Below are 144179 nucleotides of genomic sequence, written 5' to 3' on the forward strand. Positions count from 1 at the left end.
CAGACAATCCAGCAGCGCTGAGCTGCTGAACTTGCAGATCAAAAGGTCCCAGGTTCAAATCCCGGGAGCGGAATGAGCACCCGCTGTTAGCCCCAGCGCCTGCCAACCTAGCAGTTTGAAAACATGCAAATGTGAGTAGATCAATAGGTACCGCTCCATGCAGTCATGCTGGCCACATGACCTTGGAGGTGTCTACAGACAACGCCGGCTCTCCGGCTTAGAAATGGAGATGAGCACCAACCCCCCAGAGTCAGTTACGACTGGACTTAACGTCAGGGGAAAACCTTTACCTAACCTTCAAAATCACAAAACTTGTTTCTCGTGTTTAATCTTTGTTCGGTGTATTTTAAAATGTATTTTGTAGAAATATGTTTTAATATGTGTATTTTATAGAATATTTTAGATGTATAGATTTTTTAGATTTATGTGTAACCCACCTCAAGCCAGAAGGAGAGTAATAAAAGTATTAATATTATTCTATTTTTTTGTGTTTTAACTTTTGTTTCATGTACTTTAATACGTGTAATAATACCCGGTCAGGAAGTTCAGCAGCTCAGTGGTTTAACTCGCTGTGCTACCTGGGGCTATAATAATTAAAATAGAAAGAATTATAAAAAATTAAACACAATATATTTGAATATATTGTATTTATTATGTATTTTTAATTTTTGATAACATATTAATATATATTCAGATTAGATATAAATGCACTAATATTTAGTATATATACATATGTATAGGCGCGTGTGTATATATGATTCTATGTATTGGTACAGTAGAGTCTCACCCAACATTCGCTTATACAACATTCTGGATTATCTAATGCATTTCTATAGTCAATGTTTTCAATACATCATGATATTTTGATGCTAAATTCGTAAATACAGTAATTACTGCATAGCATTACTGCGTATTGAACTACTTTTTCTGTCAAATTTGTTGTTAAACATGATGTTTTGGTGCTTAATTTGTAAAATCATAACCCAATTTGATGTTTAATAGGCTTCTCCTTAATCCCTCCTTATTATCCAACATATTCACTTATCCAACTTTCTGCCGGCCCGTTTATTTTGGATAAGTGAGACTCTACTGTATATAAAACCGAGTGCACATGCCTTCAAACCACTCCCCCTCTTTGCCCAACTTGTCTCGGCGTCCTACTCGTTCCCGGAACTTTTCTTCATGGGCGCCTGGTTTCCGCCCGGAATCTATTGCGGTGAAGGCACTTCCGCTCTCAGTCTCCCTTTCCCGGTAGGCGTGCTCACTCCTTCTCTCTCTCGGTCTCTCAGCGATGGCGTCGCGCAAAGAAGCAGCCGGTGCTTCATCGTCGTCCGCCGCCAAAGTGAAGGTCAAATCGGCTCCGGGCGACTCCGCGGTGAAGCAAGTGCAGATCGACGGCCTGGTGAGAGAAGAGGGAGAAGGAGGAGGCGGTGGAGGAGGAAGGATGCCGGTCATAGCATCGCCTGAGGGAGCAGTTAGACCAGGCCTAGGCAAACTTGGGCCCTCCGGGTGTTTTGGACTTTAACTCCCACAATTCCTCACAGCCGGTAGGCTGTGAGGAATTGTCGGAGTTGAAGTCCAAAACACCCGGAGGGCCCAAGTTTGCCCAGGCCTGGTCTAGTTTCACTGTCTCTAGCTCATACACAATACAACTAACGAATGAACTATGTGTAGTATAAGCTGTGTATGAAACAAATGTATCTCCTTATGCATATGAAAATACAGGCATTCCAAAACCTGAAATCCCAAATGCTTCTGATCTCAAGCATTTCAGATAAAGAATATCCAACCTGCATTATTGTAATAAATATAATTCTATAATGCTAATAGTAATTATTATTATTATACAACTGGCGGTAGCCAGGCTGCTCACCAGAGCAATGCACAGGGAACATACAGCTCCACTGGCTCCCAGTTTGCTACCAAGCACATTTCAAAGTACTGGCTTTAGCCCATAAAGACCTAAATCAGTGGTTTGCAACCTGGGGTCCCCAGATGTTTTTGGCTTTCAACTCCCATAAATCCTAACAGCTGGTAAACTGGCTGGGATTTCTGGGAGTTGTAGGACAAAAACATCTGGGGATCCCAGGTTGAGAACCACTGCCCTAAATGGTTCTGGCCCAGCTCACCTTTCGGAATGCATCTCCTCCTATGAACCAGCCCGGGCACTATGATCATTGGGGGGGGGGGGGCACTGCTATTGGTCCCACTTTCTTCACAGGTGTGGCTGGTGGGGACAAGGGACTGGGCCTTCTCAGTGGTGGCCCCCAGCAAAATCAGATTGCCCCCCTCCCTCCTGGCCTTTAGAAAGAAAGTTAAAACCTGGCTATGGAACCAAGCGTTTGGAGAGTGGTACAGGGCTATGTGCAGCTACAAAGTAAATGCAGTGCGATTGAAACAGCATCTTGAATATGATTTTGGGTCTATATGCAGTGTTTTAAACAGCTTATTTAATTTATCTAATGTATTTAATTGTATTTTGTTTGTTTTATGTTAATGCAGCATTAAATTATTGCCAATTTGGAAGCCAGAGATAGAGCAGGATAAAAATAAATAAATTATGACTAAGTTTATTATTAGTAGTATCTCACCTTTCGCTCAACATTCAGAGTGAATGAAGTTTCTTCCTGAAAGGGTTTGGAGATAATAGCCCTTTATTTTCCTGCTCTTCTGAAGTTGATCTTTGAACCTAGATGGTTCATGTACTCTTTATGACTAATAACCATTGATATTGATATATAATTTAATACAAACAGAAATTACATGCGATGTCCATTTCAAGTTTTTCTAGGCCAAACTGTCCTTCAGGTTTTTTGAACTTCAGCTCCCAGAAATCCTAGCCAGTTTACCAGCTGTTAGGAATTGTGGGAGTTCAAGTCCAAAACACATGGAGGGCCGACGTTTGCCCAAGCCTGATCTAGCTTCACTTACCATACTTGACAGATGTAGCAAACAAATGAGAGAGACACAAGTTGAAATGACAGCAGGCATGGATTCATTCTGACCCCAGTGTTTAGACATCCACCATTTCATTGATCTCCAGTCTCTCTCAAGTCTCTGTCTCATGCACAATACAAGTAGTGAATGAACTATGTTTATAAGCTGTATATGAAACAAATGCATTTTTGTGTTTAGACCTAGGTTCCATCTCCAAGGTATCTTTTCATGCATATGAAAAATACAGGCATTCTAAAACCTGAAAAAAATCAAATCCTAAACACTTCTGATCTCAAGCATTTCAGATAAAGAATATCCAACCTGTACTATTATTATGACTACGTTTGTTATTAGCAGTATCTAACCTTTCTCCCAACTTTTGGAATGAATTAAGTTTCTTCCGGGTTTGGAGGCAATAGCCCTTTATTTTCCTGCTCTTCTTCAGTTGGCCTTTGAACCCGGATGGTTCATATACTCTTTATGGCTAATAACCATTGATTGACCTGAAAAGTTATTTCTCCTCATTGTTATTGCATCATTGTCATGACAGTGAATTCTGTAAATATATTGGGGGAACAAAGGTTGGGAATCATTAATCTAGGCACTATATTCCTTTTGATGCAGCCCAAAATCCCATTGGCTTTTTTAGCTACTGCATCACATTGTTAGCTCCTGTTCAATGTGTTGTCTGCCACAAATCCAAGATCTCTTTCACATATTCTGTTGTTGAGCCAGGTGTCGCCCATCTATCTGCATTTCATTTTTTTCTGCCTAAGTGTAGTATCCTACATTTCTCCTTGTTGAAATTCATTTTTAAAAAAGTTTTGGCCTAGTTCTCTAATCTGTTAAGGTCATTTAGGTATTTATTTATTTATTTATTTACAGTATTTATATTCCGCCCTTCTCACCCCGAAGGGGACTCAGGGCGGATCACATTATAACACACATAGGGCAAACATTCAATGCCCATAAACACATCAAACAGAGACTGAGAGACACACGCAGAGGCAAGTTAACATTCTTCTGAGGGGATGTTCGATTCTGGCCACAGGGGGGAGCAGCTGCTTCATCATCCACACTGACGGCACTTCCTCATTCCAGGTCGTAAATTAGTTAATCTTGCCTCCCCACTTATAAGTGGTACCTTATCTCCTACTTGATAGATGCAACTATCTTTCGGGTTGCTAGGTCAGCAACGAGCAGGGGCTATTTTTTATTTTTAATTGACGGGTGCTCACCCCGCCACGGGCTGGCCTCGAACTCATGACCTCATGGTCAGAGTGATTTAAGGCAGCTGCTCAACAGGTATCCCTCCTAATTTGGTGACATCTGCAAACTTGATAAACATGCACTCTAAATCTTGATCTAAATAATTAATAAAGATGTTGAATAGTACAGGGCCCAAGCCAGAACCCTGTGGCACCCCACTAGTCACTTCTTTCCAGGACAAAGAGGAACCATTGATTAGCACTCTTTGGTTGCTCAGCCAATTACAGATCCACCTAACAATATTATCTAGCCCACATTTTACTAGTTTGTTTGTAAGAATATCATCGGGGACTTTGTCAGAGACCTTACTGAAATCAAGCTATGTTACATCCAAGCATTTCTTTCTACCAAGTTTGTAATTCTTATTTTTTTAAAAGATATAAGATTAGTCTGGCGTGACTTATTTTTTAGCTATGCCAGACTAATCTTATCTCTTCTTTCAATAGAGTTAAAAGCTTGGGTGTAGCATATCTTGATTTCATATTTCAAAAAGTGAACACTTTAAAACAGACGCCGAATTAGGAATAAACGAAGGATGGATAATGTGTTGATGGTTTTGGACTGCAGCTCCCATTAGTTCTACCAGTATAGGCAATGGAAGTTATAGTACAACATTTTGTGGAAGACTGCAAATTCATCATCCTGGGGATAGATCATATCCAAAATGCATTGGTGTGTACCTGGATGGTAGACTTTGCCATCACCATATATTGCCCACATAATTATTGTGGTACATTACTGCAAAGAAAGGTTGTGTTGTTGGTAACAGGGAACAGCAACATGTATTGAAAGATCCGGGCCCGCTACACACTATATTCGCCTAGCATCGTGTTGAGAAGTTCACATGTAGTTTGTATGGCATACTGCAAGGCTAAAGGTTGAAATTTTGCTTAAAATAATTATCTTCCTATTTGAAGAAAAAATTGGCAGTTTATTATGCTGTTGTGGATTAACAGTTTTGTTTTGTTTTGGATCAGAAAATCTGTTGCATTGCCTAGCTAGTGAGGTTAATGAAATTTGATCTTCGGGGCAGTTTATCGTCTGTTACTTTTGGACACATTGAATAGTGTATTTCTACTTACATTCACAAATCCCCTTGGTGATTTCGTTCTTTCAGTGAAGCTCTTGTAGCAGCTAATCCTTTAATTGTCAAAACCTCTACTACCAGATCATGGTATACTTTTTCTAGGAAATGAAAGCTGTCACTTATGAACTTGGTGCTTATTAGAGCAGGATACCTTGGGACTAGTGTCTTTTGTACTTTATTTGTCTAATGAGAGCTTATTGCTGAAAAATACAGAATTAGAAGGAGTAGAAAAGGGAGTTTTCCAAGAAATTTTAGGTTCTCAAGCACTCACCTATTGCCTGTAACAATTTGTAGTGTGTTGGCATGTAGGAGGAAAAATGGTCAAGGCACAGAATTACTCATCCGAAGAAGAGACATAGCATTTGATCCTCCCCCCCCCCCCCCACCTTCTTCCAAAAATGTTTTTGGCTTTCTTCTGGTTGGAGCAGGGACAACAGTTTGAATATCTTTTGAGCCATTCTTCTATCTTTTGTTGGCTACAATGAATCTTAATTCTGAGGGCCTGCAGTTCTGAAAGTATGGCCTCTCACGGCATAATATTGTATGAAGCATAGTGCAAAAATGTCAGTGATTTTAAAGCTGATTTTTGACTTTTCAAGGAGTAACTTTTGTCACTTAATTGGACAAGTAAAATCAGATATATAGATTAATGTTAATAATAATGATGAAGAATGTTGATGAAGAGAGATAATTTTAAAAAGCAGCATAATTTTATCATCTTTGAGAATATTCCAGAGCCTGGTCATTTTCTTACAATGAGTTTAGTCATGGAAACAGAAATCCTGAATGTTGGGTTTGTGGCTTATTTGTGGAATGAGATTTAATCTTTCACAGATGCTTTCAAGGTGGTGAGGTTCCTTTGCAAGACAGGTACATATTGGAGCTTGTTGCTTCCTCCGTTGCTGCCCTACATTGTTTTACAGGGACATGTAGGCCACATTACATATTTGAAGTCTGTTTCAGTCTCTCAAAGCTTGCATTTCCTATTAAAAATACCATAGAGCTGCAGCGGAGGTGGAACCAAATATTCCATGAATAACCAAATCCTCAAAAGTTAAACCTGCAAATGTGGAGGGCTGACTAGTTGCATTCCTCTTAGTTCAGTCTTTTCTGAAGGCTAGATTTATGTAGAAATTCTTCCTCTCACCCACCCTCTTGCCCTGCAGGCTCTTTCCTCTAAATTCAAAGTGACAGTAGAAATTTTGCTCAAACCCATGTGAAAAATGGCTTGTTGAATGACGATGAGGTTAACTGCTATTGCACTTGGCTGTCATCTTGAAATATCCACACAGGCAACCGCTGGGAACTCAAGCTGAAGAATAATGTTTTTATACACAGATGGCAGTAGTAGGCATTTCATGAGCAAAGTAGCAATTTGCTGCATTCCATTATTATAGGAGATTACACAGCACAAGCTGGCACTATTGCTCCTGACTCTTTGTTGGTCAGTAGTAGCTCGCAGCTTTCTACAAACCTGTATAATGAAATGTTTAGGAATGTGCCTGCTATGAAACAGCAAGGCCATGGCTTCACAAGGGTGAGGCAGGCTTCTCATCTTGTCTTTTGTTTAATAATGTTATGATTGTTTCAGTTGTATTGGTAAGCGAGACCATGATGATTTAATCATACAGAATAACTACCTTTTCTGTGTCCTTCCACATAAGTATCATTAATTCTTGGATTATATACCGTGTTTCCCCGAAAATAAGACAGTGTCTTATATTAATTTTTGCTCCCAAAGATGCGCTAGGTCTTATTTTCAGGGGATGTCTTATTTTTCCATGAAGAAGAATTCACATTTATTGTTGAACAAAAAAATTGAACATTTATTATATACTGTACAGTAGCTGTCATCACAAACCAGCATAACCAGACAAACTGTGAATCCTATCAAAAATTTCTTGTTACTACCATTATTTCTATGTACAACAATCTATGGTATGTACATTTGCCGATCCTGCATGCTCTGGTGTTCTGTTTGGTGGGCATGCTTCCAAACAAAAACTTTGCTAGGTCTTACTTTTGGGAGAGGCCTTATATTTAGTAATTCAGCAAAACCTCTACTAGGTCTTATTTTCTGGGGATGTCTTATTTTAGGGGAAACAGGGTAGGTGACAAGCCTAATGGTTACAGATGTGAACTAGTAAATTTTGGTTCAAAACTTTGTTTACTCTAGAAGTGGAGTAAACTATTTGTGCTGGGGCTCAGTTTACTGTATGCAATCTGAGGCTGATAACACTATGTAACACGATTTTTGTTCCTGGGTTACAAATATCATTTCCTAATTGATTCTATCATAAAAAACATGGAAACAGTTCATTAAACTGCAAAAACTTTGTTGTTGTGGTCTGCAAAATGAAAGGTTAAAAATAGCATATTTTCATTAAGGAAAATCACAAAAATGAACTTTCTGGAGTATAAAAACTACTTTCAAAGTAAGTACCACACAATTATACAGGAAATAATACTTTCATATCAGGAATGGAAAGTCTTCCAAATTTTGTTACATAGTGTAATAAGTTTCTGTCATGGCAGGGCTAGAAGTTGTGTAGGAAATTTTTATTTTATATTTGAAGTGATTTTTGATATCGGGGAGCCCTAGTGTTACTCCACACATTTGGTACATCCACATATGAAGATGGGTAAATGCCCTGCTCCTGGAGCCTGTCACAGGTTGCACTCCACTGCTGCCACTTTTCTGCAATTCAGGAGCAAACTGTGCCATTGAATGTTGGTGGCACACCAGGAAAAGGGCTTTAAAGCAAGCAGGAAGTGTATTCAGGAGACTTGAAATGTTCGCTCCTACACTATGCCTTCCTCATCTATGGAATAAGAGCTAGTTTTGCTGTTTGCACGACTCTTTGCACTGTCAGTTAATCTTGGAAATGAAAGTGGATCCTTCCCCACAGAGAACTTTGTTGGATGTATTAGCCTGCTCCCATGCTGTGTGGAACCTGCAGAGATGTTACATTGCATGAGAGAACTTTGACAGTTGTTTCCTAGCTGCAGCATTTGCCCTAGTTGGATGCTCCTTATGCTCTTCAACCTCAGTGGGAGATTAACCCTTCCTTATGGGATAGCTAGTTTTGTCTCTTAAACTCAGTGTAAGGGTAAGTAACCACCAAAAGGAGTGCCAAGCTATCATTTTAAAATCATTTTATTGCTTTTGTTTGATCACTGCAATGTGATGCTACTTATTGCTCATCTGCCTGCAGATTCATAGAATCGAATCTTAAAAGCACACGATTCAAAAGTGTTGCTATGTGGAAGTCAATCAGGAGTTTCTATGGCAATACATGCCTCTTGTAGAATGGGCACTACAGAGTTTTTCATACTAACCCTCAAATTATGTTCAGTGTCATTTATTAGAATCTTAAATAACCACCCATGCTTATTCTGGTGCAGACTGCCTCAGGGTTTACCTGGCAGAGGTTATGCTGCCTTCTACCTACGTACCTGGTCCCTGACAGATCAATAAGACTTCAGTGCTGCTTACACAAGATTAATGGCATATGTTGTAAAGGTAAAAAGCCCAGTAGCTTTGTTTCCGCAGTCCTAGGCACTTACAAAGGAAGCGTAAAACTGATTGATAGCAAGGTGGTTTTATGAATGTAAAAATGTCATGTCACATGTTAGATAGTTTGCAATCAGGGACTTGTAAATACAAATTATTTTTGTATTGTGCAGTGCAAACAGGAGGCATTTCTTTCCTTTACCTTTACTGCCCTCTTGTTTTGGATTTTGTAGATAGGTGCTAAAGCTATTAAAAAGAGCCAGATAGAAAGTGGCTCAATGAGAGGCTTAAATTTAATTGCTAGTCAAAAGCTAGTTTCGCCCACGTCTATGGTAGGCATCCTCAGAGGTTGTGAGGTCTCACAACCTCTGAGGATGCCTGCCATAGATGTGGGCGAAACGGCAGGAGAGAATGCTTCTGGAACATGGCCATACAGCCTGGAAAACTCACAGCAACCCTGTCATGTTATTGTTTGCTAGCACTGTAAGAAATGTGCAGATTCAAAGCCTTTTATCCTTTCATGTCTCAGACACCAGCCCTTGGCCCTTTTCAGCTTCCACTTTGTTTGCAGGTGGCTTACACATTTATTCAGAATGATGGTGAAACTCTATTGCACCCTTTGTTTTAAATGAGATTGCAAATCGAAGGCAGATCTTGTTACAGTAGGAAGAAGTTGACTTTTGTCATATTTACTGGTTTCGTTCAATAGAACATGACAACCGAGCCCTTGGGCTGTATTGAATTTAGGTGCCAAGATTTGCGATAGCTGCATCATTTCCTGGGGAATGCATCGGTGCATCTTATAATGGGGCTGCATATCTATTGCATATTTCAATTAACGAAGGGGGTGCCAAGGTATTTGAGCAGAATTATAATATAAATTTCCTTAATGAAACCTTCTCTTCTGCTTGGTAATTAGTTCAGCTTGAGCAGAAATTTGACTCTGGGTCCTCTTGATTATTCAGAAGCACTCTGCATTTGATTACCTTTGCTCTTTTTTCCGAATCTAGTAGGCCCTAAACTTTGCTTAGTTGACATGTTATGCTCGTTTTCACATTTAGGCCACGATCCAAAGAACCTCCTTGTTCAATTTTACCCCTATCTATAGGAGAAGTTTTAATTAAGTTGAGTGTTTTAGAAGGTGGGAGAGAGGTGATTACTTTGAGGACAGAAAGACTGAAGAAAGACCTTTAACATGCCCTTTCATTTGGCACTATAGCAAGCCAGCACAATCTGTAGTCCTCCGGATGCTTTGGACTTTAGCTCCCATAATTCCTTGCCACTGGACAACCTGGATAGGGTTTCTGGAAGTTGGAGTCCTGGACTAGAGCCTTCTCTGCTGAATCAGCAGATGAAGTGTTGCCACAATGGCTAGGATGCTTTTGCACACTCAAACCTTGTGTGCCCTAAGGTGAATAGTGGGAATAGTGCAGGGTTCTAGGGAGCGTGGGGATATGTGGTAGGAGTATATGTGTTTTTGTGTATTTGGGGTGCTTTCAGTGTGATTGAGGGCAGAAATTGGTGTAGAATGGGGGCAATCAAAATTACGCCTAAATCATGCTGGAATTTTTAAGGAATTTTTTTTGGGGGGGGGATTGAGGGACTGATATGGGCTTCTGAGGCCAAATAAGTGGTGTCCAGGGGCCTCATTTGTCCCATGGATTGCATTCTGCTCATCTCTGTTCTAAATGACGCCAAACTGATCAAAGGGTTTCATTTCAGGTTGTGCTGAAGATCATCAAACATTATCAAGAAGAAGGTCAAGGCAATGAAGTGGTCCAAGGTGTCCTGCTGGGTCTGGTGGTGGATGACAGGCTTGAAATTACCAACTGCTTTCCCTTCCCTCAACATACAGAGGATGATGCTGATTTTGATGAAGGTAGCTATTCATGGTAACTCTGCAGAGTTCCGCTTGGATCTATGAATATTGTTATGCACAGAAACTCCTGCGTGTTGATGCCTGTAGATGGAGACAGGAAAGAGTCTTAAATATTTCATAGTTCACTTTAGAAAAAAGATTTAAACACTACAGTATAAAAGACTAACACAAATGTAACATATGGAGGAATTAAAATTATTTTGATCAACATCAGAATGATGTCAAGTTAAGCATGAGATGAGTCTCTCGGGAGGGTACTGCTCTCAAGTGAAATAGGGTGGGAAATGTCAGTTCTTGGTGTCAAATTCATGTCTTGTTAAGATTGTCTCAAATTATGGGGAATTTGGGTTTTGTACCCGTTTTCCCCTCATAAGCAGATAAACTGTTTATTGAGCTTTACTAATGTCCAGGCTGGTAGGGTTAATGAGAACTGCAGTTCACCAAAATTTTGAAAGCCACTGGTTCTTCATCAGTATTTTAGATTATTTCACATCTGCATCTGTGTCTCATGACATAAGACTTTTGAAAATGAATGACATAATCTTATTGGTGGCACAAGAAATGTTTTTTTAAATTATTTTTTTCAATCTGTTCCAACTTGTAAGCTTGTCAACACAAAGATCCTGAAGAGAGAGAACGGCTGAAGTTCTGAAGAATACAAATTGTGTGCAGGGGGCTAATTTAGCAAAGGAATTCTTTTGTGTTTGTTTGTGGCACTAGGAGTACCCTTCAGAAGATAAGAGATGTGAATTTGTGTTTAAATGGAGATTAATCTTAGTGCAGCAGAGTGACTTTCTTACTCCATTTGATAATACTTTTAGGAACTACGTTGTCAGAACTAATATCTTTGAGAAATGAATCATCTACAGAACTAAATCAGCCGACTGTACTCTGGCATTGCGATCTGAGTTACCAAGCCAATCTTGGCCTGATTATTGAGGGAATACTTGGAGCTTCAGAGCTTTAAAAAATCCTTAATAGAAACCAAATTTAAGAGCTTTTTTCCACCTAAGGAGATTTTTCCTTCCTTTCTCTCCCTTTCCTTTGAGATACCACAACCAAGTGAAAAGCTCTTGCTGTTTGTATCCTTGTCTTCAGATCTTATCCTAGTTGTATGGTAACTAGTCTTGCAACATCTTGGTTAATGGTATTTCTGAACTGGAAAAAAGGAAAGTATCATTCTTGATCAGTTCCTTTCAGCTCTACTTTACTTAGTGACTTGTTTTCTGTCATACTGCTGTAAATGTTCATCTCTTATGAGCACCCACTGCTAAATGTGCCTTTTCTGCACAGCCAGAGGCTGGGAATAGAACTTCATGTTTTTCTGTGTCAGATGTTATTTTAACCTGCTGCTGCTCAGTCTTGTTGCATTCCCTGTTGTACATCCTGCCAGTCTTTATGCTAACCATGTTGACTGAAGCCTAGAGGAGCTGCTTCATTTTAGACAGAATGATATGGTGCTCTAAAGACAGCTGAATTTCTTGCCTAATATTTCATTTTGAGAGCCACAGAAATGGCTTTTTATATAATTTTTGGAGAGGTGTTTGGTAGATGAGGTCTGAGCCTTTCCCCCCAAGAACAAACAGAATCATGAGAGAGTAGAAGACTAGAATGAATTCAGTCAAATTAGTGATCAATGTCCTCAGTTTCTTCAATTCTCATTCATTCCCCATGGATTTTCATGTATAATTATGTGACCCCAACCTTGAATAGGGATTATCTACAGTGGTAGAACATGTGCATAATGCAGTGTGTTTGAATAGAACGGGGGTAATTTGCTGAAGAGCAGTGATCAACAGTGAATCATACCAGTTTTATTTTGCCACCAACTGTTTTACAGGCACGAAAATAGCTTATTTAATTTACCAGCCTCCTAGTACTTTGACTTGCTTGCTGTTCCTCATAGAAAAAACAAAACAGAGAAAGACAGATCCTTGGTGAAGGGTGGCAACTTGATGAACGCAAAGGCATTTGCATTAGCTGTTGTTCAGACCAATGAAGCTAAAAATTAATACCAGCACTAATGCCATGCCATTAGTGGAAGCCTGATTCTAGACTCTGCTCCAGAACTTTGATAGTTTAATGATTTCAATGCCTCAATCTCAAGCCAGCTAAGGCTGGAGGGTCTGTCAAAATGAAGCAGTCTCAGGGGCACCAAAACAATGGTTTAATTGATTGAAGTGTCAAGTAAAATACAAAAACGAAATGTAAGGCAAAGATGTGGTTAGCTCACATCTCTTCATCTGAACGAAACCATGATGACCTAGGTACTACTTCAGTGGACTGGTTTTCTTGACTGGAGCATAGCCAATTCCCCCTTCTCAACATTAGAGCATAGAATGTTAATTTTTTTCCTGATTATTAAAAGTAAGTTTTTTTCTGAAAGGGAAAGCTATTTTTCCAGGCAGAAGAGGGATGATCACTCTATCTTAACAAGGGAACAATTAATTTCCCAGACATTTTAAGATGAAAACCTTTTCTGTCCCTGTAACATGAGCTGACCTTGTAGTCTGCTAGAGAAGCCACTATTAGTATTTACTACAGACCTCCTTCATTAACTAGTAAATGACCAGTTCCTGTGTTATGCGTCCTTTACACCTAAAGAGCAAGTGCATAGGGAGAATGTGAGTTAACACTCCTCACCAACTCTTCTCTAAAGTCTATTTATTTATTTACAATATTTATATCCTGCCTTTCTCTACCCTGAGAAGGACTCAAGGCGACTAAAATCTAGGTACCTACTCCTTTTTTTTTTTTGCTTATGCAGCCTTAAGAGGGTGTTTTTTTTCCTTTCTAAACTATTATGAACACAGATCAGCGCGCATTAGAATTCTCTATCATGTAGGGATAATGGAGTTTCAGCCTTATGGCATCTTGAAGACCAACAAGTCTTATTTGGCATAAGGTGGTTGTAGATGCCAATCCACTTCTAATGGCATCTGATGAAATGGGCTGATGAAACTTATTAGCCTTCATGGTGCCACAATAACCTTTTTTTTTTTTTTTTACTGTATATTGAATTTGGTCCAAGGATGTTTAACCATTTCCTCAACATTTGTGTGTGTATCTATATATCTATCTAGAGATGTTCAGAACATGCTGTACGTATAATATCAGTGTTGCCTCCTAGTAATCTCCTGCCCTGAGGAGCTTTCACTGTGGCTTAAGCAAAAGTGAGGCTATATAGCTTATTAGCCAGGCATTTTGTTGGACAGAATACTTCACAAGAGTGATTTTTGGAACCTGCATTTTGTTTTAATACACAGCTGTGACACCTTGGTAGTCTAGGAGGTTTAAATGGTTGCAAAACAGGGATCTGCTGGAGCTACATGTACAGAAATCAGGCTTCCCTAGTCTAGTGTTCCAGTTATAATGAAACACATCACTTCCTACTGAGATCCCTATCTTCCTTGTTGCACTATTACAATCCTTTCAAGGATTCATGTCTCATGGTGAATTTCAGAATCTCCCCTCAAATGCCTCCAGACAGAATACACAGTAAATCCAGAGTATATGGTACTCTTAATCTTTTGTGGGTTCTTGTTGCCTGAAATATTTTTCTATTGAGTTTTAATAAAATGCTGCATTAAAAACGCATTTCATTAGGATTTATTTTATTTAAAAAAATACAGATCATCTGCATCATATGTCTTGACAAGCTGCAAAATAAAGTAATTTTAGGCAATTAAGCAAGACTGTTGCAGAGGTAGAACGGTAATGGTAAAAGATTTATTCTATTTTTAAAATCAAAAATAGATGGTTATTTTATCTTTCCATTAGAGGGCACTGTTACCTCGCTTAATAAAATCTGTTTTTGTATATAAGTAAGTGTGTGTATGTTTGTGTGTGTTACCCATAAAAATAGGCTTGCAAATAAGGGAAGCTGTTTCCATTTGCTAAGGTTCAAAGACGGTTTTACGCAGCCAAATTCTGCTCGTTTAATACAAAGTGCATTGAGTTAAATGCAAAACCGATAATGTACTGTCTGTTTTTTTCAGCAGATGCTTTAAAACCCCAGGTATTTCAGTAAGCCCTACAGAGCAGTATGTGTGTATCTTTAATTTCCATGTGCTCCACCCCCACGGCTCCCAGCAACATTTCATTTTAAAAAAAAGATATGTGGTGTCATTGCACTGACAAATTTTGGGTGAGAAAACATCAGGCCATAGAGCAGTTTCTATGGACATAGGAGAAAGGGTCACAGGTCTATTTCCCAACTTGGTCATTAGTCATACTATCAACTTTCCTGAAGCTTCATGTTTAATTTACCTCATATAAGGTAAAGGTTTCCCCTGACGTTAAGTCCAGTCATGTCTGACTCTGAGTGTTGGTGCTCATCTCCATTTCTAAGCTGAAGAGCTGGCGTTGTCTGTAGACACCTCCAAGGTCATGTGGCTGGCATGACCACATGGAGTGCCATTACCTTCCCGATGGAGCGGTACCTATTGATCTACTCACATTGGCATGTTTTCGAACTGCTTGGTTGGCAGGAGCTGGAGCTAACAGCGGCCACTCATGCAGCTCCCGGGGTTTGAACCTGGGACCTTTCGGTCTGCAAGTTCAGCAGCTCAGTGCTTTAACACACTTCGCCACCGGGGTTTACCTCATATACTTGTGTATAAATCAACCTTATTTAGAATTCAAGATTTTGAGGCCATATTGTGGATTTTGATATGACCCATGGATCAGTTAAGTGTTATTTAATGGAGAGAGCAGAGTGCTGGCACCGCCTGGATGCCACTGCTGCCATTTACCTGCCGAGGTATTCAGAAAGTCCCAGAATGGACTCCTTTCTCCTTTATCACCTTACTCAGAGGAGTAGATAGTTTCTTTTTTGATAAGAATTAAAGAACAGTGCATCCATTGATCTGTGTATAACTTATAATACAGGTTTTGGGGTCAATATTTTTACTAAAATTTTTGAGACTTATACATGAATATATACAGTACTCTATTTTAACTAATCTGTTTCAAAGAAATACATTTTGATGTTGCTTTTATGAAATCAGATACCTTAGAAGGAGATATTTTTTATCTTGACAACCAATTCATATTACAGGAAATAGCAAAATGTTTCTTGTTCAGTTTACCAAGTAGCTCTTTCTATCTAAATTTTAGCTAGTTATATTCATTTTTAATGGGAAGAGCTGTCTCTGAAAGAACCTTAAACACCCACAGCATACTCACTGATTCATATTTTTAGACTGAGCTGGAAATGTGCCTGAAATTAACATCGTTTTTTTATTTTCTACATCACTTTGCATTTTGCAAAATTTCATTCTGTATCTTGTGTGGATATATGACAGGTACTTAGAGCTAATATTGTTAGCTGTAAGGATTTCACTTTGTACAATGAAGAAATTTTAAACAAATGCAGGGAAAGTATGGAACGATTTTATAAGTGGCGTGGGAAAACATTTGTTTGCAATTCATATGTTAATAAAAATGGGTTGAAAGAGTCACAATCCAGAGAACTGGAATTAGATCAAATAATGCTTCATACCTGTGTGAGTGGGGCCCCTGGTGACACAGTGTGTTAAAGCATTGAGCTGCTGAACTTGCGGACCAAAAGGTCCCAGGTTCAAATCCTGGGAGCAGAATGAGTGCCAGCTGTCAGCCCCAGCTCCTGCCAACCTAGCAGTTCGAAAACATGCCAATGTGAGTAGATCAATAGGTATCGCTCTGGTGGGAAGGTAACGGCACTCCATGCAGTCATGCTGGCCACATGGCCTTGTAGGTGTCTATGGACAACACCGGCTCTTCAGCTTAGAAATGGAGATGAACACCAGCCCCCAGAGTTGGACACGACTGGACTTAATGTCAGGGGAAACCTTTACCTTTACCTACCTGTGTGAGTATGTTTCAGTTAATGAAAGAAGTGTTTTTTCTTGGATTTATGTTTTAACAGAATATTTATTACCTGAAGAAGAAATGCCATAGAAAGAATAGGGAATAGGTATATACCACACACAGGAATAAGCAGCTCATCATGCTTCGGAAAACATTTTATTCAAAACTAACATGTACACTTGAAAAAAAAACAATCTTGTCAGATAAGCCTTGCATAAGTAAACAAAAACTGCTGCTGTTTACTTTGCTTCTTGTAGGCAAGCACCCAGAACTACAGTAGCATTGAATTATTCTCTTTCCCATTTGTTACATTGTTTACTATAGCCATACTGTTGCAAGGTGATACCAAAAGCCTGTGCTTCTCCAGTCCCCTTTCTTCTGGGATGCTTCTAAAAACATCCCATTTGACTGCTTCATAAGAAAAAGCCTTGTGGTCCAAATGTCTGTTAACAGAAATATGGCTATATTTTTGTGGGTTTTTTTCCTTCTTTCTCCTAGATTCCAAGCCACATGGTACTGTTTCTAAGGCCAAGAGAGCTAGAGCAAATTTGTCATGGCATAAGGGTAACTGGGTCTACATAAGCCACTGGATACCTATAAAGTAGCTATGTGAATTATGGCATTCCCTTGCTATTCTTTTCCTTTATGAGGCTATTGAGAACAAAAAAATAACATAATAGTATCTGATTTGGAGGAGGAAGGGAAGGGGAGGAAAAAAAGGAATGTGGTAGGATCTTTAAGATTAACCAGTTTTTATTGTAGCATGAGCTTTCGTGGGTATAAACCCACTTGTCTGATTTTTGACTCTTCTTTGAAGAGATCCATCATTTGTAATGAGTTGTGGCATTTGTTTTAGGCAAAAGCAACAAAGCCTTTGGTCTGCCTGCTTAAAGTGAGGCCCTGAAAATTGTTACAAAAAGTTACCTATTCACTCCCATCCTCTTAGATCTCTGGTATCCTTTGTTTGATTCCATTACAGTAGATGCTTGTTTTCATCTAAAAATAGCCTTCAGGTCTTGCCTTGGGAGCGTACTTGTCCAAACTAAGTTACATTCCTACCCATTAGTCATAATTATATGACATACAGGCCTGTGGTGTACTCTACCATTTATTTTTTCATTTTATTTTTTGCATTTCATAGCTTACAAGACAAACAGCTGTTTAAGAATCTTTTCATTTCCTGTGGCCTAAAATGTTAACACAAAACATCATCACCTTTCGGTGGCTACGCTCCCCTGGAAAAAGAATAATGTGTCATTAATCTTCCATATTTTGTTTAAAAACCCACATCTTTCCTAAATTGATAGAATGAATCTCTGGAGAAAAGAGTATGGCTGCAGGGAATTTCACAGGTTTTAAAAATTATGTAGGTCCACAACCAGAGGTAATCTATATGCTAAATTATTTATATTAATCTTTTTGGGTCTTGTGTGGATATTTGCTGTGCATAGCAATATTTTGGAAATGCTAACTTATTTGAGCTTATTGACTTAACTGCCAAACATTCCTGGTAACAAACGTGCTGAATGTTCTGCATGTAAGTTATTCTGATAACTTGTGGAAAGACCTTGGCACTGGTTAACTGAAAATTTATATAAACCTTTTAGTCTTAGGCAGCTGTGATAACTTTACACTGAAATATATGAGGGTTAAAGCTAAAATATGACATATCAGAGTAAAATTAATGACTTTACCCTTACATCCCTTCATACTTGAGCTTTGGAACTGTTAAAAGGAAAGGGTTGTACATTTTATATGGCTGGATTTATTTAAAAATTATAGACATTAAAATATCACATTCATAGTAAAACAAAGTGTAAGTATACTCTGATATTTTTTATATATTGTTGCATAGGGTATGGCTTATAAAAACTTACTTTTTAAAAATTCAAAACAATATTTTACAGGTGGGGAATTTATGAAGTGCCCAGCTGTTATGCTGTTGTAAAATACTTTCAGGTTTGGCATTGCTAACATATTATTGAAAATGCCAAAGTTTCAGTTCTAAAATGTTTTTGAAAGCAACAGATGTGGAACTTAAAATCTTACAGTTTCAACAATAACCCTTCTAGAACAATTCCAAAATCATAGATGATATATACAGTCAAGTGAATTCTGAGGCTGTAATTGTAGGATATAGGACACATTTACTTTTAATGAGTGTTTAATATTAATTTAAATATGAACAAAGCTAAATTTATATGTTTGTTAAGATCAGCTGAAGGAAGCCCAAACCAAGTGATCCTTTGGTTTCTTCCTTGCTCTTGTTCATTGAAAAATCTTTCTTCATTTTTCCCCGCAAGGTGATTATTAATTTTTGTCTTTATTTATTTGGGGTGTCTGGCACTTTTATTGGGCTTAAATTTTATATATTGGCTCACTTTATGAAGAGTTTCCCCCTCATTCCATCATATGCTATATCTCCCCAAGCTGCCTCATAAAAGGCAAATGTTTCAGTATTTATTTAGTTTATTCTTTTATTGGATAAAATGAATCGATCCATAGGTTTATTGACATTTTTGGGTGAGGACAGGATAAAATTGCAGTAAATGAAAGAATTCTTGAGGGAACGGGCTCTGCCAGTCACTGGGAACATGGAAAGGTCCCAGTGTATCAAATACAGGACTTAGGGTTCACTGAGTCCCTGAAACTTTGCCGACGGCGAGCTGATTTTGAGCTGATCTGGTTTGGTTTGACTTCATTTGAATTAAAAGCAGTACTATTGGCACTACTATAAGCTTTGACAAACTTCCTTCTCTATCACACCATTGCTCCCTTCTGTTATGTTGATGGAAAAATCACATCCATTGCAGTTTAATCTTCAGAGTTTCTTCTAAAAACTCTGGACATGTGCCTTCAAGTCATGAAATGGCTCAGAGTGTGCCCATACATTTTATAGGATTTTCTTAGGCTAGGGATACTCAGAGGTGCTTTTGCCAGTTCATTCCTCTGAAATATCACCCACAGCTTTTGGTCTTTGTTGGTGGTCTCCCCTCCATGTACTAACCAGGGGTAACCCTGCTTTGTTTCCAAGATTAGTTGGGCTCTTGTGCATTTAGGGTAGTTAGGCCCATTCACTAGAGGTATAGACTTGAAAAAAAATGAGATAATCATCACGAGGAGCAAAGGCAAAGCATACACGTCTGCCTTTTTTGAGCAAGTTGCAGAGGAGCAGAAGGGAATTACTTTTTCCCCTATCATTTTGATGAAGTGTAATGCCCCCCTCAGTACCTGGCTGTCTTATTCAACCAAGCATTATGTTCATTTTAGTGTATCTGATTAGTTGTAATATTGCAAAATATACTAATAACTATAATTCAAAAGAAATTGAGAATTTAGGAATATATTTGTCCTAGAAAATCTTTTGTCAACTAGCCATCCTTAATTTAGTAGGCTGTGGCAATCTTGTGCTTTTAAAAAATGGCATAACTCTCAGATCAACAGTTTGTGCAAATTCATCCAAGAACCACTGTGAATATTTAATTTAATAAGCAGTTGTTATTTAAAGCAAGAAAACAAACAGGTTTTCCTTGCAAAGGGATGAAGCATTAGGAGAGTGTGTTCTGAAAACGTGCACAGTCAGATTATAGGGAAGAAGTAAATGCCGACATTTAATCTGGTTAATAGTTAACAGCAAAATGGGGCGTGCGGCATTAGACTGGCAGCTTGCCATTGAGGCTTTCTATGTCTGCTAATGGTTCCCATCTCAGCACATAGCTTTGTAGAAAATAAATGTATGTGATCAAGTTTCATTGAACCAACCATTACCCTTTTCCCAGTACAGCAACATGTTTACATGTTGGGATTATCTTAGCACTGATACGTACAGAATGTGCTGAGATCCTTAGCTTGAAAGAAAATGTAAATCTTTATCAGTTTTTTAGGATGGCAGCACTAGGTTTTCTGGTTTGTAGCCACAAATCTTTTGGTGAAGAGGATAGTTATGTAGTTTCCATTATTCTCCTGCTTGAATACAGCATTTTCCAGGTTATTCATGGTTCAAGCTGCAATTGTCTACACAAACACAAGATGTGTTTGTGTAGATACTTTACAAGTATTCTGGGATTTTGTACAGTAGTCAAGCTGCAATTGTAGCATAATTTACCTGAGAGAGAGAGAGTGCCTTATAGAACCCACCAGCATTTACTTCTAAGCAGTTATTCCTGAGATCGTGTTTTAAATTTCTGTGTAAACTTGAAATATGGTTTGTCTTAGCCATTTCAAGAAGAAAATGTGTATGAATATTTTCTTAATGCTGCTCCACCTTCCATAAAATGAAATATAAAGGCTTGGGTATAAGTTGGATGTTAAGGGTTCATATGACATAATTGTGGAGTTTTGAAATTTTACTAGCATACTTATGACCATATTCTAGCACAATTTGAATATGTAATGCCTAAAAGACTAGGTAAAGAACTTTTACACATAAGGTTAAGCTTCTCTGACCCTCTTTCTAATGCAATCTCTTGCACCATTAAGAAAACTGCTTCCAAAAGTAGTTGTCTTCAGTAACTGCAACAAGAACAGTGTAAAAACTTACAATTGGAAATGGAAGCTTTTCTGTCTACATTGAAGTTGCATATGGGAACTTAATATTGGAAACATAAGTCTAATACTGTCAAGCTAAATATTTTGTAAAACTGGATTCTGAATCAAATCGCTTTTCAGACTCTGAATCAACTCAGCAGGAGATTTAAGTATTGTAAGGGGTTGCTAACTCAAGGATGCCATAAGCAGCCTCAAGAAGCTGTGGTGTGGTACCTCTGTTAGGACAAAGCCTAACTGACATGAAGAAGTGGAGGAATTATTATGTTTTTCAACATTTTTTCTTTTAATTCCTTTAATCACATTATGTGTAGTGTTTGAAGCTTAACAACGTCTTAGCTGTACACTTGATAATAGCATTTTAGCAAACATATCATACATTTTATAGCTGCTAAGCTATACTTTTTCTTTTCAGGGAAATTTTAACCTTTAGTGAATATGTCACAGAAATTTTAAGATTTTCAGAAGGTTGAAGTTAAAATATATTACCGTTTTAAAGTCCAGCACAGTTGATGCTTGGGTTTCTACAACTTCATGCTGGGTATCATTTCCAGTTTTTATTTGAAACACTCAAAGTTTGCTTGTAGGAGAGATTTAATATTTATTAACATTTATGACCAGCCAGGCTGCAATAGTACAGGATGGCACCCAGGCTTGCCACACAGGATTTTGGTCTCTTGACTCTGGGGCTAGCTGTTACCAACACTGTGATTTTACAGCAAAAGGTGTTAAAATATGGAACAGTTGTGTAAACATGCCTACGATGACTGGCATAAAGCTCTTTAAATGAATTATTAATGTTTCAAAATTCTTAGAATATAGGTCTTTAAAAAAGTTATATGTGAAAAACTAGTTGTGAGACAAACTGGAATGATACGGGAGAGGGCAGTATGTAACTCCTTAAAATGTAGTTTGGAAAGATGTATATGACTCTTTCAAGATGATTTCCTCCTGGAAATACAGGCTGAGCTATGGTTGTGGTAGTTTCCAGTGCTACGAAGAACATTACATTAGGATACATTAAACCCCGTTTTGTCATGTAGAGGAGGACAGATTATTCAGCTTTGATTCCTTAATCTGGAAAACGTCCCTAATCATGTCTGAAATGGACAACGGATCTGGAGTGAAGTGAGCAGCCAGTGGTTTGTACAAGTTAACATTTAATTTTGAAAATAGTAAAAACATTCATTTTCCTACCTGATTATTTTGCAGATTTAAAGCATATCTTTAAATATAAAAAGAGAAGGGAGAGAAGGTCCACAGATATGTTCTTCTTAAATTTGGGATTTTCTTAAATGTTTAATTTTGTGCCTGAATGCAGTTTATATAAACATAGGATTACATAAAGTTTTATCAGTTGTTAAGAACGTTACGATTGTACATTAACAATGCCTCAGACTTTGGGTTTGAGCAGCTACTTTCTTGGACAAAATAGCTTTTCATCCAATCTCAGAAATTATACAGCGGTTTAGTATTATTAGTGTAATGGTGCTGATGTTGATTTATACCCCGCTTTTTCTCTTCACAAAGGAGACACGTAGCAGCTTATGTGCATTGTAGTAGTGCATTGAAGCGTCGTGTTATCCTGATGGTATTGCTGTACTCAGGATGTCGTTTTCTTTTTTGTATGTGCATTTGTTGCTTTATTTCTTAATAAACTATTGTACCAGTAACAACTTAATAATGACAATGACATGTTTTTATTAATAGAATCCTCTGGATTCCTTCACGCTTCAAGCAGCCAAAAATGAGTCCTTCCTAATTTAGCAATTGATTTCTATACATGAAAATTGATATTGAAAGTTTTTCAGTAACCTAAGATCATTGGGGAAACCAATTTCTGGCAGGGAAGGAGAGGTACTTGAAGCAGCATAAAAACCTTTTTGGAAGTTGAGCAGATCAGATGTAAAGAATCTGTTTGGACACTGGGTGCCACTCCTAGAACATTGAACATGCTGAATAGCACCTCTTCTACATCCATAACAGGACACAACCTTGACAAGGAAGGCTTGTTATTGGGACAGCTTTGAAAATGGTTGATCCTTGAGTGTAATGCCATGCATGGGTGGAAAAAATAAAAATAAACCATAAAATCCCGGGAGGAAACTGGACTGGCTATCCTGGCATTTATAGTAGACGGTCACACTTCTTTTTTAGTTTCTTTTAACTGAGTCCCTTCACTTTATTGTATTCCCTAGATAATGTGAACAGTGCATGTAGAGTTGTAAGAAATTTTCTTAAAAGCTGTATTGTTTGGAGATATAGGGTGCTCTGCTGAGATAAGCATGGTGTTATATGGCTCATGAAAAATGATAAAAGAAGTATAATAAAACACTTACAATCAACATTCTCATTACAGCAGACTTTGAAGTACTATCTCCCAAGCCTCAATTCTAGGTACTTTCCTCTATCTCTTATCTAAAATTCTTTATGCTTGCATTGTGTACAATAGGTCTGTAATATACTTTGAATATCCCTTCTCTGAAATGTTTGGAAGCAGAAATGTTTTGGATTTTCGGATCCCCCTCCACCGTTTTGTAATGTTTCTATATACATAATGAGATCTCTTGGAGGTGGGACCCAGGTCGGTAAATACAGCATTCATGTATGTTTCATTTACACCTTACAAACATAGCCGGAAGATAATTTTATACAGTCCTTTAAATCATATTGTGCATGAAATAAAAATTGTGTGCATTGAACCAACAGAAAACAAAGGTGTCATTATCTCAGTCACATATGTGGACCTTTTTGGATTTTAGAGTCTAGGAATTCCGAGTTGAAGGAAGCTTTAACTCATATATTTAATTTCAAAGCTGAGTATTTATGAAATGTATGCATTTTGTTAAAAATTATGATTGTTGTAGTTTTTAAAGGCTGTCAATTCAACTGAGTTTTTCTCTTGTTTTGGTGATATGTGATTTAAAAAGGATCTGGAAACAAGAAAGTGAAGTTTTTGCTCCTGGTACTTGATTTTACATGGCTGCAAAGTCATTCAGTGGCTATCTAAAACTGTAGACCAAATGAAAGGAAACATGTAAAAATAACAGAGCACCTTTATCTAGCATTTATAGAATGTTTTGCCACAAGGTTAGCATTTTTGTGTGGCTTTGTGGGGCTGTGGATTGAAACACATCAACCCACGCAAAACCCTGGCAAGTTTGAGTCATCTGGAACCTCCCAAGAAACTAGTTTAGCCTTCTGTTAAAAGTGAATAAAGCAAATTCACAGTGGTTTCCGTGGTTTTGCCAGCAGTGGTAAAAGGTTTGACTTCTAAAATAGACTTTCCCCCCCTTCACTTTTTCCTGGGCAAAGCTGATTTATCAGAGAGCTCCAGAAAACACATGTAGGGTTATAACGGGAGGAATTAATAGCAGAAACCTCCTCCTGCTGACACCAAGCAATCTATTAAACAGAGCAATTGAAGTAATGAGTACCATGTATGATAAGCCCGAGCCACCTGGGTTTTATTAGGCTGCCTTCGACTTTGATCATAATATTATTTCAAGACTTGTCTATGCTAAACTGCTATAGTTGCTTGTCATCTCCATGATTTAGACCTTGGTTCGATATAATTCATCAGAGGCTTGTAAAAGGCAAGGCGTTATTGTAAATGCAGTGTACATTTTGGCGAGGTGCAAGTTCAGGCACTGGGATAACTCTACAACAGAAAGATTGGTCAGGACTTGAAAAAAATGCTGTTAGTGTTCAAGGTGAAAAGAGCAGCATTTCTGGACATACCTTCATCAATTTGAGAAGATGCTGTTTCTTGCCTGTCAGTGGTGGATAACTTTTTGCTGAAAGTCAGCTTCTGTGAGCTGCAAGCTACTTTTCTGCCAGTGCTTTTAAAGTCTGCCCTTCTCTGGTTTTACCTTTCTTGCCTGAAAGTCTCCTGTTTGAAATGGGTGGTATCTAGCTTGAAGTCTCCATGGGGCACATATATCTGTGCTCATTGAGGTTTGCAGTAAGGCTTTTCTTAAGAGCTTTCTCCATGCCTGTACTCTATGTATGGAGTGAGAAATAGGACTTCACCTCCAATGGTGCATCTACATTGTAGACTGAATGCAGTCCGACATGACTTCCAATGCCATGACTCAGGGCCCTTCTACACTCCCATATAATCCAGAATATAAAGACAGCTAATCCACATTATCTGCTTTGAATTGGATTACCTGAGTCTATACTGCCATTTAATCCAGTTCAGAGAAGATAGTCTGGATTTTATACAGCTTTGTAGAAGGGGCCTTAATGCTATGGAATCCTGGGATGAGAGGCACCAGTGCTATTGGCCAAGAAGGATAAAGGCCTTGTAAAAATATACAGCCCCATAATTCCATAGCATTAAGCCATGGCAGTTAAAGTGATTTCAGATTGCATTAACTCTTCAATATAGGATTGTTTAATAGAACACTAATGTGGATACTTTTTGTTTCCTCCTTCCTGTTTTGAGTATATGCATGATTGTAGCTCTCTGTCTTTCCCTAGGACTGGTAGCAATGATGCAAAATAAATCAGAGTTTACAACGCAACCAGATCTGAGTAATTTTCTGCTTTGCAGTTGGTCTTGACACAGAATTATAACGATGCTGTGGATCCTATTTACATGTAGTTTGAACTTCAGATCCTAAGTAGCCATCTGGGTGCCACATCTTCCTTTTAGATTCTGTAGCATAAAATGCATCATTTTGCATTCTGTATAGATAAGGCTGTGATGCAAGCATTTTTCTTTGTATTACCTCCTCATTTTGGAGCAGCCTTGTCTTATTGTCCATTAGAAAGCTTGCTAGAATCCCACTTCTTTTGAGTTTCAATAGGCTTTTAAAAGGCATTTAAAAGCTTGCCTTTGCAGACTTAAAAACTAGAAGCCCATTAACTTTTTGTTTTTAAAAAAATGAAAACTGAATACTTCAGTTTTCCCATTTAGTGTTTTTCATTGCCGCATAAACAATTCCTCATCAATTTTCAGGCATGATGAAAGCTCCTATCATTTCGAGTTCAGATGAAGAGTAAGTTCATTGTGATGATGCCAACATACTGCATTACTTAACTCAGAGTATTACTGTTTTTATTAGCTATGTACTTCCAGATGGATGATAGATCCAGCTAGATGATGGATGCAACATTTTTGTTGGTTATTCATGTCTCTCAGTTTCTCTCTCAGCCCTGATCAACTTGTCCCAAACAGTACTGGGTGCCAAGCCTGAATATCATTATAGGTAATGCTGTTTAGCATTTCATGGAACCACTGGAAGAATTCAATGCCATTAATATGTTTATGACACTCAGTTTTGTCTGTTCTTTCCATTGGGCGGTAGGAAGGCTTCAGTAGTCTTGAATACTCTTGAATTCATGTGAAATGAAGTGCTGATGTGAGGAAACAAACAGGAACTTAAGCTAGACAACATAGAGATCTTTCAACATAGAGAGGAAAATGGATGTCGATGGAGGCACTGAATAAGACAGTATTGATTTCACTTTGAAGAGGGTGATGTAGAGTGTGGGTAGCTGTAGATAGGCCACAGGATGCCTTTGCCATGGTCCTGTTGTGTTGACAGATGTTGCTAAAGGAGAACAATCTTGCTGTTACACATGCATTTGTTGCATTCAGATTTGATTAATAATGGAGCTGCCCTTGAAGATTGTGCAGGAACCGAGTATGTGTGTACCTTCAAGTAGCCTGTCGACTTCTGACAACCCCATGAATTGTATAGTTATTTTTAGGGGAGAAATACTGAATTTGCCAGTTTCTTCTTCTGAAATATAGCCTACAGGACTAGGTATTTGTTGCTGGTCTTCCATCAAAGTACTAGCCAGGGTTGACCCTGCTTCACTTTCATGCTCAGATGCGAAAGCTTTAATTACTGCCAAATTCTATGCAGAAAAGTTGATCAGAACCCAGTCATGTAACCATGATATAAAGAGGCTGCTGTATCAACTGCACTAGCTCCCAGTTACTTTCTCAGCCTATTAAAGTAATGGCTTTAATCTATGAAGAAGCTATGTTTGGGATTGGCATATCTGAAGGTTAACCTCCCAAGTCCTCCACATGGACTTTTTCAGATAATCTCCTTTTCATAATTATCATGTGAACTTCAGTGAGCAGAGACATATGGTCCTTTTCATAAGTGGCATCCAGACTATAACATTTTTCAGCTGGATAAGTAAAGAAAACCAGTTTCAGCATTCTTTTTTTAGTTTGATGATATGCTGTTCTCTTTATTTTGGATCTTTTGCTGCACACGTGTGTGTAGGAACTCTGTTTTCAATACAGATATTGATTGTTTTAATATTTTATTAACTTTAAGTCAGTCTGGTTATTTATTTGAAGGACTGGAATATAAATCATCATATACAGTAGAGTCTCACTTATCCAACATAAACGGGCCAGCAGGAGGTTGGATAAGCGAAAATGTTGGCTAATAAGGAGGGATTAAGGAAAAGCCTATTAAACATCAAATCACATTATGATTTTACATATTAAGCACCAAAATATTATGTTTTACAACAAATTGACAGAAAAAGCAGTAATTACTATATTTACGAATTTAGCACCAAAACGTCACAATGTATTGAAAACATTGACAACAAAAACAGTGGCTACTAACAAATTGACTACAAATAAAGATAAAATTGCATAAAATGAACTTACAGTAACAACATTGTCAGAAATTAAATTCGTAAAAAGTTCAGTCTTTGCTGCCTAGAGAAAGAGCTCTGGATCCGGGCGGGAGGCAAACTGCGTTGGATAATCCAGAACGTTGGATAAGCAAATGTTGGATAAGTGACACTACTGTATAAACAATGTACCTCAGCACTTTTGTTGGACAAGTAAGACCATGGAAAGATAAGCCTTTGGAAATGTTGAAAGTGCTGTCACACTTGGGATATCGTATGTGGTACTGGTTGCAACACTAAGCACAGCGTTGCCAGCTGCAAAAATGATTAGTTTCAATGAACATTGGAGGAACTTTCCTATGAGGAAAAGTTACAATATATAGTTCTGCTATTTTAGAAATGGTCAATAGGAAAAGACATAATAAAAATAAATAACATTGTGTGTTGGGAAGAAAAAGTAGATAGAAAGAGAAGTTTTTGTTTATAATACTAGAAAATGGGGTCATCTATATAGGGTTTTTTTTTTATTGAAGTTGAGTGGCATGAGATTGGAGAGAAACAAAAGAAAAGGCTACTTCATACAGCACATAATTTAATTGTGGATATATTTTGTCACAAGGTGTGCAAACATCAACATTTGAATGGCATTAATGACAATGAAATAGAAGAAAGGTAGAACTATAAATGACTACTAGCTGTGGTGGTTATATATTGTGCCTATAACAGAGACTATTTCCCTGTATCTCTATTTTTGAGGGGCCCAATCCAGAGTGTACTATTGCACTCATGTCCTGCCTGTGGGCTTTCCTTAAGTAACTGACTGCTCAGTGGAGAATTAGTGGTCCTTTGTCCCTTTTTACATTCTCAGTTCATTTTTATATGTATTCAGGTGGCATGTACTTGTAGACGTGCACTCATGATCTTGATGCTACTTTTGGAGAGGTTGCAGTGTAATGCTATCTTTAGAGAGATGGCAATCTAAGAGAACAGTGAGCTCTATTAACATCGAAAGTGCCTTTGAAAATGTAAAAAATGTACTGCAGTTGGGATTTTGTTAGAACGGTTCAGTTTGAATATCAATTAACTCTCTGAATCCCCAAGTATTTTTTTTTAAAAAAAGCTTATTGTCTTCATTATGTATGCCAGCCCTTTCCTTTGGGTTTCTCCTAATATGAGGTGAGCAAGAGAGAAAATCGGCAAATAATTAGTTGGGAGTAAGCAATCTACGCAGCTAAACCAAAATCCACTTTTAACCTTCAGTTTAAACGGTAGAGGTGGGAGCCTGGGTTGATGGAAGTGAGTTGAACTTTCCCTTAAGATCCTGCAGACTTGACAAGACTGATAATTGGTTTTAATCGTTCAATTTGGCCATTGCTACATCCTCCCGGGGGAGTTTTCCTTTTTCTTAATAAGCAATGATGCCGATCAGACTGCCAAGCACAACCATCAGGTTGCATATTCAAGTGGCTTTAATTTTCGCACATTTATATGTGGGGCTGCCTTGTCTTACTCTTGTTATCTCTATTTCTATCTCTTAAAAAGAACAACTTGAAGTATTAATGGAACCTAGAATTTGAAAGTGATAGCCATTTTAACCTGTTACATTAGAAAGGGGGGTAATCTTTAATCTTTACATAATTTCTTTGGGGGAGATTATGATAGGAAAGAGGAAATGCAAACAATGTGAACTGACTGGAAAACTGCCTTTTTCAGTAGGGTAGCTGGTTTGAAGCATCAAAATATACTCAGTGATGTGTGTGTGTGTGTGTGTGTGTGTGTGTGTGTGTGTGTATAAAATCTCTTTGATTACCATCCAATTGCAAACATTATAATCTTTATGATCAGCAAGTGGATGTAGTCTAGGAACCAGGAATCAGATCCAACTCCCACCAACATATCAGCCATATTGTCTGGCAGTGATAGCAATTAAAATCAAACTTGGAGATTCCTCACTCCATGCTGTGTCCAGAATTGAAAGGTAGAGTTTTGTAGGACATGTGGGCTGTTTTTCTGTCTTCCTCTTTAGCTTAGCTCAAGAGGAATGGGGATTATCACTAAGGTAGTTTTGTGCTTCAGAAGCCTATTGAATTGTGATGCAACAATACAGCAATTTCTACTTCGCTTCTGCATTTCAGAGCTTGCACCCAGGGAGGATAACTAGCAGATTGTTTTGATCTTGTAGTTCATTTTAGAAGTAAACTCTTGAGATCAAGGGAAATATTTCACTGTGGTATGTGTGTGTAGAAGCTGTATGGTTCTGGTGACCACACAATTTTTGCCTGTAAGGTCAGCCGAAATGTATTGACCCCTGATACCATTAATTATGAAGAATCCTTTTTCTGTCTCCCCTCTATCAGTTTGTGTGTCTACAATGCTTTCTGTATAGAAAGCAGCACTATGAGCCTTTCTGCTGTGTTTGACTTGTCTTCATTTTTCATTATTAAAATGGCACTGATGCATCTTCTTTTGAATGGTTGGTTAATTTGTCACAGAAGATAACTGACTCTGCTAGCCATAAAATTTGTTTTATTGCCGATACATTTAAACACTTCTGATTAACTTTTATTGGGGTTGTTTTATTAAATTTAATGCTTGTGAATACTGAGCTGAGTGAAAAATTAGCTGGTTCCAATTTCTGTGGTCATATAAAGTGCTTATCTAGGAAGATAATCCTGGTCATCCTCCAATTTTTAATTGTATTTAAGGATTGGGATGGAAATGTCTACTAAATAAAAGTGTGTTGTCAAATGAGGAGCCTTTAAGACTCCATGGTGGGATATATGTAAAGATGTAAAAATTAAAATATAACAGTGAGTTGCATCCAATAGTTAAAGCTGTAATCTGACCAAGAAGAATGCTAAGCTAATTAACTTAGAGAAAAGCTGTGAATACAAAAACAATTTAGGACTTAAATCAGAAAAGGCTTCGTAACTTCTTCAGGAATCATTTCTGGGAGATGTTGCTTAAACAGAGAATGTTAATTGGAATAAGATGTAAAAATGCGTTCTGTTTGAGAATAAGAAAGGGTTCATAACTGCCTGATGTCATGTTCGGTCCTCCTTTTTTTTGTCCTTCCCTTCCAACTACCTTCTCTTTGTGCCATTTGAGAACTGCTGTACCCAGTACAAGATAGTTGGGATATCTTTCCAACATTGCATTGTACTCTGGTTTATGTGTGTGTTTGTGTAAAAAGTAAGGAGGCACGGTAAGGGTGTTTAGCCAAACAGAAAGAGCAGGAGCTGTCATGACATACCTAAGGTATTTGTGTTGCCTTTTCTCTGGAAATATTTGCATTGTTTTCATATAGACACCTGAAAATGTTGTGAGTACCCTCCTCTGACCTGTTTTGCAAGTGGAGTGATTTGCAAATGAAATTGTAAGATAAAAGGAAGGGATTTTGCAAACACTTTTCCTCATAAAAGTTTTAATAAAATACGTTATTTAATTATGGAAAGGTCCATGCTTCCAGATATATTGGGCTATAGTTCCCATTCATCTTAGCCAGTATAGCCAATAGTAAGGGATGATAAGAGTTGAAATCCCAACAGCCTCTAGAGGGGCACACCTTCTCCATCCCTGTTTTATTGGGATGTATAATCTATTTATTATTTTTGATCCTGGACAATTAGAAAATAACATCTTGAGTACATGCCCAAGATCATTGGTTCTCAACCTGGGGTCCCCAGATGTTTTTGTTCTGCAACTCCTAGAAATCCCAGCCAGTATACCAGCTGTTAGGATTTCTGGGAGTTGAAGGCCAAAAACATCTGGGGATGTCTCACATGCATATGTTTTTTTAAAAAAATCATTAATAAAATTCAAAGTAGTTGTGACTGTTGCATTCACTCGCTTGAAAGGTTTTGAATAATAAATCTCAAAGCCAGGCTTCTTTACTCTTCTTCTGTTCAGAGAATGAGAGTATACCCAGGAGCAGTAAAAAAAAACATTTAGCCTCTTATGGAAGATTTTTAATACTGATTAGAATGAACAAAAAATGGATGTATGTATTTCACTTGTATGTTGGACTGGAAGTGGGTGTATCCTTGTCCCATAGTAATTTGGCAGGCAGTTTTTTAGTGACTACATTTGTGATCTTGACTAGGCATCTGTTTGCCTAAATTCCAGTCCTACCAATGTTGATGTGAATGGGGACTCCTCACTTTTCTCATAGTGATACTCTGAAATGAATAATTGAATCCTGGTTTCTTTAGATATAGGGTGATTCAGATTAAAGCAATTTGGGGGGAGGGGTGGCGGCTGTAGTTTACTTCAATAATTAAAGGGTGATTGTGAAAGTTAGGTACTTGTTAATATTCTGACCTGCAAAAGAGTTGTCAGAAGGGCTTGCTCGCCTATAGCCTTCAGTCTTCTTGGTTCAGCTGATGAAACCCAAACTCCGAAGCCTAAATCTGAGGAAATGGGCCCACAAGTGGATTCCATCCCCAGATGGTTAATCTGTTGTTTTTGTAGGAATGTAAGCAGAAGCTCAGCTGTCCAGACTAGTTGATATAGGAGGCCTACAGGTGGAAAGGAAAGTAACTGGCCATAAATCAGGAAAACCAGATGGCATTGATCCAAGTTAATAAGGCACAAAAGAAGCAGAAGTAGCTGAATTGCTAACAATGTGTAATTTATTACTCAATGAGCCACTGTGCCAGAGCACTGAAAAATGGTAGCTTGTATTGTAATCTCCTGAGAAGAAATGTGTTGTCACGACCCAGGCTACAGAGCACCAATAACCATACGCAGAGGCCAGATTCTATCTAATATCTTTATTAAGGAAATATATAAAGTTAGTAAAAGCAAATGTAAAAGTTAGTCCAGAAGCAGACCTTTCAGGAAAGGTCAAAATTAGTCCAAAGAAACAATGTCCAATATGAAATATTAAGGTCCAAAGTTGTAATCCAATAACCGAAACACTCACTTTGCCAGGCAAAGTGAGGGAAGATGACAAGGTCCTTTAGTCCATGAACTTGAGCAAGGCTAGGAAATAACTTGATACTTGAAACAAGGCTTGAAACGTGGAACAAGGTAACGAGGAACAAGAACAAGGTCCGTGGAATAACTTGGTAAAATCCGTGAAACAAGGCAAGGGTTAGTCCTGGGAAACAAGGCAAGATCCGTAGGTAAACAAAGGCTGGGAAACAGGAGCGAAGGCTGGAAACAAGGCAAGGCTTGAGCAGGAACGAGGCTTGAATCGGAGCGCGCTGTCCAGACACAACTCGCTCCGGAGGCTGACGAATTGACTCCGCGAAGTTACTACGCGGGTAAAACACCTATATAGAGTCTAACTTTCCCGCCGAAGCAGTTCTCTGGGAACCAGAAACGAAAGCTAAACTCTGAGACCAGATGTCTGACTCCTTAAAGATTCTCACGAAAAGCAGACTTAATTGGGTACATTCTTAGCTGCTATCCTCGCACTCCTGCGCGAAGCTGCTTCCAAACCCCTCTGTTGTTTACAAAACTCATGGCGAGAGAACACGGGAGATGTAGGCTCAGGGTTTGTTTGACATACTTCTGGGACACAACTTTCTTGCAGGTGCAAGGTTCCCAGATCTGCCTGGGAAAGATCTGGCTGAGAAGATTCCAGTTCTGACTGGGAAGGTAAAAAACCCAAGTTTTCTTCTTCATCAGGCATTACAATGTCATGAGCAGGACTACAAGGCCCATGAGTCATCACATGTGTAAAGAAAAATAGGTTGGTAACCCATAACTTGACTTGAGGGAAAACACAGATAATTTTACAAAACCAAAATATGTTTGCTTCTAATATTTTTTTAAAGACCATATTGAGAACTCTGGTGAAAGACCCATTTGAGGTTTTAAGAGGGATTTGAAAACGACGGCTTTCTGAAACATGAACAGGAGTTTACAAAGTAAGTTTAGTGTTTGGTCGTGTTTCCAGTAAGTTGATGGTAGAACCATAAAGGCACTATTTTGCTCCAGGAAATAAAGATTTAAATCATTTTTGACATAGCACCAAAACAAAATAAAATGGAAAAGTAACATTAAAAGACAAAGTAACTTTTAAAATCTAATAACTTGTAAAGCCATACATACACAGGCATTCCTTAGTTAATAAAAGTTTTTTATGCCTACTCAGCCTTCCGTTTTCCTTCTAGTTACTATCTAGTTGCAGGCTTTTCACTTGCATCAGCACTGAGAGGATAGTAAATAAGGGCTAGAGAAATATAGGCATTTAGATGAGATTGCAGAAGGGTGGATCCAATAAACAATGCAATAAATCCAGAGCTGGTAAAGAATAGGATTCTACTTTGATCTTATTGTGGCTGTTTGCTTGTGCTTGCCTACAACAGGCAAGATAAATAACAGCTGCCTGCAACATTTCTTACTGAACATGTGTGAACAGCAAAAAGGAAAGAAAAGGAAAGGGCAGAGAAGCCTGTATCTCAAATTATCCTCAATATGTCTAAAAGGTACAGATCTGTAGGTCTGGCCACCAAATTGGAAATCATGGGGAAAATGCAACTGAAGAAAGAAAGAAAGATCACCCCAAGTTAGATTTTGGAAGAAGTTTTTCAGGTGGTCTGTAGAAGGTTTAAAATGTTTTTTTTTAATTATGTGAAGTTATTTCCTGATTATTTCATTTCACATGTGTACATTATTAGTTTTGGGTAAAAGGTGTGTTGAAACATGTTGAGCTGCTCCATTTTGTTGTACATGCTGGGAGTCATTGGGTTTGTGAATTCCCATTTGCACACCTGTTGTCGTGTTTGATCTGGACCATACATGTATATCCCAGTTCCTACAGCTTGTTAGCGATCCAGATCACATGCAAGTGGGGTCTATGTAACATTCAACTCAAATGTTTCTCGGTCATCACAGGTATCTTTTAAAGACACTTCCACAAGAGGAGATTCATCACCTAGGCTCCATGCTTGAAACTTCATTGTGATACTCTTCTGACCTACTTAAATTTTGATGTGTTGCACATTTGATTTTAGAACAGGAATGGGTGCATACAGCCCTTAGGACCCTTAAGTGCCTAAAAGCTACCCAAAATATGGTCTTACTATAGCAGTGTCCTTCTCCAAGTCTTTCCAAAATTAAAAGAAATATTTTAAAATCAGCCTTAATAGTTCCCAGAAACATGTTAAAACATGCTGGTGTGGCCCACTGGGCAGGTGTAGGGTGGAAAAATGATCCTCACCATCTGTGTAGTTACCCACTTAACCCACTTGTTAGCTGATCTGCTAAGAGAAATTTTATTTTCAATACCATCAAGTCATGCGAGTTCCACTTTTGTTTAAAGCAGGATATAAATAAAGCAGTACAAGTCAGTACAGTACAATACAGTATAGTAAATCAATAGACAATTAACATTTGACAGATGAGCAAAAGGATAGATCCATGTCCTGAGGAGATTTCAATCCCAAGTTTTAGTTCATGGAGGTAAGGAGAATGAGAGGGGTAAACAGGAGAGCAACATACATAAATGCAATTATATGTACTTAGGTTTATTGGGATATATTCTGAATCGGAAACAAGTGTTCTGTAGACCTGCAGATGTTGCTAAAATACATCCTTACCTATCTTGGAGTTTGAAGGAAAAGTTTGAGAAGAGTTCTTGGAAGAAGTTCCCCACTTCAGTGAGAAAAGTCATCAAAGGAGAACACCCATGCAAGGGCAGGAAGCAATAATCACATTGCAGAATGTGGTCTAATTGGAGAATTGGAGAATGTGGTCTAATCCATATTCTCATGGATTAAGATCAGGAAATTGAAGGAGCCACTTTCCTACATAGTTACATGCAGGTACCTGTATATGTACATAGGTACCTGTAAATTAAGGTCTTCCATGGAAGGCTTATCAAGGGAGACATCTTAGGTGACTGCCTTGGAGAAGATACTTTCCATTGTGGTGCCTTAATTGTGGAAAACCCTCTCCCGATGGGATCACCAAGTATTTACTTAATTATCCTTTCAACACCAGGCAAACAGATCTCTTATTGCACTTCGAACTTTTTATATATAATTTAATCCAGCTGCTTTTGTGTTATTATGTCTTTTTTAGTTATTTTGTTTTGTTTATATTTACATTTAGTTATTATATTGCTTTTTGTGTTCTCCCACCAGATATGTTGGGAAGCATTATAAAAATACCTGCTGTACATAACTGAAAATGTGTGGTTTAGGGAGTCCTGTTATGCTGTTCTTTTCTTCCCAACTGTTATTTTGCATTAAAAGTAACATTGATGCAGTCCATATTAGTGGCACTTCTGCCAAAGGAATGCATATACAGATGTTGAGTGGGTAAGGATAGTGTCGTCGTTTTTCTACATCCAAGAAATGCCATTTAATTTAGCAATGTGCTTGCTGGGCCTGTAGTGTTTGAAGCATGGTGCAACAGGTGTGCAAATGGGAATTCACAAACCCAGTGTTGTGCTCTGACACTGCAAATTACTGTTTAAAAGTAACACACACTCCGACAAAGGATGCAGAACTACTATATACTAATGTATGTTTATTCAAAATATTGAACCCAAAAAAGGTCAACTTATCCATGGGTCATACACTGCTTTGAGTCTCATTTGTTGAGTGAAAAGTGGGGTATAAATAAACATAATAGAGAGAAAAGGCGGTGTATAAACATAATAACAACAACAACAATACAAGTACTGAATCTTAACACTTACAAATAGAAAAAGGATCTACTCTATTCTCTGAGTAGAATGGTGAAAGGTGAGCATCCATCCTAAGAGAACCTAAAAAGCTCTGATCCCTTCTACTCTCTCTACTGCCATGCTAATTCTGAACCTTTTGAATGTCTGAGCAGGAAAATGGTGGCAGCCAGGAGTGGCTGGCTGTATGAGTTGGTCCTAGCACTGTGGAATGCCCCTAGGCTTATCCACGGGTCATATCAAAAGCCATAATTTTGGCCCTCAGACTGGGCCACCTCTTTCAAAGAATGCCACTTGAAGCGGTGTTTCTGGACGTGAATGGATGGGCAACCGAGTGTGTACTTGAGTGCGTGGCTGGATAGATGGATTGGCAGACGGCTGGATGAGTAAGTGAAGTGGGCATGTGGGTCTTTGAGAGGACAGGTGGATGGGCAGGTAGGTGGATTGATGAATCAAGGATGTGAGTATTATGCAAGAAAAACGAAAATACGATTTTGGGACCCAAAAAGGGGGGGGGTGCGACTATTTCACAGTGGCGACTATTACTCAATGAAATACGGTAGGCTGCAACTCACTTACTTGAGAATATGTTTAAGTCACCTCAAATAGACGTGGATAGGATTGCATTATAATATAAACAACATTTACAGTGCACATTTTATACCAATCTCAACACACATTTGTTCACCTTCATTTTGACCTTCATATAATAACAATAAATCTCCTTACACCAACCAGGCTGCTACTAAGTGTCTTCTCTGCTGTTCGATTTCCTTCCATTTGTGATAGGCTTTTCTGCTAAACTCTGTTCTTTTTCTACTGGTTCATTAAGTAAATGGCCTATATGTTTGAAACGTTGTTCCCCATCAATACAGTCTTAAGTAGCTGACAGTGTGAGATGATGGAATATTTTATATCCTTTATGTTTTTAAACTTCCTGTGGATTTCCATTTCACAAGAGGAATGATCTTTCACAGCTGTTTGAAAATGCAAGTGTGTGTTCCCTTCTGCAAATTTCAGGGCCTGTACTCTATCTTTTAAATCATCTTGGGGTTCTGTAAGGCCTTTTTAAAAGGCTGCAATAGTCATACCTATTTCTTGTGCAAAGCAAGAATTATAATTATATTAAAAATAAAATAGCAGTTGTTAGTAAAGCTTATCTGTTCCCTGAAAAGACTTTTTAATATTTCCTCATGAAATAACTTGGCTAGTTTTGTATTCATTTTACAATACAGTGAAATTTACAACATAAATGATGCATTTTTTAATTTTCATCATTTTGCTTCATCCAGTTTTTGAGACTCATACAGAATTTGTTGCAAACCTAATTTGCCCTCTTTTTAATTAATTTGAACATGTAATCAGAAAAACAAAATATAAAGACTTGTCAATTTATTTCAGCTATATGTGTAAAGTTGCTTGTTTTGGTGGTTGGAATTCTCTAGATCAAAAGATATTTTTCTTCAGAGTTGTGAACAAATCTTATAGCTGTAGAGAAAAGAAATTAAATATAGTAGCAGCTGTGAACTTCCAGTTTATGACATGTTTTGCCAGATGTTTAGTATTTCTTTAGGTTGCATCCTGGGTTGTTGGGTATGTTAAATGATGTGGAAGAAAATTAGTATTCAGGGTACATTGATGCTTGCATATAACTAAAACATGTCTTTTGTAGCAGCAAAATTACTTCTAAAGATTCCCCCCCCCCCCCGCCTTATCATTTTATAAACAAGTAGAATGGTTGGTTAGAATGTTGTTCAGAGTCATGGCAATGTAAAAAGTTAGTTGTACCTTGCAAGTGAAGCAGAACATATGATGGTGCTAAATTTAGCTGCTTGTAAAGAATATTGAGCATTTCATCTGCAGTTTTATTATGAGCCATTTTCCTTTTCAGCTGTGATAATATTATATATTCTGGTTTGAAATCTTTCCATAGACAGATTTCCCAGTCATGTTCATGTGATGTTGTGAAAGTGGCTTAGTCTGAAACCATGGTATATGCGTATAATACCCCTTTTTGTAGGGACTAGGAGGTTTTCTCCTTCATGGTGCTGCCCTATTCCAAATAAGTGTTGCTCAGCATTTTGCCCAGCAGCCTACAGGAACCATGTCTTGATTGAAAATTTTCATAAAGGATGGAGCTCCTCTGTCTGACCATCAGTTATTCCCTCCTGCTGTGCTGTATAATGTGAAAGGGGATTGGTTATGGAGTTCACCAACTCTGAACCAGAGGGGTATATAGTTAGCCATATGTGATCCATGGATGGGTAAATGGGCTACCATCTGAAAAAGGAGCGATAGTGTAGTGCCTAACCTGGTTCTCCATGGCCATAATGCCACCATAACAGTAGAACCACTAACGTTAACATCACATACATTAACATTGGAGTCAAATACAGATCTGAAGAGTTTCTATGCAAGTATGGTGTGCAGTTAGATCTTGACAAATGTACCTGCTTTGGCTAGAACTCCCCTAATCCCCTGACCGGTATCATCACCACTAAAAGACAGAACATTTCCTCAGCGGTGGTGTCTCTGTCGAGGAAGGAGGAAGGAGAAGGAGGGAAAGGCAGTGGCTTCCTCCTCCTAGGTCTTCTTTTGGGGGATGTCTTATATTTCACATTTCCACAAAACCTCTACTAGGTCTTATTTTTTGGGGATGTCTTATTTTTGGGAAAACACAGTAGTGATTTGAATGCAGGTCACTAAACTCGAGTGCAGCAGTCTGTGTGCATTACACATTGCTAGATATGTATCTGGAGAATGTGATGTATTTTGGAATAGAAAAGGTCAGATTGAGAATGGCAATGGGGCTCTTTAGGATCTATTACAGATTGGTGCCTCAGATTATCTTCTGGTACCATTGCTGAGACCTTCAAATTGTAGCAATGCCCTCCATCTTGCCTGGCTTGATCATTAAATAATTGGAGGTTGAAAACTATTGATAGCTAGCAGTCACAATGCTTTTCGGTATCAGAAGCAATATATTTCACAAGGGAGGGCCTTATTGCTGTTGTATCCTGCTTTAATTATTCCAAATGAGGCATTTGGTTGGCCACTTAGGAGAGGAAAAAATCCATAATAGATATACATTTAGTTTGGTCAAGTGGAATTGTTCTTTTCTTATTCATGGTTTTTTCTATATTAAATTGCTCATTCCTAAGGGATTAACATGATCATCTAGCTGAGCCTGTAATCACATGCAGATGTTTTGTGTGACTTGGCTTTTGTTATGTATCCCAGTAGACTTAACCGAGTTGATGGCTTGTTATCATTAAATAATTTGGATTGTCAATAAGGTAAGTGTTGCTTCAATGGGAGAGGTGCACTCTGGCAAGGACAGCGACAACCTGGCACCTGCCAGATACATTAGTCTACAATTCCCATAATCTACAACTATTGGCCAGCCTGGCTGGTCTTTATAGACAGTGAAGATTAAAGGATCTAAAGGGCAGCAGCTTTCCTATTTCAGCACTGTGTATTAATAAGAGTCCTGTAAGGCTCAAATAGAATTGTGGGTGGATACTTATTTGATTGCTTGGAAGCAAAGAGTAGTTATTTGTTTGCTGGCTCTTCTGAAACCTGGCAGTTGGATTTTGGAATCAGGAAAATTCCTAATCTGCATTGCAGTTTAGCTTGGTTGTCCTTTTGTTTCTATATTTCTCAAGCGACTGATAATTATACCTAGACATTCATCATTTTAGATTCTACTACAAACATCTATGCTTAAAAAAAATAGCAAAACAAAATGTCACCTCCTTGCTACTTTTGCACTATCCTCTAGCACACCGCTTCTTAAACTGTGGGTCCTAAACCCAAATGGGGCCCCCTTCACTGAATGTTGGGGCCGCAAAACATTTGACAACAGCAACCCTAGTGATGGCTGCTTTAGACATTTGTATGAATCTGCAGAAAATCCTTCAGCTGTACTTCATAAAAAGTAAATATGTCTGTTTAGAAAGCTTTGCAACTACTGATTTATTAGAAAATGTTTTCTATATCTGTTTTATATAGCTATGATATATTCCTGTATTTCTTAAGAGTCTAGTGCGCAGTTGAATCTAATGCGCACCTCAAATTTCAAAACCCTGAAACCAAAAAAAGTATTTGCTACCGAATGCAATGTGAAGCGGCAAAAAGTGCGCTCATTGTAATTTGGCCTAAAAAGGTGTGGATTACTGTTGCTGCCTACTTAGAATTCCTTCATTATAAACAATTGTATTGGAATACAAAAGCTTCTAGCAATTGAAAAGATAACCTTAGGATGCATCTATGCTGTAAGACGAATCCACTTTAATTGCCTTGGTTTAGTGCTATGGAATACTGGGGGGTGTAGTTTGACAAGCTTTTGAGCCAACACGGATTTACCAAAACAAGTCATGCCAGACTAATCTGATCTCTTTTTTTGATAGAGTTACGAGTTGGGTCGATACAGGGAACACTGTGGATGTAGCGTACCTGGATTTCAGTAAGGCTTTCGACAAAGTCCCCTATGACCTTCTGGCAAAAAAACTAGTAAAATGTAGGCTAGACAAAACTACGGTCAGGTGGATCTGTAATTGGCTAAGCGAACGAACCGAAAGGGTGCTCACCAATGTGTCATCTTCATCTTGGAAAGAAGTGATGAGTGGAGTGCTGCAGGGTTCCGTCCTGGGCCCGGTTCTATTCAACATCTTTATTAACGACTTAGACGAAGGATTAGAAGGCACGATCATCAAGTTTGCAGATGACACCAAACTGGTAGGGATAACTAACACTCCAGAAGACAGGAGCGGAATTCAAAACGATCTTAACAGACTGGAGAGATGGGCTGAAACTAACAAAATGAAGCTCAACAGGGACAAATGCAAGATACTTCACTTCAGCAGAAAAAATGGAATGCAAAGATACAGAATGGGGGACGCCTGGCTTGACAGCAGTATGTGTGAAAAAGATCTTGGCGTTCTTGTGGACAACAAGTTAAATATGAGCCTACAATGTGACTGCTAAAAAAGCCAACGGGATTCTGGCCTGCATAAATAGCATCAAGATCCAGGGAAGTCATGCTACCCCTCTATTCTGCCTTGGTCAGACCACACCTGGAATACTGTGTCCAATTCTGGGCACCGCAACTGAAGGGAGATGTTGACAAGCTGGAAAGTGTCCAGAGGAGGGCAACTAAAATGATTAAGGGTCTGGAGAACAAGCCCTATGAGGAGCGGCTTAAAGAACTAGGCATGTTTAGCCTGCAGAAGAGAGGGCTGAGAGGAGACATGATAGCCATGTACAAATATGTGAGGGGAAGTCATAGGGAGGAGGGAGCAAGCTTGTTTTCTGCTGCCCTGCAGACTAGAACGCGGAACAATGGCTTCAAACTACAGGAAAGGAGATTCCACCTGAACATCAGGAAGAACTTCCTCACTGTGAGAGCTGTTCGACACTGGAACTCTCTCCCTCGGAGTGTGTTGGAGGAGCCTTCTTTTAAGCAGAGGCTGGATGGCCATCTGTTGGGGTGCTTTGAATGCGATTTCCTGCTTCTTGGCAGGGGGTTGGACTGGATGGCCCATGAGGTCTCTTCCAACTCTACTATTCTGTGATTCTATGATTCTATCTGTCAAAGAGTGTTTATGTTTCACCGAACTACAGATCTTAGGATTGCATAGCATTGAGCTCTGGCCATTTTGTTAGAGATGACATCCCTCACAGAAGAGCTCCAGGTGCAGCTCCTGAAGCTACTTCCCCTTTTGCTTTGGCTAGCACTAAGATTACTGTATGACATAAACCTAATGTGCACCCCAATTTTGGCAAGGTCACTTAACCAAAAAAGGTGGACATTAGATTCAAGTAACTACGATACTTGTCATAAAAAAATTCTCAAATGGAAAAGGGGTCACAGTGGAAAACATTTATAAAACCCTGATCTAGACTAATAATCAGTCTTGTTTTTTCCCTATTTGTTCTTCATTAGTAAAGAGTGATTGTTGTTTGTTTGCTGTTTTTCTTAAAAAAAACATTCTCAGTAAAGAACTCCATGATTAGCTGAGGGACACTGCTGTGAGCTAGCTTTTGTAAGAGCATCTCACACAGTATTAATGATCACAGTATTAATAATCAAAAGCAAGTGGGCAGCATGTGGCTAAGCAAGCACTTTTATCAGCATTTGGTAAATTAGATCAAAGGCGATAAATCTTGCCATGGGTAGGCATATGCTGAAATGGTGTGTTTTTTTCTGGCTAGAAATCTTGATGGATTTTGGAATGTGCCCAGTGGAATATGTTCAATCAGCATTTCAGGTACTCCAATTCAGTTACCATTCCTTAACCACTATTGAACTACAAGAGTCTGGCAGACAATTTTATATACTTGCAAAATTTTAGGACATTTAACCCCCTGTTTAGAAAAAGGTATTATACATTCAGAAATTTTGGTGCTGTTGAGTCATTGAAGAGCAGCAGAAATGAAACTTAGCCCATTACTATTCCCCTTTGGGTTATTTCCCATACTGAGGTTTTAGTATGCCTTGCCATCATGTGGCATTCGTCATCCATGGCTTCTTTTTAAGATGTTAGTTTGTTATGTTAACAGAGCTACATCCCACTAGAAGAAAGAATACAAGAACCCTTGCTTTCATCTAAAATTGAAAATATAATGAAAAGCTAGATAGAGATCTTGTTCATTTCAATAAAATCTGTCCTGCTTGTTCTTTACTAAATATGTGTGTTCATTTGGGATTGCGTTAAAATTAACAGTAGTTTCACTGATTCCTCTTTAAGGTTCTGTTCAATGAAAACACCAATATCCAACATTTTCAAGTAGGTAGATTAAAGCACAACTGAACCAAATTGCAATTCAGTTATTTCTCTCTAATTTCAAAGGGAGTTTAAGCTTGTTTAATTCTATTCCTTTGGTATAAGCAGGTCTTAAAGTGCTTAGATCAATAGCAGCATATCCAGGATTGTCCCTGAATATACACTTAAAAAGCTGTAGGAGCTTTTAAGAAGAAGATGTGACAACTGTAATTCACTGTCACATACAAACAGACATATCTACATATATATTTTCATGTCTCTTAATGCTCAGAGATGGAAAGTTAAAGATAAAAGTATCTCTCTTCTCCAGCAATTCTCATCAAGATGTCTTGTTTTTCTGCCACTACTGCAATGAGTAAAAAAAAAAAAACAACACTCTTGCATGAAAAATCTTATATTGAGAGATATTTTCAGCTATCCACAAGGCAATCCAGGAGATTGTCCCGCAATCTCAAGTAAGATCACTGTTGCGATGCATCTATTAGCACTGATCAGCATTTTTTCTAGTTTTCTAAAAGGCAGTAGAAAAATATGATTGAAGTATCTTGTAAGGCACAAGTTGCTCAATGATCACACACCTAGAGAATGTGCGATAGAGCTTCTCATGATTGCTTTCAAGTTGATTCAGTTTTGGAAGATCCTATATGCTTGGACGGAGCCCGGGTGGCAAAGTGTGTTAAAGCACTGAGCTGGAGACTGAAAGGTCCCAGGTTCAAATCCCGGGAGCGGCGTGAGCGGCTGCTGTTAGCTCCAGCTCCTGCCAACCTAGCAGTTCAAAAACATGCCAATGTGAGTAGATCAATAGGTACCGCTCCAGCGGGAAGGTAACGGCGCTCCATGCAGTCATGCCGGCCACATGACCTTGGAGGTGTCTACGGACAATTTTTCTGTGTTTCCTTCTAACCCTGCTTTCTGAATTTCAACCTTTCCAGAAATTCTGCTCCTTTAGGAAGTATTGATTTGCTCCATTGATCAAATCTGAATCTTGGGATTTGTTGTTGTCCAAAATGACAGCCTAGCGTGCTTTCATACTTGTAGTCTGGGAAAAGGAAAAGGATTAAATCTTGAGGGAGAACAAAAAGCTTCTTCTCACACAGGGTGGTCTAGGCACTGTGTCTCTGGCCCAATCAAAGGGCTAATGATAAAAACCACACATACCAATTGTCCTTGTCAAAATGACTTTACTTAAAATGTAAAACTTAAATGAAAGCCAAATTAAAGATGAATAAACTCATTTTTCTAAGTGCTGTACTGTTATTTAAAAAACATTTTCTTAATTGCAGGCCTATATTTAACTTGTTTAACTTTTTGCATATTTGCTGTGGAAGGGCCCATACTGGTCTCGCACACAAATGCTGTCTTCATTTGTGCTCTGGAAATAGTTAACAATAATTTAATTAGCCTTTTGGAAGAGTGTGTGCAAAGATTATATAAAATGTATTAATTGTCTCCATTCTCCGTCTGGATCTTATTTATGCGGGCAAGAAGCTGATGGCCTTTACCACACGTTCTTGTTTCTGTTGTAAAACTAATTATTTAAACTGTAGCACAAATTCCAGATCGAGGGATGGCTCAGCTGTTGGAGAGTGAATTGAATTTATTGTCAGTGTTCTGAAACCATGAAATTTGCACCATACTTTTATGAACATGTTGCTGAACTGAAAACCCATAAACATGTTGTAAACAGGAGGGCAGCATATACCTCAAAGGCCATTTTTTAAATAAAGATGCCACTGAATAGTAGATAAAGTGTTGGGTCTGGAAATGAGAAAAGATCAAATCTCTTTTTGGTTGGGGTAGCTTTGGACAGACAGCTATTTGTCCTGTTCTGTTCAGGTTTGTAAAGTTGAACCAACAAGATAGGATTTATAAAATACTGAACACAACAGAACACGAAGGTTGAAAAATTATTTTTTAAAAGTTAGTAGCCATCATTACAGCTCCAGTGCCCAAAATATCTTAGGGATTTAAGAAGTAACTCTGTCAAGTTACTGAAATAGTTACATCATGGTTACTTAAATAAAGCAATCAAACTTCTGCTGGTACAAAATTCTTTTTCCTCCCATCTACCTCAACAGTACCTCAGTGTGTTCACAACAAAACACAAGACAGCATGAGCCAACTCTTAAACTATGTGCTATTTATTTCCTGTTTAGTGACACCACGCCTCCAAAACTGTAAAAGTTAGATTAAAACAATATAATGACTGCAAAAGCAATGGTTATCCCACATTCAATTACAGACATGCTGTGGTCTTCCAGATATTGTTGAACTTTAAATCCCACAATCCTTTCATAATTCATTTTAGTAGCCAGGGCTGATGGAGTTGACACACATCTCTGACCCCCAGTTTGAAATAATAGTTGGTATTTTTTTAAGTTGGTAAATTGATAATATGATGAAAGAAACTATACAATATTCATATGCTCATTCAGATAAGTGACATTAAAAGGATGCCCTGTATATTCCTATAAAAGTACAGTTGTCTCTTTGGGCTAATTCCTTGTTACACAAAATCAGAGGTTAGCATTTTTATTCTTAATACCAATCTTTGTGTGAAAAGAGTCTTTTAAAGTGGAGAAGTCAAACATAAAGGTTAAAAGCATATTATATACCCAAATGGGAAGGAACTGTAAAAAATAGGCTTGACTCATTTACATGATATGAAGTAGCAAAAAAGAATAAATGTTTCTTACAAGATATCAATCCCCACAAATGCCTAGACTTGCATGTATTTATATGTACACACAAATCATATGCAATCATACATACTGTGGTCCCTTTGCTGGGGTTTAGTTCTAGGATACCAAAATCCACAGGTGTTCAAGTTATAAGTTATGCAATGTGTCAGCTCACCACAGCCGCTCCTGAATGAACACACGAGACTCTCTGTGATATCACCAGGAACTTTTACTGTAGGAAACATGAACATCAGAAAAGCCAAGAATGGGAGGCTCCGGCCAACCCTCCTTTATATACCCTCCCCCTCATTTGAACAGTCTCTTCCCGCTCAGTAAAACCCCGCGCAAATTCCCCGCCAAGTCCATCAGCCGTTTCTCCTCCGAGTCCTGGGACGCAGGTGTCTTATCAATGTCAGTGACCCTGAAACTCAGAGCCACATCCAGGCTCTAGTAGCAGGGTTCTGACATGGCGTCCTCCTCCCCTTCGTCCTGGAAGGAAAAGATTAAACACAACTATTGTTCTCCGCTGTCCAGAGTTCCTTTATACTTTTTTAACAGGCTGCAATGGAATACCGGGTGTACCTTTCCTAGGTCCTTTGGTAGCCTCAGCTCATAGGTCACTTCGTTTATTCTTTTTGCTACCCTGAATGGCCCTATATAGCGTGGAGCCAATTTCTTGGATGGGAACCCCAATTTCAGGTTTTTTGTGCTCAGCCAAACCAGATCTCCTTCGCCCAATTTGTCCCCCTCTCGGCGCCTACGATCCGCAAAGAGCTTGTACTTCTTTTGTGTTTCCCGCAATGCCTCTACCACGGTTTGCCACCCTTGCTTGATTTTGGCCGGCCATTCCTCGTCGGTCTGGCCCTCCCCTTCCTTCCACTCGGGTAGCCTGGGGAAAGGTGCCACCTCCTGTCCGTATACTATTTCGAATGGGGCACGACCTGTGGCCGAATGTACGGCCCCGTTAAAAGCCATCTCAGCAAACGGAAGAAGGTCCGCCCAATCATCCTGTCTATAATTGGTGTACATCCTTAAGAATTGGCACAGTGTCTGTTGGGTACGTTCGACCCCCCCGTTGGTCGCGGGATGAAAGGCCGAGCTCAGGTTCCTTTCTGCTCCTAACAGCTGTAAGAATTTTCCCCAAAATTTTGCAGTAAATTGGACTCCCCGGTCACTAATTATCTTGTCGGGACACCCATGTAGGCGATATACATGCTTCACATACAAATCAGCAAGTTTTTCAGCTGAAGGGAGTTTTGGCAGAGCCACAAAGTGTGCCTGTTTTGAGAATAGGTCCAATATTGTCCAAATGTATCTGTGGCCTCTGCTGGGGGGTAGTTCGCCTACAAAATCCATGGCTACGCATTCCCATGGCCTCATGGGCTCCACCACCTTCTGCAATAGCCCCTGGGGCTTCCCCGGTGGTGTTTTTCCCTCTGCACATAATTCACACTGCGTGACGTATCCCCTGGCGTCTTTCCTCATTCCGGGCCACCAGCATTGTTTGGCCAACAGTTTAATAGTCCTGGTGGGGCCTAGATGACCCGCACCCTTGTTATCATGGTACTTCCTTAACATTTCTCGTCTTAAACATTCAGGAATATACAATTTCTTATTTACAAACACCAAATCCCCACACAATTCTCCCTTTTCTTTGTTTGTTTGTAACCATTTGTCCATTCCATACGCTCGCTTCAACTCTTCCTCCCATATTTCTCCTCCCCCCGTGGAAATGGCAGTACGTTTGTTTTCTTTGGCCGCTTGTGCTCGAGTTAGTACTGCCAGGCCCCATTGCTTATCAAGAAAAATACTCCCTTCAGATTCCTGAATTCCTCCCCCGTGCTGAGGCATCCGAGAGAGAGCGTCAGTGAGTATATTATGTTTCCCCTGGAAGAATCTGAGTCTGAAATCAAAACGGCTGAAATATTGGGCCCATCTAATTTGCTTCGCTGATAGTTTACGAGGGGATCTTAGATACTGTAAATTTCTATGGTCAGTCCACACCTCAAACGGTGTTCCACTTCCTTCCAGAAAGTGTCTCCAGCACTCTAGTGCTTTTAGAATCGCTAAGGCTTCTCTCTCCCAAATCGGCCAGTTTTTTTCTGTATCGCTAAACTTTTTTGACAGATAGCCACATGGCTTCAGGTTCCCCCCCTCGTCTTTCTGTAGCAGAACTGCCCCATATGCCCGGTCTGACGCATCGCAATGTAATACAAAGGCTTTAGACATATCAGGGTGCTGTAGGACAGGCTCCTCAGTAAAACGCTTTTTAAGGGCTTCGAAAGCTTCCTGGCATTCTATTGTCCAGGTCAGTTTGGCCCCTGGGGCCTTCACTTTGGCTGTTTCTCCCCTACCTTTAGTCTTTAACAAATCCGTTAATGGCAAAGTGAGGCGCGCAAAGTCCTTGATAAATGTTCTATAGAAGTTTGCGAACCCTAGGAAGGATTGCAGCTGCTTCCGTGTTTTGGGGGCTTCCCACCCCCTCACGTCTTCTACCTTCGCAGGGTCCATCGCCACTCCCTGGGAGGAAATCCTATACCCCAGAAAGTCTATCTGGTCTTTATTGAACTCGCACTTGGCAAGCTTCGCATACAGTTTTGCTTCTCTCAACTTTTGCAGGACTTCCCTGACTAGTTCTATGTGTTGCTCCTTAGTCCGAGATACTAACAATATGTCATCTAAAAAAACAAAGACTCCCTTGTACAACAATGGATGCAACACTTCGTTGATTAATTGCATGAACGCGGCGCCTCCGCCGCACAAACCGAAAGGGAGCACACGATAATTGAATAATCCGAATGCACAGGAGAAGGCCGTCTTCCACCTGTCCTCTGGTTTAATCTGCAATTTATGGTACGCTTCAATTAAGTCCAATTTAGTGAATATCTGTCCCTCCGATAACTGGGCGATCAAGTCCTTCACTAAAGGTAGGGGGTATTTATTTCCAGAACTGATTGCATTCAGGCCCCTGTAGTCAATGCAGAGCCTCAGCGTTTGGTCCTTTTTGCGCCTGAACAACACAGGCGCCCCTAGAGGGGAATTTGAAGGCTCTATGAAACCCCTCGCTAGGTTTTTATCGATGTATTTTCTCAGTTCCTCCTTTTCCCTAGCCGACATTGGGTATATTTTTGCCTTAGGAAGCTCTGCTCCTGGGACTAGCTCTATCTTCACTTCAACTCTCCGCTTCGGTGGGAAACTGTCTGCTTCCTTCTCATCAAATACGTCCACAAAATCCCGATACTCTGGGGGTAATTTATCTGCCAGTTCTGCTATCCTGATAGAGTCTTCCTCCCCCCTTTTCCCCGGCTCCCTTTCCACTTCCTGGCTCCCTCCTTCCAACTTCATCCTGAAGATCATGCTCTTATCCTCCCAGTTGATTTGCGGGTTGGCCTGCCCCAGCCATGGCATGCCTAGTATAACATTATAGCTGGCTATTTGTGATATCACAAATGACACCTTTCCTTCCCAACTCCCTATCTTACACTTTACATCTTCGGCACTGTACTTAGCTAATGATCCCGATGCTGTGGATCCGTCCAACTGCGAAAAAGCTATTGGGGATTCTAGGTTCGTTCTTTCGCATCCCAATCCCTCGGCTAATTCAGGGGAGATGATGTTCCTGGAACATCCACAATCCACAAATGCTTTGCAGGTTGCTTGTTTGCTGCCACTTTCCAGCTGAATGGGGACCACTATCATGGCTTTGTCCTGACTTACCAACCCCCCCGAGTGGTGCCTCATCGGTGGTTCTTCCTCGGCGCGTTTCCCTGCCACGGCTCTTGGTTTGGGCGGGCCTCCGCCTTCCCCTTTTCTCTGCCAGCACTCGGCAGCCCTGTGGCCCAAACGGCCGCACACGAAGCAGCCCCTCCTGCTGGTGCTCACGTTCCCTGTCGGCTCCGTTCTCCTCCCGGCTGGGGTTGATCCCTCCTTCCGGCTCCCCTCTTTCATCTGCGGCCGCTGCTGTAGCCCTCCTCGGTGCCTCCTCGCCTGGGCCAGCGATGTCTCGATGCGCCCCGCCAGCTGAATCCATCCGCGCAGTGTGTCAGGCTCATCACGATGCACCGCCCAGGAGAGGATCTCCCGCCTGAGCCCCTCTTTGAAGAGTTCTATCTTTGTCACTGCAGACCATTCCGGCACCTTTTCAGCGAGGCATTGGAACTCCTCCGCATACTCAGATACCGACCTCTGCCCCTGGGAGACGGTCTTCAACTCCTCCCTCGCCCGGATCTGCTCCAGTGGATCTCGGAAACGGGTCTCCAGGGCCCCCATAAAGCGTCGGAGTGACCCCAGACATGGGTCGCGCCGCGCGTGTAGTTGAACGTACCAGCTGGCCGCTCCCCTCTTCAACACTGCACCAATGGCCCGTACCCGGCTGGATTCCGTTCTAAAAGTGTGGGCATTGTCCTCCATATAGCCCCTCACCGTGGTCAGGAAAAAATCCAGTTCAGAGGACTCTCCCCCAAACTCGATCCTTAGTTCCTCTCGTCTCGGTAGGGGTCCCTGTGGTGGCAATCCCCAATTCTCCGCCCGTCGCAAGCCCCCTTGCGGGCCAGTGGGCCCCGCTGCTGCTTCCCTTTGTCCTGTGCCACGCCCGGCATTCGCCAGGGGCACCAGGGTCTCAGTTGGGAGCGTAGCCGGGATTCTCGGAGGCTTTTCCCCTTCGTCGTCACTCTCCTCCACCCGCGTCAGGCTCGTTTGGATCTTGGGCCGGGCACCGGGCTCCTTTCGCATTTCCCTTCCCTTCGGTGCTGGGAGGTCTGCAAAGCCCTGGCTGCTTCCCATGCTCACGTCCCACATTGAGCTAGCCCGGAGTTCCCTTCCTCGCTCCGGCTCCGCCAAAACCGCCAGGCGCTCCATCGCCCTTGACATCACTGCCAGGGTGGTCTCCATCGCCGACATCCTCTCCTCCAGAAACACCATCTTTTGCGGGCCTGGGGAAGGTGAACCTTCCTCTCCTCCGGTGCTATCTCCCCGCACCACTCCGCGCCTCTGGGTTACCCCATTTGGCTGGGCATAAGCGGTGGATGACGCCAGGGCCGCCAGCTGGTGGAACTCAGCGTCCGTCTCGGGAGTGGCCCTTTCCGACCTTCCTCCTCCGGCGCCCAAGAGCTCTTCATCCTCCACTTGCATGTTACACCTCACCGCTACAGCGGGATGGTGTCCGTATTCTTGGCTTAGTGTCAGCTCACCACAGCCGCTCCTGAATGAACACACGAGACTCTCTGTGATATCACCAGGAACTTTTACTGTAGGAAACATGAACATCAGAAAAGCCAAGAATGGGAGGCTCCGGCCAACCCTCCTTTATATACCCTCCCCCTCATTTGAACAGTCTCTTCCCGCTCAGTAAAACCCCGCGCAAATTCCCCGCCAAGTCCATCAGCCGTTTCTCCTCCGAGTCCTGGGACGCAGGTGTCTTATCAATGTCAGTGACCCTGAAACTCAGAGCCACATCCAGGCTCTAGTAGCAGGGTTCTGACACAATGGGGTAATAAAATGGTGTCCCTTATATAAAAGTTAAAATTGAACTTTACTTTTTCAAATTTTGAAAATATTTTCCAACCATGAATGGTTGAATCAGTGGATATGGAGTGCCAACTGTACATATTTGTGTATATGTATGTAGTGTAATATATTGCATGCTATAATGATTATTATACATTTTATTTATTATATTATAGGGGCATATATAAGTGCTGTCTGAATACTGTCTTATAAACACAAATATATAGTACTGTATAAGAGACACATTACACCACAAACTTAAATGAATATTTTTTTGCTGAGTTAACTGCAGGAGGAACAAAAGCTTCTGAGTTGGCTGAGAAAAAACTATCACATAATCAAAAACCATTGTGGGAACAATGACAAAAAGGCAGGCTATGTGTTCAATGTATGGGTTTCGGGGCCTACTGTAGAAGAGTTGAAAGAACACATTTATGAAAAGCAAGCCGTTGAAAGTGGGTACAGCTGCATACATGCATGCCTTCAAGAAACATGCATACAAAAATATGCACACATTTCTGTGTTCACCAAAATTCTTATCGAGTATGTGTGTGTGTGTATACACATATGTACAGATGTGGGAATGGGACAGAAGAAGTGGCTACATGGAAAAGTGCAAATGTTCTAAAAAGTAAAACAGCTATATGCTACTTCATTCAGGATTCTATAGTTCTAACTGGGATACTTTATTCTTTATAGTAAAGCAACTGCTATGCTTCAGAATTTGCTAAGTATCCATTGAATGGAACCAAGTTTTCTTTATAGCTCTTGGCTTGGGAAGGGAGAGAGACTTTTAGTGCTGGGCCATAGGAAGCAGAGCCCATGGGCAGCCGAAGTGTGAATCCTGGCAGGTTTCAGACTAGAGTTGGACGCAATGCTGGGGCTGATCACAAGAAGGTCAGCATTGAGAGCTGAGTCTGTGAGCCCCTTGGAGAAAATGCTGGAATTGAGGGCTATAGGCAAAGAAGGAAGCTGACAGTGTAAAAGGAGAACACTTGAAGAAAGGGAATGGCAGAGAGAGGGGGCAGGCGTAACCACAAAGATTAGCTATGCCATTCTAGCATGTCGAGAGTGTGGCTGTTGCTCAGATGAAGACATGCAAGCTTGACCTAGAGACATTTAATAGTTGGGCACATATCAGGAGAAGCAGGCCATTACCAGAAGGGTGGATGAAAGAGCAAGAGGGACCAAAAACATAGTGTGTGTATGTTTCTCTCTGTGTGTTTTCCAGAGGTAAAAGCAGAAGCTGCCATGTAGAAAAAGATGATATCCTTTATTCTTGACACACTGTGAGAAGCATACTTTCTCAAATGTAAGTCATCATTTCAACAGTTTTGTGAGGCAGGTAGATTATTTTCAGATGGAACAAGTGTGCCTTTTGGCCAGGAAAAAATCTTTTCAGAATAAAAATTGTTTTGCTAGAGCCCAGTAAATTGTTTTGGGGTACTTTCCACATCAAAGCAGTCCCATTCAAACAGTTGCCAGGATGATGCATTGAGATTATCTGAAAAAATCAAACTCAAGCTCTGGAGTATGTCAGTGCTTGCATTAAATGCATAAGTAACATGAATATAGTGTCTTTTCTCTTTGAAATATATTTTAAAACATCACAAAAGATAAGGTAAATTAGATAACTTGAAAAAATACCATTTTGACTACTAGATTCCAGAACATCTTCTGACTTGAGGCTTGATTTTTTAAAATTATCCCTTATAGTACAATGAGCAATCTGCTGGGGTTCAAGTCCTCCCCCAAGATACCAAAATCAATGAATGTCATCCATTGTATAAAATGGCAAAATCAAGATTTGGATTTTGGATTTTAAAAAATACTTTCAAGCCGTGATTGAATCTGTGGATAAAGAATCCGTGGATGTGGAAGACCAACTATGGAAAAAATCTCAGGAAGGAGTTCAGGCATCAGAACAAAAAAAAATTGAAACAGTTTGAAATCATACAAGATGGTTTGGAAAAAGCAGTTTAAAACAGTATACACACTGCAATGAACGTCTGAGGCCTAGTCAGTCCATGATCTGTAGCCCATAAAAGCTTTCTAAAACAAGTTTTAACCTGACACCGAAAAAAAGGCTAGTATCATAATAACTGTCTTCAAGGGGAAGATGTTTTGTACCCACGTTGCACAGTAGAAAAGATTGTCTTCCTGTCTCCATCCTAGTAGACCTTTTTATAAGAAGTATTCTTTCAAGTATTGAGGTTCCAAGCAGTTCAAATGTCATCGCTTTGAATTTGGATTAGTTCATATTGGCATACTGTGCAGCTTTTTCTTCTCAAGTTTTGCCTTTCTTTGAGTCTGAGAGAACATGACTTACCCAAGGGGTGTTGAAGCACTGATCTTCCGACTTCCTAGTCTCAACACTCAAACCACTCCACCAGGTTTGCTCTGCATATATTTACTCCGAGGTGAATCCTACTTTCCTCAAAAGAACTTATTGTCAAGCAAGTGGGAGAAATCAAGAGATCCCGAGGTTACATAAATTAGAATACATGGAGATCATTAAGGCATAGATACACAGGATGGGATTACAGTTGGCCTTCTGTTTCCATGGATTCTTCTTCCATGGATTCCACCATCCACAACTTGAAACTGCTAAAAAAATCCAAAAAGAAAACATTGATATTGCCATTTTATATAAGGGACATCATTTTTATGCCATTGTATATAATATCCTGTTTCCCCTAAAATAAGACATCCCCAAAAAATAAGACCTAGTAGGGGTTTTGCTGAATTGCTAAATATAAGGCCTCCCCCAAAAGTAAGACCTAGAAAAGTTTTTGTTTGGAAGCATGCCCGGCGCCCACCAAACAAAACACCATAGCATGCAGGATTGGTAAATGTACATACCAGTTGTATATGGAAAAAATGGTAGTATCAAGAAATTCTTAACAGAAGTCACAGTTTGTCTGGTTTGGTTATGTTGGTTTGTGATGACAACTACAGTACAGGATAGAATAAATGTTCATTTTTTGTTCAACAATAAATGTGAATTCTTCTTCATGGAAAAATAAGACATCCCCTGAAAATAAGACCTAGCGCATCTTTGGGAGTAAAAAATAATATAAGACACTGTCTTATTTTCGGGGAAACACGGTATTTATAAATCCATGGATTTATATATCTAAGCGGGTTCCTGGAACAAAGCCCCTGCAGATACCAAAGACTTGCTGTAGTCTTTTTACTGAACTGATAGAGCATCCCCATAAATGTGTGTGCGTGTGAGAGAGAAATCGTTTTAACTATAACCTGGGTATGGTATGATAATCATTGTAGGGGAGGAAGAGTGCAGTCGTCCTTCCAGTGGTCTTCCAGCACAGCTAGTGGATTGAATCTTTTTGCTATCTCTCTGCTTCAACCAGCTAGAATGGCTTTTGTACACCAGCCTCAGGCTGTTTGTATAGCTATCCCCTCTTGGTCTCCTCTGACTGGTAGCAGTTTTGTGGGGTGTTAAGCAGAAGCCCTTCTCTATATTTTGTGCCTGTTCCTTTTAACTAAAGATGCTAGGGATATAAATCCCCAACCTACAGTCCTTCCTTCTTAACAAACAACGCTGAGAAGAAATGAGAAGTCTTCCTTTGTTGTACCTCTGAAATCAAAGCAGCAAACCTACTGCTGAAACATGAAAGTTTATCTCAGAAACAGAAGAACTTTCCTCCTTGCCCTTCAGATCAGGGGCCTCAAGGGGTTCTCGGGTTGGCTCCAGGCAGATTTCTTCAAACAACTGCAAATTGCCTTCGCATTTAATTGAGCTTATTGTTCAGGAATAGCTATGGGGTTTTTATTAATGAAAGGTTATCCTGCCTGTTTGATTTCTGTCTGTCTCTGTCTCCCTCTCTCTCCCAGTGCAATATCAGATGGAAATGATGCGAAGCCTCCGCCATGTAAACATCGATCACCTTCATGTCGGCTGGTACCAGTCTACCTACTATGGCTCCTTTGTCACCCGGGCTCTCTTGGACTCCCAGTTCAGTTACCAGCATGCGATCGAGGAATCTGTCGTTCTCATTTACGGTTAGTGTGCCGTTTCCTGTATTATTCTTCCCCAGCCCCACCACACAACACCCAATGCCCCCTTGATCTTATTAGGCTATTTTTGACTTCGATCTCCTTGCCTGTAAGAGCAGCCTTGGCAGGCCTTTTTCGAGTAAATACCAACCCTGTGTCTGCAGCAGCCTCAGCAGCAGCGAAGTCTAGACAGGGTTTCCTTCTTTCTGTTTATTTTTCTTGCTATCAGAGCCCTGATGTGTACGTTTTGGAATGCTGGAGTAGCTGCTTCATTTTTATTCCTCCGCTGCTCCCCCTCCTGCATGGAAGGGGATGGTGGAGCTCGACCAGATGTCTTAACAAACTCTTGCCTGCTAGAGCGTCTGGGTCCCTACGTGACTGACCAATCAAAATGTAACTTGCCAAGTCTTCCTCCCCCCCCTTTCCACCTCCTTTTTATGCATTTGACAGAAGCGTACAAAACCTGGACTGTTTCGTAGCACAAAGATTTTTTTCTTTTCCGCCGACGTTTTTTTAATGGCGTTTCCTCAGGCTCTCCAGACCAGATGTTCTGTGCTGTATCAGAACCGTAGGCAATTTAACAGCTTTATAGCCTTCCCCTCCCTGAACACTCACAGTTTTGCCATATCTGGCAGGCTCGCGTATAGTTTCCAGCTGAGAAGTAAATGTAACGTCCTGAGTATCTGTCAGAAAAAATACTAATGAATACGATCAATCTTATGAGCTGCCCCAAAATTGTTTCAGTATGTTAACAATTGGATTACAGTAAAGAACAAGTTGTTAAAGTATACTTATACTGGCTGGAAACATTGCATCATCAGATCTTGATGAATTTTCCACTTGTTTCAGTCTATTTTGGTTTTCATTTTATCACTGATTACTAAAGGTTTGACTGTGTTCAGTTTCAGACAACACAAACGTTAACCTTTTTTAAAAAAGTTTGCTATTTGGCAAGACTGGCTCAGCTGTTATCTGGCTACAGATGTTAAGCTCCCTGATCCTAGAAATTAAATGGAGTTTTCAAAAATACATAGCGCTTTCCATTTTTTAAGACAGTGTGTGTGTGTGTGTGTGTGTGTGTGTGTGTGTGCCAATTTGAAAATTGTTTACCTATTTTTAAAAAAGTGGAACTGGAAAGATTTGACAAAATAGACATTTACCTTATAGAGCTTGGTGATCCAGGTGTAGATTCTGGACTCACAATAAGGCCACAGTGTCATTGTGAAGTTCCCACAGAAGAAACAGTGGTGTTTGACTTGCAATTTGTGAAAGTACAAGTAGGGGGCTCTTATGTATGATCCATTTAAAAACAATTATACCACCATCCACATAAAAAGTCTAGTATGGGGAAAGGCTTTTAGTCTAGTTTTTTTTCCTGACCTACAAGTTCCTGCAAGAAGATATGGTTATTTTTTAAGGAAGAGCATTCAGTCTTGTGAATTCCCATCTCTAGGAATAAGTCACAGGAAATTAGATTTTAATTGAACATTAGAAGAAATGTTTGATAGTAAGAGTGGTTCAGCAATGGAAGCAATTGCTTAGAGAGATGGCTGCGCCTTCTCTGGACATCTTCAAAAAGAGGATGAACTGCTACCCTTTGAAATGCTTTAGCTAGAGATCTTGCATTGAGCAGGGGATTGGGCTGCATTACCCATAAGGCCCCTTCCAACATTTTGATTCTAGGATTCTGCAGAAGTGCTGATATCTAGACACAACTTGATTAACTTGGCCTTCTGGATAAGGCCTTAACTGACGTCTTCTGGATGTTGTTGGGGTACAGCTCCCTTGGTCTCTGTAAACTGTTGATGCTCACTGGCCGATGTGCCTTCCATTCCAATATCTGGAGGGCTACAGTGACCCAGTCTGGCCTGGAAAACAATCAGAACATAAATTGTGGTTTTAGTAGCATATAAGTGCAATTTTAATGAGACAGCCCATTATTTGGAGAGATATTTGAGTATAATTGGAAACAGCAACATAAAGATTGTTTGACAGGCCCCTGTAGCACTCAGTATAAAACAACCAAGTAGAATTATAGAATCATAGAGTTGGGAGAGGCCACAAGGACCATCCAATCCAACCCCCTTTTCTCTGTTGTATTGATGCCATCAAGGAAAATTGGAAGCTGCCTTCTCCTAGGCATCCACTTATGTACTCTTTGGCAGTATCTCTTCATGGCCTCTGTTTGGCGAATGCTTTCTATCACTAAGGGATTAAATACTGGGGTGGGATTGGGATATGTGCAAAGCATTTCTGAATAGAATTTATGTTTTCTGAGTGTTGACTTATGTGACTGGTATAGTATTATGGCCCCATTTTATGGCCCCATGCACAGTCCTTGCTCTATTAAGAAAAGTTTTTTTTCTAAATCTGTAAAATGCCCTTGGAAAATACCTAGTGTATTTTGATAAGGTCTTCATAGACACAAAAATATAATTTTCCTCTTAAGGGAATATGGTATGACCCTTGTATCTATGGGAACCCATGGTTTCATTTAACTGAATCCGATAAAATACATCTTCACTAGGCATTTCTTAAGTTCTCCAGCAGAACACTATGCTATGCTTCTGTTGAAAGCTGACCATGGAGTAGTTATGGACTACTTAGCGATGCCTACAGAGGTGCCCCCTAGAAATTGTTCGTTCAATGAGGTTCATTATTATCCATGATTTTTGCTAACTGGTAAGTCTAGGAATATATTCCCTGAAGATACTGGGGTTGTACTGCACTACTCTTTCAAAGGAATGTTGCCTAAATAGAGGTCTCAAGGTCTTTTCAAATCACATCAGATATTTGATAAAATGTTGTTTTCTTGTGTTGCATTGTTTTCCCCCTTTGTTTTAAATTGGGTACTAGTTAGCTTCTTGACAGAATTCAAGATGTTTGTTGTGATGCTTTAAAGCTCACGGTAGTAAGGGCACAAATTATGCCAAGGACTATCACCTGCTGTGTGATTTTTCCCTGGAAGATTTTCCAGCTTTCCATGGTGCAGGTTTTAAAGATCAGATTGTTCTAATTGTATACCAGCAACTATGGAATTAGTCCTTCTAAGATAATGGCAACTTCTTTATCAAAACTTGTTTATGTCTTGGCCTGAAATTCCTTATTTCTTCTGGTCCTCTTGATTTTGCTACTTGCCACTTTAGCCACCTAGGGAACTTTTGTAATTATACACCATACAAACACTATAAATAAATGATGCTGATTTTGTTGACATTCATTTGCAAGATCTGCTTTATTGTTGTATGTTGTTTGATTGATTGGATGTTTTTGGTCTGCTGCTTTGAGCTATGCAAAAGCAGATGATACATTTTAATAATATATTTGTGTGCAATTTGAATGACTTTGCCTCGGGGTTGCAGTTTCATTAAATGTCTCAGAAAATTGTTTAGATGTTTACTGGAAAATAAAAATAGCCCCATTTAAAAGTGTTCAGATACATTTGCATGAATAAATATTTGCTATCTTTCTCTCTTTGCTCCTGTTCTTTCTCAGATCCTATAAAAACCGGCCAGGGATATCTTTCCCTGAAAGCTTACAGGCTGACCCCTAAATTGATGGAGGTTTGCAAAGAAAAGGATTTCTCTCCAGAAGCGTAAGTACAAGGTGATGTTTTGGAACTTGGGTGACAGAAAGAGGGAGAAAGAGGATTAAATCATTCATGAAGAACGCGTATGGTTGGGATGATATATATGCTTTTGCAAGAGCTCAATATATTTAAAACTGTCACAGGTGATCAGGTAAAGGAGCAACATTTACTTTACTGCAAAAGGATGTGACCCCCTTGCTGACACTCCAAAGAGACGGTGATGTTAAAGCCAAATGAAATTGAGTAGAAAAGAGAGAAAATGAAAGGTTTTGAGTACAAGTTGGACTAAGGACCTGTACCATTTTTGTGGCAGAGGGGTCTCTCTTATGCATAAGTGTCCTGGAGTGGAGATACGGTGTGTTCGCTATGTACAATTCCAAATATATATATATATATATATATATATATATATATATATATATATTACAGTTGAGTATAGTATAGTAGTCAGTATGCATCAGTCAGTCTGTACAGTATGTAGTTAAGTTAAGTATGCTGCAGAAGTCTGGTAGTATGCATTAGAAGTGAGTTGAGTACAGTATGCATCAGAGGACAGTGTTAATCTATATGCAACTGAAACAGAATGCTTAAAGAACACTGTTTAAACTTTGAACCAATAAGCAATGTACCTTTAAGATGAATACATGATGTTTTGTAAGTAAATCAACTATGTTAACTTTTAAGAAAGACTACTTATTTTGGTCTCTTGAGAGCATGATTTAAAAGCAATATATTTTATGGGAGAGTAGATTTTTTGGGGCAACTGAATTAACACTTCTGGAGATCTGCTATATATTTTATGCATTGGTATATCTTTGTTCCTTACTATTCAAAGAGAAAACCAGGGATATCAGTCTAACAATTGAGAAACCTAATTTGCCTTGCATGAATCTAGTGGATCTTTACCACTAAGGAGAAGATTGACTCAAGTGAGTTTTTAACTCTTCTCAGGAAGCTCATACATTACAAAAGGGTTATGATTGTTCCAAATAGTGTTGTGTATGCCAATTGATCTCTAAAAAGGGTCACACTTCCAAATGGCTATGGAGAGTCTGGTTTTCCAATAGGTTATGATCTCTAACGAGATCATGTCTTACCAAAAAGGTGTCTTCAGGTTGATAGAATGCAAGGGTAGCCTTGTTGGCTGTTAAATAAAATCCAAAATATGTGCTGGTGCTACCTTTATTAGCCCAAGGAGCAATAAAATATTTACACCAACTATTGAAGCTTGCTGATGTCCTTATCAGGTAAAGAAGATGAAAATACATACTTTCAATGTCTATTTTCTACAATATCACTCACATTCCCTTGCACATAATCATTACCATCTTCACCTAGAATCATAGAGTTGAAAGAGACCACATGGGCCATCTAGTCCAATCCCCTGCCATGCAGGAAAAGCATAAAGTACCCCGACAGATGGCCATCCAGCCTCTGTTTAAAAGTTTCCAAGGAAGGAGCTTCCACCCTCCCCCCCCTCCCCAAGGCAGAGAGTTCCACTGCTGAATAGCTCTTATCGTCAGGAAGTTCTTCCTAGTGTTCAACTGGAATCTCCCTTCCTGTAATTTGAATCCATTGCTGAAAGTTCTAGTTTCCAGGGCAGCATAAAACAAGCATGCTTCCTTCTCCTTGTGACATCCTTTCACATATTTATACATGGCTATCATGTCTCTTCTTTCTTTTTTTTTCTTTCTTTTTCGTGTCAGGAGCAACTTGGGAAACTGCAAGTCGCTTCTGGTGTGAGAGAATTGGCCGTCTGCAAGGACGTTGCCCAGGGGACGCCCAGATGTTTTCATGTTTTTATGATTCTTGCGGGAGGCTTCTCTCATGTCCCCGCACAGAGCTGGAGCTGATAGAGGGAGCTCATCCACGCTCTCCTCGGGTGGGATTCGAACCTGGCAGCTTTCAAATCAACCTTCAAGTCACAAGGCTTTAATCCACTACGCCATCGGGGGCTCCATATGTCTCTTCTTAACTTTCTCTGCAGGCTAACCATCCCCAGTTCTTTAAGACACTCCTCATAGAGCATGGTCTCCAGATCTTTGATCATTTTTGTTGCCCTCCTCTGGGCATATTCCAGCTTGTCAATATATCTTTTAAAAGCAGTGTTTTTGGTTTGGAAAGATTAGCTGTTTATACGAAACGTTGCCCAGGGCACGCTGACTGAATTTACTTTGAGGAGGCTCTTATTTTATAACTTTTACACTTATTTGTTATGCAATGCTTTGACATGAAACAAATAAATATCTCTTTTGAACTGTGGTGCCCAGAATTGGACACAGTATTCCAGGTGAAGTCTAACCAACTCAGAATAGAGAGGCACAATGACTTCTCTCAATCTGGACACTATGCTCCTTTTGATGCAGCCCAAAATCCCATTAGCATTTTTAGCTGCTGCATCACACTGTTGGCTCATGTTCAACTTATTGTCCACAAAGACTCCAAGATCTTTTTCACATGTACTGTTGTTGAGCCAGGCATCACCCATGCTATATCTTTGGATTTTATTTTTTTCTGCTTAAGTATAGTATCTTACATTTGTCCTTGTTGAAATTCATTTTGTTAGTTTTGGCCCAGTTCTCTAATCTCTTGAGGTCATTTTGAATTCTGATCCTGTCCTCTGGAGTGTTAGCTATCCCTCCTAATTTGGTGTCATCTGCAAACTTAATAAGCATGCCCTTTAAATCTTCATTGAAATCATTAATAAAGATATTGAACAATCCTGGGCACAGGACCGACCCCTGTGGCACTCCACTAATAACTTGTTTCCAGGATAAAGTGGAATCATTGGTGCGCATGTAATGAAGAAACCAGTAAGTATCAAAAGTTAGCATATTTTTATGGCCTCAGGGTGGCATAATAGAGGTATCACCAATGTGCATTGTGGATTTAGTTTAAAGCTCAACGTAGCTATAGCTGCATTTTCTCAGAAAGGATGTTATGTGTGTACATTTTGCACAACATATGCCTCCTTAAGATACATGGCAGCCATGGCTGTCACCTACACATGCAAAAGATATGTGAGGATAGGGTTATTTGGGTGCGTTCCTGGAAACCTTTTCAAGTGCTCAGTGCCCATGGATACCAAATAACTGCGGCACTTTTATTTATGGCACATTCTGTTTTGTGTTACTACAGTTTGAGAGATCATTTTCCTTGCCGTTTTCCAGGTAAAAAAGGACTGCAAACGACAGATAATTTCCAAGAGGGTAGCCAGATAAGTCAGCTGCCTTATGATACCTTAAAGACTAATGAGTTTTATTTGGCCTAAGATTTCATGGGTGAACACATCAGATGGGTTTTAAAGCCTTACCAGTGTCATCACACATGGTTTCTAATTAAATAGGAGAACATGGTGGTCTGTGAAAACTATTGACAAGCCAGAATAGTGATTTGCAATGCACCATATTAGAACTATGCATTTTCTCCATTTTGACTTCTGACTGTTTTGAGGATTGTTTGCCAAAGAACCTCAACATGCCATGGCATGGCATTGTAATGATTTAAACAGTTACTTCTCCATTTCACCTGTTGACAAGTTCCCAGTGCAGTTTCCAATACCATGCTAATAATTATTATTTCAAATGTGCTCAATTAAAAAGCAAGGGGAAAATTACAATGTAAAGTCATGGGTCAATGAGATTTTCATTTGGCACCAAGAAGACAATAAACCTGACATGCAGTTTCGAGTGGAGTCAACACAACACAATAGAAAAGGCCAATTGCTGAGGATTCTGGTGTTATATGTGTAAATACATAAGCCGTGCCCCTGTTGGTTACCATGACTATACCATTGTAGGTGACAGCACAGTGATGATGTTGGCAGCATGGGTAGGAGGGAATAGACAGCAGGCTTAGTAGTGATATGAAAAAGGCAAAGAAACGAGACTTCTTGGCTCCTGAGCTGCTAAAGAGCTGGCAGGACAAATCTCTCTACTGATGGATATAGTATGAATTCATTATGCACAGTTTCATTTACCAATGGTGCAAAAAATATTCCTCCTTGGGAGTATTTTAGGGCATCTCTAAATCCTCCAAAATTTATGGTATTCTCACCCTGAGGAGAAAACTGCTCTGAGTCCTCTTTGGGGTGAGAAAGGTGGGATATAAATGCAATAAATAAAGAAATAATAAATTTGTGGACCTTTCAGGGTCTTTCAGTGTAATTCTGTGGTGTGTTTCTGGCCCAAGTGTAGTAGTCCAAATATTGGGTCTGGTATTATCTGTGGTTTTGGGTATTTACAGGGAGTCTTGGAACGTATCCCCACACATGCAGGTTTTGTACTGTACATTAGTGTCAGGCATCCAGCATTAATGTGTAAGTACCACAAGACAAACCCGCTTGCCCTCACTGTTACCACATATGAATAAAATATGCCTACCCACTTGTTTCTTTCTTATCCTTTAAAATATTTCTATCTCAATGGCAATAAAATCAATTTAGATAATTTCAACCATTACACCATTGAAGACAAAATAATTTAAACAAACATATTAAACAGTTCAGTCAGTTAACGGAATTGGTGGAAATCTTCAGTTGGGGCATGCTCAGATGTGGAAGGTAAATACCTAAATGCTGACTGAATTGTCCATCATCAATGATTTCCTTATTAAGAGACTCTCACCAAATTTAAAAGGAACTCTGAATATACCAGAATCCAATTTGAATTATCATTGCTTTGCTGTCCATTAATTAGACTCCAAACTCATTTAGTTGTATTTCTTCTAGAATTCCTCATGCAACTGGAATAAAAAGACTTTCCATGCTGTTTCTCACATTTGCTATAAAAGTTTGACTGTTCCTGGAATTGAAGAGCAAAACAGTCTGGACTGCCTGAAGAATATTTTTGCTAAATCCAGAGGAAGCTCTTAAAAACATGCATGTGTTGCAATTTTTATTTTCAGATTAAAAAAAGCCTCCATCACCTTTGAAAGCATGTTTGAGGAAGTACCCATCATAATCAAGAATTCCTACCTCATCAACGTCCTTCTTTGGGAGCTAGAAAAGAAGTCAGCAGTAGCAGCAAGGCATGAATTGCTCAGTCTTGCAAGCAAGTAAGTACTCCTTTCTCACTCTTCACATTAGATTTCCAGTAAAAATCACCCTGTAAGTTTGAGGATATATGTACTTATTATTCTTCCAGACTATGAAAGAAATTTGACTGAAATGTTTGTGCATTAAGATGATGCGGAAAGGAGGACAGTTTGGGGAAAGGTATAGAACAAAGGTTTACGTAGTTAATTTACAAAATGTTACTATGCATCTTGTGTTAGGCTCAACATATAAGATTACCTGCTGCAAAAATAGCAGGAGGACAAATTTTAATTCCCTAGGAAAGGGTTTCTCTCCCCTGGTAGAAAAATCTACTTCCTATTTGTGTCTCTTGTTTTTCTTTGGTGTCGCACATATGAGTCGCTTGCACTTGTGCCATAAATTGTTCAGAACCATCTAGAGCTGAATGATGGGTCTAGCACTAACACAGCACTTCTCCTCTCCTGCCTCTCAGTTTCTTTTTGTCAGTTGCCGTTTTGCTTTGCTTAGGTATACTATGGACAGCTGTTGGCTTCTCTTTGCCATTTGATTTTAGTCCCTGTGATTTTAGATGCCAAAAAGGACTTTTGAGAAGTGTTTTCTCATACCAAGACATGTTTTACATACCAGCCAATTCCCGTTTCTCTTGTGTTTGGAGACGGAGCATGATGTTGCAATTTGCTTGCATTCTCAGTCATTAATAAATCAAAGGTTATGCACTATGTTTCAGAGTTTCATTTTTGAGAAAGTTATAAAAGTCGTAGATTGGGCTGTCATCCCTAGGCACCTGCATGTGGTCTCAAATTGTATCCATTCCATTTATGGGACTGTTAATCCAAAAGCACATCAATACAACTCTCGTTGATCCTGTCCTCAGGCTTAGTATCAAGATCATGGCACCCTCCACCACCAAGCAGTAAACATATATTGACAAGTCCAGGCCTCATCAAAACCTGATTGGTTTCTTAAGTGGTAAAAATGTTTTACGCCAAAGGTCTGTCACAAAGTAGGTAGGGGCAAGGATATAAAGCCTGGCTCAACAAACATGGACAATTGTTCATTCCATGTATTTGTATTACTAGAGGAGAGCTAATTTGAACATTGGGCACATGGTGGAAAACTATGGAAAAACTGTTTGCATAATTAATACAGGTTTATCACTTTGTCTTCATTGACATCTGTTCCTGCTGCCTTTTTGCATTTTTGGCACACTCTCTTTGCCAAGGAGACACCAGAATACTGTAGCTTTTAACAGTAGTATCTTAGTACAAAACCCTGCCCTGACAAACTGATCCCAGAAATGACGCTTTGTTGTCAACCTTTTTTTTTTCTGCCTACAAAATAAATGGGGCTTGTGAGAGCCAGGCATCTTAGGAAGAGGTTACCTCCTTTCATCTCCATAATAATAGCCCACAAATAAGATTTTTTATATGCACTTTGTGGTGTCAGAAGTGAACCGAGGGTACAGTTATAATGTATTTTAAAAACAAAAGAAAAGTTTAAAACTTCCTTTGACCAGTAGCTGGCCACTTGGCGTGCCCTTGGTGTTGTGCATATGGCAGGGCTCAGATTGCATTGTAGTACATGGTCTATGGTTTGCTTTTCTTCACATTTGCATGTCGTGTACTCCACTATGTGGCCCCATTTCTTAAGGTTGGTGCTGCATCTTGTGGTGTCAGAGCGCAATCTGTTCAGTGCCTCTAAGTCACCCAGTCTTCTGTGTGCCCAGTGGGGAGTCTCTCATTCAGTATCAGCTATGACTTGAGTTTCTGGGTTTTAGCCTGCCACTTTTGGACTCTCGCTTGCCGGGGTGTTCCTGCAAGTAGCTCTGTAGATAGGGGACATGAGAGAAGCCTCCTGCAGGATCATAACACATCTGGGCATCCCCTGAACAACGTCTTTGTAGATGACTGATTCTCACAACCAGAAGCGACTTTACACACACTTATGACTGATAAGAAATCGCAGAAAATGATGAACCTTTTCTTTATTAAATAGTTCTGCATTAGATGCAGTATACTAATTTAGGTTTATATGGATGAATCTTGTACATGCCCATTATTGTATTTAAAAAAAAACACGATTGGGCCTTGGGCAAGGATATAAGAAGAAACAGAAGCTACATGCATAGTAGCCTATGAGTTCTAAGTCCTGGCAGTTTTTAAAAAGTGGTTTTGCCATGTGAAAGCTCTTTTGCAGAGAGTGAAATTGTTCTTAGGGAAAAAAAACAGTTGTTAGTTCAGGTAGTGTCACAGATTCTCAGGTGATTACATGAAATTATTTCAAAACAAATACATAGCAGGAAAAGACAACAAGCTGTTAGCTGTTTCTTAATTATGTTTTGAATTTGATAGACAAAGACCCTTCAGCTCCTGCTGCTGTATGTAGAATCTTAAGGCGGCACCCACTCACATTTTGATCCCATGGGAATTTCAGTTGGAGAGGGTTAAGGACATCCATAGTCCTTCCATCTAAATTAATGGAATGTAAATTTGCTTAACATGGTCTGAATTCAATATTTTAAATGGATACGCGTTTATTGTACTCATTTGTACAGATCTCTAATACCTTACTTGTCTGTTTCCCCTTTCTGCTTGAAAGGAAATCATAATATTTTTAAAAGTCAGTTTTTTTAAACATGAATGTATAGCAGCTCATTATCTTAATTCCCACTATTTTGCATTAATAACTTAAAGTAGTCCCTCGGACTAAGTTTTCCATTTATATATGTTCCATTTAATGTAATTCCATTTAGTCTTGCGTGTGACTTAGTGACTGGCACCCCTGCTAGATCACAATGTTCATTAAAACAATTTCATTAAATACCTAACAGTTGCAAAGTGAAAGCTATAAAAGAAAAAGACCCACAAGGAAAGACTGCAGGAACAGAAAGTTGGAAGAGACCTTGTTGAAACCGAGGCATTTAAAATACTGAAAACAGCAAAAACAAAAATCTATTCCATCTCAAGTCAAGATGGTGGTACAGAAGTAATGAGTTTAGCCAGGATTGGGAGAATGATGATGTGTTTCCCACCTAGATGAAATAAATATATTCATCAATTCCTGTACAAAAGTACTTAGATCAGCCTTCCCAGTGTGGATCTGTCCATGGGTTTTAGACTATGATCCTCCTTGACATTGGTCATGCTGACTAAATCTGATGGGATTAAAAAAAAAAAAACCTGGAAAGAAACCACTTTTGGAAAAGGTAGTGCACAGTATGAAGTGTTACAATACATAACTATCATAGCATTTTTTACTGTAGAAGATGTATCCTGGCTTAGAGATCTCTCCTGAGTCATACATGTTTCAGGACAGTAATGTCAGAGGGCCCTTTATTTATGCCTAGCTTGTCACTATTAGTAGTATAATTCTGAACCTTTGGTCTGTACAGTTAGGACTTTTCCCTTTCTTAAGGTGATTATTTCATGTTAGTTATACTACTTCCAAATCAGGCATGTTTCCAAATATGTCAAAAAGTTTACTATCAAGTAACCTCAGGCACCAGAATACTTACATTTGGAAATTCAGATTAAGTCACAGACGGTCTGGAATTTCAGCTGGGAGTGAGTTCATTGCTGCCTTCAGCTCTGTGAAATAATAGTGCCGTTGAATGCATGCAGAGTGCAATTTGATAGCCAGCACAGGAGACAATTGACTCTCTTCTGGATGGGGAGCATGCTATCTTCCAATTGTTGGACTGCAACTCCTATGTTCCTCAGCATTGACAAGGCTGACTAGGTTTGATGGGACTTACAGTCCAATAACCTCTGGAGGACCACACATTCCCTAGCCCTGCTCTACAATATTGGGACTGTGTAAAGCAAAGCTGTTAACATAGTTTTTTGTTTCTTTTGTATTTGACATTTTTAATAATGGTAGCTACACTGAGAAAAATACCTTTGTTTGGAAAGTTATTTCTTTGAACTACAACTCTGAGCGTCCTCCAGCCCATTGCTTCTTAAATTTTGGGTCCCGACCCTAAATGGGGGTCTTTTAACTCAATGTCAGGGTCACAAAAATTGGCAACAGTAAATTTTTTCTGAATGCCACCTAGAACTTTACATGAATATGTTATCAACAACATGCAGTGTTTACGGTGGGCTCTTTAGAACATAAAAAGGGAAATCAGACTATTTTCTTGCTAATGTTGATATTTTATCAGTAAATGTTTGATTTTATACCTGTTTTATTTACTATGTATCCAGGGCCATGAAAATAATTCTTGGGCTAAAAAGTGTTGCAGATGGAAAATGTTTAAGAAGCCTGCTTTAGTCAGCAATATTTTAAGTCGTGTCTCTTTAGCAATATTTAAAGACAAAACTAGCTAAATGGCAAAAACTAGAGCTGTTGTCTTATCTTTGGAGTAGATTTAAACCTTGCTGCGACTTCAGATAGAAGGGTTACTTAATTCTGCTGCAGACAGAAAATACAGTCCTGGTTATCATAGTTGCAAATCTTTGTGTGTTTCAGTAATCACCTTGGAAAGAGCCTGCAGCTCTTGATGGACAGAGTGGATGAGATGAGCCAGGATATTGTAAAATACAACACTTACCTAAGGAACACCAGCAAGCAGCAGCAGCAGAAACACCAGGTTGGTTTTCAGGGGCAGTCTGAAGCACATCAGTTTGGGTGAAAGCATGATATTATGTGGCTCCTGTAATAGGATGCAAATTGCAGGATCCTTATATTGCCTCTCCTAAATATACAGGGGCAGTTCAGAAAGCTAATCTCTTCATCCTAGACATTCATTACATGCAAAGCATGGGTTTGATTGCTGTGCTGTGACTTCTTCCCTCTCCTGTGCTTGCCAATATAATCTGCAGAAGTAAATTTATGAGACGAGTTCTGAGATGGAAAAACTGATTAGAAAGGAGGGGGCAATCTAGCACTGTTACCCACCAGTCCTTGCTCACCCTATAATTGCTGTGGATGTGGCTCATTGCAGCACAGTCGGTCTGTTCATTATACTTAGATATAGAGCAGTTGTGTTCACAAGCAAGCAATTTCAGTAAGTAATGCACCTCCTCAATGCAAAGTCTTGAGAATAAATTTACCCGATAAGCTATCTTTTTATCTTTTTTCTCTTTTCATCGCTTTCCTCCCATTCTTTCCACTTTCTCACTGTCCAAGATAACAGAACTTTATGTATTTCCTGAATCAGGGTGTATTATTGGTTCTCTTGTCAGGAGTTAAAATGTCACCAGATACTCTTTTGCTCAACAACTAGAAATTGAAGAAGACTGGGGCTTTAAGCTGTTTGCTATTTGAGTACAGCAAAAGTATCACATACTCTCACATATAAAGACTCTCCCATTTTTAATTGTGCCTCTCACTCCTGTCAACGTATGAACTGATTAGAAGAAAAATATGAAAACAGTGAGAGCGAATATTTTGCTAAATGCTCTGCATTAATTCTTGCTATCTTCGAAGCACAAGGTGAATTGAAAATTAATCTATAAATGTGCTACTGGATCCTGGCTGAAATAAGTAAAATATAGCACATCAGCAAAACCTAGTAAATACCCAGATTAGAGGGAGAAATGATCACTGCCTTACAAATTACATTTTTAATGTTTCTATTTCCTCCAGTGAGCTCAGATGTTATGCATGACTTTTCCCTTGTCCTGTCAGGTTGGTTAGACTGAGAAAAAATGGCTAGCTCAGGGTTGCCCCGTATATTTCATTTCTCTGTGGGATTACTACTTGGATTGTCCAAATCCCAATCCACCTATTTAACCCCCCTCACAGACCAACTCACATCCTCTCTTTTCTCATGTGTCCAATATTACTGATTCTCTCCATATGTTGAAATGTGAGGATCTTTGTATGGAATTTTTAATTGAGGTGGGATTGGGGCGTTCGTCGAGTGTCCCCTCCTCCTCCTCTTTTTTTTTTTTTGCCTCCTGATTCCACACTTGAGGCTGCAAGGTACAGTTCGCCCTTTCATCTCTGTTCTCCACAATTGGATGATTCAAATGCCATGGTAAAAGTTGACCACATCCAGCATGGTGTCAAGACCGTAAAAAGTTGAGGAGTATGTGAAATCGTTTCTGAATATGGAAGCCTTGAGTCTGCCTTAGAGCATACCAGAATTCAGTTAATCTGCTTTGGATAGGGGTAATGCATCTGAAGCAGGCCTGCACAACCTGTGGCCCTCCACATGTTTGGGCTCCAACTCCCAGAAGCCCTAGCCATCTTGTCCAAATTTCAGGAATTCTGGGAGCTGAAGTCCAAAACATCTGGAAGGCCACAGGTTGTACAGGCCTAATCTGGAGGCTTCTAGGCCATGATAGCCCTCTTCATAACATTTATACTGAGTCTTGTCTTATTTCAAAAGCATGTGGGATCATGGCTACCTATTTCAAGCAATAAATATAGTGCCACCTCTAAAGCATGTAAATATAGGATCATATTTGTTTTCTCCTTTTACACTCTGGGCTAGCTTCCTTCAACTCTTAGAGGGATAAGGTTCGATAGATCACTAAATGAAAAGAAGGATGGAAGCTTTTTTGTTCTGCTGGGTAGGAATTAAAACCCAATCCTCTTTCTAAAACCAAGAGGTAATTTATAAAAGACAGTGTTGTGTTTCTTCTCCCAGAAAGGACAGCTTTTGAAAAGCTGGGTCAGTTTTGTGAAACGATCTTAATCATATTAAGGCAACTCCTGCACATTCTCAGTACGAATTGTGGTCAGATTGCCTACCACTGCTTTGGATCAGATTAGCTACTGCTGTGTTTCTGTACCTCTTCAGTACCAGCAAAGACGTCAGCAAGAAAACCTGCAGCGTCAAAGTCGTGGAGAGCCTCCTCTCCCTGAAGAAGACATGAACAAATTGTTCAAGCCACCTCAGCCTCCTCCCAGAATGGAATCACTGTTGATTGCAGGTAAGGAGTCATTGACACGGATGGACGCTTTTCCTTTTGGGAGTTCTGCTTATTTTCAGTGCAGTCTGGAAGCAAGAAAGGAGTAAGTGCAGCCTTTTAAAAAGTACTCCTCAGAGTACCTTGTATGTGTCCAACACTAGAGCTGCTGCCATTTGAATTTGACAAGTTTGAAGGCAAATACTATAAAACTAATGTGATGTTTCAAACATTGCTTTTAATGCACATCGTTATGTTAGATCCAGATGGAAATTATAAAAGCAGTTAGCCTATTCAAGAGTTGAAGTAGTGGGAAACATACTGGCATACCTTGAATGTCATTCTCTATGTCTGGAGAGCAGCAAAGGACATGTAGTATGTGTATACTTCCCCTGAATCAAGCTGTTCCTGCAACAGCTAAAAATAGGCTCCACCCAATTTTCCAAAGATCCAGGTCTCGTGAAGACTATTCATGCATACTCCAGTATTTTATCTTCACACTGTTCTCCAAATGTGGGGAGCCACGATAGAAAGAGTCAGGCCAATGCACCTTCTTCTCCCATGCTTATTCACCATAGTTAAATATTGCTCAAATCATCTGTGGTGGGCATTTGTCTTAGTGGGCATCATGTTCTTAGTTAGTCCCATTCCCATGCTGACTAGACCCACACCTCAGGTCCAACATACTTCCAGAATATGTTCCAGAATTTTGTTAATTAATTTTAAATCCCAAATTAAATACCCCATATTGCTGGTTCTCCTAGTGCCAGATCTTTAAAGAAGGACAGAGACTTGTTATGTTCAATGCAAATCCAGCTAGTTAGCATTTCATATTTTTAATCACTTTTACTGCAGTAAAGTTTTCCTTTTTTAAAGTATGTTATCATTGGAAAGACAATAGAAATCAAAGTCTTAAGGCAAATTTATATAAAAAAGTAGGCAATATAGTGGAGAAACATTGGATCGATGGGTCTGGAGAAACGTCTTCATGCTTTGGAAATGACCTGTTGCCATGAATTGCATCAGCTGCTTAAAAGCTACTTGTAAGCTGCCCCAATGTTTTAACTTCGTCACCTCTCGAGATGATTCAAGAGCAGGAGCTAAAGCTAATATACCGATCATCACTGTCGAAGTACAATTTAATGGGCACTGAAAATGCTGTTACTCAAATGATCTAATACAAACAGGATACAATGTCATAATTTTATAGTATTATCGTATCGTTTCTGTCCTTTTTGGCTTGCTGTGAATGGATATGGTTTGAATTCTGGCAATGAATTCTCCCAGCAGTCCAGTCCTTGTTAAAGAGAGCGAGGAGGGGAAAATCTTAGTGAAGCATTTACACTTTTTCAGTTATGCTTCAGTTTATGCCTGTGTTCTGGTAGGTTATAGTTCAGCCATCTTTGCAGAATATTTGTGCTCCAGTGGTCTACAACCAAAATGTGGATTGGTTCTCCCTGCCCTTTTTTTAACAATCAAAAGTGTTCTCTGATTTATATCAGTAAGATTAAGTTGGGATCAAATCTGAAAGTTGGCTGGTTTAGTCTCTGGAGCCTTTTATTTTTGGTAGTGCTTTAAATTGAAATTGTATTGGTTGGCTAAGCTGTTTTAGTTTTGATAATCTGACTTCGTTTCTTTGTCTTCCTGACAAGCAGGGGAAATGAATTTGTAGCCACAGTGTGTGTACAAAATTTGGAGAGACAGGGCACTTTTAAAAATGATTTGTACAGCCCTTCAGACAGAGATTTCACAGCCTCCGGCTTAAGAAATGGGTAATAGTGTGAGCTAGCTAACAAAAATATGACTCACACAATGTCAGCGGGATGAAGTAAATAAAATTGCCAGATCCATAGCAAGCAATGTAACTCTCACAGTCCTGTGAGTTGTTAGGTGCCCTAGTTCTCTTGTCTTCCTTTCTAGGTTTTATATAACAACTGTTTAATTTTTAGTAGCAAATTTCCTGTGGATTTTGATAAGTTTTCAAAACAGATAATCATCCATGGAGACTAGTGCAACAATAACATAATATCTGACAACCAATGCCCACAACTATGCATTATGAAGAAAGAAAAAGAAGATAAATACTTAGGTTTCTTGAATAATAATGATAACAACAACAACAACAACAACAACAACAACAACAACAACAACAACAACAACTTTATTTTTGTATCCCACTTCCATCTACCCGAGGGGACTTGGGGCAGCTCACATGTGACAAGCCCGATCAATATGGATTAAAACACAATCAGCAAAATTAAAACATTATAGCCACATAAAACAATATAAAAGCTAAAATGAGTTCTAGATAAAAAGAGCTTAAATTATATTGATAATACCCTCAAGCTTCTTTATATATTCATGTAGAAGTCTAGAAATAGAAGTAAAAAAAATGACCCAAAAAGCCTATGTTGACTTATCTAAGTACCAGTGTGAGTATTGCACCATAACTCCTATCAAAAAAGAAAACCTCCCCTTCCCTGAGTGGCAAAAGGCAAGAGCTTAGTCTATCCTGGGAGAACCTAAAAGAAGCACTGATCCCCTTTACTCTCCCTGCTGTGGTGCCACTTCTGACCTTTTTCAACGTCTGGGTGGAGAAATGGCAGTGATGCCCAGGTATCGCTGTCCGTCAGAGGTGTCAAACCATATTTTTGGCCCCAACATGAGGTCAAGATATAGATGAGTGTATTTTATAATTTTTAAAGAATAGTTTGACTTTAAATTCACTTGAAGCATGAAAACAAAGGAATTGACCCATATTAATGATTTTAACAAATTGGAAAACAGATTTTTCTGCGGTTATGACATGAATATGTGACAAGACAACTGATTCTGCTGTCCAAAATTATAGTTCCTGTGCTCTTGTATGTTTGCCTCTTTTACACATCTAGCTAAAGACTTGCCATATTTGATGCCTTGGGGAGTTCTGCCATTCTAAAGCTGATTCTGCCAATGATCACCTAAGCCAAACAGTGTCCATGTCTTGAGATGGAAACAAAGGACTACTTTCCATTTCTTCCCAGTATGGAAATAGGCAGAGGGGGAAAGGGGGCTTATTTAAAATCCATTGTCCATAGAACATATTTTTCCTTTCCCCAAGACCATCCTAAATTATACCCTATTTACTTTGTCCCATGTAATCTAATGATATTATCCCAAGTTTTTCCTCTGTCATGCCAAAGTGTGCAGAAGTGAAACGAACCAGAAAATATGTAATACAGTGAAATACGTAATAAATGGAGACTAGACTCGATGTGTGAAATGCGATGGTCAGTGTATTTCAGCCTTATCTCAAATTGGCCTTTTAAAGGGACTATTCTGAGAATAAACAGAAACTCATTCATTTGAGCCAACACATAAGTAACTGTTTAAAACTAGTTATCTTTAAAATATTGCTGTTTTTATTGTACATATAAATAAATACATACATACGTGTTTGACTATTTAAAGACAAGGTTATTGACCATTGCATAGCATAGTCTTTAATTCTTTCATGCCAAAGTGTGACAAAGTGTTGATTGAATGGGATGGAATGTCAGAAACTGGGTTTGTTTGCTTTTTTTAAAGAGATGATACCTTCTGTTCTCCAAAGAGAAGAATTCAGAAATGTTGTTCCCTTCTCCCCAACTTCCTCTCTCTGTCTTTTTGCTTCTTTGCAGGTCAAATAAACACTTACAGCCAGAACGTCAAGGACTTCACTGCACAAAACCTGGGCAAACTCTTCATGTCTCAGGCACTTCAAGAGCACAGCAACTAGCAAAAGTGCTGAAACGCTCAGCAAAGAGATGCTCAGAAGCTCAGCTCATTTTGGCTTAAAATGTTTTCCATTGCTCCCTACAAAATGAACCGTGAACTAGACTCTCATGTGTTTTGAGTAGAGTTATCCATCTTCCAAAGGAAAATAAAAAAGAGCCCAATTTAAAACTTTTTTTAGCATATGCTTGTTATTGACTGTTGGACTGCTATCTCCAGATTTCTATATTTCACAGGCTCTGACTTGCACGCTAGTGTTTGATCTAACAGATCACTTTATATAAAGACTTTAAACATGCCATTTCAGTAAGGGGGTGGGTGGACTTGTTACATGCAATGACAAAGGTGATTTTATAAGGGCGGGGAATACACTCATTGGGAAGAGCTGCCTTGCCAAGGTTAGTTCTGAGTTAAATTTCCCACTTTGCATTTTAAAAATGGGTAAGAAAGGTGCTGGAAAATGCCTGAAAAGACACATCTTTTTCTGATCTGTGTATAAGGGCTGAAGCAGATGTGCTGTCAGGAAAGATCTGTGAATTGAATTGCCTATTTTTGTTTGTTAATCATAGAGTTGAAAGAGAGCACAAGTGCTGTCTCTGCCATTAAGAGTAGATGCAGCCATGAGTGCGGCATCAGGTCCAAAATTGCAGGGAAAAGTGTTATCCTTCCCAGTGTGGAGACAGGTAATGTCAGTGATGAGGAACATGTGATCATCCAAGTGTTTTGGGTGAGAACTTCCACAGTTCTATAATATGGACTATACTGTGGAAAAAAGTGCTGTCCTGCTTTCTTCTTCTTCTGTGAACCAAGTACAGGCAGTCTCTGAGTTTAAACATCCTACTTATAAATGAATCATCGTTAAGAATGAGGAATGAGACAACAGGAATTGAGAGAAATCTATGCCTTGGAAGGGAAACTCACTTATGGGGGGAAAAGGAGTTATGGGGGAAAGGAGTCTCTGCTGAAGCTTTATCACCAATCCTTTTTTCCAAAACAAGCCAAATTTTTCAAAATCCAATTATTACAAGGACAGAAAGTGAGGGGAAACCTGAACAGGAGCGCAAACAGCAAAACAAACACCACAGGGGTGTTAATCCTTCCCTGTGCTATCCAAAGTGTGCGTGTGTGTGTGCGTGCAATTTGTATGTAAGCCTAGCCATATATATATATGGCTGGGCTTACACATTTAAAAAGTACCTATTCTGATTTACATACAAATTCAACTTATGCTACTTCATAACTTGGGGACTGCATGTCGATGCTTTGAAGAAAGGGACAGTAAAAAAAATGCCAAACTAAAGGGTCATCCCGCCCTGCAATGCCATGGGTTCCAAATTACACATGTACATAAAGTTTTTACCATTCAATATAAAAAGTGTGATTCCTGATTTGGCCCCAATATTCATCGTCTGGAATAGTGTTAGTCTGCAAAGAGAATTTGAAGCACTTTAGAAACTCGTAGAATGAATTTGATCGCATAAGCTTTTGTAGACCAAGTTTATTTCCTTTGATGTATCTGATGGAATAGACTTAAGCTGCATCTATACTGTAGAATTAATAGTTTGACACCACTTTAATGTCTATGGCTCAATGATGTAGAATAATGGGAATTGTAGTTTTATAAGGTCTTTGCCAAAGAGTGCTAGTGCCTCACCAAACTAGAAATCATAGGATTCCATAGGATTGAGTCATGGCAGTTAGTGTGCTGTAAACTGCATTCATTTGAAAGTGTAGATGTATTCCGCTAGAACAGAGCTTTCCAAACTGTGTGCTGCAACAAATTTGTGTTGGCTGCAGCGTGTAGGTGTGCCACATGAGAAACCTGAGTCTATGTGAAATAAGCAATAAATCATATATTTAAAAATATATAAATGAAAGGTTTTCAAGAGATATGTTGCATCTTCATACATTTTGTTATTACAATTTATGTATGCGTCTGTATCTCTTAAAGGGTTGATTTAACCTCTAGTTCACTAGTAAAACTGAATTACTGTGTTGCAAAATGATGCTTGTCTAATAAGTTGTGTCATCAACATGAAGTATTTGAAAAGCTCTGTTCTAGAGAAGCTTATGCTACCAATTTCATTCTCTCAGTCTCCAAGATCCCTTTGCCCTAATATGTGAGACTCAGCTGAGCACAGATTGTTTTGTTCAGTACATAGGCTCACAACTTCTGTTCTCCAGCTGTTGCCATGGTCATTAAAAAAAACCCTGAATAGCCAAATGAAATGCTTGAGAACCCCTACTTAAGCAAACACCTTCCTTTCAACGGGTTTCAGTAACGAATGAACAAAACCGAGGTAGGGGTTTTTCTCTTCTTTAAACAAAAAAATAATTTACCCAGGGAAGGAAGAGTTCTTTAGTTTATTCACATTCAGGTGGGTTTGGTTGGGGACAGATGTATTTTACTCTTGGGAAATTAAAGGTGTTTTTACTTCCAACTGGATGTGTCAAAAAGGGATTAATTCACATTAATCCGAAAAGGGAGGATGATTGAAGTAAGTAGTACTTTCAGACAAAGAAAGTTGCAAGAGTGTTAAGAGTGGTCAGAACAGAAAGTTTTCCTCCCTCCTAGGCTTTTCTGCAGCCCTAACATTAGAGATTGTTCTCATTATGTAAATAAATATGCAAATAGTTGCAAACCTTGGGCTGTTGGCAAAGTGTCAAAGGAGGCCATGGAATTTCAAGGTTCAGAGCCCTTTTGTGTGAATAGTTTCTGCAGTCTGCTTATCTAAACTCTTGAATCTGATGAAGTATCCTGTTACACTGCACAATATACCACTGTGAGGGCCACATTCTCGAGAAATTATTTTCAGGAACTATGATCTAAATTTGTATATATTTGGCAAGAGATTCAAGTATTTATGATTTGAAAAAGTAAAACAGTAGTAGAGAGCAAGACAAATCTAGTAGTCTGGGTTTCTGAAAAGTATGTAAGAAGACACTACTGCTCAACTGCATGCCTTCCAGATGTGTTCGATTGTAAATCCCATCATTCCCAGTCAAGGCAGCCACTGGCACATTGGAGCACTAGCAGGATTAAGAAGAACCTGTAGAACTTCAGAGATATTTGTCTATGTCTATTATATGTGTGGAGAGAGAGAGACCACAGACCTTAATTTAATGATATAGTTTTTAAGATCTGTATCACCTGCTCTTGGTTTTTTTTTTTTACTATGTGTAGGATGTACTTCTGAGACATCTTTAGAAATGCATGAAAAGCATTTTCTCTTGTGAAGTTGTCATCATCCCATCACTTCCAAATTGATCCATAAATTGTGCAAACCATATCAATACAAAGTAACATATGAAACAGCTTTTTATAGGATCTCTTAGAAGACTTATTGGTAGACAATTGCTGTAATCCATATTTAAAATGGAGTTCTTCCCAGATTGAATTCAGAGGATCCAACTATTGATTTTCTGAACAGAATTAAATTAGTGTCCATTTAACGATGCTCAGACTCACACTACTGTCTAAACAAGGCCGTGTTGACTGGGTTGAGAGTTCCCCTAGGGCAAGAAATAAGTTAAAAGCTTTGGTTTTTCCCCAATCTTTTAAGTGCTTCCGATGACTGGAACATTGAAGCTTTGAGACATTCAAACCATGTGATAACACCTCATTGTCATTTAGTGAGAGAAGTCATGTAACTATAAAAATGATTATTACAATTGCACCAGAAAAGAAGTCACGTTTCCTCTCATCATTAACATTGTAACATTATTTGTTAAATCTTAATTGTAAAAAATAATTCATTACAAGTAAGAAAATTCTATTTACTTTCAGGCTCTGTTAACATCAAAATCTATGCTAAACCAAGAGTTTTATTTTATGGGCTGCAGCAGAAGTAGCAGAACATACAGTCCTTTGAGTATTATAGTAAATTTCCCATCATCCCTACACCAACACCTGGGGATCCACATGTTCTTCAGTCTCGAGTTACAGCATAAAGATACCCTCAACTTTGAGTCTTGACCTATATTAGAGATTATGAAGGCCCCGTCATGTGCCTTTCATCTACCTGTTGCTTTGTCTCAATGATTAGATGGTTGGTCTACAAACATGCTGTTGGCATGCACTGCAATGACAGGCAGTAGGCTTGATCGATCCATGAAAAATTTGATTCTAAACTCGTTTCAAAACTAGAGGGGGGCAGCGTTTTGTTTTTGGTGGTATTTACGAATTTTGCCCCCAAAAAATTTCGAAATTAACGAAAATTCATTATCTTCAAAATTAATTCGTTAATGGCGGACGCGCATGCGCGGTCGCCCAAAAACAGCCCCGGGGGGGGGAGTTCGGGGGCTCTCCTGCTCTCATTTTTTCAGCTATACTGATCAAATTTGGTACAGTGGGAGAACACAATCCACCCTGCTTGTTTGCTAAATTGCAGAGCATTTGCCCTTTCCTAAGATTTATTGCACAATTTTATAGTTCATATAGAAAAACTTTACCAATTGCAAAAAATCTGTTCCTGCTTTTGAATTGTTATTTCCTGTTCATTCAATAGGGGTTCCATCACTGTGAAAGTTCTTGCTTGTGTATCATTGTTTCAGTGCCCGTAAATCTGTCAAAATTTTAGGGCATTGGGGGACATTGGCCAAGAGACACATTTTGCTGCCTGCCACTATGCGCAATGACTTTCCCCAGGCATCAATATTGGAGGCCATTATACCCTAGTGGTCAAGCCCCTCCCCCTCCCAAGAAATGTAAGATTTCTGCGACGTTGGTTTGATTTATTGCCTGATGGCAAAATGGGTAAAGAACGACAGCCGCGAGACAAGAGAGATGCGGCGCATCGTGGGAAACACGTCGACCACGTAGGCCGACAGGCAGCTAAAACCAAAGAAAAGAAAAGAAAAGAAAGAAAAAGCCACAGGTGGCAAGGCCCATATGTTAAAATGGGCCGGCCACAGTTGGCCGGCATGCATCCCAGAGAGGGAAAAAATTGTGGCCCGCAACAAAGGAAGGATAGCCTCAATATGTACAGAGGGACAGCTGCGAGAGAAGAGAGATGCGGCGCATCATGGGAAACACGACCACGTAGGCCGACAGGCAGCTAAAACAAAAGAAAAGAAAAGAAAGGAAAAGCCACAGGCGGCAAGGCCCATACGTTGAAATACTGCCCAGGGGGGCCGGCCACCGTTGTCCGGCACGCTTCCCAGAGAGGGAATAAATTGTGGCCCCCACTTTAAAATACTAGGCCGGCCACCGTTGGCCGGCACGCTTCCCAGAGAGGGAAAAAGAGTGGCCCCCACGTTAAAATACTAGGCCGGCCACCGTTGGCCGGCACGCTTCCCAGAGAGGGAAAAAGAGTGGCCCCCACGTTAAAATACTAGGCTGGCCACCGTTGGCCGGCACGCTTCCCAGAGAGGGAAAAAGAGTGGCTCCCACGTTAAAATACTAGGCCGGCCACCGTTGGCCGGCACGCTTCCCAGAGAGGGAAAAAGAGTGGCCCCCACGTTAAAATACTAGGCCGGCCACCGTTGGCCGGCACGCTTCCCAGAGAGGGAAAAAGAGTGGCCCCCTCATTAAAATACTAGGCCGGCCACCGTTGGCCGGCACGCTTCCCAGAGAGGGAAAAAGAGTGGCCCCCACGTTAAAATACTAGGCCGGCCACCGTTGGCCGGCACGCTTCCCAGAGAGGGAATAAATTGTGGCCCACACATTAAAATACTGCCCAGGGGGGCCGGCCACCGTTGGCCGGCACGCTTCCCAGAGAGGGAAAAAGAGTGGCTCCCACGTTAAAATACTAGGCTGGCCACCGTTGGCCGGCACGCTTCCCAGAGAGGGAAAAAGAGTGGCCCCCACGTTAAAATACTAGGCCGGCCACCGTTGGCCGGCACGCTTCCCAGAGAGGGAAAAAGAGTGGCCCCCACGTTAAAATACTAGGCCGGCCACCGTTGGCCGGCACGCTTCCCAGAGAGGGAAAAAGAGTGGCCCCCACGTTAAAATACTAGGCCGGCCACCGTTGGCCGGCACGCTTCCCAGAGAGGGAAAAAGAGTGGCTCCCACGTTAAAATACTAGGCCGACCACCGTTGGCCGACACGCTTCCCAGAGAGGGAAAAAGAGTGGCCCCCACGTTAAAATACTAGGCCGGCCACCGTTGGCCGGCACGCTTCCCAGAGAGGGAAAAAGAGTGGCCCCCACGTTAAAATACTAGGCCGGCCACCGTTGGCCGACACGCTTCCCAGAGAGGGAAAAAGAGTGGCCCCCACGTTAAAATACTAGGCCGGCCACCGTTGGCCGGCACGCTTCCCAGAGAGGGAAAAAGAGTGGCTCCCACGTTAAAATACTAGGCTGGCCACCGTTGGCCGACACGCTTCCCAGAGAGGGAAAAAGAGTGGCCCCCACGTTAAAATACTAGGCCGGCCACCGTTGGCCGGCACGCTTCCCAGAGAGGGAAAAAGAGTGGCCCCCACGTTAAAATACTAGGCTGGCCACCGTTGGCCGGCACGCTTCCCAGAGAGGGAAAAAGAGTGGCCCCCACGTTAAAATACTAGGCCGGCCACCGTTGGCCGGCACGTTTCCCAGAGAGGGAAAAAGAGTGGCCCCCACGTTAAAATACTAGGCCGGCCACCGTTGGCCGGCCCCACGCCCACACCCCACAACCCACGGGGAAGGGCATGCATTCTTCCCGTCTGCTTTCGAAATGTGGGCCCAAGCCCCTCAGACCCGGGGGGCCGGCCACCGTTGGCCGGCCCCACGCCCACACCACAGAACCCACATGGGGAAGGGCGTGTATTCACGTCTGCTAGTGAACTGTGGGCCCAAGCCCCACTGCCCAGGGGGGCCGGCCACCGTTGGCCGGCCCCACGCCACCTCCCCACCACCCAAGGGGAAGGGCGTGTATTCTTCACGTCTGCTAGTGAAATGTGGGCCCAAGCCCCACTGCCCAGGGGGGCCGGCCACCGTTGGCCGGCCCCACGCCACCTCCCCACCACCCAAGGGGAAGGGCGTGTATTCTTCACGTCTGCTAGAGAAATGTGGGCCCAAGCCCCACTGCCCAGGGGGGCCGGCCACCGTTGGCCGGCCCCACGCCACCTCCTCACCACCCAAGGGGAAGGGCGTGTATTCTTCACGTCTGCTAGTGAAATGTGGGCCCAAGCCCCACTGCCCAGGGGGGCCGGCCACCGTTGGCCGGCCCCACGCCGCCACCTCACCACCCAAGGGGAAGGGCGTGTATTCTTCACGTCTGCTAGTGAAATGTGGGCCCAAGCCCCACTGACTAATGTGTCAACCAGACCATAGCAACAAAGTCTGTAGCCGCCACAAAGGCACACTCCCTGACAGCAAACCGTCAGCGGCCCTGGCCGCACCCTTACCGGGTGGACACAAGCTAGCTGGCAGTCCACAGGGTAGTCGTGGCCAACATCACATCAATAATGATTGTAATAATAACCACAGTAAGATCTTACTTGTTATTACCCGCCCCATCTTCCCGGAGGGACTCTGAGCGGCTTCCATGGGGCGTGCCCGTCAACAATACAATGTGAACAATTAAACCCCCAAATTTTATATTTATTAAAGGAAATGTTGCATCAATAACACATAAAATAAAAAAGCTGTCACAGTCAGCATACAGCATTACCTGCTTAAAAAACAGAGGTGTAAAAACACGGCTCTGTGGCCGAGGGCTGAATACTTCCACATAGATGAGGTAGTTTGAGAGTTAAAAATCAATAAAGTGCGAAATACTCTTGGCCTGGAAACCAATTCTTCATCTGGCAGCGATCCACCCCATAGTCCGCGAAGGCTTTTTGGAACTGGAAGGTTTTACGGCTCTGATGTAAGGTTAATGTTTCTATGGCATTGAACTAGAGGGAAGACTTGTGTGTGTGTCTGGTGTTATTAAAGTTCTCTAGCAGCTGATCTGGAAATAGGGAAATGACTTCTGTTTACATTTTCAGTAAAGTTGTGGATGTAAAATAATGAAAGATATTGTCTTTATGGAGTAGAAATGAATCCAAAGAACTAAAACATAGCACAACTGTGGAGACAAAAGAAACCATGAAGACATAACTCATTGCTTTCAACAGCCATACAGAGTTTCTGAGAGGTTTTTTTCTCTACTTATGGGTCTGCGGAAGATTAGCATCACATACCTTCTGTGTCTTATCCTCTCAGACACACGCATAGAGATTAAACTTGTGTCAGGCAATGGCTGGGATCCATTAAAAAAAGGTTTATCCCTGCCATTGTGGGATTTCACTTATCCCATATTTTAAAAGCATTGTAAAGGGGTGGGAGATAAATAAAATGTTTTCCTTATCCTAAACCACAAGAGGCTTCGGCCAGGGTGTCCCACCTTTAATGATGGCTGTGTTAAAAAATTTGGCTTGTAAACCGCCTTTTGTATCATCCGTCAAAAAACAGTCCTCATTTTCGAATACCAAACGCAAAAAATTGTCCTGGACTGCTTCAGCAAAAGTGTTGGAAAAGTGCACCTGATACTTTAGCACAGCAGACATTTTTGCAATTACCGTAATATTTTATGATGTCAAGACATAAAATTATTTTATTACTTTCATTGAAAAGAAATTGATTCTAAATGATGTTTTTTCATTTTGTACTCATGTTGCCTGGGCCGCTGCCCCAAATAATCTGCACCGAGTCCACGCAGGGAGATGTTGGCGGGAAATATTAAATTTTGTATTCATTTAACATTGATCGTTTTATATACTCTCTGAGAGTCCTCCTCGTTTCAAAGGTATTTCTTGATATTCCAGGACCGGGAGTTTGGCCTCGAGGAAGAGTATTCTCAGATAGGTCACTCGGCAAGCTGCTGAAAGGGGTCACACCATCGTCGGCCATGTTGAATACTCTCTTCAAAGCCTTAAACTGCTAGGAGGATAATAAATGGAATGTGCTGGGTTTTTTGGGAATTCCAAGTCACATAGTCTGTCCCACGGAAAGTGTTAGTTGACATGCTGGGAACAGAAAACGGAGAGCTTGACCGTAAGGAAGGCAGAGCGTGGGAAAAATGGCACTTTTGAAAAGAATTGCTTTTTGAAAAACAAGACAGTGCCTGGGAGTGTAAGAAGATCCAACTGGTCCATCCTCCATGTTTTATTGCCCGTCCGATTCAAGGAGGTAGTGAAATTACAGGCATAGCATCAGGATGGCATGGACTTGAAGGAAATGACGCCGTTGATGTCCAACAGGAAATTCTTTTCTGAATCCGTCCGAGAGTTCTCCATAGATCGTAGAAGACTACAAGTCTTATTTCTGAGTGTAAGACTTTCTGTGGTGTGATTCCACCCTCTTCTATCGTCCTACCAACAAAGAGAACCTGCGCCCAGAGGTCACTAGCAGCCGCAAAGGCACACGCCCTGACAGGCAAAGGGCACCGTCCTCGGGCGTGGACAGAGGGCGAGGGGACCCTAAGGCGTCCGTCCCTCGGCAACAGCGTCGACAACCGCCTCTCAAGGTGATGGGACAGTGGAAGAAGAAAATTTTGAAAAGTGGTGGACAAGGCCGAGGTGTCCCGCTTTCTGCAGTGCGGTGATTCCACCCTCTTCTATCGTCGCTGCCAACAAGGCAGCAAAAAGCACTTCCGTAGCCAGAGAACCTGCGCCCAGAGGTCACTAGCAGCCGCAAAGGCACACGCCCTGACGGGCAAACGCCACCGTCCGCGTGCGCGGCAAGAGTGCGGGGGGACCAAAAGGCGGCCGTCCCGCGGCCACAGCGTCGAGTACACTGCCTTTAAAGGCGATGGGAAAGTGGAAGAAGAAAATTTCGAAAAGAGGTGGACAAGGCCGAGGTGTCCTGCTTTCTGCGGTGCGGTGATTCCACCCTCTTCTATCGTCCCTGCCAACAAACCAGCAAATTGAAGTTCCCACGCCACAGAACCTGCGCCCAGAGGTCACTAGCAGCCGCAAAGGCACACGCCCTGACGGGCAAACGCCACCGTCCGCATGCGCGGCCAGAGGGCAAGAACAACCAAAGGCGGCCGTTCCGCAGCAACAGCGTCAATCACAGCCTTTCAGGGTGATGGGACACAAGGTTTACATTTGGAGTAATTTGTCCAAATTTGAAGGTGTTCCACTGTCTTTGATGATTCGACCCTCTGAGTTATACCAACAAGCCAGCAAAATGCGGTTCACACTCGACGGAACCTGCGCCCAGAGGTCACTAGCAGCCGCAAAGGCACACGCCCTGACGGGCAAACGCCACCGTCCGCATGCGCGGCCAGAGGGAAAGGGCAACCAAAGGCGGGCGTCCCGCGGCCACTGCGTCGACCACACCCGCTCAAGCCGATGGGAAAGTGAAAGATGAAACTTTAGAGAAGTGCTGGCCAAAGTCGAGGTGTTGTATTAATCCCTGTGGCAAAACACATCCTCAAAGGTTCAGATGGACAGATATCTCTGAAAAGTGTGAGTCTGGCGTATTCCTTCACCTAAAATGATTATCCGAAGTATCCTCATCAAATATAACTGTGCTCTTTCTGTACAGGAACTCCTAGGATCTGGAGAAGACCAAACAGTCCTGGCTCATGAGGGAAATAATTTTTGACCAAAAAAAAGAAACATAGTGAATTGAATGAAATCCGTACTGAACCCTAAGAGGAAGCATATCCTACCTTGGATTTTATGGACTAATTCCCACAGAAAATCCTTCTACCTCTAGAGCGTCAGTATTACAGGAGAGAAAAAGTTTTGTAACTTCAGACTACAGAGATGGGCCAAAAGTAACTTTATTAAGTTCAACAGGGACAAATGAAAGCAACTTCACTTCGGTAAAGATAATGGAAATCCAAGCGACATTTTTTGGGACGCCTAGCTTGACAGCAGTGTGTGAGAAAACCGTCTGTGAGTCCTCGTGGACAACAACATAACAATGAGCCTACTAGGGTTTGCGGCAGAGCAAATATCCAATGGGCTTTAGGCATGCATCAACAGGGGAATAGCGTCTAGATCCAAGGCAGTCCTGTTCCCCCTCTACTCTGCTGTGGTCAGACCACACCTGGAATAATGTGTCCTACTTTGGGCACCGCAGATAAATGGAGTTGCGGGCAAGCTTGAAAGTGTCTAGAGGAGTGTGACTAAAATGAATAAGGGTCTGGAGAACAAGCAGTATGAGGAGAGGCTTTATTAGCTGGCCATCATTGTTTAGCATGCAGAAGAGAAGGCTGAGAGGAGACATGTTAGCAATGTACAAATATGTGAGGGGAAGTCATAGGGAGGAGGGAGCAAGCTTATTTTCTGCTGCCCTGAAGACAATGGGACGGAGCAGTGGGTTCCAACAACAGGAATGGAGATTCCACCTGAACATCAGGAAGAACTTCCTGACTGTGATGGCTGTTCGGGAGTGGAACTGTCTCCCCCGGACTGTGTTGGGGGCTCCTTCTTTTGAAGCTTTTAAGCATAGGCTCGATGGCCATCTGTCGGGGATGCTTTGAATGAAACTTCCTGCGTTTTTGTTGGGGGAGAACTCGATGGCCCATGAGTTCTATTTCAACTCTACTTTTCTATGATTCCATGATTCAATGATTCGGGAAACGGCCCCTTGTGATTGATGAACCCAAAAACAACAGTGGGCAACGGTGAGTGATGATAAAGACGAGAAAGGAAGGGAAAAGAGAGAGGAAAGCATTGTAGGTTAGAGGAGAGAGTTTTTGGACAGAGTCCAAAGGGGCAACCCCCCCCCCCCCCCGGCCACCCACAAAATTAGCCAAAGTTACTCTGAAGCATAGCTGATTAAAGGAGAACTATTGCTCTGTGAGCCGTCGGTGTCAAAATCCAAATCTGGGAAATTCAACACGGGAAGGTTGGCCTTCAGGAAAACCAGTTTGTCAACTGTTTGCGGGTCCAGCAAGCTGCGGTGGGGCGTGACTACATCTCCCGCTAGGCTGAAGACCCTTTCACTCTGCACGCTCGTGGGAGGACAGCTGAGGAACTGGCGGGCTACGTGTGACAGATCCGGCCACATGTGTTCGCGTGAAGCCCAATAGGCCAATGGATCACAATATATTATCTCAGGAGGCTCCTCAAAGTACCTGTTGACTGAGCATTCGGCCGAGTCTACCTTTTGAGCAGAAGCCAGCAAAGAGGATTCTTCAGAGCAGGCTAGTATGGCCACCGTCTCTGCAAAAAAAACATTTCCTGGTCGCTGCTGGAGATCCGTATCCCTACGGCAAACCCCTACCGGCTCCCCGGGACTTTCAGTCTCGCCACTAGCGTTAGTGCTGGGGGTGACAGGCATTTCCGGAAGAGGGGCCGCTGTGCCCGTTTCCTCCACCCTGGCAGCAAAGACCTCCCTTACAAGGTTAACTAGTTGGGCCTTCCACACGGTAAAGTCTTTTGGGCAGACGTTGTACTTTAGCCGGGGATCACACAAGGCCGCCAGCATATGGACCTTGCTGGAAAGAAGTGGCTCAAGGCGTTTCCGTACAGCAAAGGACAACCTCCTCACCACCTCCTGGGCCGGCGGTGTCAGCGGTCCAGCCAGGGAGTCCAGTGTTCGACCGGCCCCAAGCCTTTCTAGGTGCCTCCTTAGCCTCAAGACCATGGGCACTGCCTGGCTAAGAAGGGCTTTTGAGTCCAAAAGGGTCTCTGTGGCATGTTTGAATGGCTTTAGTATGTCTACTAGCTGGGAGATGGTGTCCCACTCTTGCTTATTTGGAACAAGTTTGCTAACTGGCGCAACCAATGTGAGGGAGATGCCGTGTACCGCCTTCTGCTGCTCGACCATGCGTTCAAGCATTTTAAAGGTTGAATTCCACCGAGTTGAGACGTCCTGGAGCAGCTTGTGCTGCGGGAGGCCTTCAAGGCTCTGCCTCTCTCTCAGCTGCCGGGCTGCCTTGATGCTCCTGTGGAAGTAGCCCGCGATCTTTCTACAGCGCTCGATCAGCAGGGCGATGTTTGCGTTGCTGGCTGGCTGCTCTTCCGGGCTCTTTAAACCTTCCTTGACGGTATTGTGAAGCATGTGGGCCATGCAGGACACATTCTGAAACCCGGCACTTTCAACCGCTTTGATCATATTTTTCCCAGCGTCAGTCACCATAAAGCCCCTCCTCATTTCTTCTGGCCTATACTGCATCCACTCCCCCATAATGTTTTCCATATAGCTGCAGATGGTCTCTGCCTTGTGATCACGATCAACTACCTCCAACGCGAGGAGTGCCCAACGATGGGATGTATCCATACTGCCTTCCTTCTCCCACCAATGTGCCATGAGAGAGAGGTAGGAATGGCCTCCTCCCAAGCTTGACCAAATGTCAGAGGTAAAATGGATGTGTCCTCCCATGGCGCTACGCAACATCTGGGAAATGCGTTCCTTACAGCCCTCATACAAGCCGGGAATTACTTTTCTGGAAAAGGTGTGACGGGAGGGGATTTTGTATCGGGGGCGCAGCCGTTTCATAAGGCGTACGAAGCCTTCTTGTTCAACCAGGCGGAAGGGATGGTGATCAAGGGCAATCATCTCTCCCACAGTTTGGGTTATCTGCTGGGGTGTGAGTAATGTTTCCCCCGTTTTCTTTCTGGGTAATGGAATGGCCCAATCCTCCAAGGTGGACTGTGTCTGCCTTCCACCATCTTCACCAGGAGAACTTTGTGTGCTAAGGCTGCCACTGGAAGGGCTTGCAGTTCCCCCTCCAACCGAAATGGAGGGATGGTGTCGCTTCATGTGAGAGCTCAACCCCGAGGTCGCAAGATGTCTCATGTCTCTGCCTCTGCTGATATTTGCCCCACAGTGTCTACAAACTGCCAAAGTAGCACACTGAGAGTGGACATGGAAATGGTCCCAAATATATGACCTTGGCCTCCCCACAGCCACTGTGGCGACGGCCCCAGAGATAGGAGTCGTGGGCACCCTTTCGGCAGCTACAGAAAGTTTTTGGTTTGATGGTACAACCTCCTCTACCTCCTCCTCACTGTCAGTAGCGGGTGGAGGGGTGGGGTTATCAATATCCTCACTATCCACCACCTGTAGTTCCAGGACGGCTACACCTGTATGTTCCATTGATCGTCCTGTGCTCTCAGCTCCATAAGACAACTGGCTCTGTGTGGAGGGCTGAGAACTTTCTGCATTCGAACAGCCGGCTTCTTCATCAAGTCCACCCACTCCCATAGTTCGGCGTTCCAGACGGATGGGACCCAACCTTACTTTTTTGGCCCCCCACAGTGTCCTGGCTGTGGCTTTACCACTAGCAGGACTTGCTCCCCCAGACCCGCGTACTGCTGTACGCTTCATGATAACGGGAGTGTTTTCAGGAGACAGATGGGGTGATGTAAAGATGTTGTGTAATTGGTGGAAAATATTTCTTGTTTCTTGATTGGCAACGTGTTCTGTTTAGGGTCTATTAACTGCCGCCAAACCGTCTATTTCTGTTTCATTTATTTTTATTCGTTTACAAGGGGCTACCTGTACTTTCCAGTTCTGCAAAGGAGTATGGGAGGTGCAATCCTTTGGCCAAAGTTGGCTTTTGATTCACAGAAAGCGACCCTGGCACGGACAAACAGCCCTGATTGAGCAGGGAAAGGGCAAAAGTGGGTCCCTTGTTTCCCAAAAAGGAGTTTTAGTTCTCCCAAGGACAATGGGAGGTGCAATCCTTTGGCCAAAGTTGGCTTTTGATTCACAGAAAGCGACCCTGGCACGGACAAACAGCCCTGTTTGAGCAGTGAAAGGGCAAAAGTGGGTCCCTTGTTTCCCAAAAAGGAGTTTTAGTTCTCCCAAGGACAATGGGAGGTGCAATTCTTTTTGCCAAAGTTGGCTTTTGATTCACAGAAAGCGACCCTGGCACGGACAAACAGCCCTGTTTGAGCAGGTAAAGGGCAAAAGTGGGTCCCTTGTTTCCCAAAAAGGAGTTTTAGTTCTCCCAAGGACAATGGGAGGTGCAATCCTTTTGCCAAAGTTGGCTTTTGATTCACAGAAAGCGACCCTGGCACGGACAAACAGCCCTGTTTGAGCAGTGAAAGGGCAAAAGTGGGTCCCTTGTTTCCCAAAAAGGAGATTTAGTTCTCCAAAGGACAATGGGAGGTGCAATTCTTTTTGCCAAAGTTGGCTTTTGATTCACAGAAAGCGACCCTGGCACGGACAAACAGCCCTGATTGAGCAGGGAAAGGGCAAAAGTGGGTCCCTTGTTTCCCAAAAAGGAGTTTTAGTTCTCCCAAGGACAATGGGAGGTGCAATCCTTTGGCCAAAGTTGGCTTTTGATTCACAGAAAGCGACCCTGGCACGGACAAACAGCCCTGTTTGAGCAGTGAAAGGGCAAAAGTGGGTCCCTTGTTTCCCAAAAAGGAGATTTAGTTCTCCCAAGGACAATGGGAGGTGCAATTCTTTTTGCCAAAGTTGGCTTTTGATTCACAGAAAGCGACCCTGGCACGGACAAACAGCCCTGATTGAGCAGGGAAAGGGCAAAAGTGGGTCCCTTGTTTCCCAAAAAGGAGTTTTAGTTCTCCCAAGGACAATGGGAGGTGCAATTCTTTTTGCCAAAGTTGGCTTTTGATTCACAGAAAGCGACCCTGGCACGGACAAACTGCCCTGTTTGAGCAGGGAAAGGGCAAAAGTGGGTCCCTTGTTTCCCAAAAAGGAGGTTTAGTTCTCCCAAGGACAATGGGAGGTGCAATCCTTTGGCCAAAGTTGGCTTTTGATTCACAGAAAGCGACCCTGGCACGGACAAACAGCCCTGTTTGAGCAGGGAAAGGGAAAAAGTGGGTCCCTTGTTTCCCAAAAAGGAGTTTTAGTTCTCCCAAGGACAATGGGAGGTGCAATCCTTTTGCCAAAGTTGGCTTTTTATTCACAGAAATCGACCCTGGCACGGACAAACAGCCCTGTTTGAGCAGGGAAAGGGAAAAAGTGGGTCCCTTGTTTCCCAAAAAGGAGTTTTAGTTCTCCCAAGGACAATGGGAGGTGCAATCCTTTGGCCAAAGTTGGCTTTTGATTCACAGAAAGCGACCCTGGCACGGACAAACAGCCCTGTTTGAGCAGTGAAAGGGCAAAAGTGGGTCCCTTGTTTCCCAAAAAGGAGATTTAGTTCTCCCAAGGACAATGGGAGGTGCAATTCTTTTTGCCAAAGTTGGCTTTTGATTCACAGAAAGCGACCCTGGCACGGACAAACAGCCCTGATTGAGCAGGGAAAGGGCAAAAGTGGGTCCCTTGTTTCCCAAAAAGGAGTTTTAGTTCTCCCAAGGACAATGGGAGGTGCAATTCTTTTTGCCAAAGTTGGCTTTTGATTCACAGAAAGCGAACCTGGCACGGACAAACAGCCCTGTTTGAGCAGGGAAAGGGCAAAACTGGGTCCCTTGTTTCCCAAAAAGGAGTTTTAGTTCTCCCAAGGACAATGGGAGGTGCATTTCTTTTTGCCAAAGTTGGCTTTTGATTCACAGAAAGCGACCCTGGCACGGACAAACAGCCCTGTTTGAGCAGGGAAAGGGCAAAAGTGGGTCCCTTGTTTCCCAAAAAGGAGGTTTAGTTCTCCCAAGGACAATGGGAGGTGCAATCCTTTGGCCAAAGTTGGCTTTTGATTCACAGAAAGCGACCCTGGCATGGACAAACAGCCCTGTTTGAGCAGGGAAAGGGCAAAAGTGGGTCCCTTGTTTCCCAAAAAGGAGTTTTAGTTCTCCCAAGGACAATGGGAGGTGCAATTCTTTGGCCAAAGTTGGCTTTTGATTCACAGAAAGCGACCCTGGCACGGACAAACAGCCCTGTTTGAGCAGTGAAAGGGCAAAAGTGGGTCCCTTGTTTCCCAAAAAGGAGTTTTAGTTCTCCCAAGGAAAATGGGAGGTGCAATTCTTTTTGCCAAAGTTGGCTTTTGATTCACAGAAAGCGACCCTGGCACGGACAAACTGCCCTGTTTGAGCAGGGAAAGGGCAAAACTGGGTCCCTTGTTTCCCAAAAAGGAGGTTTAGTTCTCCCAAGGACAATGGGAGGTGCAATCCTTTGGCCAAACTTGGCTTTTTATTCACAGAAAGCGACCCTGGCACGGAAAAACAGCCCTGCATGAGGCAAGGGCCAAATCACCAGGCTCCCTTGTTTCCAAAAACCCTTTAGCGTTTAAAAAAGAAAGAAGAATGCCCACCCTGCCCGCAACAGAAAAAATGGCGCAGCAGAAAAATTGCTGGCCGTGTGGGAAAATTGAAAACGCCAATCTCGTGAGGAAAAAAACACCCACAGGCCCTTTGCAAAAAATTAAAAAAGCAACACACAACAGTTTCCCCACACCTCCCAAACTCACCCACCCAAACTTTTCTCCCGGTCTTCTGTAGCCTAGCTCAGCTCTAGCTCAAAAACAGCCAAGGAGGCTGTGACGCAGCAATCTTTCCTGCCTGCCTGCCTGCCTGCCTGCCCCCAGAATCTCCCTTCCACCCTCTTGAGATTCCCGGTGCGAATGAGCCACGAGGCTGAGTGCTCGCTCTTTTCATTCAGGACGTCCTACCAGCCCCTCCCCCTGGTTTAACGTGCTCTCTGATTGGCCACAAGGTGCAAACAACACGCTAGGTTGCCCCAGTGCACTTAAACAAGTTTGGGTGATTTGCAAAAGCATTTTTTAAAAACGAAAAAAAACGACGCCATAACGGAAAAAGGCCAATCGCGGTTCGAAACCGCGATATCCAGACGTGTGGACAACCAATGCCGTATATTGCTTCAAAACAAACGAAAATAACGAATTAATAACGGGTAACGGGGAAAACGAATTATTTGTGCAAGCCTAACAGGCAGATAGCAGTACCATACACTCCAGCATATCACAAATGAAAACATGGCCATGTAACATCGGAGTGTGATCAAGATGGCTACAGTTATCAGTGGAAGAACCAACAAAGTAGGAGAAGCCGTAGTAATTTGGTTTTGCCATGCCTACCGGGAAGGACAAGGTTCTCCCCTCTGTTGACTTAACAGGGCTTAAAGTACTTTGAAATCAGTTTGCAGCAGTTGAAGGAAGCTGAGAATATAGGGGGAAAGTGAACGGAGAGAAAAAGTACAGCTGAAAAAGTAGGGTGACAAAATTGGGGATGTTCATACCAAACCAGGATAGTTAACGGATATGCAGTTGTAAGAATTTACTGATTGATTAAAAACAGTAATATTTAGTTGACAACTTCGCTGATGGGAGTTCATAGCATCTAACATACATTATGTCAGTAATAGAAACCCCCTAGCATAGCAGGACCACTTAATTGTCCATCTCCACGCCTACAGTCATCCGAGTGCGGAAGTCCTACTATGCCAACCTAGTCTTCCAAAGGCCCAAAGTAATAGCTCAGTTTTCAGCCTGTGGGAAGTTGAAATTAATTCTTGTCAGCTTTATTAATGCACCAAAGATGGAATCCCATCCATCGACTGCTGGAAATACTAAGTGCTAGGGTATAACATTCACAGAATGTTACTTATATTAATGGGGAAAACATTCATTTGAAGGGCTAATGCATCATTTGAAATTTGGAGGGGTTCTCAAGCTAAGGAGCTCAGGGATGGAGCCAGCTAAAAAGGAAACAAGCTGAAATATAAATTCTTATTGCAGACATTTGCTTTTAGGCTGTGAATTAAAAGCTACAGGGCTTTCACTTTGGTTTGAGTCAGCAAGGGTAATTTTGAACCCTTGTTTGTTTTACTTGACACAATGATGGGCCTTTAATACCATCGTAAAGAAGCAATTTGATCATTTTTTCCACATTTAAGTCCTTTCTGTATCTGCTTTGGCCACTGCCAAATAATTCATTTTTATCTCTAAGGGTGTTTTAACAAAGCTACACATACTTGGCTCTTTCTTGCATTTGAAATGCTAGGGCAGCTGGCAAATTTTATCACAACCTACTCCTAAAAGCCATAACCCCTAATGGAAGAGGTGGAGATTAAAAGGTATACAGTATCTGAGCTCTTTGTTGTGTCCTGCTACTTTTGGCTCATGTTCTGTTCTTGTAGCATATATTTTAGATAGTTTGACATCACCCATCAAACTCCTTGGGATTAGAAATGTTGGATTTCAGATATTTTTTTCAGATTTTGGAATATTTGCACATAGATTATGAGATATTTTGGAGATGGGATCAACGTCTAAAAATGAAACTGATTTACTGAATACATGGAGGCAATTTTAAACACCATATTTTTAGTAGTTTGGTGCATAAAACAAAGCTTGTATACATTGCACCATCAGAAAGCAAATGTGCCATCATCACAACACCCAAGTGAACAATTTCAGATTGTGGAGTATTTCAGATTTCCAGACAATGGATACTTGACCTGCATGAGATAACATAAAATTTGTCAAGACAGGCAGCTCTGATCTTCTAAATCCCAAAAAATCAGATGAAATTTGCCTAAGATGACTAAGATGGTATCCTTAATGCAGGGCCGGCCCAAGGAAATTTTCAAGTGTAAGCGAAACAGGATTTTGGTGCCCCCCCCCCCTCAAAAAAAACCCAATCACCGAGAAATAAAAGGTAGAAGGTAGAGGTGAATAGAATGGATAAAAGAGTTTACCTTACAACCAGAAGTTTATTAACAACATTATGTTCATATAGTAACATTACATAGAATTAACACCAATCTTGCATTTTAATAAATAAATATTTTAATAAACTTTGCAACAATTTTAATTTTTTTGTTATTTCTAGTCTACAAGTACTACACAAAGGTTTCCTGGTCATGATATCTCTTCAGAAGATTTTTCAGACTTCGGACTAGCTTCAGATCAGTTTTGTTTGGGAGAACGGAGCCCCAGGAGAATAGACACTTCCTTTCTCAGGAAGTGAACTCTTGTCCTTCAGAAGTGCCACGCCAGCGTGGACCATTGTAATGGGTGTAGCAAAGCAGGGGAAATCCAGTCATGAATCAATCAGGGCCAGCTAACACCTCCCAACAAAGTATTCCCATCATCAAAGTCTGGTAAATCCTCTGTTTTCTCACGGCCACAGACGGCAGAAGCACATACCATATCGCAAAGAACACCACTCTGAAAACGGGAATTCCAGACAGGAAACAATCAGGGCCAGCTAACACCTCCCAACAAAAAATTCACTCAGAGAGGAAACAGCCTGGCTGTAAATCTGCAAAGCCATTACATCCTTATCATTTTTCCTAATTGCAGCATTCATACTTGCCTCTAACAGACAAAAAAAAACAATCAGAAATATTGTATATTCACAACCTTTAAGAAATAATATCCCCTGATGGCACAGCATGTGAAAGCGCTGAGCTGCTGAAATTCTGGACTGAAAGGCCGCAGCAGATTTGAATTGGGGGACCAGAGTGAGCCCTCACTGTTAGCCCCAGCTTCTGCCAACCCAGAAGTTCAAAAACATGCAAATGTGAGTGCATCAATAGGTACTGCTCCAGCGGGAAGGTAACGCTGCTCCATGCAGTCATCCCACATGACCTTGGAGGAGTCTACGGACAACGCTGGCTCTTTGGCTTAGAAATGGAGATGAGCACCAAACCCCAGAATCAGACATGACTGGACTTAATGTCAGGGGAAAAACATTTACCCTTTAGGGTTGTTGTATGTCTTTCAGGCTGTGTGGCCATGTTCCAGAAGTATTCTCTCCTTACGTTTCGCCCACATCTATGGCAGGCATCCTCAGAGGTTGTGAGGTATCCATACCTCACAACCTCTGAGGATGCCTGCCATAGATGTGGGTGAAACGTCAGGAGAGAATACTTCTGGAACATGGCCACACAGCCCGAAAGACATACAACAAGCCTGTGATCCCGGCCATGAAAGCCTTCGACAACATGTTTACCCTTTACCTTAACTACCACCAGTTCCTCAATACTTTATTTCCCATACCACCATACTTCGCCACAACAAAGCGTGGTCGGGCACAACTAGTATATATAATATATAATTATTAAAACTATAAATCCCAGCAACTACAACTCCCTACTCAATTAATTAATTAACAAAACATTCAGTCACCAACTACTACTCCCAAAACAAGGGATTAAACATTAAACATGTACAGTAGAGTTTCACTTATCCAACATAAGTAGGCCGGCAGAACGTTGGATAAGCAAATATGTTGGATAATAAGGAGAGATTAAGAAAAAGCCTATTGAACATCAAAATAGGTTATGATTTTACAAATTAAGCACCAAAACATCATGTTGGACAACAAATTTGACAGAAAAAGTAGTTCCATGCATAGTAATGCTATGTAGTAATTACAGTGGAGTCTCACTTATCCAACACTCGCTTATCCAATGTTCTGGATTATCCAACGCATTTTTGTAGTCAATGTTTTCAATATATCGTGAGAGGGCCAGCTAACACCTCCCAACAAAGTATTCCCATCATCAAAGTCTGGTAAATGCTCTGTTTTCTCACGGCCACAGACGGCAGAAGCACATAACATATCGCATAGAACACCACTCTGAAATCAGGGGAATTCCATACAGGAAACAATCAGGGCCAGCTAACACCTCCCAACAAAAAATTCACTCAGGGAGGAAACAGCCAGGGTTTAAAGCTGCAAGGCCTTTACATCCTTATCATTTTTCCTAATTGCAGCATTCATACTTGCCTCTAACAGACAAAAAAAAACAATCAGAAATATTGTATATTCACCTTTAGGAAATAATATCCCCTGATGGCACAGCATGTGAAAGCGCTGAGCTGCTGAAATTCTGGTCTGAAAGGTCGCAGCAGATTTGAATTGGGGGACCAGAGTGAGCCCTCACTGTTAGCCCCAGCTTCTGCCAACCCAGAAGTTCAAAAACATGCAAATGTGAGTGCATCAATAGGTACTGCTCCAGCGGAAAGGTAACGCCGCTCCATGCAGTCATTCCACATGACCTTGGAGGAGTCTACGGACAACGCTGGCTCTTTGGCTTAGAAATGGAGATGAGCACCAAACCCCAGAATCAGACATGACTGGACTTAATGTCAGGAGGAAAACATTTACCCTTTAGGGTTGTTGTATGTCTTTCGGGCTGCGTGGCCATGTTCCAGAAGCATGCTCTCCTAACGTTTCACCTACATCTATGGCAGGCATCCTCAGAGGTTGTGAGGTCTGTTGGAAACTAGGCATGTAGAGTTTACATATCTGTGGAATGTTCAAGGGTGGGAGAAATAACTCTTGTCTGTTGGAGGCAAGTGTGAATGTTGCAATTAATCACCTTGATTAGCAGTGAAAAGCCTTGCAGCTTCAAGGTCTGGCTGATTCCTACCTGTGGGAATCCTTTGTTGGGAGGTGTTACCTGGTTGTTTCATGTCTGGAATTCCCGTTTTCACAGTTTGTTTCTTTATTTACTGTCCTGATTTTAGAGTTTTAAAATGCTGTTTGCCAGATTTTGTTCATTTTCATGGTTTCCTCCTTTCTGTTGATATTGTCCACTTGCCTCCTCCTTGCTCAATTCTCCCTTCCTGGACGTGGCCACAGGTCGCCAGGGCGAGCTGCGGCCACGTCCAGGAACTAAGGGAGGATTGGGCGATCTCTGCTGCTAATATCAAGGGCTGGAAAAGACCCCTTGGGCTACTTAGTCCAGCCCTCTTCTGCCTTTGTCCACCACAAGCAAAGCACCCCTGGCAGATGGCCACCCAACCTCAATGTTAGTAATAATAACAATAAAAATAATATCAAGGGCTGGAAAAGACCCCTTGGGCCATTTAGTCCAGCCCTCTTCTGCCTTTGTCCACCACAAGCAAAGCACCCCTGGCAGATGGTCACCCAGCCTCAATGTTAGTAATAATAACAATAAAAATAATATCAAGGGCTGGAAAAGACCCCTTGGGCCATTTAGTCCAGCCCTCTTCTGCCTTTGTCCACCACAAATTAAATAATAATTATAATACCTTTGTAAACACAAGCAAAACTCCAACTCCAGGCAGGCACAGGGCGAGGAAGGAGGCAGGAAAGGCTTGTGCAGGGAGAAGGAGGAGCCAGGAATGGCTGCAAATGCTTTTGCCGGGAGAGGTCAGAAAGGGCTGCAAAGGCTTGTGCAGGGAAAGGACAGCAGCGGCATGCACCTTCTTCGAGGAAGGAGGAGGAAGCCACTGCTGTGGGGGCCGGATAGATGCCGGTCGCCAGGGCGAGCTGCGGCCGCGTCCAGGAAGGGAGAATTGGGCGATCTCTGCTGTGTGCACGCACACAGCAGAGATCGCCCAAACCTCCCTTCGTTCCTGGACGCGGCCGCAGGTCGCCAGCAGAGATCACAGCGTGCACACAGCAGAGATCGCCCAATTCTCCCTTCCTGGTCGCCAGGGCGAGCTGCGGCCGCGTCCAGGAACGAAGGGAGAATTGGGCAATCTCTGCTGTGGCGCTATGGGCTGCTGTCGACGCCTCGACAGCGCCCCTAGCGGCCAGCGCCCGAGGCCGCCGCTTCAGCAGCCTCATATGTCCAACCGGCCCTGCCTTAATGCATAGTTATAGTGATTTGATACGACTTTAGGTGCCAGAGCTCTATCTCATGGAATCTTGAGATTTGTTGTTTCAGAAGGTACTCCGAATCTTCTGCTGAGGAGATCTAATGCTGAAATTCAAGGAAGAAGATTAGAGGTGTCTAGTTCATGTACCAGTCAGGTTATTAATGCCTATGGGGTGCTTTATATAGTACAGTGTTCCCTCACTTATCGCGGGGGTTATGTTCTAGGACAACCCGCGATTCGTGAAAATCCGCAAAGTAGGAACGCTATTATTATTTTAATATTTATTTATTTACTCCATTGCTGCTTCTTCTCAGGGCTGCCTCCTTGCATCGTGCCTGGCATGTTCCTCTGGCTGCCTTTGCTCCTGCAGGATAAGGGGTTTTTTTTTAAGGTGGGGGCTAGAATACTGTAATGGTTCAGATGTTGAACTAGGACTCTGGAATGCATGGTTCTAAGTACTGCTTAGCCATGGAAACCCATTAGGAAAAGTCATATTTTCTCAGCCTCAGAAACACAAAGGTAACCCCCTATGAACAAATCATGCCAATAAAACCTTTGCCCATTCAGATGTATTTTAGAATCTAAGCTTCAGAAGTCCCAGATAACAGAATTAAAAAATGTTACATTTCAAGGCCTTACCAGTGGTAAGGGATTGTAGTTCCAGAGATCCAGGAGCCAAATTTATTCTACTTCTGTCATTGTAAAAGCAGGAGCCCCCGGTGGCGCAATGGGTTAAAACCTTGTGCCAGCATGACTGCTGACTGAAGGTCAGCGGTTTGAATCTGGGTAGCGGGGTGAGCTCCTGTCTGTCAGCTCTAGCTCCCCATGTGGGGACATGAGAGAAGCCTCCCACAGGATGGTAAAACATAAAACATCCGGGCGTTTGTGGGCTACATCCTTGCAGATGGCCAATTCTCTCACACCAAAAGAGACTTGCAGTTTCTCAAATCGCTCCTGACATGAAAAAAAATTCTAAAAGCATAATCCTACCCCATGTCCCCTTGCCAGATTGTCACCCTGTCATGGTGAGTGGGCTTATGCGTTCCAGTGAACCTATGAGCGAAGCCATCACAGTCATGTACTCCCAGTGGGTTCACTCACGGCAGTGGGGTCATAGGAGAGGAATCAGACAAAGAGCAATCCAAAGACCTCAACAGCAGAGGTAGGCGGATGATAACATGGTACATGTTACAACAACTGTGAAGGTAGACCAAGACTGCAACAGATAAGAGTCCACAAAGTATTACAGTAACCATACTATTGGATCAGAACCTCTTTCTGTGAAGACTATGTGTTGGTTGCCATGTTCTAATCACACATAAAACAAATTCATGCACAGGCATCTTCCTACCTCATGTGAAAGTTGCTCTCCGAATAGTAAAAAGAAAAATGGTGTTATCAACTATACACTTAAACAACAATAATACTCTCTTAACCATTGTGGTTCCATTCTGTAGGATCCTATAATTTGTAGTTTGGTAAATATATTGGTGTAATATATTTTCTGCTAGAGTGCTCTAATGCATTTCATAGCTTCCAGTTGTCCTGATTTGGCAAGGACAGTTCCCATTAATCCTCCATCATCCCACTTTTTCAGATCCTTGGAAAATATTCCAGTTTCTCTTCCTTCCTCCCATTTCCCCTTTTTGTTTTTGGCTTACTTTTATTGGTGGGAACTCTGTTCAAAGATTGTACTCAATTTAGCAGAAAGAGAGAAGGGTGCAAAATCTTGATCTTTGCATTCTGTTATTGAATAACTAAGCTTAGGCAAAAGCCAACTGCTGCAGCCTCTTTTAGCTTGTGTGTCCTTTCTCAATAATATTTTTGTCATCTTGACTCCACTTTAATATTGCTTGACTACACATGTCCCAGTCCATTCAGAAGTTATGCCATTTAATTAAACTAGAAATAGCACAACTACTCTTTAGCAGGGCCCTCCCAACACTACAAATCTCAAGATCCCATCGTTTGGAGAAATGACATTTAAAACTATTCAGTCGCTGTGATGTTGCAGTGCAGATACACACATAAGTATTGGAATAAGTGCTGTGTGCAAAGAAGTCTCAAGGTTTCAAGAAAAGATATTTCTTTCCCAATTTTTGCCCTCTGCTGCCAGTTTTGCTGCTTACTAAAAAGACATACACCCCCTTCTTGATTGAATCCATTTTCATTAACTCCCTGGGTGAGGAAAGAAAGTTTTACCTAAAAGCTACTGCAATCAGAAGCAAAGTGCTGAATACAACTGAATTTTCAAAAGTAACAGCTAATGGCAATACTGGAAGAAAAGGCGAAACGAGGTGACTTGCCAGCCATTTCAAATGGGAAATTAGAAGCTGGTGACGCTTAGCTGTCCCTCCAGAAAGGTCTTAGAAGTTTCTGGCTGACCGAACGGATGCTATTTTCATTAGCTGGTGCAAGCATTGTGAAGGCAGGACAAAGTCACAAGGGAGGTCAGTCACCTTAGGAAGAATTGTGAAAAAATATTTATTACTAAGGAACTTTTCAGAATTCTCTCAAAGGGACAAATAAAGGCACGCATTACCACATCATGGAGGCTAAAGGCCCATTAGACATGAAATAAGCAACTCTCTCTTTAATGAGGTTGTAACCCTGGATTTATTAGACTCATTTCACGCAGAGGACTTTAGGTGCGTAAGTCCCATTAGCGCTAATAGGACGTGCACAATTAAAGCCCCACATGCAGGGAGGGAGATGAGGATTTATCCCTCAAGGGACTGGAAGGAGCTGAACCTCAAAAGGCTCAAATGTCCAGCTCAGCTGAATGTCCCCAGAGAATATGAACATTGTTTAGATCACCCAATTTCTTCTTGGCAATGTTCGCAGGCGTTGTGCACACCCTCCAGCATTTCGCAGCCAAAATTGCAAAGGTTATGGCATTACTACCGTATTAGACACAACCAGCCCTACCATTAGGCATAGTGAAGCAGCCACTTTCAGATATCAGATATGAAGAGATGAGATAGTGTACCCATTTGCTTGTCTTGCACTCTCTAGGGGTACATCCACACAGTAGAATCAATGCAGTTTGACATTACTTTGCTTACCATGGCTCAATACTATGGAGTCATGGAAGTTGCAATTTTACAAGGTCTTTTGTCTTCTCTGCTGAAGAGCATCAGTGCCTCACCAAACTAAAAATCCCAGGATACCATTTATAATTCTACGGTAATAAATCTATATGAATGTCAACAATATGTGTGAAATTTTATTACTTGGCTAAAAACTATGAAAGGGAATAACAGGCCCATTTCTTACAAAAGAGTTGGACAGAACAGTGACTGTATATTTTGCCCCATGCTTCAATTTCTGCAGGGGACAACGAATGATGAAAACATACATTGGGTGTTTTCATCTAAATTAAAGATAAAAGCCAGCCAAATTGTCTCCATGAAATGTGTGCAATACCATCATAGTCTGCTCATGCTCCCCAATAACTGATCCACAGAAGCTTGCTGTCACTGATAATGGAAAGCATCTATATCACTCAAGACTAGTAGCTACTAATAGCTCAAATTGACAGCCATTACTATTTCTAGTGTTAAACAATACCATTATTTCACTATGTTCTGTGGAATTTTTTTTCCTTCTAGCTATCCTGAAGCTCCCATTATTTAACTTCAGTGGACATTCCCCGATTCTAGAATTCTGAAAGCTGTCTCCTTATCCATTTTCTCCATGTGATACATCTTTCTATATACCTCTCTCACAGGCATGGACAAACCTTGGCCCTCCAGGTGTTTTGGCCTTCAACTCCCAGAAATCCCAGCCAGCTTACCGGCTGTTAGAAATTATGGGCGACAAAGTCCAAAACACCTGGAGGGCCAAAGTTTGCCCATGCCTTCTCTATCATGTCTACTTTTAAACTGGAAATGATGAACTGGAGTTACTAGCTTGCAGATAAATCTAGTTGTTCTTGTATGCCTTCCAGTCATTTCGAACTTATTGTAGTTTGAGAGTGTGTCAATTGACCAAGATCACCCAGTAGGTTTCTGTGGTCAAGCAAGGAATCAAGTCATATTGTAGTCCAATGCTCAAATTACTACACTATGCTGGGTCTCCAGTTAAGCCTTATTCTAAGATATTTAATATATATTTTGATGTACATTAAGATGAAAACAAAATGGTTAGAAATGTAAAAGTGGCTCAGATGGAATATAGTTTCATTGTCGTTGTGTGCCTTCAAGTAGTTTTTGCCTTATGATGACCCTAAGGCAATTCTATCCTAGGGTTGAGTGATGTGTGACTCCTCCAAGGTCATCCAAGCTTTTCATGGCTAAGTGGGGAATCGAACCGTGTTTGATCTCCAGAGCTGTAGTTCACTTCTTAAACCACTTTACCACACTGGCTTTCAATCATACCATCTTTCTATTCAAAACGTGCAATAAGAACTCTCAAACCAAGGACTATAGTGTACTGCATACTTAAAATGCTGGATTCATGTTAACTTCTCACTTAGGTGGTTAAACTTTTCCACCAGTCATTGCAAATAATAGTTTTCCATACCTCTCCAGAACTGTACCCAATTGCAGTTGCAAGGGGAACACACAGAATGATAAAAAATTTAATATTAATATCATTTTAGATATTACACTGTGATCTCTGAAGAATAGTAACTCTTCAGATATGCGGATGATTCACAAAAAAAGAAGGCCTCCACCGGACAAAATTTATTCCTTTCACCAGTATTAGAAATATTCTTCTAGAATAACATGCCACAGGGATTTACAAATTCTTAAATATATATTACATGATTCTTTTTTGGAAGATTAGATTGAAGGCATTTTAAATTAACTGGTGCTTCCTAATTTCAAAGTCAAAACAGAGTTTAAATTTTTCACTGTAGGTGAGAGTTATGATATCATTTTAAAAGTATTATACAAGACCTCCTTTGAGGGAAAAATCTACAAGGTCTACATGGGCAGATTTTTAGTTCAGTGATAATCATAGTTTCTGCCACTTTGAAAAAGGATAGGAAGCACTTACATACATTTCATTGTTCTGGATAATTCGAGACTTTGTCTGAGGTGTTATAAACAATTATTGTGGTTTTAATTACTATCAAGTCAGCCTTGAATTGTGATGACTCTATGAACGAGAAACCTCCAAATATTCTGTTACTATATAAGACTAAAACATTGTATCCATTTTGTAGGTTCTTTGATCCTGATGCACAATGTTTGTGATGATATGTATGAAATACATTTCTTTGGACTTTGATCCATTTCAGTAAACCTTATCTTTGTTATTTTTTAAGAAAAACTGAACTCCTAGGCAGTCCTCTAGGCATCATCCCATCTTTGTCTCATGCATGATCCAAGATGGTTTGCAATAGATGTAATGAATCCAAAAGGTATATCTCAGCTATTAATTAATCTTAAATTGCACACAAAGAGGTAAACGTGAAAGCAGAGACAACTGATAGATTGGTTTCAGCAGGTGTGCATGTGAATCCACTTTTGATTTTATAGTTGCTCCTCCTTCTGTTCCAAATTGTATGAAGATTTTCCCTGTGCTGGACCTGATCCTGATAGAAGTTCAACTTTAAGAGAACTTGCATATAACTCAGAGCAACTGAGGAAGGAAAAGACATAAAACTGATAGTAGCTCACCACCTCCACACAATGAATAGAGCATCTGTCCCTAGGTGACTGATGCAGTCGAAGGGATGTCCTCCATTCTTTTTACATTGGATGCTCAAGGTGACATAAATGAACCTGAATGGAGAAGGACTGAGAGAAAATGAAATATTTGTCCATTGGGCCTACAGCTGAGCTACTGAATTTGCAATCACAAGGTGTGAGAATGTTGGACACTGACTGAGATGGTTAGACATTTCCAGACAGGATGTAGTTACACTACTAATGTGTATAGCTTCATCCTCTTTGGAGATGTCTAACCATCTCAGTCAGTGTCCAACATTCTCACGCCTTGTGATTGAGAATTCGATCGCTCAGCTGTACACTCAATGGACAAATTTTTCATTTTTCACTAGTATGTATGGTGCCTATATGCTACTGGAAATGCAATGACACTCAGCATTTAAGAAGAAGAAAAAGTATGTTGCGAAAGCAACAGTACAGTGGCATCACTAGGATGGGTGTCACCGCAACTCATTGTATCACCCCATGGGCCTTATTCCACCCAGAAGCTGGAATTCTGGGTATTTCAATCTACCAGTATGGGGATTAATCCTCTGGGCATCCAATTTATCCACCTGACTCCACACACGCACATACGTTTGTAACCAGCTGCAATGAATCACTCTGACCAGGAGGTCATGAGTTCGAGGCCCGCTTGGAGCCTATGTTTGTCTTGTCTTTGTTCTATGTTAAAAGGCATTGAATGTTTGTGTCAGAGACAGAACGCCAGCAAGTAAAACAAAACTCAGTTTATTGAGGTTACAGAACCAAAAACGCCCGTAAAAGACAAAGAACAGGGCAAACACTTGACTTCAGTGTGATAAGTAACAAAAAACAGCTCAGTTTGAGCTTAAACGGTTCAAAGGAATAAACCGGGTTAAACAGAAGTATAATCCGGATTAACTAAAAGAGCTTACTTCAGCCAGGCAAACAAAGCAAACAAAGGAGAAACAGCAGGAGACAAACGTAAACAACAGACTGGTGGCAGATTCCTCTCTGCTACTCAGACACAGCAGGGGAATAAACCAGGCTTGTTTATTCCTTCCTGCAGCAAGCGAAAAGAGTGGTCGTAGACAGGATCCAGTTTAGGGTTCAGCGGCCAACGATATCCAGGTCCAGGCACAGTAGTCAGGATAACGGCAGTCAGCAGGGTCCCAATCCGGTCCAGAGGTCTACAGCCAAGCGAAGTCGTCAAGGAATCCAAAGGTCTCACCGATAGTCAGCAGAAGAGATAATCCGGAATCGAAGTCAGTCAGTCCAGCGTCAATTCAGTGCGAGAAGGTATTGCCCGTCAAAAAGACGACGGAGGTCAAGCTATCGAGATTAAACACAAGTTGCACAGAGAAAAACCCCACACAGTTCCTCCCTCCGTCTATGCCCAGTGTCCTTGGTAAACTTACGTATCCAGTAACGAATCACACCCGTCTTCAGGAAGTTCCCAAACAAAAGCCCAAGCGTCCGTCCAGATTACCTTGCCCAACGCAATTAGACATTGGTCCCAAACCCCATTTTATCCCAGTTCAAGCTCATCATCGCTGTCAGCTGGCATCCCAATTCCAGACGCCCCAACATCATCATCCTCATCAGAGCTTAAGCACCTTTGACTACGCCCCACAGCATCCCCAGCTGTGGATCCCACTCCATCCCTCCAGCCAGTCCATGGGTCTGATCCTGCAACCCGCCAATCACCTCCCATACTTTCATTGCCTGTTTCCCCAACACCCAAATCCTCCCTCACACGAGTCCATTCCATGTCATCCTCCTCCGAGCTGGCCATCTCTTCCTCCAAACCCTGAGAAAAACCCTCAAAGGAGTCCTCATCTGTCGGGTCTGTAAACAAATCCCGGAGCCGCTTCCTTTCACACTCCTCGAAGGAGTCTGACTCTCGAGGAGTCTTATGACCCCTTCTTCTATTACCGGAGCCCGAAGGCTCAACCATGACAGTTTGCCTATATGTGTAATGTGATCTGCCCTGAGTCCCCTTCGGGGTGAGAAGGGCGGAATATAAATGCTGTAAATAAATAAATAAATAAATAAATAAGTTTGACTAGGAGGCTGCACAAAAAATTTATAGATCGTATTTTTGGTGTCACCTCTCCCCCTCCCCGATGGTGTCATCCAGTGTGGTTTGCACCCCTGACATCAGCCCTAGTGATTCTACTGCAATAGTGAAAGGGTCAAGTAGTGTCCAGTGACCCAAAGACTCCTCATTTTTTATCCACCTATCCTAATCAATCTATGATGTAAACTAGTAATCATTCAGATCTTTCCACCTATTCTCTTCCCACCCCTTTATTCTCTTAATTCTACCGAAAGTTTAGTATTTTTAGAGAACTTTTCTTGTTTTTAATGTATAGTTTGTTTCTTTGACCACTGGAGACCTATGTACTCAGTCTCCATCATATCCCACCTCCCGATTCATTGGCAGCGTGGATTTACAATATCAGAAGCTATTGTGAGAAACAGGATACTGGATTTAAGTAGACATTTAAGCTGATCAAAAAGGATTCTTCTTTTGTTCTTACTACAGCTGGGATGAATTAACTTTTTTTGGCCATATTGGCATGCACTCTCACACTTCATAGATGACACCTGAGACATACCTGTCGAAACATTAGTGTGATCAAGATGGCAAAAGCTGTTTATGAGGCAGATTACACAAACTAGGAGAGGCTGCAGAAGTCTTCTTTTACCCCAAGTATACCCTGTTTTCCCCAAAATAAGACATGGTCTTATATTAATTTTTGCTCCAAAAGATGCCTTAGAGTTTGTTTTCAGGGGCAGTCTTATTTTTCCAAATTGACTTTTAAAATGAACTATATCTAGGGCTTATTTTTGAAACAGGGCTTATATTTTGAGTATCCTCAGAAATGCTGAAAAATCATGATAGGTTTTATTTTCAGGGTATGACTTATTTTGGGGGGAACAGAGTAGTGAGAAGGGTAAAATTGATCTCCTCTCCATCCTGCTGAGTTAACAGCATAAACTATTTTTGCATTTTGAATTCAGTTTGCAGCAACTGAAGTAAAACAAGTACAAGGAGCACAGTGGGGGAGGAGTGCTTATCTGGGCTATTTTAAAAGCAGCTGAAAAAGTGGAATGACAGAGAATTAATTGGGGCTGTCCCTACCAAATCAGGTCAATATGCATTGATTGGGGAACTGTAATAGAAATTAAATCTTTCTAAGCTCCGATTCTTCTGCATTGGAATTGCACACAGATTGCTACCAGAGTAAGAACAAGTGGACTCATCCCCATTATCTGGGGTTGGGCTGTTATTCAGGATGATGCAAAGACCCTTTTCACTTCTGCCAATGTATTTGATATGATAAGCTAAAAGCACAATTTTCATGGCAAAACAAACACAGGGGCTCCATTTTTTTTGTGGAAAAAATACCCCTTATACTTTACGAGCAGAGCTGGTGTATGTAAGCCATCAAGCGCCGCACATGGCTTATTATGACATTTAGCTGATTAAAATAGTCTAGACATAAACTGGAGATTTCAGAAATGTTTAAGTGTAGTCAGAAATGCATTTTTAAAAAATGTACAGTAGACAGAGCTGGCGAACAGGGACCACCTGTATCCCGGCAGGAATTCTAGAACAGGAAGTCCTCTTGACTCGAGAAGTGTGTCTGAAAATTAAGGCCTTAAATTAACAACAGCTTGTCTATTCGATTATTTTCCCTCCCATAAAGGATTCAGTATGTTTCCAGAAATGCTTGCCATTAGCTCCCCACCATCACCTCAATACCTTAGAGTTGTTACTTTTAATAAAGAAAAAAAAAGGAACTCTGGCAGCGGTTTTGGCTTCCAACTTTGAAGGCACAATTTTAGACCAGATTGGAATAAATAGCATCAGCTGGCCAGACGGTGGTGAAACATACCTGCGGCTGAGAGAGATGAGACACCTGTGTTTGCCTTACTGTGGCATTGATGGACATCTGGGAAGGAGAGGCATTTGATCCAAGAGGGATTCCTCCTGGTTTGTCGATTCAAAGTTAAAGTGACAGCTTCTGTCCAACTGGGGAAATGATGAAAGAGACTTAACCAAAAAGCAATCAAGAGGATCTTGCATAAAGGCTAGAACTTTCTCAAATGGATTTTCATAATTCTCTAGCCTCTTTGGGCATATTTAACCAAATTTCTCAGCAATGGGGATAATTTTACTTCTTTAGGCTACAGTTTCCAGAATCCTCCAACATTTGCAGTGGCAAATGTGTGAAGGTGAAACCATGAGAAAGGGTTTCACAGTTATGGGGTCTTGATGTCTTGCTAAAGTTCTTGAGCACTTTGACTAACACTCTTGAAAAATGATAAGGAAGAATTGATAGAAAATGGTGAAGTCAATTTCAGAAAGATTACTTTAGTCTAGGTATGACATGTCATCAGTGGGAGAGAAAGAACACAAAAGAAGGAAGAATGGGGAAAAACCCGGGGTTTTTCAAGAAAGAGTTTGGATACAAATCTAGAACAATGAAGATAAAATCTAAACAACAAATTCTGGAAACCCTTGACACTTGCAGAGATTTTTTCCACTTCTGGATGGCTTCTACAAGGAGGGAGAAAATAACTCTCTCTACACTGAGGATATTCTTGCTTTGGAACACCGCATATTAAAACAATTATTACAGATTCATCTCAATGTTGGGATGGAGCAGACGGGTGGAATCAATGTAAGGCACAACTCTCCTTGATCAGAGGAGAGAAATAGCCCAGAGTAAATTAAACACAGCTGGAATGAGCATAAGAAATAGATTAATTCCACTAGGATTTCACCCCCCTTCGGTCTTTACAAATTATAGGAGTTATGAAAACTAGCACTTCCTAATTCCCCCCAGCATGCTGCATTTTAATCCTCTTGCTCACTAGCCAGTGTGTACTAAGCAAAAGAAGGTTTTGAGTCCACAGATCAATGACTTTCAAAGTGGTGCATGGATGCTCAGATACCCCTTTGCTTCTGTTCCGTGAGAATAAAATGTAGTATGTGGGATGGTTAAATATATGTAGTAATGCAAGGAAAGAATACAGCCACTCTCTTCTTTTTCTCTTTCTCTTTCTTTCTTTAGAATAGAATGATACTAATTCTCATGTTGTCTGTAAATCTAAAAAGTATCATTTAAAAATAACTACTAGGGATTTTACGACACCAGCCCGGAGTCTCATGGCAATTACATTTTTAAGCAAATTGAAACATACAATTATTGCAACAATTACTTGTCCCATTTGTCCTTTGTGAAACATTGGTGCTTTCCTTTTTAATTTTGAGCATCTTCCCTTGCTTGCTTTTTTCAGATTATAAACCTGATCTTTCACCCAAGAAGTTTTCATGAATGTCTAGGAAAAAAAGTTTACTTTCATAACCCATTGAATGGAATGCCTGGGATTATTCCTCATGTGCACCTGTATTGAAGGTCAACTGAGTTTCTTCTTCATAGAGATGTGCTCCTCCAACTGTTTCTGCACTTGCTATTACCATTGATACATATATATTGTGTTTGTTTTGCATTTCCACAAACACCCCATTTCCAGACCTCAGAAATAATGCATATAGGACTTCATTGCACAAGGCAGGCAAACTGGCGTGGAATCTGGACTGTTATCTTTGGTAACAAGCGCTATGACGCAAAACTATGCACATCCCACTGCTGGTCTGCCTCTTCCACATGGTTCGCCCATCCTTTACTATTGAAAGGCAAAACTGGTCAATAACTTAAAATCCCACAATGTTCCCATCACCTACCTTGGTGTGGTGGGTCCACTCTGCTTCTGTGCTGGTAGTAAAGTGATGTCAGGGGCAACAATTCTCTTCTTTTCCCCAACTCCTCCCTCCCTTCCCTTTGCTATTCCCGAACTGGCTATTTTTTGTTTATTTTATATTTTATACAGTTATATTTGCCTTATTTTGTTTTCAAAGATGACTACCAGGTATGTATCCTTTATCAATGATGGTGCAACAGCAGTGGTATAGTGGTTTCATGCAATAGTCCTAAGAATAATGCATTATGTAAATTCATAGTTACGGGATGTTGTATAGTGAAAAGACATGGGTACACATTTTACTTTTAATTTAATCCATACTAGTGAATCAGGAGGTGGGAAATGGGGGCAGAAGACATGGTTTCCTGAATTTATCACTGACTGGAGATAAGAACTGTCTCAATAAAATGAGCTCTGGTTTGTATCCTTAATTAGTTTTGCATAGGATAGGGAGTTTAATGTCAAGACTGACAAGGTTTGCAATAGAGCAGGGACTCTGCCTATTGTTTCTTTTAAAAGTAATGATTAACATTACAACATAATGCATCAAGCATGTAATGTAATGAGGTATAAGAATGGTTCCTTAAACTCTAAGATTGCAGGCATAATATCATTCTTCTCCAAGCATAACTTTTGACTATATTTGTAATTTTTATAGTTACAAAATTGGATGCATGTCTTGTACTGCAAGCCATTGGTTTTTAGCATTCTGATTTTGGTGGACAATATTTATTTTAGCTATTTTAAAATCATAAGGAATTCACTGTTTTTGAAAATGTCAGGCTGACTTTAAAAAAAATCATGTGTAATATTCACCTCGGGGCACTGCAATGGATTAAAAATTCTAAGCTGTGATGCTTGGCACAAGGACATCCTGTCAACTTCTTGTATCGCTGTTTGCCATCAAATATTGTTGCTGATCATGGTGTCAACTTGAGCAATAACACATTCTCCAGTAGCTTGGGTCTATATTTGGAGGATCATATGTCCAAATGCCAAGGAAATAAGTCAAAGCTCTCTTTCACTGTATTTTTTGGAGGGGATGGGGGGAGATATAAAAAGGCCACACTATAGACCTTAGCAGGGTATGTCACAGGCCTCGTGATAGTTTTGATCCCCTCAATGCACACACCAAGAGCATCATCCTTAGAAAGGAAGAAATCTGAACTTTCCCCTCCAAGTCTACCATGGAAAACTCAGTGGATCTTACTTCCCTTGAGTATGAACACTGGTAAAAGCAAAAACCCAACCTAGCAGTTCTCCCGCCAGTTCGAAAACATGCAAATGTGAGTAGATAAATAGGTACTGCTCCGGCGGGAAGGTAACGCCGTTCCAGGCAGTCATGCTGGCCATATGACCTTGGAGGTGTCTACGGACAATGCCGGCTCTTCGGCTTAGAAATGGAGATGAGCACCAACCCCCAGAGTCGGTCACAACTGGACTTAACATCAGGGGAAAACCTTTACCTTACCTAAAAGCAAAAAAGGGGGTATGTTGGGAGTCATGTCTTAAACAGACTGATGGAGAATTTAAATCCAGAACTTTCTCGAGCTCCAGATATTCCCTGAGCATTTGACAGGTGAAGAAATATAGGCTGGCTCTGATGCTGGCATGACTCCAATGAACCAGTCACATTTCTTTCAAATTAAATCCAAGGGCTAACCACATAGGGTTTTGTTCCAAAGCTTGGTGCTTAATACATTCAAAGTTGTGGTTTAAAACAGAGCTTGTAATGTTCCATGTTAAGGGGCACATTACTCTTGTCCAGTTACTATTGCAGCATTGAAGAATACATGAAAATTCTCTCTCTTCCTTCCTCACAATTGATCCCAATTTGTGACCTGTGCTGCTCTTTGGAGCAGCTAGTTAAACAAGGCTGCTCTCTTGCCTCCATCTAACATGTACACACTTGCTCATGTTATACTTCCTCTTCTTGGATTCTGGCATTGGCAGCAATCTCTTCAATTTGTGGGAAATGGGGGAAAGCAGAAAAGGCAAGACAACTTCAAACTCTAGTGCTGCGAATGCTTCCAATATATCTCCTCCTCTCTCATCTCTCCCTCTCCCATGTTTTCCCTTTTTTTATTCCCACTCTTTGTTTCTGACTCCCTCTTTCCCCCTCATTGCACAACACCTCTCAAAGGAGAGTCACATAAGTATATAGCCACTAGTATGACCTTTCTCTACCTGCTTGCTTCAGACTATGCGAGAACATATCAAATAATGAGTGACATGGAGAAACTGTATTGACTTATCTTGTAGAGTAGTGAATTTCAAGTTGGGCCATTGGAAGCCATGATATGAACATTGTCCCAGCACATTATTGAAGTAACTTGTTTGCTGAAGACAACACAATAGGCCCACCACTTTGATGGGGCACAATACCACTTCAAAAGTGTAAAAACTGTAAACAAAAATGCAATTCATTTACCTGAAAGAATGTGGTGTTGAAGGCTTTGATGGCTGGAATCACAAGGTTGTTGTGTGTTTTCTGGGCTGTATGGCCATGTTCCAGAAGCATTCTCTCCTGACGTTTTGCCCACATCTATGACAGGCATCCTCAGAGGTTGTGAGGTATATATACCTGAAAGAATATTTATGTAGGGATCTCTGGTGGAAGCTGACCACAGAGTCATGCTGGAGGATCCAAAAATGGCTAGAGAAATGTTCTCTAAGTCCTCCAGGGCAACTCAGTGGCCAACTTCTGCCAAATTCAGGGATTCCTAGAAACCTATTATTCATGGAGACCTCAAGGTTTCTGGAGATAACCTAAGGCCCTTCCACACAGCCCTATATCCCAGAATATCAAGGCAGAAAATCCCACATTATCTGTGGACTCAGATAACCCAGTTCAAAGCAGATATTGTGGGATTTTCTGCCTTGATTTTCTGGGACATAGGGCTGTGTGGAAGGGCCCATAGTAATTAAATTCAGGAATAATCAAATACAAAAAAGTTAAACCTGCAAATGTGAAATGCAGAGTGTACTTCCAAATTCTGAAAAATAAATATAGAAGCAAGTTTTTTTAGAACACCTCCAAGGATCTTAATAGTTGAAATCTTCTTTAGAAAACAGAACATGGAAAAGATAACTTGAAAACTGGTTTACAGGATGGCTGAGAAAGATTTGGAGGCAAGTCGATGGCCAGACAGGATCATACAATTTTGGTCTTGTTTTTAAGTTAATGTTTTCCCAGCTTTCTGAATCTCTGTCATTCACTTTCATTTTTTTCTACCCCCAAACTAAATTATATCTTATGGCTTTGAAATAGCATCAAAGTCCAGTCTGGAATCTCCATAAATAGCTGTATCTTTTCTTGAAGGTGTGGCATCTTGAGTTGATTTCAGGTTTTGAGGTCACGTAATGCTCCAGGGCACAGTCTTAAGAAAGAGCTTAAAATCTTGTTGAGCTCTGTTTGCAGCCTTTCTCATCCCAGTGTCCTCAAATTTATAGGACTATGACTACCATCATCCCTAGACATTTTAACCATTTATGCACCTATAAACAAAGTATAAATGCCCAACTTTCAACTCTTTTAATATAAGAAGATGGACATTAATATTTTGTGCATTTAAACAGTCACTACATTGATTGAAACTCTATCCACTTATACACAACTTAAGCAACAACAAAAATCAATTTTAAAAAGGATGCTTTTCCTTTGTTGTTTGATACTAAATGTTAGGCTTGCTCAAATAATTCGTTTTCCCCGTTTACCGTTATTGATTCGTTATTTTCGTTTGTTTTGAAGCAATATCGAACCTTGGTTGTCCACACGCCTGGATATCGCGGTTTCGAACCGCGATTGGCCGTTTTCCGTTATGGCGCCTTTTTTTTCGTTTTTAAAAAATGCTTTGGCAAATCATCCAAACTTGTTTAAGTCCACTGGGGCAATCTAGCATGTTGTTTGCACCTTGTAGCCAATCAGAGAGCACGTTTAACCAGGGGGAGGGGCTGGTAGGACGTCCTGAGCGTGCACACGCCTCGTGGCTCAGTCGCACTGGGAATTTTGGAGAGGGTGGAAGGGAGATTTTGGTGCAGGCACTGGCAGGCAGGAAAGATTGCTGCGTCACAGCATGGCTGTGTGAAGACCGGGAGAAAAGGTGGGGTGGCTGGCTGAGTTTGGGTGGTGTGTGTTAGTTGGGTCTTTCTTTTTCTTTTGTTTTTGCAAAGGGCTGTCCTGTGGGTGTTTTTTTCCTTGCGGGCGGGGTGGGCTTTCTCCTTTCTTTTTTCCACGCAAAAGTGTTTTTGGAAACAAGGGATCCGAGCCAGGGACGCTTCCTGATAATCCTAAGCCAAGTTTGGGAAAGAGTTGCATATCCCATACTTCCCTGTACAAAATACAACTCCTTTTGGGGAAAGAAGAGGGGGTGCCTTTGTCCCTTCACTGCTCTCAAACACAAGCGGGGCTGCTTGTGTCTCAGCCGGGGACGCTTTCTGATAATCCTAAGCCAAGTTTGGGAAAGAGTTGCATATCCCATACTTCCCTGTACAAAATACAACTCCTTTTGGGGAAAGAAGGGGGTGCCTTTGTCCCTTCCCCAGTCTCAAACACAAGCGGGGCTGCTTGTGTCTCAGCCAGGGACGCTTTCTGATAATCCTAAGCCAAGTTTGGGAAAGAGTTGCATATCCCATACTTCCCTGTACAAAATACAACTCCTTTTGGGGAAAGAAGGGGGTGCCTTTGTCCCTTCCCCAGTCTCAAACACAAGCGGGGCTGCTTGTGTCTCAGCCAGGGACGCTTTCTGATAATCCTAAGCCAAGTTTGGGAAAGAGTTGCATATCCCATACTTCCCTGTACAAAATACAACTCCTTTTGGGGAAAGAAGAGGGGGTGCCTTTGTCCCTTCACTGCTCTCAAACACAAGCGGGGCTGCTTGTGTCTCAGCCAGGGACGCTTTCTGATAATCCTAAGCCAAGTTTGGGAAAGAGTTGCATATCCCATACTTCCCTGTACAAAATACAACTCCTTTTGGGGAAAGAAGAGGGGGTGCCTTTGTCCCTTCACTGCTCTCAAACACAAGCGGGGCTGCTTGTGTCTCAGCCGGGGACGCTTCCTGATAATCCTAAGCCAAGTTTGGGAAAGAGTTGCATATCCCATACTTCCCTGTACAAAATACAACTCCTTTTGGGGAAAGAAGGGGGTGCCTTTGTCCCTTCACCGCTCTCAAACACAAGCGGGGCTGCTTGTGTCTCAGCCGGGGACTACACCAATTTAACAAAGTTTCAGCCACAAAAACAAAGTTTCTGAAGTAGAGCAATGACTTTCACAGTAAAGACAACCCAATTTAACAGGAAATAAGACTTTCAAACCAGGAACAGATTTCTGCAATTATTAAAAAATGGTTTATTATAAAAGCTATGAAAATTTGCCAAAAATCAGAGGATAAGGGAAACGTTCCACATTTTGGTGAGCTATCAGTGTTAAATGTGTTCTACCACTGTACCAAGTTTGAAGAAGATCACTCAAAAAATGAGGGCGGGAGAGCCCCCTAAGTCCCCCCCCCCTTCGGGCTGTTTTTGGGCCACCGCGCATGCGCGTCCGCCATTAACGAATTAATTTCGAAAATAACGAATTTTCGTTAATTTCGAAAAATTTTGGGGGCCAAATTCGTTATTAGCAACAAAAACGAAAAAAATGCCCCCTCTAGTTTTGAAACGAGTTTAGAATCAAATTTTTCATGGATCGATCAAGCCTACTAAATGTCCCTGTTAAAGCACATATCACTTTATTAGACATATTCCTAAGTAAAAGAAGGAAGGGGGGAATACCTCTTGTGTGCTATCAATAGGGATCATTCTTCCCTTTCGGTCATGATTTAAGGATGCCATGGACTAGTCACTTACTAGTTTAACCTAGAACTTAAGTTTGACTTGTAGAACCAGGGGCGTTATAGAAAGAAGAATAGGGACATGATAGCTGTTTTATACAAATAAAAATGGGCGCTATAAGACAAAACTCAGGATTTAGGTTTCAGAATCTACCTTCCATGAATGAATGGGTTCTGGTCTGCTCATAGATGACCTCTACCAGATTTTGAGACAAAAGCTCTCATAATTACCCAGGCAATATGATTCTGTCCATACTGGCTGGTGGAGTTTAAGAGTAATAGTTCAGATGTAATGTTTCCACCTCTGGTTTCACACACCTTGGCCACTGTGTCACACTTGGTCCCATTCAGCTGACCCTGTGAGCAACATTTTCAGATAGTGGAAATGACTACTTTCAGAAGATAGAAGTGTGAAAGTCATATTCTGCCAGAAATACTGTCTAAATCTGGAACCAGCATGATATCTATTAAACATAGTCTGAATCAAGATTCTTACTCCTAAAAAGGGCATCACTGTTGATGGCAGCAGTTTGGCAATACAGACAATTTTCTACAGAGCTGGTGGGATCTCCCTGTTGAAGATACTCCAGCTGGAGATTCTGCATTGAGAAGGGACGGCTCATAGGACCCCTTCCAGTGCTATGATTTTATGGTGAATTTGGTTTTCAGTTTATTAACAGCTCCACTGACATGGAACTAATCAGCTAGGACTCAATACAGTGTTTCCCAAACTAAAGTTTCTAGAAGTTCTTACATTAAAAAAAGCAATGTTTTGTACCAATTAATTGCAGTGGCACAGTGAGTTAAACCCTTGTGCTGGCTGAACTGCTGACCTGAAGGTTGGGTTGCTGACCTGAAGGTTGCCAGTTCAAATATGCGAGATGGGGTGAGCTCCCATCTGTCAGCTCTAGCTTGTGGAGAGAAGCCTTCCAGCAGGATGGTAACATATCTGGGCATTTCCTGGGCAACGCTCTGTAGATGGCCAATTCTCTCACACCAGAAGTGAATTGCAATATGTTCTCAGGTCACTTCTGGCACGATAAAAAAAAATCAGTGAATATTTTCAACTTCCATTTTTTGAAATAAGTTTAATAAATTTGATTACTACTAAATATTGACAACTCTGCCATGGTTGTTTGATAACCTTTGTGCATCAAGTTGTATTGGGTCTTGAATCCACCTGAAAGAATCAAAGTATTGCCAGAGCTTGGGAAAGGTACTTATTTGGACTACAATTCTCAGAATTATGTAGCTAGGATGGGCTCAGCTATGTTGGGGGTAAATTCTGGGAGCTGGAGTCCTAGTAAATGATCTTTCCAACCCTGCTTCTTGCTGGCTGCCTTTCCAATGTAGCACCAGGGAATGCTGTGAAGAAAACTAGGGATGCCTTGTCTCCAAGTTTTCAAAATGAGCTGTAATCATCACCTAGCTTATAAAAATGAGAGAACATCTAAACATACACACCGCCAAGAGACAAAATAAGAAAGAAGGGCTAAGCTATTTTTTAAAAAGCTTGGTACTGTTTCAACCGTCAGTCCTTGAATCCAGTAGGCATCAGGTGGTTTCTTAAAATTCCTGTGGTCTAAACACACACGCTACTCATCACCGAGATGAGCTGGAAAAACAACAACACCCAAGTAGTGAAAGAGAGCTTTGATTTATTTCCTGATAAAATAACCTTTGGTCTCAGAAGCTAATGTTTCAGTGGCAACGTGGACAAAATGAGCTTTCCTTTCCATCCATCAAAACTTCCATCAGGGTTGATATTCATAGCTCTCCTGACATACAGAGATGTGTGGGCCAGGAATGGAAAATCGCTACATGTTAATTTTTCTCTCCCCTTGAAGGAAGGAGGAGGAGGAGGAGAAGAAAGTGCAAGGAGAGACAGAGAGAAGCTAACACTGTTGTAACAGAAAACTTGGAATAATTATCATCATTTCCCGCTTGGTTGGAATGATGTAAGAGCCACATCTTGGATGTACTCTCCTTTTGTGGGGATTTTAATAGCCTCCAGTTTCTATGCAGCATTAGATCAAAATCATCCTAGCAATGTGCTATGAGTTTTCATCTGAGAAGATTTTTCTTGCTGTTGTTCTGAGGTAACGTCTGTTCTGTATCATCTGGAAGTTCAAGCACTCTCAAGTAGTTCAGCCATTGACCCATCACCAAGGGAAAAAGATATACATGTCTAAAATGAGAACGAAAAAGGACATCTGTTGTTGTTATTGTGTATCTTAAAGACATTTCTGATTTATGATGACCCCAAGGCTATCACAGGGTTTTCTGAGGATGGGTTTGTTTCCATGGCCAAACGAAGAATCAAATCCTGGTCTCCAGAGTCATATTCCAATGCTCAAGCCACGACATCACATGGATATCAATGCTAAATTAGAAACAATTAAGCAATTTAAACAGAATAATAACACATCTCACTCAAATTGTGATGATTGTGATCCTGGTGATTCAAATGTCCTGTATCCCTGCTGAATCTGTTGTCAAGATCTAACTCTGGATTGATAACTTACAGATCCTTACTCTTCTGCCTTATGGTTCTTTATCTTTAAATCAGACATAAATGGGAGAGAACTTCAAACAGATGTCTTCAAATAGAAGAATCTCCTTTCTAAAAGAGAGACATGGCAATTCTCCTCTCAAGACAGTCCGCACTACCAGGTTTACCATGGATCTTACAAATGAGGTCATGGTTCTTGATGGCTCTATCAAAGATCTTTGTTGATTGAGACTTTTTAAGTATACCAGAACTTCTGGAGATGATCTCTGATAAAATTGCCAGCAAATTCAGAATAAAGTGGTTTATAAAATCTATTGCCATACAATATAATGGCAACCCCTAACTGAAACTTCTTTACACAGGGTTAGACAGATAAATATTTTGAAGCATCAAATCTCCCTTTATGAACCCACTAGAGCAAAGTTTCTCAAAATCTGCTCCTCCGAGTGTTTTGGACTTCAGCTTCCACAATTCCCAACAGCTAGTTGGGATTTCTGGGAGTTGAAGTCCAAAATATCTGGAGAAGCACAGTTTGAGAAACACTTCATTAGAGCATTCAGATCTTCTGGAGAGGCTCTGCCCTCTGTCCCACCACTGTTTCAGACCTGTTTGGTGGGAAAAAGGGGAAGGGGCATCTCAGTGGCTGCTCTCAGATTTTGGAATTCCCTCCCTAGGAAGCCAGAATGGCTCCTTCTTTTCTCTCTTTCTGCTGCCGAGTCTAAACATTCTTATGTCAACAACATACTTTATTGTAAAACTTGTGCGCCAGCTGCGACCATACCTCGAGAAGTCTGATCTGACCATGGTGGTCCATGCCTTAGTTACCTCTAGACTGGACTATTGCAATGCGCTCTACGTGGGGCTGCCTTTGAAGATGGCCTGGAAATTACTACTAGTACAGCGTTCGGCAGCCAGGCTTCTAACTGGAGCGAATTACAGGGCACGTTCAATGTCCCTGTTTAAGGAGCTCCACTGCCTGCCGTTTATTTTCCGGGCCCAATTCGAGGTGCAGGTTATCACCTACAAAGCCCTAAAGGGTTTGGGACCCACCTACCTTAGAGACCGCATCTCCCCCTCTTCGCTCGTCGGGGGAGGCCTTCCTCTCGCTCCCACCACCCTCGCAGTCATGGTTGGTGGGGACGAGAGAGAGGGCCTTCTCCATCGTGGCCCCCCGGCTTTGGAACTCGCTTCCTAAAGAGATCAGGCAGGCCCCTACCCTCCTCTCCTTCCAAAGGAGCTTAAAAACCTGGCTCTTCCAAAAGGCCTTTGACACTTAATTTGTTGTTGAACTGATCTATCTTCCCATTTTATAATAGCCCCATTCCTGAGGTGTTGCCAATGTTATTTTGCACTTTATTGTCCATTTCAACCGTGAAATACCTTCCCCATTCTGGCACATTCTGTACTGGGTTTTATGAATTAGTCTCATGTTTTAATATTGTATGCTTCATGTCAATTTTATTGATTGTTTTACTGATAATTGAGGTTTTATTGGTATAATTGTTTTATTGTTATATCATTGATATTCGATTGTTTTATCGGGCTAGGCCCCATGTAAGCCGCCCCGAGTCCCTTCGGGGAGATGGGGCGGGGTATAAAAATAAAGTTATTATTATTATTATTATTATTATTATTATTATTATTATTATTTAACAAAGTCCTTGATTCACTAATATTTGTGGATGCCTACACTCCAGTCATTTATATTGACATCCGCTAGTTGAACATTCATGGCTTCTCTTGAAGAATCATGAGAAAAACTGTAGTGCTATGTGTTGCCAAAGGCTTTCATGGCCGGGATCATAGGGTTGTTGTATGTCTTTCGGGCTGTGTGGCCATGTTCCAGAAGTATTCTCTCCTGACATTTCACCCACATCTATGGCAGGCATCCTCAGAGGCTGTGAGGCATGGATATATATTTTTTCCTTTCCTTGCCTAGTTTATCCATGCCTCACAGTCTCTGAGGATGCCTGCCATAGATGTGGGCGAAACGTCAGGAGAGAATACTTCTGGAACATGGCCACACAGCCCGAAAGACATACAACAACCCTGTAGTGCTATGATTCCACTTTAACTGCCATGCTAACATTAAATTGTCACTACCTAGGTCTGATGGGATTTGGATTCCTAACATAATCTGGAGGACTACCTATGAATAACAGGCTATTATTCACTCCTATTGCGACCCCAGTGTTGCTTCCTTTGACTGGCATACATCAGACTCTTCCCCAATTAAGACGTGTGAAATTGGGAAAAGTTATTTGTTTGGATTAAAGCTCTCTAAATCTCAAATGGAATAAATTCAATGAGTTCTAGTTTTAGGAGTTTTAGTTTCTCCAAATTAAGTTTTCTGAAATCAGTGCACAAGGTCTTTTCACTGGACATTGAACCTATGGCCTTACAGAGGCATCATATATATCTTCTACTACCAAGTTGTGATATCTGTTAGGTTGTGTCTTTTCAAGATGCAGCAAGGACGGGGGAGTAGAATGTTCTGGAGAAGTCTGTCTCTGGTGTACATTTAACTAATAGAATATTAATGAGGGGAAAACAACAAAAAAGCATTTCTGTGGTTAGTTCATGAAACGTCAGAATAGGGAGCAAGATGTTTTGCATTACCGCTATACCTCCTTGAAAGAAACCCCCTTTTCCAGAGGCAGATCATATGGTCTGCATCACATTTGACATTATTCCCCCCTATTCCTTCCCAATGCTTAAGCCTCTCACCACTAGGAAATCTAAAATTCTTTATGGTTGTATAACATTCTGTGCTCTTACATGCACATGTGGTCCATTAGTTTTTGTTGGATTTGTACCTGCATGAGTCAAGGTGAAAGTGCAGCCTAGGTTAGAATTAACAACTTTTTTATGCCAATATTTGTTTACCATACAAATATGGTTTCACTCTGTTATGCAGCCATTTTCTCTTCTCTCTTTCTCCTCCATTACTTCATTTATTTCATTGTAGAAAAGTAATTTGTTAGATGAAACCACTTTTATATGCCTTACAAAGAAGATTAAACTTAATTCTTTTTTTCTGCTAAACTGCATATGCACAGGACTGATTATTGTTCAGCTTCTGTCTGGCCAATTGATTGCTCTTCTTGAGTGATCTCGTACTATTTCTCATATTTCTCAACAGTTTACTGGTGCCAATTTAACAATACACAAAGCTCCTATATTAAGCAACTCTGTATGTAAATCCTAATCCAGAAAGTTAGGCTGCAAATGAACAATGGACAAATTACACTGATAAATGGTGGGAGAATCCTATCCTATCTGAGTTGTAGTCAATCTACTCCTTTAGGCTTCACACAAATTTACCATTTGCCAAAATATATGATGCTGTGCTTTTGTTTTCCATCTCTGGCCAAATAGATTAATCATTACTTAGTCCCATCAAGTATGAGGTCTGCTCTAGGGTCTCTTGATATCAAGTGCATTAGTTGACATGTCCATCAGTTGTCTTTTGTTCGTGCTATATGCCCTGTCCATCTCTTTTACCTTACAGATTTCATTGACCACATCATATTGACACAGCTCTTTATTGCTGACTTTATCTCTTATTGTCATGCCACACATCCTTCTTTCCATTGCTCTCTGAGTCATCGCCAATTTTTCCTTCTTTAACTTTGTTGTTGCCCACGTTTCAGATGCGTATAACATTGCCAGTAAAACTGCAGTGTTGAAGATATCTGCCATGACCTTCATTGGCAGCTTATCATTGGTTAGCATTGTCCAGTTTTGATTAAAAGCCATCCAAGCCATCTTACGTCTTCTTGCCCATTCGCCATTTTGCCACATTATTCGACTGTAATTGTTGTCCAAGGTGGAAGAATCAGGATAGATCAAATGAAGCATTCCTTCTATGATGTATAGTTATGGTGGAATTCATGATCACAAGATGTTGTAATGGTTGCCAATTTGGACAGCCTTAAATGAAGACGAAACAAATTCATGGAGATAAGGGCCCTCAAGGACCACATGTTGGAATGGTTAATAATAGAGATAGTATAGATTTTTACAGCATTTTCTGGGAAACATGATGTGCTGTTGTAGATAGGCAACTGGTTAGTCAATTTGTGAAGAGAACGTTGGACTAGATAGTCCTTTGGTCTGATCTTCCTATTCTTTCCCTCTCTTCTCTTCCTCTTCCTCCTTTTCCTGATCCTTTATTGTTGGATAGATTGGTGGATAGTAGTAAAGCAACCATGAGATTTTTGTTGTTCAAGTAGACTACATTATTGCTTTGTCACCAGCTTCTTAGCAAAACATCCAGTTCTTGCTTGTAATTAATCATAGTCTGCAGTTGCAGCCCAGTCCACCAAACTATGGTTTGCATAAACCATAGTTTTGAGTCTCCAGAATAAACTCTGGTATTCCACAAACACAAACAAGCTTGTGGCATCGCTGCTCCATTGTCCAAACAAGGGAGTGTTTCATCCTGTAATGCCAGAGTAAATTGCCCCTCGTTCTTGATTCAAACAATGCTAGAACTACATCAACAAGAAAGATAGGGCAAAAGAGGTAAGCCTGAGATTTACTGTATGTCTACTGATATGATAATGTCAAAACATTGTTGTTTTATCAGCATGCTTGGAACAGGAAAAATCTTTCACCTAAATTTCTTTTTTGTTTGTTTGGTTGTTGTGTGCCTTTAAGGCATTTCTGACTTGTGGGATGCATCTGCACTATAGAATGAATGCAATTTGATGCCACTTTAACTAACATGGCTCAATACTATGGAATATGAGAGTTGTAGCACCAACACTCTTTTGCAGAGAATGCTAAAGATCTTGTTAAACTGCAATTCTACGTTGACTCATGGCAGTGAAAGTCAAACTGTCAAACTGCATTCATTCCACAGTGTAGATGTGCTTTTAGTCAGTTTTGATTTTTCCCCCTGTACAGATTTTTAAAACTGACTCTCCACTTCTTTTGGATATGAGGAAATTTGCAAATTTTGATAAATTCTTATCCAAAGAGAATGGAACTGAAAGTTTTATCCATCCCTCCTAAATATGCAGTCCCTCTCTTGCCTGGAAAAAACCCTTTCCTTACTGTAAATGCTACAGCAAAGCTAGAGAATAATTCACAAAAAGGTTCATTTGCTTGCCTGCCTTAAATGAAATGGCATTCAGGTGCATTGTTTGGATCTTGGCCAAGAGTCAGAGACCTGTGTAAAGCCTATAATAAGTGTGAAGTTCCAGGGGTTCTATAATGTCCCTAATGAGTCTAGACTCAAGTTTAACATTTTTTTACCTGCATATTTTTATGCTTGTAGATCATATATTCCATAAAATATATGCAGTCAAGGGAAAACTTCAGATTGCTGCCGACTTGCCAAAGGCAATTTCACAGCTCGCACAGAAACCTTGTGGGTCCCAATCAATGGTTGTGTTAACATTGGCTTTTATGAGCTAATCCCACATTCTTTCCCCCTTTAAAAAAATTAATTAAAATTCATGCGGGGCCTAAATAGAATCAGACAATACTATAACCAACATCCCTTCATCCATTTTGTCAAAGATTAAACCCAGATTGCATGAGGACACCGGTGGTTGGAAAAATCCCACAAAGCTACAGATGGAAAATCTGTGGAAAAGCTGCAATATAGACTACAAGACAGGGAAGATTTATTTTATACTACCAAGAGTTTCCTACAGATTTCAGGGTGTTAAAAAGAGAATGAAGAAACCAAAACGCTACAGGAGAGGTGGGATTTAATATATTTTAATATTTCAGCAACTCAGTGGGCACACTCAGATTTTTCAAATTTCTAGACTTTTTGGAAAGTATATAGACTGAATACCTGTTGGGGACTTCATTGGTGGACATACTTCTGCAGGAATTACAACTGACCATTTTTGTTACATGTATATATAGTATTTCTGTTATGTTACTAAATAGAGAAATACTATATATACATGTAACAGGGGCCCTTGGTGGCACAGTGTGTTAAAGTGCTGAGCTGCTGAACTTGTGAACCGAAAGGTCCAAGGTTCAAATCCCGGGAGTGGAAAGAGCGCCCGCTGTTAGCCCCAGCTCCTGCCAACCTAGCAGTTCGAAAACATGCAAATGTGAGTAGATCAATAGGTACCGCTCCGGCGGGAAGGTAACGGTGCTCCATGCAGTCATGCCAGCCACATGACCTTGGAGGTGTCTATGGACAACGCCAGCTCTTTGGCTTAGAAATGGAGATGAGCACCAACCCCCAGAGTCGGTCACAACTGGACCTAACATCAGGGGAAAACCTTTACCTTTTTACTACATAGAGAAGCTAGGAAAAAGACCAATGAACAATGGGACAAATGCACAAGGGTTCTATTGTGTGCTGAGACAACTGCTTGGAGGTGCCGATGTGCACTGGGATATTCTTTGTACTATCTGGTTATGCTTCTATACAATTTACTAACAGGGTTTTTTTTAGTACTTCTGCTATAAAGTAAGAATGCACAAAGTAGAAATATATACAAGTACACCACAACAGAGGGTTGCAGCCATCAATACCATTACTAGGGATTTATAGAGGGCACAAACCACATTGATGATATCAAAATGCCTGTATACTATTTTGTTCTGCAGTGTTTCAGGAGATATTTATTATCTTTTATAAAAGTATTCCTGTAGCTTGATATCGCCACATTTTTCCCACAAGGCCAGCTTACATGTAAACCCATATATCTGCAAAACAAAGGACTTTATCACATGAGACAAACTGGCATTGTAGCCACAGCTGGATTTTTGGTTGCAGTCCATATCATAAGGCACCATGTGCATTCTGCTTCCAGTTAGCACCCCTCCTTGTTTCTCTCATCACTAGGCATTAACACATCTGTAACTCTCAAACCCTCACTGTTCCCTCATCTACTGTATCTTGATGTATTGAGTCCCACCTCTATGTTGGCACGCTGGTAGTAAAGTAACATCTGGGGGCTGGACTCTTCTCCTTTTCTTTATTTCTCCTCTCCTTTTCACTATTCCCTATCTAGCTGCTTTACTTTTATTTTAAATATATCTTTGCCTTTTTTCACATTACTGCTGCCATGCTGGCATAGAAACAGAAGGGACCTATCACACCAAAACAGGTGACGGAAATGGGTTGTCTCCCATGTGAGATAAAGTCCTTAAATTGGGGTTTTATTTGCAGTAAGATATGAATAAAGTGGGGTGCATTAAAATGGAAAATAAAAGCCCTGCTGCTTAGAGGAAACTATTAAATTAAGAGTGGTGTTTAAGGTAAGATCAATGGATTGTGTATTAGACCATTACAGTCTGGGCATCTCTGTTTTATATTGGATCTGGAGACTGTATGGAGGAACATACAGCCAGCTTTGTTTTAAAAACAATGCTTCTAGGTCTCATGGTTACAGAAGAAATGAGAGGGGAACCCCTTGAAAACATAATTTTCTGCCAAACAAGAAGCATAAATACATGCTTTAAACTATTGCTCACTTCATGTCAGTCTGCCATGATTTATTCATTTGCTTATAATCACTTCTGTACTTCCCGGTGAGAAACACTCAGACTTACAAACCTGCCAGAAACCTGCAATGAAGATATATAACATGTATGAATGGAAAAAGGAAATTAAAGTGAGCTAAAATGATTACACACGGAATAGAAAAGAGCAAAGAGCCATGGATGCTTGGAATGTTACTTTACAAAATATAACTGCAAGTAGTTACTTTGTTTGTTTGATTTATGTATCTATCTCTTTTCTTATGTTATGAGATTCAATGTGGCTTACAATAAGTCTAAAAAAGTTAAAACATAACAGAGATGATACTAAAATACCATTCATTTTGGGAGTAATTAAATCATATTTTAAAAACTATCATGAAAGATACATCACACACACAGCATAGAGTAGCTTACTGCAACCACTTAGCCCTTCTATGCCTGTTTAAATAAAAAAGTATCCCCATGGATCTTTCTGAACTCTAAAATGTAACTGTTTTCCTTCACCCCAATTAACAGTTGTCACTATAATTACAGTGTTAAACCTTGTTACTATCCTGCTTCTCAAAAGTAATTAAAATAGTTAACTTTAAAAAATCCCGAATACTATTCATCTTTAGGCTGTGACACATTCCAAGCAGAGTATGAAGTAGCATCAGAAGCCAACAGCATGAACCAGCACTTGTATTTTCCTCTTCCAACCACTTGTGAGATTACACACTTCTAACCATAAATGTAGCTAAAAAGCTACAGGTACTTTGCAAAAAAGATGATAATAATGCCACGGAGTTAGTAGTAAATGAAAATGAGAATGAATTACAAGTCACCCGCATTTCTCACCCTCGTCTTATACTTGAGTCAATAAGTTTTCCCAGTTTTTGTGGTAAAATTAGGTGCCTCGGCTTATATTCGGGTTGGTTTATACTTGAGTATATACGGTATGCTGTACAAATCTGCAAGTAGTTACTTTGCATAGAAAGCAATATTCTCTGCAAAAGAAAGAGCAATTATCTCCATAGAATATTCATGCCTATAAAATATATTTTTCTCAGAAAATGCTGTTTATCATGCAAATTTGCTATAAGTGAATTTTGCATAGAAGAGGTTCTCAGTTACTGTATTTTCTGTGTAGGCCATGGCTTTTTATGAGCAGGACAAAACAACCACATGCAGGTTTTGCCTAATAAATCTAAAACAATGATTACTCTCATCAATCCATCTTCATCTTGTAATAATTTCCCAAAAATACACTTTTTTAAAATCAATTTTTGAATATTCTTTCCATCTTGTGCACAAGGTATGTAAGCCCAGTTTTAATCTTTGTTTATAAAACCTATCATAGACTCATAGAATTGGAAGAGACTACACGGGCTGTCCAGTCCAACCCCATGTTATGCAAGAAAAGCACAAGGTACCCCTGACAGATGGCCATCCAGCCTCTGTTTAAAAGCCTCCAAGGAAGGGGTTTCCACCACACTCCAAGGCTGAACAGGTCTTACAATCAGGAACTTCTTCCTAATTGTTCTGCCCCCACACTACCTTAACTACTTGAAAGGTGAACTGGCTGCACAGGGAACAGATCGGAGACTATATAGTTGCATCAAACATGAATGTATTAACTGACAAGACTTTTTTTTCCCTGATTCTCACTACAAAGTCTTCATGAGGAGAGGTAAAGTCTTTGAGAGATAGACACAGTTCTAGCTGAACTGAGGCTCTTGCATCTTTTTTTTCCTTCTTATTGTCTCTTTCTTGTATGGTGTTCAACTGTCTCTAAGATGGTCTCACTATTTAACTCTGATTGAACTTGAATACAGCTCCGACTGGATGTGCTATTTATAGATCTTCCAGGCTTCCTCTCTCTTCACCTTCCAGTCACGAAAAAGTTAACTCCTCCAAGAACCAAAACTGCCTTGCCTGAGGCTCTGCCCCTATGGGGATTCTTAAAGGGGCAGGGCGATGGAGGCTTCAAATGCAAAGAGCCTGTCTAGACTGACCCTCCAGAAACTGTACATAAAATATGAATCCCTCTACCTAAAAAGGACTGATCTAGGAGTAAACAGTGAGGGTCTTCATGAGGCATGAAAATAATGTTCAGGTGGAATCTCCTTTTCTGTCATTTGAAGTTCCAGTGTTTCATTAAGAGATAAGGTTCAGGAGCTGCACTGTATTTTACTCTGCTAATGGCTAAGTTGCTGATAAAGAACTCTGCTGATGTTTGGCTATAAGGATCTGTTTGCCTTGAAACTTTTGTCCAAGTGCAGTGATAATTAAAGTGGTGTTGCATGCCTACCTCACAGGGTTGTTGTAATTGTTGATCCTAACCCACACTGACAGAATTGTGGTGACCAGAATTGGACACAGATGGAGGAAGGGCCTTTCAACTGCTTCTGTGTCTCAGCATGGTCTCAGGGTTGGGGGTAGCTTTCCTCAATCTCAGTCATGTTTAGCAGAGAGACGGCTTACTTGGTGGAGGTTTCCAGCCTTCGGACTTCTCTTCCATAGGAAGCAGGGCTGGCCTCATTTCTGTTCTTTTTTCTGCTGACTATCCTATCTGTATAGGCTTTTGGCCACCAATTGACAGATATGGTTTTGTTTTGTTTTACTTTTCCCTCTTTCTTATCCATTATAGTTAACTGCTTAGTTATGAATATGGTTGTTTACTTAATTTTAAGTGCCCTTTGATGTCATAAATTATTGGCATTCATATTGTTTTAATGTCTGTTGTAACTTGCCTTGGAAACAGAGAGAAGTGGGACATACATCAAATAGCCAAGAAATTTGTTAGAATTGCATGCATCTCTTTGGGGCTTTGCAGACCTTGAACTTGATACAGATTGATGCATTAGTATGGCTTAATCCAGTTGTACCGCAGAGTCTCTGTGCATGATTTCTAAACTCATTACCACTGCTTATACCTTGCAATGACTACAATGGTTTAATAATAAAGAGGAGAAATAAATGTTGGAGGAAATGGCCCACTTCCTCTTTCTTTCCTGAGTATGAGATCTCTCTCCCTCCCAAACCCCAATTTTGCAAATAAAACCTTGTTTGCTTGTTGTTATCCGATGCACTGCATGGGGCGAGAATATCTGGGAAAGATTATAAGGACTTAACAAACAATTGTGATGGCATGCTGTTGCCAAGGAGAAATGCTACAAGTCCCCCAACTGATTGGGTAGTTTGTTCTTTAAAAAAAGAACTGCACAAAAGATTTACTTGATTAGATTAAATTAAATTAAAACTCTATGCACATATGGTCTTCTGTGGGAACTTTGTCATAAGCCACGGTTGAGACACTTCACAAGATATGTACATGAATGAAGCCATCCCACTGTCTTTATCTTTAAAAAGTTCAACCAGCACGAAGCACCAGCTGTTATTTTAAAAGCATTCAAATATGGCATTCAAGTGTGGCAGGACCACCCAGGTTTCACACAAGTATCTCCTCCATTTTATTCGCATATCTCTTATAGATTAGGTGAAGAGGTACAGCTTGGTTTGCATGCGTATCTTAGGATCTAACCAGATTGTAGTGATTTAGCTAGGACTGGTGTTAGAGAGTTGGTGCCTGGCTAGCGTATGCTGAACCAGATAGTAAAGGTAAAGGTTTTCCTTTGACATTCATTCTAGTCATGTCTGACTCTGGGGGTTGGTGTTCATCTCCATTTCTAAGCCAAAGAGCCGGTGTTGTCTGTAGACACCTCCAAGGTCATGTAGCTGGCATGACTGCATGGAGTGTCATTACCTTCCAGCTGGAGTGGTACCTATTGATCTACTCACATGTGCATGTTTTTGAACTGCTAGGTTGGCAGAAGCTGGGGCTAACAGCGGGAGCTCATCCTGTTCCCTGGATTTGAACTGCTGACCCTTTGTTCAGCAAGTCAGCAGCTCAGCAGTTTAATCCACAGCACCACTGGGGGCTCTGCTAAACCCAGATAGTGAACTATAAATTCTTCGGGGGAGGGGGTACCATTGTTTGACAACAAGATGATCTATTTAGGATATATTGAGAAGAGGCATTCCTTACAGTGGTATTCCTTCCCATGTGATTGTCCTCATCTTTTGATCATTTGATAATTAGCATTTATTTAACGGTATTTTTGGCTGGTTATTGGAAGGCAAACATAGGTTTGATTCAAAAGTCTGGTTACTCAGGCCCCTTCTACACTGCAATATTATCTGTTTCAAAGCAAATAATTTGGATGTTATATGGCAGTGTAGAAGGGGCCTCAGTTTTCTCTGATGAAATCCCAGCATGGGAGGAAAAGAGATAGATCACAGGAAATATGTGTTCTCCTGAGTGTCTTGTTTGAACGTTCATTCCTATTCCTGTGCTATCACTTGGGTAAGACTTCGGTAAAATAGTATTCTTCATGGTGTATGACCAGACCTCTCCAAATGAACTCAGATTCCCTGGAATTGCAAACAGTGGGCTTAAAGAGGCCATACCTTTGGAGGGCAGATTATAGTTTAGATTTCTGCGAGTTGAAGGCCAAAACATCTGGGGACCCACAGGTTGAGAACCACTGAGTTAAAAGGATCATGACAACAGGAAGCACTCCATCAAAAGGACCCATTGTCACAGTGGATGATGAAGCAGCAGCTCCTCCTGTGGCTGGAATTGAGCATACCCTCACAAAGCCAGAAGCTGGAAGTTAAATAGCCTCTGTGTCTGTCTGTGTGTTGTTTGTCTAATAGCATTGAATATTTGCCATATATATGTACATTGTGATCCACCCTGAGTCCCCTTCGGGGTGAGCAGGACGGAGCATAAATACTATAAATAAATAAATGAGTAAACAAATAAATAAATAAACAATGACAACAATGGGAGAAATAAAGATTCTTCCCTGGTATAGGGGAGCTCTCTGTATCCTTAGTTTGCCAGATTTGAGTTAAAAGGTACTAAATTTCCATGGACTGCAAGTACCATTTTCCAGTGCATAAAGTAATATGATGTGCATTTTTCCCCCAACTGAATTCAGCAAGGAGAATTCTGGTTGATTCATTGTTTTCTCACTTTTTCAGCTGCTTTTGAAATGGCTCAGGCTCCTTCTACACTGCCATAAAATCCAGATTTTCAAAGCAGATAATCCACATTATCTGCTTTGAACTGAATTGCATGAGTTTACACTGTCAAGTAACCCAGTTCAAAGCAGACAATCTGGATTTTATATGGAAGTGTAAAGGAGCCTCAGTGCCTGTTTCTTCCTTGCATTTATCTATTTTGTCCTCATCTTACTACAATTTCTGCAATTTTTAAAATGCAAACAAATTTTACATTGAATTAACTCAGCAGAGAAGAGGGAGGAGAGGATAGAAGACAAGGGGAAAGAAATCTTACCCATCACAGAGGGTCAGGGAAAAGCAAACTGCTGCACCATCTCCTAACTTGTTTACTCTTTCCCATTAATAATCTATTCCTTGCTTGTATTTTCTTCCCCACATGTGCCCCAGTTTCCATCTAGGAAAATTTGGAAGATACAGATGTGCAACATCAATGTTTTTGATTGGAAGTTAGTATGAAGCTAAGGCTCTGCTATCTCCTTTCTAGACTGCCACATACATTTCACACACATATTCTCCATGTTTATGTTTGAAGGCAATTCTTCTCAGCACCATACTGGACTTTATGCAAGTAGTCTGGAGTGTTATTTTTTTTTTCCTTTTGAGCAATAGCAATTATGGCTTCTTTCTTTTTAAAAAAGGAAAGAAAAGAAATTGCCGTCTTAACACGGAGAACGTTTAATGGGCTCTTGAAATGGAAGCAACCTCATTCAGCAACCCATTTGCTTTCTGAATCCAGATTTAATTAGTTCCTGTAAATCACAGTGGCAACCAAAAAGGTCAACAGTCAGGGTTCAAGTGACACCATATTGGGAAAACAGTTGCTTCTTCCTGAGAAGTTGGTTGATGGTCTGCTTTCTTGCCAACCCTGGTTGGTATTCTGCCATGATGGATAATGGCTGCTATCTTGACACCGCGTTCCCTCATGTTGAAACAAACATCATGCAAGGAACAGATTGCCAGACAGTAAGTAAATCATCGTAAAGGAGAGCGAGTCAAGCATTGCCAGCCCTTCCTCTTATTGTCATTGTTATGATGTGAGACATTCCCTGTGCCCGATATTGTATCCAAATTTGGGCACAGCAAAAGGTTGCTTTGATCACTCAGAGCTCTTCTGCCTTATAACACACACATAGACATACGAATGAGGAGAACATTGAGTAAAATGGGAGATTAAAAAGGTGTGTGGCAATTGTATACAAACCATACATCTTATCTTTTGGACACCATCATAAAACTCTTGTAATCTCCTAAAGCCTGTACTAAATTATTCATAAACATTTGGTGCGCGTGAAGGCCGAGGGAAGAATAATCTCATCAGCACCAATTGTAAATACATGCCTTGTGCATATACCCCGGGATGCAGGCTTTATCTCTGTTTATTTCATTCTTTAGTTCAAATGCTTATTACGATCTGTTATATTCCAAGAAGCCGACCATGGAAGACAGACAAGCTCTTTAGATAAAAAATGAAAAGGCAAATTTTCCTAACCGAGGACCAGATGTATTTTTCGGTTTTGCCCTTGTACATATTTAGCCGGGCTCTTGAAGTGGCAAAGATTTGCATGTTTGTTTTGCAATACTAATGAATATGTTTTTGATTTACATTTTAGAAAATGGAAACTTTTATCTTCTTGGGGCTTTGTAACATTTAATGATTTCCAGATGATTCCAGAGTGTCCTCTTTTAACCCTTCAGCATTGAAAACATATCACTTTCGTGAGGCCCAAAGATCTGTGGCAGAGGCATTTTTCAGCCAAACCCGGGAGATATATGGGACTCTGTTTATTGTTTGTTGTTGGAACGAAATGAAATGAAATGCAGGGACTTAGAAACATTTCAATCAAGTGAAAACATATGTAAATGACAAATGATCTTTAAGCTGGTTTTGAGCAGATTTCTGGAACATACATGATTATAAGGATTCATGACACATATCTACAAAGGTAAGTAGCTAAGAACAACAGCAATATATATGGGCTATGCTGATTGGAGGGCAAAAAAGTGAGCTGAGAAGTCTTCAGATCTTGCCTCATGAATTTCACAGAGATGAAAGGAAGCTTGGAGGCCATCTCATTCCTCATCTCTGCTCAAGAAAAGATGGCAGCACAGTGAAAGATGAGGGCTAAGCAAATGATTAAATATTAAGAACAGGGAGCACCATTATCTTCCAAGACAGTCTTTTCCAATGTCCAACTTTATAATTTTTCTTTTAATGTCTAGCTAAAACCTGCTTCTTTGGAGTTTTCATACACTGGTTCTAAGTCCTGGCTTCTAGAGCAAAAGAAAAAACGTGTCTTCCATTTTGTGTGGCCTTTCAGATTTGAACACTGGTATATTTCCTCTTCAGTCTTCTCTTCCATAAGCTAAACCAACACAGTTCTCATGGCACATGGTTTCCATCAGCCCACACTGGTTATCCTCTTTAGACATACTGTATATACACATGTATAAGTCAACCTCATATATAAGTCAAGAGCAGATTCCATGGTGAGGAGAAAGCACCAATGCCATCTCAGGGGGCAAACTGACCCTGGCTGTCACAAATTATTTCCCCAGCTAGGGATTCATAAAGGCCAGAAGTGGCACCATGGTGGAGAGATAGAGGGTTGGTGCTTCTTTTCTCCTAGGAAATACCAAGCTCTTGACTTTTGCTACTTTACTCAGAGAAGGGGGTAGAGTTAAGGGACAATGCTAGCATTGATGCATGGACAGATAAACCCAGATTTTAGGGTTGATTTTTTTTATTGGAACTAGACTTATAAATGAGTATATTGGGTGAGAAGCTGGGCAGGCCTGGAGAGAACCAGCCAATCACAATGTATAAGATACTGTGAAAAGGCATGTATGGAGAAAGGATATAACCTAAATCAGTGGTTCTCAACCCGTGAGTCTCCAGGTGTTTTGGCCTACAACTCCCAGAGCTGTTAGGATTTCTGTGAATTGAAGGCCAAAACATCTGGGGACCCACAGGTTGAGAGCCAGTGACCTAGAGGGTTGTCTGGTAAAATTGTGATAGGGCCAGGTTGAAAAAGAGTTATGGAGTCAGAAATAGAGTATGGGGATTAGCTAGGAGGAGGTAATGAAGAAGATCCAAATGAGATCTGGAGAACTCGAGAATATGGGGAGAATTCAGGGAAAAGTAAATGTTATTATGTATGGTGTGTGGATGTTTATTTTATTTGTTGTAAAATAAATATTTACTGTTCTAATTTCCTACAGCACTTTTTTCTCAACATTATCTTTTAATACTTGGTAAGGTGAACCAGTAACTTTGTACCAGACTGAATCCACTGATCAACACAAGCACTTGTCAAGATAATGGTGATCTTGAGGTCCAAGTAACAGATTCCCCAATGGATCTTGAGGGTAGAAAGGGCAAGGTGAATTAATAGGAACCCAGAAGTAAATCTGTGGTTCCAACCCCGAGAGGGGTTCTGTCACAGTGACAAATTTATAGGCGGGCTCAGTGTGTAGCTGCATGCTACTTCTTACTTAGGCGATCCCTCGTAAGCCGAGGACGATGGTCTTCCAGTTGTGGGGTTGTGGGTGTGTGTCCGTAGGTGGCTGAAGAGACCTATTCTTGATCTGCATGTTCTCCCACAATGAGGACATCGGTTTCCAGGTGGAAGGCGGTCTCGGTCAGGGTTGGCTTGACGCTCCTTCCTCTTGACACATTTCTCTCTTAAGCCCTCCATTCATACATCTTCAAACTCTGCAGCACTGCTTTTCACAGCTGACCTCCAGTTAGAGCACTCAAGGGCCAGGGCTTCCCAGTTCTTAGTGTCTATGCCACAGTTTTTAAGGTTGGCTTTAAGCCCATCTTTAAATCTCTTTTCCTGCCCATCAACATTCTATTTCCCGTTCTTGAGTTCGGAGTAGAGTAGCTGCTTTGGGAGACAGTGATCAGGCATTTGGACAATGTGGCCAATCCAGCGGAATTGATGGCATAGGAGCATCGCTTCAATGCTGGTGGTCTTTGCTTCTTCGAGCACGCTGACATTTGTCTGCCTGTCTTCCCAAGAGATTTGCAGGATTTTTCTGAGGCAACGCTGATGGAAACATTCCAGGAGTTGAGTGTGACATCTGTAGACCGTCAATTCTTCACAGGCGTAGAGCAGGGTTGGAAGGACAATGGCTTTGTAAACAAACACCTTGGTATTTCTACGGATGTTCCAATCATCAAACACTCTCTGCTTCATTTGAAAAAATGCTGCACTTGCAGAGCTCAAGCAGTGTTGTATTTCAGTGTCGATGTTGACTATTGTGGAGAGGTGGCTGCCAAGGTAGTGGAAATGGTCAACATTTTCTAATGTGACACCATTAAGTTGTATTCCTGGCATTGCAGGGGGGTTAGCTGGTGCCTGTTGGAAGAGCACTTTGGTTTTCTCGATGTTCAGTGAGAGGCCAAGCTTCTCGTATGCTTCTGCGAAGGTGTTTAGAGTGGCTTGTAGGTCTTCTTCTGAATGCACACAGACTACGTTGTCATTGGCATATTGGAGTTCTATAGTAGATGTTGTGGTGACTTTGGTTTTGGCTTTCAGTCTGCTGAGGTTAAATAGCTTGCCATCTGTCTGATAGATGATTTCCACTCCGGTGGGAAGCTTCCCATCAACAAGGTGAAGTATCATAGTGATGAAGATGGAAAATAAGGTAGGAGCAATAACATATCCCTGCTTGACTTAGCTGTATGCTTGACTTAGCTGCATGCAGTACGAAGTGACATTAGTTTGATACCTGTTTAGCTATTATGTCTGTAGCCTATGAAATTTGTAGCTTGGTGAGGGGCTAAGAACTCTCTGCTAAAGAGATTTAGTGCTGAATCCCTGGGAGATGATGGGTGCTGTAGTCCTCAAAAGTAACCTTCTCAAACCCTCAAGCACCACAGATATAGTTTGAGCAACTACAACAATATATTTTAAGTCGCTTCTTCAGGAAACTTGGCATGTATACACACCCAAAACTTTGAACGTAATTTAGCTATTCCTTTCTTTGTTCTGCTTTGGAAATGCTGTGTGTGTGTGTGGGGGGGGGGGAGGGGGGTTGCAAGGAAGGAACGAATAAAAGATATCACTTTTCAAAGGTTTTTCTTTTGCAGGCAATTCTTATTTGACAAAAAGCCTATCAAGACTAGATGAAGAAGTAGGGAAAAATCATCCTAGGGGAATTGCAGAACATTTTAAATACAAGAGATAGTGAAAGCTTTGAACTTGGAGTGGCTGAGAAATGAGTCTGAAGCCGTCTCCTCTGAATTTTTCCCACAGTTTATGTAAAATGTGTCGGGCAGCTAAATAAGCACGTAGCAGAAGCATGTGCTTTCCTTTGTAAAATGTGAAAGTCTTTTTAAAAGCCAACCTATAGAACATTGGAGGGTAAAAGCATGTCAGGAGACAGGGTTTGGGGTTCTTTGCTCTAGGAGTTACAACCCGTTGCATTTATACATGGTTCCACTCTTGAAAGTGGTTCAGAAGCTTCAACTGGTTGAAAATTTAGGATTAGGACTTGGGTAGAACCATACTATACAATTTGTAAAAAAATTACATTGATTCCCTACTTGCTTTTGTGGAGTATGGATATCCTAGTCCTAATCCAACACTCTAGCAACCATTATGCCACACTCAAGGATGAGGTGCAGAGGATGTGGACTTCTGTCAGCAGCCCAGGTAGGCAGCTCTAGGGTGCATCTGTACTACAGAATTAATGTTATGGTTGAGCCTTCTGGCTCCGATACTAGGAGACGAGGTCGTAAGACTCCTCGAGAGTCAGACTCTTTTGAGGAGTGTGAAAGGAAGCGGCTCCGGGACTTATTTGCAGAACCAACTGACGAAGACTCCTTTGAGGGTTTTACCGAGGGAATGGAGGAAGAGATGGTTAGCTCAGAGGAGGATGACATGGAATGGACTCGTGTGAGGGAGGATTTGGGTGTCACTGGCAATGATAGCATGGGAGGCGACTGGCGGGTTGCAGGATCGGACCCGTGGACGGGCTGGAGGGATGGAACGGGATCCACAGCTGGGGATGCTGTGGGGCGTAGTCAAAGGTGTGTTAGTTCTGATGAGGATGATGATGAGGAGGCACCTGGAATTAGGATAGCAGCTGACAGCGATGAGGAGTTATGAACTGGCATAAAATGGGGTCTAGAATCAATGGCTAATTGCGTTGGGCAAGGTAATCTGGACGAACGCTTGGGCTCTTGTTGGGGAACTTCCTGAAGACGGGTGTGATTCGTTTGCTGTATACGTAAGTTACCAAGGACACTGGGCATAGACGGCGGGAGGAACTGTGTGGGCTTTTCCTGTGCAACTTGTGTTTAATCTTGATAGCTTGGACCTCCGTCGTCTTTTTGATGGACATTATTGCCAACTCTGGATTGACGCTGGACTGACTGACTGACTATGACTCTGGACTAACCCTTCTGTGGCTATCGGTGGAACTTGTGGAACCTTAGACGTCTGCGTTTGGCTTTCGACCTCGGACCGGATTGGGACCCCGCTGACCGTCGTTACCCTGATTGATGTGCCTGGACCTGGTTTTCGCCCGTTGCACGGAGGAGCAACAGCCTGAGTTACTTCTGTAGCTCTTGAGTAGCAGAGGGGAATCTGCTGCTGGGTTTTGTGTTCATTTTGACCTTTTGTTAACCAGTTTTTGTTTGTTTAATTGCCAGGCTGAAGTAAGCACCTTTGATTTAATCCGGATTAAACTTCTGTTTAATCCGGTTTATTCTTTTGAACTGTTTAAACTCAAACGAAGTTATTTTTGTTACTTTTCACACTGAAAACAAGTGTTTGCCTAGTCCTTTGTTTTCTACGGGCAATTTTTAGTTCTGTAACCTCAATAATCTGTGTTGTACTCTACTTGGAGCGTTCTGTCTGTGACAATTAATGCAGTTTCACACCATTTTAACTGCCATAGTTCAATTTTGTGGAATTCTAGGAGTTATAGTTGTACAAGATATTTAGCTTTCGTTGCCAATGAATACTGATGCCTCACAAATCCCAGGATTCCATAACACTGAGCCATGGCAGTTATTTTAAATGATATCTCCCATGTATATCTTAGCCAAACCAAACCAAATTGGATGGTGTTGGGATGTGGCCTCAAACATCCCAGGGAGCCAATGAGGCTTAATCCCCAATTATTCACCCCATTTTAAAAGAAAGCACCATACCCATGAGCTCTCAGTGCTCAAACCTCTATGGGTGTTAGCTGTATTGTGTCTGCAAAACCTCTACATCTACTTTATCCATGGAACTCCCAAGTGATGTTAGGCTCCTGTCTGATACTGTCCTTCCATTGGAGACACACATTTTTTTTCATATGGTGTTTTGACTGGTTATTTTTAATGGATGATTGTTGTGTTGCCCCTTTCATTCCATTTAGATCAACCACAATTTAAAATCAGGGTCCTTCCATACCACACAATGATATACAGTTATGCGAATATTCACATTTTTCAGCTGAAATGAGATTTTAACTGCACCTTTTTAACATGTGTTTTACAGCCTTTAACACGATCCAGAGTGCATTTCTGACAAATGTCATTTAGCCCCCCCCCTCTTATTCTGTTTTTTTTTTCCTGGTTTTAGGGCCCATGTAGAAGGGTCCCAAGGTGATGGAAGCATACCATGGAATTATCGGAGGGTCCTATAAAATTCCTAGAGATTACATAGTTTGTCAGATGTGGTAAGTGAAACCATGAGTACCAGTCTTACGGATATGCGATTGTGTCATTCTATGATCCCACTATCTTCCTTGGCTACATCTTAGAGCAGGGGTCCTCAAACTTTTTAAGTGGAGGGCCAGTTCACGGTCCCACAGACTGTTGGGGGGACAGACTATGATGAAATAGTCTAAAATTAGGATTGTTGTTGTTGTTGTTGTTAGGTCAATCCTAAGTCTAAAGTTTAGGACAGGGGCCAAGTAAATGGCCTTGGAAGGCCGCATCCGGCCCACTGGCCTTAGTTTGGGGACCCCTGTCTTAGAGAAACCTGGGGTTCATAGTTGGATGCTGATAACATACTGGATGTGTTATCAGCAGAAGCGATCACATACCTCTGAGTTATTGATTGATGATGATGATGATGATGATGATGATAATGCTTATTTATACCCTGCTTTCTCTCTCTAAAGGGATACTCAAAGTGGCTGCACATTTATACAGTTTAAATTTGGGGGAAAATTCCTCCAAAATGTCCATCAAACACACATACAACAAAATGGATCACTGTTGCTTGTCACACAGAAAATGGTAAGGACAGTGCCAGTTCTGACATGATTTATAAAAGAATGTTAGTGTGCCCCCATTATCAGAAGACACCACTTATATCATGTAATGTTGTCACTTCCAATGTTTGTTAGCTGCTTTGGGTTATGTAGCTCAAAAATGGTGGAATATTAAAACAACTGGAACCTTCTATCATAGTATACACTACATAACTTTATGTACATAGCAGTGTTACTAAGAAACCCTGTTAGTTAAGTGGGAAGGTGCATTATGGGACATTGGCAAAAGTGTCCCAATGCCCGTCAATGTATATCAGAATGTTGAACTTCATGGTTTTGTATTGATGTGGTATTGAGGGCTGTGCGGTGGCGGTTGAGGTGTGGACGGATGGGTGTGTTGTTCTGTGGTGTGTGCTGGGGAAGGCATTTAATTTCGTTGTGTAATAGTAGAATGATAATAAAGCTATTCTATTCTATCCTATTCTAGTAGAATGCTTCTGATATATAGTCTACTGTCATCAGGAGACTTTCTGGGAAATATCTGATGCAGAATGGTCCCAATATACATTGAACCAGTTTTGCATCGATCCCAGTATTTCTTCATAAATTGCTGGTTCCCCTGTGTGTGTAGTAGTAGTAGTAGTAGTAGTAGTAGTAGGAGTATTACAGCATCCCTTTACTGAATATGAATGCTATGGAACTGCCCAATTCAAATACTCAGATGTCATGGGAGAAAACATGTGTAGTTCCAGTACTGATAGGTGCTCTGAGAGTAATTCCAAATGGACTGACAAAATATTTCTATGAAATCCCAATAGAGCAATTACAAAAAGTGGCACTATTTAGAATATGTTATGTTAACTGAAGTCACTTCAACAATCCTTCATTGATTCTCAAAACTTTCAACCAGTAACACCTGCATATTGTGAAACTGAGAGGATGATGATATGTCACCAGTAGAAGAGTGGCAGGAATGAACTAGGAATTGATCTCTTCCCTATTCTTCTGATCTAACCTGTGTACCTACCTTTTAGATTCCTGCTATAGTTTTTATTTGAAAATGGTTTATTCATTTCAGTGTGAGTGAATGAGATGGAACTGTCCAAAAGTCTTAAAAGAAAAGATGACAGCATATTTTTCTTCCACATAAAATCTTACCATGTTAATGCAGATTAGTTATTAGTGTTCAGAGATCCAATAAATGGGATGGAATTTCTTCAGAGCTCCTTCCCAAGGGAAAGTATATAGCTGTAAAAATACATATCTGCATGAGATGTTTTGTAGATTATGGCTGGGACTGATATTATTGCACATTATTATTATTATTATTATTATTATTATTATTATTATTATCAGCAGTAGCCAGGGGAGTTTTTGAGGAGACATCCTCTCATGCATCAGATTCTTCCAGACCAAGGAATGTACATTAAGCAGTGACATTAAGTATATCAGCATAGCTGTTGCTGTAGAAGGCAAAAATAGCACCAGTGAATAATTCCCACACTAACTCCCTGAAAACAGCAGTCGGAGGTCTTGTGAGTGCCTTTTTCTCCATTTGTCCTCATAAACTGCTGAGGACTGTGAAAACCAACATTCATTTGTTGGTTGTTTTGGCAGAGATCGCTGATACCCTTCCAACCCCATAGCTGTCTTTCTGGTGACAGAGTAACAATATCTACTTTCCCAGGTTGATGCACACTGTTCAATTTTATTCATACTTACTTAGCTCTTAGTGGGTTTTAAAACAAACACAGCTAAATCTTGCTTTCTGAGGCTGTGCTTGAAGTCACAAGAATGGCTCCCACGAGTTATTGTCTTTCTGCAAAGCGGTCTTGTGACTTTTTCCAATGGATGGATGTGATGCACTTTATATTACATTTTTCACATTCCATAAGGGATTCACACTTGTATTTTTTCTTTTATTTTAATGGGCAATGCCTTACAGATAGGGTTTGAAATCTAGAAACAGTGCTTGTAACTTTAACGGTTGTGTGGAAGAGGAAATTTCAGCTATAGCACTGTTAAAGGTACAGGAGTTTTTTCCCCCTGTTTTTCAATCTGGCAACCCTACTTAAAGAAGAAAGTTTTGCAGCTGTAGCAACATTCTGAGATGCAAGATATATGGAACAATCCATATGAATGAATTGAGAAAGCCAAGACTAGGGTGAAAATCTCCACTTACTTGTTTAGGAGGATAAGCAACAAATGTTTCTTCACAGATTGCCCCATGCAGTCTCCCCTCTTCATTCCATCATTGCAACTTCTCAATTTCTGATGGACAATGGAACATAAAAGACCAAGATCTGAGAGGTAATATCCAGAGGCAAGGACATTGTTGATTAATTAGGTCAGCTCAAGTATCCATTAAGCCAGGGCATGCTTTTTCTTGAGTGGACCAATGGGCACAGTGGGGAAAGCTATCACTATAGAGAGGATAGCTTCTTCCCCTGCTGAGAATGATGTTTTCTCCTGCCTTGCAATATAAATGCTATCTCCTCCTATGGCAGTCCAGTTTTATCAGTTAGTAGGACTTGTCATCAAGGTATCTATATCATCATCTAATTCAATCAGTTGACCCACTGATGCACCTGGCAGTGTTATTTGTAAATAGGTGTATGTGTTTACATCTTCAAGTCATCGGTCAACTTACACCAGTCAACTTAGGTGGTTTTTGCTATTTCCATCCTTTGAAATATACCCTCAACTCCTAAAGTAACAGACATTTGTTGGTGGTCTCCCATTCAAGTACTAACCAGGGTTGATGCTTCTGAGATATTCAGATCAGACAGGATCAGGTAACTTTAGGGTATTTAAGCCCTCTACTTTTAAACACAAACCCATAAGTCCAGTGAATAGCCCCAGTTAGAGGAGACTGTGGTTATTGTGATTGCGACTGATGCATACCTTCACATCATTTCTGATGTATCACAACTCTACATATCCCTCAGTTGTTTGGTAAGATTTGTTCAAGGAGGGGGTTTCCTTTGTCTTCTTCTGAGGATGAGAGAGTATGACTTGTCCAAGGTCATCCAGTGGGTTTTCATGGCCAAGTGGGACTTTAAACTCTGGTCACCTGGATTCCTAGTCTCAGAGTGGGGCTACTAAATCCATTTCTGAATGATGAGTTAACTTTCATGCAAATCCTATTGATTCAGTGGGTTTACACTACCTGGGTCTTGCAATTGGAAGCAGGCCAAAGTACTTTTCAAACAATGCACTAAATTTATATTTCAGAGAGGCTTTCCTGATGCCAGCGTTGACATCATTCAGCACCAGGCAAGGGCCTTTTTGTTTGCCCAGGCACTTCAACATACAGTATAAATATTTAAAGACAGCTATCATGTCTTCTCTTAATCTTCTCCTCTCCAGGCTAAACATACACTTGTTTTTCAACTGTTCCTTACAGAACTTGATTTCAAGCTCTCTCAATATCCTGTTTGCCCTCTGTGGACATGCTCCATTTTGTCAATGATCTTGATATAATGTCATGCCCGAAGCTAGGTAAGGTGTATAAACAAGTCATAGTTCAGTCTAAGGGTGCCCCTGACTCTTAACACAGATACATGACCACTACTATAGGAAGACATGACTTCTCCTTTAACTGTAATGCAGATTTCTGCCACCTAATTCTGGGGAGGAATGGAAGCATTCTCCTAAATATATTCCATTTTATTTATGATAGCTGGAATCCTCTTGGGCAGTAATGAATGTGTAACTACTATAGTTACACAGCCACACTGTGGTTCCTGGTCTACCATCCTCACCATTCTTACTTACCAGGGAGCATCTGCTGTGATTGACTGGAATCTGTTCCCTGTCACTTGGAAAACATCTCATTAACCTTTTTATCCCTCTCACAAATAATCTCTATTGTGACAGGCAGAAGTAGGACCCTATCACAATTCTCACTCACAGATGTTTTGGTCTACAGCTCCCAGAAATCCCAGCCAGTTTACCAGCTGTTAGGATTTCTGGGAATTTAAGGCCAAAACATCTGGGGACCCACAGCTCGAGAACACTGCATACAGGAATCTCTATCAAAACAGCCACTCACCAGTTACAATGTCAGTTAGTCCAGGGTCATGCGCATTAATCAATTCAGCAGAGGCAAAGTACAGGAATAGTCAGGGTTCAGTCCAGGGTTCAAGCCAAGCAGTCTCAACAAATCCAAACCATCTTCCAAAGCATAGTCAAATCCAGCAAGAGTCAAGGTTTAAGGCAAGCGTAGTCAACCCAACAAGAGTCTAGGTTCAAGGCAAGAGTTCACCATCAGGGATTCTCGGTGTGCAGTTCAACAGAAGTTTCTCCCAGCACAGAACCAGTCCAGCCTTCAGTTCTTCTGTCACTTTCCCAAGTGCTCTCACCTTTGTGAGTCAACTGATTAGATCTGAGCTGGGATACTTAACTCTGGCTCTTCCTCTAGGAGTTCCTGATCCTGACTCATCCTCCTAATTCTCTTGTGGCTTCTGGATCACCTCTACGGAATGAGTATTTCCAGGATCAACTGAGTCCCCAACTTTGCTGGGGACTCAGATGCTGGGAAGAGAGTCCCTTCATGATCATTTTCAGCACTGGTCCTGACAAACGGCTTCTCACACCACCCGCTAGGAGCTCATGGATTTGCCACTATGTGTGGTGAATCCACTGGCTTTTGTGATGAGGTTGTATATATTTCTGGTCATTGTGGACCTTTCACATTTCATAGACATAATGCTATGATTCTACTTTAACTACCATGATTTCATCCTATGCAATTCTGGGATTTTCAGTTTAGGGAGAGATGTTTAGAATGATAAACCAAAGAACTCTAGTACAGTGGTTCTCAACCTGTGAGTCCCCGGGTGTTTTGGCCTACAACTCCCAGAAATCCCAGATGGTTTACCAGCTGTTAGGATTTCTGGGAGTTGAAGGCCAAAACATCTGGGGACCCACAGGTTGAGGACCACTGCTCTAAGTGCGTCACCAAACTACAAACTTCAGTCTTCCACAGAGTGGAGCCAAGGCAGTTGAAGTGGAATCATAGCAATATACCTGTGTGGCATAAATGGTCCCCAAGTTACAGTGATAGAGACATGGTTGGTGGAACAATTCCTTCTCTGGTAGAAATAAGAAAGCAGATACACCTTTTCTCCATACTAATCTCTTTTCAAAAGAGCTGAAGTCATTATTATATTTCACCAGCCCAGAGAGATAGGTAGCATTAATCAGTCGCTAATTTTTTTTATGGACAAAGCAATTATTCTAAATAGTTGGAGGTCAGGGTTTCTTGCTACTGTGCTTTTATTTAATGCTCATTTGAAGGAATGCTTTCTTAACTTCAGTCAATAAAACTAGGTAAATCAATTAGGCAATAGGTCTTTGTTAGAGACTTGTGCTAAGCTGTCATCCGTAGCTAACCTTGATTCAACATTTAAATCTAATACGTTCATTAACTATTTCGTTTATGTTAATTATGAACTTCCTGGACCTTCATTGATTGATATTCTACCGGTGAACTATATTTCCTCTGGCCAATTCTTTTCGTTAGCCAGAACACTTTGTGCTGTCATCACAAGATTTAAGATGACATTCTAATAGTTTGTCTTTAACTTTTATAAAATAGGGATTCTTAAACTACAAACCGGATTCCATCACAGATATTGGAACTTTTCCAGATGACAGGGCCTGGCTTCCCTTCTCTAGTCCTCAGAGTGGGAGGAAACAAGGTCAGAGAACTGCAGGGTATGAACTCTGCTTTTGTTAAACTTTAGTTCATTTGAATGGTATAGTCTCTGCAACTGGAGTTGA

The 144179-nt window shown here is 41.0% G+C and overlaps 2 protein-coding genes and 2 long non-coding RNA genes across 4 annotated transcripts in view; 3 read left to right on the forward strand and 1 right to left on the reverse strand.

The window, feature by feature from the left end:
• Positions 1-1235: 1235 nt before the first annotated feature.
• On the forward strand, positions 1236-74740 carry eif3h (eukaryotic translation initiation factor 3 subunit H). Its single transcript, XM_062980070.1, has 8 exons — positions 1236-1402; positions 10530-10686; positions 55167-55334; positions 58824-58923; positions 63823-63972; positions 68423-68543; positions 70704-70836; positions 74472-74740. The coding sequence occupies exons 1-8, from the start codon at positions 1292-1294 to the stop codon at positions 74567-74569; spliced, it is 1038 nt and encodes a 345-aa protein (XP_062836140.1). The 5' UTR covers positions 1236-1291; the 3' UTR covers positions 74570-74740.
• LOC134298796 (uncharacterized) lies at positions 10693-32404 on the forward strand. Its single transcript, XR_010005878.1, has 2 exons — positions 10693-11441; positions 11757-32404. It is a non-coding gene; the product is annotated as an uncharacterized LOC134298796 (long non-coding RNA).
• Positions 46013-51294, reverse strand: LOC134298795 (uncharacterized). The gene is made up of 2 exons (XM_062980069.1): positions 49521-51294; positions 46013-46292 (listed from the first exon to the last, which is right to left on the reverse strand). Exons 1-2 carry the CDS (start codon positions 51066-51068, stop codon positions 46251-46253), a joined length of 1590 nt encoding a protein of 529 aa, XP_062836139.1. The 5' UTR covers positions 51069-51294; the 3' UTR covers positions 46013-46250.
• Positions 74741-138299: 63559 nt separating the features above from the next.
• Positions 138300-144179, forward strand: part of LOC134298797 (uncharacterized) — a 15617-nt gene continuing 9737 nt past the window's right edge. The window contains exon 1 of the long non-coding RNA XR_010005879.1: positions 138300-138417. This is a non-coding gene — a long non-coding RNA (uncharacterized LOC134298797). The remainder of the gene's footprint in view (positions 138418-144179) is intronic.

The sequence above is a fragment of the Anolis carolinensis genome, chromosome 4 (assembly GCF_035594765.1).
Source record: "Anolis carolinensis isolate JA03-04 chromosome 4, rAnoCar3.1.pri, whole genome shotgun sequence".
Taxonomy (NCBI): domain Eukaryota; kingdom Metazoa; phylum Chordata; class Lepidosauria; order Squamata; family Dactyloidae; genus Anolis; species Anolis carolinensis.

Bases quoted from the DNA above. Each gene is read 5' to 3' on its own strand.
- eif3h (XM_062980070.1), top strand. From the start codon at position 1,292: ATGGCGTCGCGCAAAGAAGCAGCCGGTGCTTCATCGTCGTCCGCCGCC. The intron at 58,924-63,822 runs GTAAGTACAAGG...TTTTATTTTCAG, and splicing joins AAGGATTTCTCTCCAGAAGC to ATTAAAAAAAGCCTCCATCA. The intron at 68,544-70,703 runs GTTGGTTTTCAG...GTACCTCTTCAG, and splicing joins AGCAGCAGCAGAAACACCAG to TACCAGCAAAGACGTCAGCA.
- LOC134298795 (XM_062980069.1), bottom strand. From the start codon at position 51,068: ATGTTCATGTTTCCTACAGTAAAAGTTCCTGGTGATATCACAGAGAGT. The intron at 46,293-49,520 runs GTAAGTCAGGAC...TTTTCCTTCCAG, and splicing joins GGCACCACTCGGGGGGGTTG to GACGAAGGGGAGGAGGACGC.